The following is a 136,802-nucleotide window of genomic DNA, read 5'->3' as shown; positions in this document are numbered from 1 at the left end:
TATGTCTACCTTCTGGCCATTGATGTATGACAAACAGATCTCAACCTTTTTTATATTCAGTTTAGCCCAGGCTACAACCTGTATGGTGGGGAGGGGTGTTGTTTAGTAGTTTCTAAATAGGAGGCAGTAAGGCCCGGATTCTGTATAAGGCGCCCGGTCTCAGAAGGCGCCTGAGCGGCTTTTGAGAATCGCACACGGACGGCCTATACAGAATTGCCCTAAGCCGCCTAACCACCATGACTAACTGGAGCCCATGTTACAGGCGCCGGTAAGGGAATCTCACCGCGATCAGATTAGCAGTGACCCATTCCCCCCCCCCCCCACATGAAGACTACGGGCAAGTGGGATGCCCAATCCCTCCTGCTGTAACCCCCCCCTCGAAAGATCAGCGGCAGGAGGGGCCCTCCTGATGGAACCCCTCCACCCCAAAAAGTAGCCCACCCATGGGGGTTGGTCTAAGGGATCTGTACAATTGGAATTTTAGGCCACTCCCAGTGCATTCCAGAATGCACTGAGAGAGAGGCCTAAAATTTTGATTGGCCTAGGTGCCTAAGGCCCTTCCTGCTGGTGATCTTTATGGGGGGGGGGTGTTCCGGCAGGAGGAACTGGGCATCCCTCTTGTAGGTGGTCTTAATAGGGGGGGGAGGGTTACCGCAGCCGCTGAACTTATCGTGGCAGGGAGATCCCTTGCCGCGATAAGCTCAGCGGCCACGTCGGCTTGAAATGTAGGCCAGCATTTTGCAGGTCTACATTTCAGGCGCCTATCACGGGCTTAGGTAGGTGCCTAGGCCTGCCTAAGCTCACGTAAAGCCACTTCTGGATTAAACCATGCCTAACCTTAGGCTCACAAAGGCGCCTACAATGTATGATGTATGATTTTTTTTTTTTTAAACCCAGCACTAGGCTGCCTAAAATCGGGACGCCATTTATAGAATTTGCCCCTAACTGTTTCCACATTAACCAGGAGCAGGTACTGGGCATTATTGAGTATAAATAAATGGCATTTATGATGTGATATAGAATGTTTTGTTTTTTTGTTGGTTGTTTTTTTTTTTTCAATCAAATCACAACATCTCTTTAATGAATAAATGAGTATATTATAAAAACATCTACTTTGAAATCCACCCTTAAAGCACTGGAGCCCACATTTATACAAATCATTGAATTTATGGAATTTTAAATTTTGCTGTTATAAGTCAGTGGATCAATACTGAACAGCAGCAATGAGACTATTAAAAAAGTAAGCATATAGAAAAATGCATACGTTGAATGCTCTCATATATTATAGGGAGTCGGGTGACAAGAGCAGCCTCGGGAGACCCTTGAAAAAGCACGGCGAAACGTTGGGTCATTACTCCCGTATCAAGGCTGGCTGAGATAAGTGATTTATGCTAATGTTAAAGTATTTTTTATACTAATCTAAAAATATTTAAGATTGGGTAATATAACAATAAGAAAAAATGAAAAAATAAAAATATAATATATTGAGATCTATGAACAATTTAGAACAATTTACAGCGGTGGAGTGGTGGGACTGAGGTCTCTTTATAGAGATTTATGGTATTTATGAAAATAATTATATCTGGAACTTTGCGTTATTGCTAATAATGCAGGTAGGAGGCAGAGCTTAAAATGCAATCAAGACAGTCACTACTCCGTGTTACGTGGGCATGTTAAACATGTAAATATTTAGAATAATTGCATATATGCAAGTGTTCACATACAAATACATGTGCAAATACAGAAATTAGGCCTAAGAACTATTCTGCAAATAGTGTGCATTTGCAGGGGTTGTGCACAGGAGCAGAGCATGGGTGGGACATAAGTGGGGCTCTCGCATACACACTAACCCCCAAATTCTTGTAAAAATAGCGCCATACATTGCATGCTCAAATTGGTTTCTAGGTGGATTATAGGTCAACAGATTGGGACACAAGATAATATTTAAGGTTAACAAATACAGTACTGTACAAGGCGGGGTGAGATTTATAGGTATACAATCATGAGATAGGTAAGACAAGGTGCATTCAAACTTTTTTTTTTTTAATTCTTTATTTTCATTTTATAATATTGACATAATATTAGTCAAAACAAGAAAATAATACAACTCAGTACATACATTAAAATGAGACAATAGGTAATAATAAAATATACAATTAAAATACAAAAACAACAAGTTTTTTCTTTCTCATGCGGCAAAATCATTAAACCCAAATGTGAATTATTACTGGTTTGTATCTTTAGACCTCAATTGAGGGGGGAGAAAGCTTTACAATGGCTGAAATCTTTATCAAATACAGTGGTGCCTCGCATAACGGACGCCTCGTACAGCGAACGCTGCGCATAACGAACTTTTTGTCTTGCTCCCTATAACGAACTTCGTTTCACACAACGAAGTCGCCCGAGGGGCCCGGGGGGGGGGGGGCGGAACTACTCTCGCCGAAGCCGGGAACAGCAGCACCCTCCTGTCTGAATGCAGTGTTCCATCATCTCCCTCCACCTTACCTTAGATGCCGAGTTTTCCGGCTTTCTTTTTCGGCCAGCCACACACTTTCAAAGAGCAGCACATGCGCGCATGCTCTGTTGTTCAATCTTCTCCTCTGACGCAACCGGAAACCGGAAGTTGCAGGAGAAGAGAACATTGATCAACTTCAGCAGCTGCGCGTGCACAGCTTTTTGAAAGCGTGCGGCTGGGTGAAAAAGAAAGCTGGCAAACTCTGCATATAAGGTGAGGTGGAGGGAGGGAAATGTAGGGCTGCAGAACGAATTATTTTGTTTTACATGTATTCTTATGGGAAAACGCGTTTCACACAACGAACGTTTCACATAACAAACTTGCTCCTGGAACGGATTAAGTTCGTTGTGTGAGGCACCACCTGTAATACAAGAAATTAAAGATGGCAGCAGGAGAGAACAAAAACCAAAAAGCTTGTGCTTGAGCAGGTTGAGACTGAACTTCTCTCAGGAGTTTTAAGTTTGCTCTTTAGCAGAAATAAATTTTATCAACTGTTGAGGTTCAAAGAAAATAAATCTATTCCCTTGATAGGTCATTACACATTTACAGGGGAATCTGAGTACAAACGTCGCACCTAATTGCAGAACCCTTGGTCTCAAAATTAGAAATTGTTTTCTTCTCTTTTGGGTCATTCGTGACACGTCTGGATACATTCTCACTATTTTAGTCATAAATGGTACATCTTTAAACTTAAAAAACATTTTAAGCATCCATTCCCTGTCAGCATCTATAGCAAATTGTACAAGTAGCGTAGCAGTTGCCGGTATCTCTTCACCTGACCTCTCCAGGAAATTTGTCAAATCCAAACTATCAGCAGACAAATTCTGCTGGTTTGGTTTTTGAACAGATGCTCTAGTTGGTAAATAATATATTTTAATGAGAGGCGGATAGGAGGTTTCGGGAACTTTCAAAACTTCTTTCAAATACTTTTTAAATGTATCCTGCGCTGAGATAAGTGGTAATTTTGGAAAATTAATAATCCGAAGATTACTTCTTCTAGTCATATTTTCCAACATTTCTACCTTAAAATTAAGGTTTCCACTATCTCTTACCCAGACCGAAGCCTGGGAACAAACATTTATCAGAGTGACATCAACTCTTAAGGATTGATTCATTCATTCAAAATTTTCCTCCCAAAGGAGCTCAGAATGAGTTATTCAAGCATTTTCCCTATCTTTCCCGGTGGGCTCACAGTATAGAAACATAGAAAATGACGACAGAAAAGGGCCAAAGCCCATCAAGTCTGCCCACTCTAATGACCCACCCCCCCTGACTTTACCCCCCTAGAGATCCCACGGTGAAGAAATACTTCCTGGTGTCGCCATGAAATTTCCCTCCCTTGATTTTCAGCGGATGCCCTCTTGTGGCCGAGGGTCCTTTAAGAAAGAAGATATCATCTTCCACCTCGATACGGCCCGTGATATATTTAAACGCCTCAATCATGTCTCCCCTCTCTCTTCGTTCCTCAAGTGGGTTCAGCTGCAATTTATTTAGCCTTTCTTCATACAAGAGATCCTTGAGCCCCGAGACCATCCTGGTGGCCATTCGTTGAACCGACTCAATTCTCAGCACATCTTTCTGGTAATGTGGTCTCCGGAATTGTACCAGGGACAGTGGATGATTAAGTAATATAGAAAGTTATGGCAGACTTATTATTTATCAGACCAACATTGGTCCTCAAGGGCCACAGGCCAGTCCGGTTTTTAGGATTTCCCCCAGTGAATTTATATGAAATCTTTTTGCATGCACTGCTTCCATTGTATGCAAATCGGTCTCATGCATATTCATTTGGGAAATCCTGAAAAACAGACTTGACGTGGGCCAAGGTTGGACACCCCTGTTGCAGACGGCCTGTTTCCCGTGAAATTTGCCTCTGGAAAACTTTTTTTTTTTTTTGGGTTACTTTGGGAGCAGATTGATGGAGATGAATTTCTGTTTTAAGTTAGTTGATGAAAGGTGCCAGCTATTAGTTTGACTGTTTGGTTTCCAGATATCCAAGTGGATTAACAAGACAGTGTCAGGACTCTGATATCTACAGTCTGCATGTACAAAAGGAAAAGTGAAAGAGTGTTCTGTAATAGGGACACACATAACTTACAGTACAGTATGTCCCAGAGACAGAGCTCCTGTGTATAAAGGACATTTACAGAATACTGTAAATCAGTAGTTCTTAAACCTGGCTTGGCAGACCAGTGAGGTTTTCAAGAAATTTATTTATTCAATTTTCTATACTGTTCTTCCAGGAATGCTGAGAACAGTTCACTTGACTTTTAATCAAGTATTTTTCCCTGTCCTGATGAGCTCACAATCTAATGTACCTGGGGCAATTGGGGGGTGGGTGGGTGTTAAGACAGTAAGAATAAGGAACACGAGTATAGAATGTCAGGTGCAACTCTGGGTAAGAGCGAACAAGAAAAGGACCTGGGTGTACTGATAGATAGGACCCTGAAACCATCAGCACAATGTGCGGCGGCAGCAAAAAAAGCAAATAGAGTGTTGGGCGTGATAAAGAAGGGAATCGCGAGTAGATCAGAGAGGGTCATAATGCCGCTTTTAGAGCAATGGTCAGACCCCACTTGGAATACTGCGTCCAACATTGGTCTCCCAACCTAAAGAAGGATATAAAACTGCTAGAAAGGGTGCAGAGACGAGCAACAAAACTAGTTAAAGGTATGGAGAATCTGGAATACGAGGATCGACTTAAGAGACTGGGATTGTTCTCCCTTGAGAAAAGGAGACTGCGAGGGGATATGATCGAGACCTTCAAAATACTGAAAGGAATCGACAAAATAGAGCAGAAAAAACTATTTACATTGTCCAATTTGACACGGACAAGAGGACACGGAATGAAGCTAAGGGGGGACAAGTTCAGGACAAATATCAGGAAGTTCTGCTTCACTCAGAGAGTGGTGGACACCTGGAATGCTCTCCCAGAGGAAGTTATTGTGGAATCGACCGTCCTAGGATTTAAAAGCAAACTAGACGCACATCTCCTTACGAGAGGCATAGAGGGATATGGATGACTAAAATTACACCAGGTGTACACCTGGCTGGGCCTCCGCGTGTGCGGATCGCCGGACTTGATGGACCGAAGGTCTGATCCGGAGATGGCGCTTCTTATGTTCTTATGAATAGCAAGATTCCGGAATCCCAAAGAGTAGCAACATTCCAGAGCTGAGATTGTGACACGGACAAGAGGACATGGACTGAAGCTAAGGGGGGGACAAGTCCAGGACAAATATCAGGAAGTTCTGCTTCACGCAACGAGTGGTGGACACCTGGAATGCTCTCCCAGAGGAGGTTATTGCGCAATCCACCGTTCTAGGATTTAAAAGCAAACTAGACGCACATCTCCTTACGAGAGGCATAGAGGGATATGGATGACTAAAATGACGCCAGGTGTACACCTGGCTGGGCCTCCGCGTGTGCGGATCGCCGGACTTGATGGACCGAAGGTCTGATCCGGAGATGGCGCTTCTTATGTTCTTACTTGCCCAGGGTCACAAGGAGCAGCATGGGGTTTGAACCCTCAACCTCAGGGTGCGGAGGCTGTAGCTTTAACCACTGCACCACTCTAGAAATCAAAATGTAGCAACAGTTAGTCAAGTATAGGACAATCAAGCCATTGTAACATAGTAGATGACGGCAGATAAAGCCCCGAATGGTCCAACCTGATTCAATTTAAATTTTTTTAATTTTTTCTTCTTAGTTATTTCTGGGCAAGAATCCAAAGCTCTACCCGGTACTGTGCTTGGGTTCCCACTGCCGAAATCTCGGTCAAAACTGACTCCAGCCCATCTACACCCTCCCAGCCACTGAAGCCCTCCCCAGCCCATCCCCCACCAAACGGCCATACACAGACACAGACCGTAGCAAGTTTGCCCAGTACAGGCCTTAGTTCAATATTTAATATTATTTTCTGATTCTAGATCCTCTGTATTCATCCCATGCTTCTTGTGACATCATGATGAAGCATGACATCATGTTTCTTGTGACATCACTGATGAGGTTGGCTCTTATTGGTGGAATGAGGTTTTATGATGTCACAATACCAGCTCTGGTTATCAGAGGCTGAAACTTTTCACACTATTTATTTACTCAATTTTCTGTACCGTTCTCCCAGGAGACCTCAGAACGGTTTACATGAATTTATTCAAGTACTCAAGCATTTTTCCCTGTCTGTCCAGGTGGGCTCACAATCTGTCTAATGTACCTGGGATAATGGGGGGGGATTAAGTGACTTGCCCAGGGTCACAAAGAGCAGGGTGCTGAGGCTGTAGCTTGAACCACTGCACCACTCAAGAAATCAAAACGGCCTATACTTGGTTCACTTTTACTACAATCAATCCATTGTGACATCACTTTTGAGACTGGCTCTTATTGGTGGACTGAGGCATTATGACATCACAGTCTCAGCTCTGGAATGTTGCTGCTCTTTGGGTTTCTGCCGGGTACTAGGGACCTGGGTTGGCCACTGTTGGAAACAGGATACTGGGCTTGATGGACCTTCAGACTATCCCAGTCTAGCTGTTCTTATGTTCTGCAATTCACAGATGGCGATCCACCATCTCTGGCTTTATGGCATTAAAAAAAAAACCTCATGCAATTATGGAGACTGACTGTGGATTTAGGCCACTGGGGAGTGGGAGTGGATTGTGGCATACATTTTTTTTGATATAAGTATACTGTATAAGAAATGGCGAGGCTTGTAAAGTCCTCTGTTTTTTGGTCCTAAATTATAGAATTCTTTTCCATATAAGAGCAATTCAGAACAGGAAAGAGACTTAGGAGTTCTGATCGACAAGTTGATGAAGCCGTCCACGCAATATGCGGTGGCGGCGGCAAAAAGGGCAAACAGAATGCTGGGAATAATAAAGAAGGGGATCACGAACAGATCGGAGAAGGTTATCATGCCGCTGTTCCAGGCCATGGTGCGCCCTCACCTGGAGTACTGCGTCCAGCACTGGTCGCCGTACATGAAGAAGGACACGGTACTACTCGAAAGGGTCCAGAGAAGAGCGACTAAGATGGTTAAGGGACTGGAGGAGCTGCCGTACAGCAAAAGATTAGAGAGACTGGGCCTCTTCTCCCTCAAACAGAGGAGATTGAGAGGGGACATGATCAAAACATTCAATGTACTGAAGGGGATAGACTTAGTAGATAAGGACAGGTTGTTCACCCTCTCCAAGGTAGAGAGAACGAGAGGGCACTCTCTAAAGCTAAAAGGGGATAGATTCCATACAAACGTAAGGAAGTTCTTCTTCACCCAGAGAGTGGTGGAAAACTGGAACGCTCTTCTGGAGGCTGTTATAGGGGAAAACACCCTCCAGGGATTCAAGACAAAGTTGGACAAGTTCCTGCTAAACTGGAACGTACGCAGGTGAGGTTGGACTCATTTAGAGCACTGGCCTTTGACCTAAGGGCCGCTGCTTGAGTGGTCTGCTGGGCACAATGGCCGACTGGTCTGACCCAGAAGCGGTAATTCTTATGCTCTTATTGTACAGTTAAAAAAACCCACAACAGCTGAAAACCTTATTATTTCAACAATCATATGGCACATGTATGTTAACCTGTAACCCGTTCTGAGCTTTTTGGGGAAAACAGGCTATAAAATGAATTCAATAAATATTAAACTGAATCAAAACTATTGAAAGTGATTTGTAATGAGACCTGAGCTGGTTTCCACTAGGATGGCAACTCTTATGTTCTCATGTAGGATGCTGAAGGGTTAATTGCTATACCTGCCATCTTGTACTGTTATGATGGAGTTACGATGGTCCACTTAATTATATAATATTTTGTTTGTTACATTTTAAATTATGTATGTTTTATTGTTCTCTGCCAAGAATCTTGGGATTGTATGGATTATAGAGGGAAGGCATTTGGCAGTTTAGATTTCTCTGGGGGAGGAAGGAAAGTGTGCTATAACTCTGGCAATAGGCTTAGTTGAGGAAGTGGGCTAGGGAGGAAGGAGTATGTGTGTGTGTGTGTGTGGGGGGGGGGGGATGTATGAGTATGCCAAGGGAAGAGAAACGATTAAAAATACCCAATGTGTGAGAACCTTTTTCCCTGTCAGCTCTGATGTTGTCTTTCAGTAAGAACATAAACCCAGTAACCCGTTCTCACGGTGGCCAATCCAGGTCCCTAGTACCTGGCCAAAACCCAAAAAGTAGCAACATTCCGTACAGAATCCTAAAGAATAGCATGATTCTGGAATTCCAAAGAGAAACAAGATTCTAGAATCCCAAAGAGTCGCAACATTCTGTACAGAATCCCAAAGAATAGCAAGATTCCGGAATTCCAAAGAGTAGCAACATTCTGTACAGAATCCCAAAGAACAGCAAGATTCTGGAATTCCAAAGAGTAGCCACATTCCAGAATCCCAAGGAGACAACATTCTGTACAGAATCCCAAAGAACAGCAAGATACCGGAATTCCAAAGAGTAGCAACATTCTGTACAGAATCCCAAAGAATAGCAAGATTCCAGAATCCCAAAGAGTAGCCACATTCCAGAATCCCAAGGAGACAACATTCTGTACAGAATCCCAAAGAATAGCAAGATTCCAGAATTCCAAAGAGTAACAAGATTCTAGAATCCCAAAGAGTAGCAACATTCCAGAATCCCAAAGAGTCGCAACATTCTGTACAGAATCCCAAAGAATAGCAAGATTCCGGAATTCCAAAGAGTAGCAACATTCTGTACAGAATCCCAAAGAATAGCAAGATTCCAGAATCCCAAAGAGTCGCAACATTCTGTACAGAATCCCAAAGAATAGCAAGATTCCAGAATCCCAAAGAGTAACAAGATTCTAGAATCCCAAAGAGTAGCAACATTCCAGAATCCCAAAGAGTCGCAACATTCTGTACAGAATCCCAAAGAATAGCAAGATTCCGGAATTCCAAAGAGTAGCAACATTCTGTACAGAATCCCAAAGAATAGCAAGATTCCAGAATCCCAAAGAGTAACAAGATTCTAGAATCCCAAAGAGTAGCAACATTCCAGAATCCCAAAGAGTCGCAACATTCTGTACAGAATCCCAAAGAATAGCAAGATTCCGGAATCCCAAAGAGTTGCAATTCTGTACAGAATCCCAAAGAATAGCAAGATTCCGGAATTCCAAAGAGTAACAAGATTCTAGAATCCCAAAGAGTTTCAACATTGTGGAATCCCAAAGAGAAGCAAGATTCCAAAACCCGGAAGAGTAGCAACATTCCGTACAGAATCCCAAAGAATAGCAAGATTCTGGAAGTCCAGAGAGTAACAAGATTCTAGAATCCCAAAGAATTGCAATTCTGTACAGAATCCCAAAGAATAGCAAGATTCCAGAATTCCAAAGAGTAACAAGATTCTAGAATCCCAAAGAATAGCAACATTCCAGAATCCCAAAGAGTCGCAACATTCTGTACAGAATCCCAAAGAATAGCAAGATTCCGGAATTCCAAAGAGTAGCAACATTCTGTACAGAATCCCAAAGAATAGCAAGATTCCAGAATCCCAAAGAGTAACAAGATTCTAGAATCCCAAAGAGTAGCAACATTCCAGAATCCCAAAGAGTCGCAACATTCTGTACAGAATCCCAAAGAATAGCAAGATTCCGGAATCCCAAAGAGTTGCAATTCTGTACAGAATCCCAAAGAATAGCAAGATTCCGGAATTCCAAAGAGTAACAAGATTCTAGAATCCCAAAGAGTTTCAACATTGTGGAATCCCAAAGAGAAGCAAGATTCCAAAACCCGGAAGAGTAGCAACATTCCGTACAGAATCCCAAAGAATAGCAAGATTCTGGAAGTCCAGAGAGTAACAAGATTCTAGAATCCCAAAGAGTTGCAATTCTGTACAGAATCCCAAAGAATAGCAAGATTCCAGAATTCCAAAGAGTAACAAGATTCTAGAATCCCAAAGAATAGCAACATTCCAGAATCCCAAAGAGTCGCAACATTCTGTACAGAATCCCAAAGAATAGCAAGATTCCGGAATTCCAAAGAGTAGCAACATTCTGTACAGAATCCCAAAGAATAGCAAGATTCCAGAATCCCAAAGAGTAACAAGATTCTAGAATCCCAAAGAGTAGCAACATTCCAGAATCCCAAAGAGTCGCAACATTCTGTACAGAATCCCAAAGAATAGCAAGATTCCGGAATCCCAAAGAGTTGCAATTCTGTACAGAATCCCAAAGAATAGCAAGATTCCGGAATTCCAAAGAGTAACAAGATTCTAGAATCCCAAAGAGTTTCAACATTGTGGAATCCCAAAGAGAAGCAAGATTCCAAAACCCGGAAGAGTAGCAACATTCCGTACAGAATCCCAAAGAATAGCAAGATTCTGGAAGTCCAGAGAGTAACAAGATTCTAGAATCCCAAAGAGTTGCAATTCTGTACAGAATCCCAAAGAATAGCAAGATTCCAGAATTCCAAAGAGTAACAAGATTCTAGAATCCCAAAGAATAGCAACATTCCAGAATCCCAAAGAGTCGCAACATTCTGTACAGAATCCCAAAGAATAGCAAGATTCCGGAATTCCAAAGAGTAGCAACATTCTGTACAGAATCCCAAAGAATAGCAAGATTCCAGAATCCCAAAGAGTAACAAGATTCTAGAATCCCAAAGAGTTGCAATTCTGTACAGAATCCCAAAGAATAGCAAGATTCCAGAATTCCAAAGAGTAACAAGATTCTAGAATCCCAAAGAGTAGCAACATTCCAGAATCCCAAAGAGTCGCAACATTCTGTACAGAATCCCAAAGATTAGCAAGATTCCGGAATTCCAAAGAGTAGCAACATTCTGTACAGAATCCCAAAGAATAGCAAGATTCCAGAATCCCAAAGAGTAACAAGATTCTAGAATCCCAAAGAGTAGCAACATTCCAGAATCCCAAAGAGTCGCAACATTCTGTACAGAATCCCAAAGAATAGCAAGATTCCGGAATCCCAAAGAGTTGCAATTCTGTACAGAATCCCAAAGAATAGCAAGATTCCGGAATTCCAAAGAGTAACAAGATTCTAGAATCCCAAAGAGTTTCAACATTGTGGAATCCCAAAGAGAAGCAAGATTCCAAAACCCGGAAGAGTAGCAACATTCCGTACAGAATCCCAAAGAATAGCAAGATTCTGGAAGTCCAGAGAGTAATAAGATTCTAGAATCCCAGAGTCGCAACATTCTGTACAGAATCCCAAAGAATAGCAAGATTCCAAAATCCAAGAGAGTAACAAGATTCTAGAATCCCAAAGAGTTGCAATATTGTGGAATCCCAAAGAGAAGCAAGATTCCAAAACCCAGAAGAGTAGCAACATTCCATACAGAATCCCAAAGAATAGCAAGATTACGGAATTCCAAAGAGTAACAAGATTCTAGAATCCCAAAGAGTTGCAATTCTGTACAGAATCCCAAAGAATAGCAAGATTCCAGAATTCCAAAGAGTAACAAGATTCTAGAATTCCAAAGAGAAGCAAGTTGTGAGCTCTCAGCACTGTGTTTAATAAAAAGCATTTTGGAAGAACTCATTTTCTGGCTTTCTACCTTTTGCCATTCTATTAATTTTCATGTTGTCTGCAGTGTGTGTGTGGGGGGGGGGGGAGGGGGGAGTGGTAAGTATCGCCTGTGGCATTGGGTTAGTTTTTGAAGTGTAGTTAGTGTCCCCAGAAGTGCTAGATCTGGGAGGCTTTGCTGACTTCCACTCTCCTCCTCTCTCTGCAACCTATAGGACAAACCTGTGAATTTTAGCAGCCCAGGAAGCCCTGGGCTAGCAGAGGCGGCTTCCTAGGAGCTGCGAGGATGTGCCTGGCAGCACGTTATCCAGCGCCTGGCACACACCCACTTCTTCCTGTCACTGACTCTTGCACACGGCTCAGGAATGTCAATGACACCTTCATGTCCATTTTAACAGCACACTAAAATCTGTGTTCTCGTACTATAATGTGTATTGTTAAACGTGCTCTTTTTCCAAAGCTAAAAAGATGAGAAAAGTGAGGCCAAACTGGAAACAACCACAGCAACTGCAATCCTCACTAATCGGGTTCAATCATAGGATGGCAAAAAGGTCTCAAAGTCATCTGCGTCAATACACGAAACAGGTATGAATGTCTGGCTTTGGCTCATCTCATTGCCTCCTTGTCTGTTTACTTCCGTATTCCTTATTATTTTTATCCAGAAATAAAGACTAATTGACAGCACAATTTATCCTTGCTGCCAAATTTTTGGAGCCTAAATCACGCAATATTCTGATCCATTCACTAGTCATAGCTAAATTAGATTATTGTAACTCCCTATTACTTAACATCTCTCAAAAAGAAAAGCGACGTCTTCAAATCATCCAAAACACCGCCATTAAATTGATTTATAATGCAAAGAAATTTGATCAAGTTACGCCTCTATTTATCGATGCTCATTGGCTTCCTATCAGCCACCGTATTTTATATAAGGTAATGTTGCTCATTTTTAAAACCCTAGTTCATAACGAGCCTCTGTTTATATCAAGGATGTTAATTCCTTATAATCCCGTTCGTTCACTTAGATCAGTGGTTCCCAACCCTGTCCTGGAGGAACACCAGGCCAATTGGGTTTTCAGGCTAGCCCTAATGAATATGCATGAAGCAAATTTGCATGCCTATCACTTCCATCATATGCAAATCTCTCTCATGCATATTCATTAGGGCTAGCCTGAAAACCCGATTGGCCTGGTGTTCCTCCAGGACAGGGTTGGGAATCACTGACTTAGATCATCCTCTCAAAACTTATTAGTTATACCTTCCCTTAAAACAATAGGAACAAGAAGAGCAGACATGTTTTCTGTTATGGGCCCACAAAGGTGGAACTCTCTACCACAACATATCACAAACGAAAGAGATCTTCTTTCCTTTAAAAAAAAATTTGAAAACTCACCTTTTAAAGATGTTTTTAATACTCAATATTAAAATTTTTTTTAGTTTTTTAATCTTTTACTTACCCCCGTTCCCTTATGTTTTTTCCCGTATTTGTTTTTCTATATATAACAGATGTAATCTTTGCCCCTCTTTTCCTCCCATTTCAAGTTTGTCCTGTCTTAAATTTGTCGTTACTGAGTTTTAATTTGCATCTTTATATTGTATTCTTTTGTATTTATGTACATCGCTTTGTAAACAGATTCAGCGATAAATCAAATATTAATAAACCTTGAACCTTTTAATGCAGTGTCTCTAGCATGCCCCGACGGGACCCATTTCGCCCAAAAGGGCTTTCTCAAGGGTTCATAAAGGAGCCCCAAATGAGGAAGGACGCTGTAAGACAGCTCCTCTATGAACCCTTGAGAAAGCCCTTTTGGGTGAAACGGGTCCCGTCGGCTCAGACGGAACTGTTCACATCTGAAAGATTTTAAGATACAAGCTAAATATCTTAGAAAAAAGCGAAGTGAAAGAGGGTATCCGGACCAAGTTATTGACCACGCAGATAGGAGAGCAAAATACAACAATAGAGATTCTAATAAAGGCTCGTCCATTGATGACCATCAGACCATTACATGCGTGCTACAACATTCTACGCTGAAGGGCAAATTCTATAAGAAGCGCCCAAAAGTTTGGCGCCTAATTAGGCCCTGTTCAGCGCCATTCAAGTAGAATTGGGCGCTGTTTAATGAATCACGCTGAGCGGGACCTGTTTTGGAGGCGCCCAAGAAATAGGCCAGCTCTAGGCACGACTAAAAGGTAGGCGCCTAGCGGAGCGCTTAAGCGCGCTTAAGAGCGGCGATTCTGCAACAAGGCGCCGGACACGTAGCCACGCCCACGCCTAACATGCATAGCGTCTATTATTTTGAAGGCCGCCTAAATTTTTAGAGGCGCCTTGTTACAGAATCGCGCTTTCTTGATAGGCGCCTAGGTTTCAATCGGCGCTGATTAAAAAGCTAAATTGAGCTTGTTATTCAATCTAGATAGGCGCCTTTGCAATAGGAGCCTAACATTAGTTGCCGGTTCCAGAATTTGGGCCTAAGTGCTGAGATTACTAAAGCCATCAGGCATAGATGGGATGTCATTCAATCTAGTCCCCCTTTTCAACAAACCAGTTTAAGACTTGCTTTCTCTAGGGCAGGGGTCTCAAAGTCCTTCCTTGAGGGCCGCAATCCAGTCGGGTTTTCAGGATTTCCCCCATGAATATGCGTTGAAAGCAGTGCAGGCACATAGATCTCATGCCGATTCATTGGGGAAATCCTGAAAACCCGACAGGATTGCGGCCCTCAAGGAGGGACTTTGAGACCCCTGGATTAGAGTGTCTATGTCAGGGATGGGCAACTCCGGTCCTCGACGGCTGATATCCAGTCGGGTTTTCAGGATTTCCCCAATGAATATGCGTTGAAAGCAGTGCATGCACATAGATCTCATGCATATTCATTGGGGAAATCCTGAAAACCCAACAGGATTGCGGCCCTCAAGGAGGGACTTTGAGATCCCTGCTCTAGGGAAAAGAACTTGAAAGAATTTTTTAGGCAACAACCAGCTGACAAAACGATAACTATAATATACTTCCGACAGGTCACTTTAATTGTGTATACTTATGTTCCTTTTGTGATTTATCTCTCCAGTTGAAAGAATTTACCAACCCTATTACTAAAAAGAGGTACAAACTAAAGAATTTTAGCACCTGCAAAACGGACTATGTTGTTTACATAATTATTTGCCCACGTCCGAAAATTTACGTGGGCCTGACTACGTTTAACACGGAAAAAAGACTTCTCAGAATGGAGGTGACAAGTAAAGATTTAAATGGAGTTTAAATACTGTGAGTAAATACAGTTTAGCATACACTCAGATATGTGGAAGCCGGCCAAGAGCCTCAGCCCCTATAGTCGGACCCACCGACCCACCACTGTGTATGACAAATAAGTGGTAGAGTAAAGCAATGTTCTTAAATGTCTACAAAGCTTTTCAGTGGCAAAATAATTCCTACTTAACTTGGAAATATGTTAGTAGGTCCCGACATGGGCCATGTTTCGGAATCTTTTTCAAGGAACCCAAAGAGAAGGGGTGATAAGTTCAAATGCCAAAGAAACGCTGGGTGATGTAGACGAAATGATTCTAAAACAGGGGTGTCCAATGTCGGTCCTCGAGGGCCGCAATCCAGTCGGGTTTTCAGGATTTCCCCAATGAATATGCATGAGATCTATTTGCATGCACTGCTTTCAATGCATATTCATTGGGGAAATCCTGAAAACCCGACTGGATTGCGGCCCTCGAGGACCGACATTGGACACCCCTGTTCTAAAAGATAACAGAAAAATAACAGACCGGATGCACTTCACATTTGTTAATGACATTGTTATAATGTGCTCCTTGTTGGAGCACGCATATTGTTGGCTTTGTATGTCATCTTTTATAAAATCAATAAAACTTTTTGAACTAAAAAAAAAAAAAGAGTAGTTACAGTACATTAGTGCAGTGATTCCCAACCCTGTCCCGGAGGAACACCAGGCCAATCGGGTTTTCAGGCTAGCCCTAATGAATATGCATGAGAGAGATTTGCATATGATGGAAGTGATAGGCATGCAAATTTGCTTCATGCATATTCATTAGGGCTAGCCTGAAAACCCAATTGGCCTGGTGCTCCTCCAGGACAGGGTTGGGAATCACTGCCCTAATGAATATGCATGAGAGAGATTTGCATATGATGGAAGTGATAGGCATGCAAATTTGCTTCATGCATATTCATTAGGGCTAGCCTGAAAACCCAATTGGCCTGGTGCTCCTCCAGGACAGGGTTGGGAATCACTGCCCTAATGAATATGCATGAGAGAGATTTGCATATGATGGAAGTGATAGGCATGCAAATTTGCTTCATGCATATTCATTAGGGCTAGCCTGAAAACCCAATTGGCCTGGTGTTCCTCCAGGACAGGGTTGGGAACCACTGGATTAGTGTAATGTCGTATCTAAGAGAACTACAAGAGGCTACACAGGTTAGGTACTTGCCATAAGTTGAGAAGACAACTTCGTGGCGAAATGCCGGTACTTCTAAAGCTTCAAAAGAATGGCGGCGGAAAACGCCGGGTTTAAATGTCAAGGGCAAATGGTGACGTGGTGCCTTGAAGCACGGCGTCACGCTCGGATCAGCTGAAAAACACTGACACGTCATGAAGTAAAAGGACATGCCGGCTTTAATACAGTGGAATGAGGGAACTTGACCCATGACTACGTTTAAGCCACGTCTTGCAGAACATAAATCCAAAATAAAAAGAGCCTTTGTTAAAGAACCACTTGTTCAGCACTTCCCACACATTCAATAATCTCAAAGGCTTTGCGATTGATGCAATCCAAAAGAATGAAAGGGGAGGTGATCGTGGTTTAATGGTAAGACGCAGAGAATGTCATTGGATTTTTACTTTACAAACATTGGCTCCGTGTGGGCTTAATGACAGGACTGATTGGTCTGCCTTCTATTGAAATAACATCTTCTAGATCAGGGGTCTCGAAGTCCCTCCTCGAGGGCCGCAATCCAGTCGGGTTTTCAGGATTTCCCCAATGAATATGCATTGAAAGCAGTGCATGCACATAGACCTCATGCATATTCATTGGGGAAATCTTGAAAACCCGACTGGATTGCGGCCCTCAAGGAGGGACTTTGAGACCCCTGTTCTAGATAATGAGAACGTAATTCCTGCATAGAATAAATGCTTAAATTTACCCCTATTGGTTTTCACAATTATGATGTAATTCAGAGATGGGCTAGTTCAGGGGTAGGCAATTCCGGTCCTCGAGAGCCGGAGCCAGGTCAGGTTTTCAGGATTTCCACAATTAATATGTATGAGATGGATTTGCATGCACTGCCTCCTTAAGATGCAAATCTATCTCATGCATATTTATGGTGTATATCCTGAAAATCTGACCTGGCTCCGGCCCTCGAGGACCGGAATTGCCTACCCCTGGGCTATTTAAATGTTTGGCGTTGTCATCTGATGGCGCCATTTTGCAGAAAAAATCTTGGAAGCAATGTAGCAAGTTATGCTCCGTAAGTTGCTGGTTCCTTTATTTAGCATTAACTATTATAAATCAGAACTACTGTTTTTCTAACATCTAGGTACTACTGAAAAACTATCCCCTGACGAAGGCTATAGGGGTGAAACGGAGGCCCCGTTGGGTTTCAACAAGCAGTGCCATACAATCACAGCGGCGTTTGCAAAGATAAGTGCTTTTAAAAAAAAATATAGCCACTATCCTTGTTTGATGTTATTTAAGAAACGTTTATAATCAAGTTTAAACATTTAAATCTTTTAAAAAATTATTAAAAATTTCAAAATGATTTATATCTTCTATAAAAAATTTGACTCGGGTCTGGGCCGATGATTGAGATTTTGACCTGCAATAAGAACTAGTAGCCAGTTGCCTGATTCTCAGGTCTCTGAGGCCCATTCCCATTGCAAAAGTTGATACTTTTTGTGCAACAAGTATGTAGGGTGTTTGTTGGTTTTAAAATACTTTTAAAACCAATAGGAGGAAATTTCTTTTCACTCAGAGAATAGTTAAGCTCTGGAACGCGATGCCAGAGGATGTGGTAAGAGCGAATAGCGTAACTGGTTTTAAGAAAGGTTTGGGGAAGTTCCTGGAGGACAAGTCCATAGTCTGTTATTGAGAAAGACATGGGTAAATTAGCTCAACTATCTGACGTTTGTTTTATTACAAGGGAAATCAGAACAGCCACAGCTCTGAGGATAACCTGGGCACCCAGCTGACCCTGTTCCATAAATCATGATGTACGGCACTTAACAAAAAAAAAAAAAAAAAAAATTTATTCAAGTCTTTTATGGCCCTGTTTATCCTCTTCCAGGAAGCCATCTGATATTTATTTGTACTTATTTAAGGACATCAAACAGTATGCATGAGGCTGCCAGAAATTCCAGATTGGTCTGAAGGACCCACCCTGGAGCTGGAGAACTTGATAGTTCTCACGCTGTTTCTTCACTAGATTGAACCTCTTTTTCCACCCTCATCTGTCCCTGCTTCCCCCAGATGTGAGCAGCCAGTGCATCGTCTCCCCTTCCCTACTGATCTGTCTGAGTCTTGGAAGCCCTGTCAACTCAGAGAACCCGGGGCTGGCTTGCCGTTAAGGCAAGACTAAGGCAGTTGGCTAGCGGCTTCTCAAGGGCGGCAAAGAATGAAAACTAAACAATAGATTCCGGAAGGCACAAAAAACCACTCAGAATCAACAGAAAGGTTGCAGAAGAGGTGGTGCCGGACCAATTAAAATTTTATTGTTTTACTTTAATTCTCAAAATCTCGAAGGGTGTTGAGGATGGTTCAACTGAAGACTCCCAACCCCGAGGTCCCCCCAAGCCCTTTGCTTAGGCCTGACTGGAGCTGGAGGGAGGAGAAGCTCCTGCACGTTGCAGCCAACAGGAAGTGAGACGAGAGCGAAGCACACTGAAAAGCAGCATCGTCCGCCTAGATGGCCTCCATTTCACTGGCACCGAATCAGCGCTGCAGCTGGTTGAAAACCGTGCGGTCGGCCTGGGCTGTGAGAAAACTGGCGGCTGCAGGTCAGAACCAGGGGGAGGGAGAGTCACGTTCGCTTTCTGCATCTGGGGTTGCGCGCGCCGGGGGAACAGTCAGCGCTTTCTCTCGCTAGCGTGCGTTATGGATGGGACCTTTCACGATGACTATTTTTGTTAACTTTTTAGCGCTCCCTTTGCCGTAGTCCTTGCTTCTGATGTAACTTCCGGTTTCGCAAAACCGGATGTTACATTAGATGGAAACACTCTGGTGGCAGAGGGAAAGCCCCTCTAGCAAAGGGGCCAACTTGAATCGGTGAGTTTGGTTTTTTTGTAAAAATGAATCGATTCGAATCGATTCACCCAAAGTGAATCGGTGAATTAATTCGAATCGCGAATCGAGCAGGACTAGTCCCAAGTACCTAACTAGATCCCAAGTAATAAAAGAGATTTTATGTTGCTTATCCTAGGAATAATATATAAAAAGAGACCAGGTAACACAGCTTCCAAAGAAATCGTGTGATGAGGCTTCAACTGGTGAGATGCGTTCGTCATTGGAAACCTGAGCACTGCTGCCCTCTGTTGGCAGAGCCTTCACCACACTTGGCTAATGGACACACAGTTCATTCTGAATCTAATAACTGCTTCAAGGATTTTTCTTTTTTTTTTTTTTTTTTTTTAATGAAGCACATCTTTCCCAGGTGACCAGCCAGATCATGTGTTGTTTAACCAGCTCTGTATTTTCTCTCTAATTGTGGCTCCGAAGCAAAGAACAGCAAACACCAACTCCCTCTAATAAGTAAGCAGTTTCATTCTTACATAATAGATCATGCCATCTGCCTTGATCTTGAACTCATCGGTCACACTTGTTATCGTCCTGCAGGTGAATAGTCATATGATGGCAGTACGTGGCTCACCTTTGTTTAATTTCCCAGTGGATGTACAGGATTGAAATGAGCTGAGTGGAAATGCTGGCTTGCTAGACAGTGCGTTTTCAGGAGGAATTTTTGTTTTCACTCAGACAATAGTTAAGCCCTGGAATGCATTGCCAGAGGATGCGGTAAGAGCGGATAGCGTAGCTTGTTTTAAGACAGGTTTGGACAAGTTCCTGGAGGAAAAGTCCATAGTCTGTTATTGAGAAAGACACGGGGGAAGCCACTGCTTGCCCTGGATCGGTAGCATGGAATGTTGCTACTCTTCGGGTTTTGGCCAGGTACTAGTGACCTGGATTGGCCACCGTGAGAACAGGCTACTGGGCATGATGGACCTTTGGTCTGACCCAGTAAGGCTATTCTTATGTTCTTAGGTAAACTGATGAAGTCATGGAACGACAGGGAAAAAAATCTAGATGGCTCAGATTATGTGCTGGTGGTGGAGGTAGGGGGAAGAGTTCCATTTTGGGTTCACACATCACCCCATTTCCTAGCAAGGCTCAGGTTAGATCCAAACCCATGTAGCAGTTTAGCATTAATGATTTATATAGTGCTACCAGTTGCACGCAGCGCTGTACAGAGTCACAAAGAAGTCAGTCCCTGCTTAAAAGAGCTTACCATCTAAACTGGCAAGACAAACAGGAAATCATGGATACAGTTAAGGGGAATGGTTAATCTGCTGGATGAGTTGAAAGGCAGTGGGGAGTAGTGTTATCGATTGAAGGTTATATCAAAAAGGTGGGTTTTTAGTCTGCTTTTAAACAAGTGAAGAGAAGGGGCTTGGAGGTTAACTTGAGCAATTTATTCCAGGCATAGGGGGCAGCCGGATGAAAGGAACGAAGTCTGGAATTGGCAGAGGAGGAGAAGGGTAACGCTAAGAGCGACTTATCTGAGGAACAGAGTTCTCTGGGGGGTGGATAAGGAGAGAGAATCGAGGAGAGATATTGAGGGGCAGCAGAAGGAACCCACTTGTAGGTCAGCAATAGGAGCTTGAACCGTATGCGAAGGCGGATAGGGAGCCAGTGAAGTGACTTAAGGAGAGGGGTGACATGAGCGTAGCGAGGTTGGTAGAAGATGATTTGTGCAGCAGAGTTTTGCAGATTGGGAGGGGGGAATGGGTGGAGAGTGGATGTGAATGCAGTAACCAATTAGCATGTTCACACTAGCATTTTCTAACTGGTTACCACAGGGTTAATGCAGGAGTGCTCCTGTCGTAATTCTTTTCAATGGCCATGCACTAATGGTGACATTAGTGCATGGCCATGAATTAAATAGATTCAAAATAGGTTATAATGGCTTTAATGCACTGGAAAGATCCTCGTCAGGGAGCACTAAGGCCATTTGTTTCTGCAGCTTAATAAAATTTCCCTTAGACTGCAAACCACTCAATTATTTTTTAAAATCTGGTATAGAATTTATTATTAAATTCTAATATGTTACATTTTACGAGCAGTAGCCAGACGTATGGGGAAGGGGTAACACAAGGACCTGACGGACCTCGCGGATCTAAACCCGCACGTCCTTAAAAATCTGAGATCCGTGCCGCTTGTAGTTAGTTTCTGGCTCTGACAGACCTCGGTGACAATTTAGCGCTGACGGATCCGTCTCAGCATAGGGAGGGAAAAGTATTAGGATCCGTCAGCGCTAAAATGTCACCGAGGTCTGTCGGAGCCAGAGACTAGTGCTGGAGCGGCTCTAAAACGAATCCTTTAAACTGGTTTCCTGCAGCCCCAGTAAATCGGCTCTGACAGACCTCGATGACATTTTAGCGGTGACGGATCCTAATACTTTTCCCTCCCTATGCTGAGACGGATCCGTCAGCACTAAATTGTCACCGTGGTCTGTCAGAGCCAGAAACTAACTACAAGTGGCATGGACCTCAGATTTTTAAGGACGTGCGGGTTTAGATCCACGAGGTCCGTCAGGTCCGTGTTTTACCCCTTCCCAGACGTATGTTATCAGACAGGGGAAATACCTGATTACTATTTAATGTGCTGTAAATCGCTTTGATATCCATGGAAATGATTCCTATAGCAGTATCAGCACACAGACAGAGGTGGTGCAGAAACCCCAAGGCAGCCCGCACGGTCTCCATTCCCTGTTTCTTCATTTGCACGTTGGAAGATTGTCCGTGTTTCGAGTTTATCCACCTCCAGCTGTCTGCACAAGACCAAGCTATGTTCTCACACAAGCTCTTATTAGGTAATCAGACCTGCCGACTAAGGGAAAATTCTTTTGCCTGGTCTGTTTTTTATTAGATGAATTCCATCCTTGTTAGCACAATTTTTGCAGGACTCTGGATCACAGAAAAATAACCACAGGATCCCTCTTCTGAACTTTTAGGGAAAAAAAAAAGAATACCCAGATGTTTGTTCAGAGGATGAAAAGTGAATATCCTGCACAAAACAATAAGTGTAACCATTTTTTATTCTTTTCTTCATTTGAAACTTTTCCTTGCAATACTTTTTGCTTGATGCAATTCGATTTGTTGAGTAGACAGCCTGCTCAACCAGTCAAACTGCATTAGAGAATGACACGGGGACACATTTTTCCCCGTCCCCACAAGTTCTTTTCCTGTCCCATTTCTGCAAGCTCCATCCTCATCTGCACAAGCCTCAAACACTTTCAAATCCTAAGTAGCAACATTCTAGAGCTCAGATTGTGATGTCATAATGCCTCATTCCACCAATGCCTAAGCTCCGTCCTCATCTGCACAAGCCTCAAACACTTTAAAATCCTAAGTAGCAACATTCTAGAGCTCCGATTGTGATGTCATAATGCCTCATTCCACCAATGCCTAAGCTCCGTCCTCATCTGCACAAGCCTAAAACACTTTAAAATCCTAAGTAGCAACATTCTAGAGCTCAGGTTGTGATGTCATAATGCCTCATTCCACCAATGCCTAAGCTCCGTCCTCATCTGCGCAAGCCTCAAACGCTTTAAAATCCTAAGTGTTCGAGGCTTGTGCGGTTAAGGCAGAGCTTACAGGAATGAGGCAGGGACAAAGACAGTGACAAAATACGCGGGGATGGGATGGGGAAATTGAGTTCCTGCGGGGACAGGGACAAATTTGTCCCCGTGCCATTCTCTAAACTGCATCAAAGAAAAAGCAAACCCCTCAAAAAGCAGGGCTCTTGGGCTGTGGGTACTCTGAAGGCCCTGAATTTGATTGGCTGAGCATTTTTTTATTCTTCAAAATGGAAGTATTGGAGAGAATAATTTTGTGGTATCAGGATCTGAATGTTTCTGTTTCTGGAATGAATGTTGGTCTCGGTCCTATTTTACATAGAAACATAGAAACATAGAAACATAGAACATAGAACATAGAAACATAGAAACATAGAACATAGAAACATAGAAACATAGAAATAGACGGCAGATAAGGGCCCACGGCCCATCTAGTCTGCCCACCTTAATGTCCCTCCCCTACCTTTGCCCTGTGAATAGATCCCATGTGCCGATCCCATTTGGCATATTTTACTAATGTTGTTCCAGTCTTGTTTTTATAAATAGTTCTTTTATTGTAAACTGCCCTGATTTGCGCCGCAACAGAGGTGGTATATGAAGTTTAATAAACGATACTCGATAAATGATCTTCCTGTTGCCCTACTCGACCAATAAAATTCAGAACTGTGCCCTCAGGGCCTTTAGGGGGTGGGGCGAAGGCTCTAATTGCATGCCACTGGGAAGTATTTTTTTCACGGAAAGGGTGGTGGATGCCCAGGGCAGGATTAATTCGTCGAGGGCCCCTAGACACCCAAGTACACTGGGCCCCCTGCCCCGCCCCACCCCACCATGCGCCCAGGCGGAAACAGGAAGCTGCGTCAGAGGGAAGCTTTGGGCAAGCAGCACCGCTTGCACAATTACAGCTCCCGTTGCCTTTCTTACCCGCGTTGCTTGCTTGTCTTACTTTCTGTCTAATGGGGGGAGGGCGCGTTGCCAATTGGGGTGGGGCCCACGTTGTCGATCGATGCTGGAGGGGTCCATCACTGTTTGGAAGAAACAATGTTGATGCCCTCCTTCATCGGGCCCCCCCCTGACCATTTTGGGCCCTAACCCTAACCCCCCCTCCCAAGAACAGAACGCCACTAGTAAAACAGGACAGTAACACACAGTCACAAAACAAAAACATTCATAAGAACATAAGAATTGCCACTGCTGGGTCAGACCCGTGGTCCATCGTGCCCAGCAGTCCACTCACACGGCGGCCCTCTGGTCAAGACCAGCACCCTAACTGAGACTAGCCCTACCAGCGCACGTTCTTGTTCAGCAGAAACTTGTCTAACTTTGTCTTGAATCCCTGGAGGGTGTTTTCCCCTATTTGAATCCCTGGAGGGTGTTTTCCCCTATAACAGCCTCTGAAAGAGCATTCCAGCTTTCTACCACTCTTTGGGTGAAGAAGAATTTCCTTACGTGTGTACAGAATCTATCCTCTTTCAACTTTAGAGAGTGCCCTCTCGTTCTCCCTACCTTGGAGAAGGTAAACAACCTGTCTTTATCTACTAAGTCTATCCCCTTCAGTACCTTGAATGTTTCAATCATGTCCCCTCTCAATCTCCTCTGCTCGAGGGAGAAGAGGCCCAGTTTCTCTAATCTTTTGCTGTACGGCAGCTCCTCCAGCCCCTTAACCATCTTAGTCGCTCTTCTCTGGACCCTTTCGAGTAGTACCGTGTCCTTCTTCATGTACGGTGACCAGTGCTGGACGCAGTACTCCCAAGTGAGGGCACACCATGGCCCGGTACAGTGGCATGATAACCTTCTCCGATCTGTTCGTGATCCTCTTCTTTATCCTTCCTAGCATTCTGTTCGCCCTTTTTGCCGCCATCACACATTGTGTGGACGGCTTCATTGACTTGTCAATCAGAACTCCCAAGTCCCTTTCCTGGGGGGTGATGTAGGACTGCTGTCCAGGCCTACTTTGGTAATGAGACCTCGAACGCTATATACTGGTTTCAATAAGTATATATTTATTTAGCCAATCAATAACAGCTTACAGGAACAAATCATATAGTATATAGCGTAACAGAAGGTGATGATCTCTAGGCCTAGAGGTCCTCTGATGTCTGTTCTCTCCCCCTCTCCCTTCTAAAGGCCTGGTTTTTATACATTTCTTAGTGGCCAACACCACGTTGGTTTACATCACATGATACATCTTTATTGGCTACTTTCCTATGCATTACTGCTTAGTTACATTCTTTTATTGGCTGGTTGACCTGCGTCACGTTTTATCCCAGGACAAGCAGGCAGCATATTCTTAACGCATGGGTGACGTCACCGACGGAGCCCTCGGTACGGACCTTTTTAACTAGAAGTTTCTATTTGGCCGCACCGCGCTTGCGCGAGTGCCTTCCCGCCCGACGGAGGAGTGCGTGGTCCCCAGTTTCTTCGTTTCCGCGGAGCGAAGAAGACGCGTGTGTTTTTTCAACGGCCGTTGAAACCACTTTTTGCCTTCCCGCTCGCGCTTTTTTTCCTATTTTTTCTTCTTTTGCCTTCGGGTTTCTTTTTCTTTGATTTGTAAAAAAAAAAAAAAAAAAAACTTTGCTTTTTTTCCCATTTTTTCGATTTTGCCCCGGCGGGGCCTGTTGCCATTATACAGGCCTCGGGGTTCGATTTTGCGGAGGCCGTTTTCCCCTTCATGCCCCCGCAGGTCGGTTTTAAAAAGTGCCAGCGGTGTGCACGCCCGATCTCCCTCACTGACCCACACAATTGGTGTTTGCAGTGTTTGGGTCCGGAGCATCGGGCGGACTCCTGCACCCGCTGTGCCACTCTTAAAAAGCGAACTCTTAAAAACCGACAAATTCAACAGACTCTTTTGTTCGGCACCGGGTCGGCGATGGACTCCTCGACATCGACAGCGGTATCACAGAAATCGGCACCGTCTACTTCGACACCGCCCGACCCCGCATCGGCGTCTCTGGCGCCAGGTAAGCCGGCTAAGAAGCCTTCCTCTTCCCTCGAGCGCCCTCCAACTACGGTAGCGACACCGACCTTGCCGGCCTCGCGCCGACCCCGCAAGCGCTCCGCCCCGATTTCGGTGAGTGCCTCATCATCGGCCTTCTCATCGCCGGGGCGTGGAGCGGCATCTAAGGAACCGAAGCAAAAGAAAGCGGTTCCGATGCCACCCCTAGATGACCGTATTTCGGCCATCTTAAAAACTCAACTCCAGGAACAGTTACAGCGACAGCTCGAGCACCTGTTGCCCACTATCCTGGCACCGCTCCTTTCGGTACCAGACCGGCCCGAGCCCCGTACCGAGCCCCCGGTATCCACCCCATCGGTACCTATCAACACCTCCATGCCGATTCTTTCGGCTGAGCAACTTCATGCCCATCCGGTGGTTCACTCCCATACCACGACGGATCCTCCTCGGGACCAGGCAGGACGTCATGCATCCCAGGACCGGGATCGACGCCGGTCCTCTTCTCCTGGTACCGTATTGGTGCGCTCTGGAAAATCTTTATCCAAGACTCATCATACCGCACCTTCCACCCCGGTGTCTCGACATGCACCAGAGGTCCGGGACCCTGACTTATGGGAGGAGTCTCCTCCCGGTACCGAGGAGGATCCCTCCTCATCTGATGAGGATCCGTCGGCACCCGATGCCACCTCCAAACCGGAGCAGTCCTCCTTTTCAAAGTTCCTCAGGGAGATGTCTGCAGCCCTATCCCTTCCTCTAGAATCTGACTCGAAAAAATCTCAAGCCTTCCTAGAGGCTTTAGATTTTGAGCAACCTCCTAAGGAGTTCCTCAAGCTTCCCGTACATGACATCCTACGGGAGACTTTTTACAAGAATTGGGAGAACCCCCTTACGGTACCGGGGGCCCCCCGTAAACTGGACAACCTCTATCGTGTCATCCCTATTCCAGGGTTCGACAAGTCTCAATTGCCCCATGAGTCCCTTCTTGTTGAATCCACCTTAAAAAAGACTCAGGGCTCCAGTGTCTATGCCTCTACCCCTCCTGGCAGAGAGGGTAAGACCATGGACAAGTTTGGCAAGAGGCTCTACCAGAATGCCATGCTGGCCAACAGGGCGAACAACTATTCATTCCATTTTTCTTTCTATATGAAACATTTGGTCCAGCAGCTGTCCACCCTCCAAAAGTACCTGCCAGAGCGCAAGGTCCCACTTTTCCAGCAGCACATCTCTGGCCTCCTTCAATTACGCAAGTTTATGGTCCGCTCGATATACGATTCCTTCGAGCTCACCTCCCGTGCCTCTGCCATGGCCGTAGCCATGCGCCGCCTGGCCTGGCTGAGAGTCTCCGACCTGGACATCAATCACCAGGATCGTCTGGCCAACGCCCCCTGTCTCGGGGACGAACTTTTTGGAGAGTCCCTGGATTCCACCACCCAGAAACTCTCCGCCCATGAAACCAGGTGGGACACCCTGATCAAGCCGAAGAAGAAGGCTCCACCTGCCCGACCTTATCGACCTCAGTCGTCTTATCAGCGCAGGTTCTCAGCCAGGCCACTCAATCCGCCTCCTCAACAACCTCGGCGGCCCCGTCAACAGCAGCACCATGCCCAGGCTCGTTCTCAGGCCAATCAACCCACCAAGCCTCTTCAGCCTGCAAAGCAGTCTCAGCCCTTTTGACTCTCCTCTCCAGGGCATAGCCAGTCTTCCACCTTCGCTACCTCTTCCACAACCAATCGGAGGTCGTCTCAGCATATTCTCCAGCCATTGGGAGGTCATCACATCGGACCAGTGGGTCCTCAACATCATCCGCCACGGCTACTCTCTCAACTTCCAGACTCTTCCATCCGACAACCCTCCCGTAGAGTCTGCTTCACACTCATCTCAAACCCCCCTCCTCCTGAGGGAGGTTCAATCCCTCCTCCTTCTCAATGCCATCGAAGAAGTACCTCCAGATCAAAGGGGTCAGGGATTCTACTCCCGCTACTTCCTGGTACCCAAAAAGACGGGAGACCTCCGTCCCATTCTCGATCTCAGGGACCTCAACAAGTGTCTGGTCAAGGAGAAGTTCAGAATACTCTCCCTTGCCACGCTCTACCCTCTTCTTTCTCAGCACGACTGGCTATGTTCCCTGGACCTCAAAGAGGCCTACACTCACATCTCCATCAATCCGACTTCTCGCCGCTATCTGCGGTTCCAGGTACTGCACCGCCACTATCAGTACAAGGTGCTACCGTTTGGCCTCGCTTCCTCACCCAGGGTCTTCACCAAATGCCTCATAGTAGTTGCGGCCTTCCTCAGGTCCCACAACCTCCAGGTGTTCCCCTACTTGGACGATTGGTTGGTGAAAGCACCTTCATCTCAACTTGTGCTACAGGCTACTCATCACACCATCTCTCTCCTCCACCTCCTGGGGTTCGAGATCAACTACCCCAAGTCGCATTTACTTCCCACCCAGCGACTTCAATTCATCGGAGCTGTTCTGGACACCACTCTAATGAGGGCTTTTCTTCCCTCCGATCGTCAGTGGACTCTGCTCCATCTCTGTCGTCAGGTGCTCAAACATCCCTCCATTCCTGCCCGACAGATGATGGTCCTCCTGGGACACATGGCCTCGACAGTACATGTCCTTCCTCTAGCACGTCTCCACCTCCGCACACCTCAATGGACTCTCGCCAACCAATGGTCACAGGCTACGGATCTTCTTTCTCATCCCATCTCTGTGACATCATCTCTTCAGCATTCTCTTCAATGGTGGTTGAACTCCTCAAATCTTTCCAGGGGTCTGCTCTTTCATCTGCCCCCTCACTCTATGATCATCACCACGGATGCGTCCCCCTATCCGTGGGGAGCTCACCTAGGAGATCTACGCACCCAGGGGCTTTGGACCCCACAGGAGCGTCGACATCACATCAATTTCCTGGAGCTCAGAGCCATGTTCTACGCCCTCAAGGCTTTCCAACATCTTCTCTGCCCTCAGGTTCTCCTCCTGTGCACAGACAATCAAGTCGCCATGTACTACATAAACAAGCAAGGCGGCACCGGATCTCGCCCCCTTTGTCTGGAGGCGTTACGCATCTGGACCTGGGCCACAGCCCGCAATCTCTTCCTCAAGGCGGTCTATATCCAGGGCGAACAGAACTCCCTGGCCGACAATCTCAGCCGCATCCTTCAACCTCACGAGTGGACGCTGGACCCTCAAACTCTACTCTCCATCTTTGCTCGCTGGGGCACTCCGCAGGTGGACCTCTTTGCAGCACCTCACAATCATCAGCTGCCCCAATTCTGTTCCAGACTCTTCTCTCCTCACCGTCTGGCCCCGGATGCATTCCTGCTCGATTGGAGGGATCGATTCCTGTATGCCTTCCCTCCACTTCCTCTGATGTTGCGGACCTTGTCCAAACTCCGCAAGGACAACGCCACCATGATTCTCATCGCCCCTCGGTGGCCTCGTCAACACTGGTTCTCCCTCCTGCTCCAACTCAGCTCCAGGGAGCCCATTCCTCTTCCTGTGTTTCCTACTCTACTTACACAGCAGCATCAGTCTCTACTGCATCCCAATCTGTCTTCGCTCCACCTGACAGCTTGGTTTCTCTCGGGCTGACCTCTCCAGAGAATCTATCTCAACCGGTCCGCCTCATATTGGACGCCTCCAGGAAACCGGCCACCCTCCAATGTTACCATCAGAAGTGGACCAGATTCTCCTCCTGGTGTCTCCGGCATCATCATGAACCCACCTCTTTATCGGTGGAACTTGTATTGGAATATTTACTCTCGCTGTCCAATGCTGGCCTCAAGTCTACCTCCATCAGAGTCCACCTCAGTGCCATCACTGCGTTCCATGAGCCTATCCTCGGAAAACCCCTCACGGCTCATCCTCTGGTTTCCAGATTCATGAGAGGTCTCTTCAATATCAAGCCGCCTCTAAAGCCTCCTCCTGTCATCTGGGACCTGAATGTGGTGTTATCAGCACTCATGAAACCTCCGTTTGAGCCTCTTGCCACAACTTCGCTCAGGCTCCTTACCTGGAAGGTGCTTTTCCTAATTGCCATCACCTCTGCCAGGAGGGTTAGCGAACTGCACGCACTGGTTGCCGACCCACCGTTCACTGTTTTTCACCATGACAAGGTCGTTCTGCGTACTCATCCTAAATTCCTTCCCAAGGTGGTCTCGGCTTTTCACCTCAACCAGTCCATTGTGTTGCCCGTCTTCTTCCCCAAACCTCACTCGCATCCTGGGGAACAGGCGTTGCACATGCTGGATTGTAAGCGTGCCCTTGCTTACTACCTTGATCGTACCAGAGCTCACCGAACATCCCCTCAGCTCTTTTTGTCCTTCGATCCTAACCGTCTAGGTCGTCCTGTCTCTAAACGGACGCTTTCAAATTGGCTTGCTGCCTGTATTGCGTTCTGCTATGCTCGGGCCGGTCTCTCACTGGAAGGAGCTGTCACGGCCCACAGAGTCCGAGCTATGGCTGCTTCTGTGGCTTTCCTCCATTCCACGCCCATCGAGGAAATTTGCAAGGCAGCCACTTGGTCCTCAGTTCACACGTTCACTACTCACTACTGCCTGGATGCTTTCTCCAGACGGGATGGTCACTTTGGTCAATCTGTGTTACAAAATTTATTTTCCTAATGGCCAACCATCCCTCCTCCCTCTTTGTTAGCTTGGAGGTCACCCATGCGTTAAGAATATGCTGCCTGCTTGTCCTGGGATAAAGCACAGTTACTTACCGTAACAGGTGTTATCCAGGGACAGCAGGCAGATATTCTTACGTCCCACCCACCTCCCCGAGTTGGCTTCTTAGCTGGCTTATCCTAACTGGGGACCACGCACTCCTCCGTCGGGCGGGAAGGCACTCGCGCACGCGCGGTGCGGCCAACTAGAAACTTCTAGTTAAAAAGGTCCGTACCGAGGGCTCCGTCGGTGACGTCACCCATGCGTTAAGAATATCTGCCTGCTGTCCCTGGATAACACCTGTTACGGTAAGTAACTGTGCTATATGTTCACTCTGTTTACCGTATGACCTAACCTATTCCCCGAAATGCCTGTTTCCCCACCATATTAGTATTTCCGAGCACGAGACCCCCTCCCAACCGTAAATATCTCTGACACTGTAGATGATATCTCTTGAGAATTCTATCTTCGGACCATGGTCTGTTTATCTCTTCATGGTATCTGGCTGGGTGGGCCTGATGCCAGACCGCAGCATCAGGACCTGTTATTTTCTCTCAAGTTTTGCTGACACAGTAGTTTACTTTGCTTAGAAACTAGGTATTTCTTTATTTGTGCATGTCTTCTGGTAAATTGTGTGAAATATCTTTTTACAGTTAATCTACTGTTTCCATCAGCTGCAGAGATAAGATGCTAGTTGCTAGAAGGGTTTTTTGTAGGGAGAACAGTTTCTGTGAGCTTATGGTTTTATCCCCCCATCCCACTTCACCTGGTTTAATAATGTCAGGACTTACAGGGATTCTTCCAGAGGGATTCTTCCAGAGCTTCCATGCTTTTTCTTCTTTCCATCTCCCTCCCTCTCTCAGGGGGGGGGGGGTCTCTCCAAGTACCGCCCCGGACATCCTGTATTCGTCCATGAGATTTTTGTTACCGACATGCATCACTATGCACTTATCCACGTTGAACCTCATCTGCCATGTCGATGCCCATTCCTCGAGCCTGATTATGCCACGTTGCAGATCTTCGCAATCCCCCTGCGTCTTCACTTCTCTGAATAGCTTCGTATCGTCCGCAAATTTAATCACCTCGCTCTTCATACCTATGTCCAGATCGTTTATAAAGATGTAAAAGAGCACGGGTCCAAGCACCGAGCCCTGCGGCACCCCACTGGTGACGCTCTTCCAGTCCGAGTATTGCTCATTTACCCCCACTCTCTGTTTCCTATGCTCCAGCCAGTTTTTAATCCACGTGAGTATTTCACCCTCGATTCCATGGCTCGCAATTTTCCGAAGTAGTCGTTCATGCGGAACCTTGTCGAACGCCTTCTGAAAATCCTGATGCTACAAGGCTGTGCTGATACGTCTCCTTGTATAGCTAATATGAGAATGCGTGCTTGAAAAAGTGGGTTTTAAACTCCACGCGGAACTTAGTGAAGGTTGGGTTCTAAACGCAGATGTAAGGGTAATGCGTTCCATGACTACTACTACTTATAACTTCTATAGCATTGAAAGGCATACGCAACACTGTATATTTTGACATTTAATAGATGATCCCTGCTCAGAAGAGCTTATAATATAACTTGGAGACAGACAAGACGTAAAGGGTTAGGGATGCAGAATCCAAGGTGAGAAGAGTTAGGAGTTGAAAGCAGATGGAAAAATATGCTGAATATCTAGTTTCGCATTTGCAGAATCTGGCCCAAATAGGGTGGTTAATTTTATTAAAGGCTATTTCTGTATGCAAAGTTCTGTTATAAGGACAAAACGTCACCCCAAAATGCCGGAGAAATGGGGTAGAGCCACAGAAATCCTGGGGGCGCCTCTAAATGGCATGAAGCAACGGAAAACCAGTTCTAAAAGGAAAAATATAATTTCTGCGGTGGATGGGAAGGGGAGAAAAAAAAGAATCCACAGACATCGCCTATTTATAACTGGGCTTCCTGGAGCAGTGAGACTGGGAGTTTACTCAGCATTTCTGCAGCCAGTAGCCTCCCGCCAGACAGCGGTTCCATTTTCCAGTAAAGCTTAGAAAACCTGAGGGGAGCAGTACGGGAGTCTGGTCACGTTCCCTCCGCTCGCTCTGCTTCTGTAAAGAGACCTGTGTTACAACGGCCCACTTTCATATTCCTTAAAGGAGCAGCTAGTGCAGTACCAACAACTGCAGTCACTTTAGAAACATAGGTTGGCCCTTTTCGCTCATACAGTCAAACCTTGGATTGCAAGTAACTGGGTTTGCAAGTGTTTTGCAAGACAAGCAAAATATTTTATTAAATTTTAACTTGATATACAAGCAATGTCTTGCAATACGAGTACGTACAGTATACACGCGTCACAACTGAGCCGATGGTTCTTCTCTCTCTGACGCTGCGAGAGTGTAGTGACTGTTCTAAACAAGCAAAGTCTTGCAATACGAGTACATACAGTATACACGCGTCACATCATCACAACTGTATACATACGGTATACACGCGTCACATCATCACAACTGAGCCGATGGTTCTTCTCTCTCTGACGCTGCGGGAGTGTAGTGACTGTTCTAAACGAGCGAGGTCTTGCAATACGAGTACATACAGTATACACGCGCCACGTCATCACAACTGAGCCGACGGTTCTTCTCTCTCTGACGCTGCGGGAGTGCAGTGACTGTTCTAAATGAGCGAGGTCTTGCAATGCAAATACGTATAGTATTTGGTATTAAAATTTTTGGGTTGTGGAACGAATCATCTGAGTTTCCATTATTTCCTATGGGGAAATTTGCTTTGATATACGAGTGCTTTGGATTACAAGCATTGCTTCTGGAACGAATTATGATCGCAAACCAAGGTTTAATGCATTTCATGAAATTTATTTTCAAAAATTGGGACCCTGCCATAACCTAAGCAGCTAACAAATAAAACATACCTAAAATGCAATATACAATTAGCAACATAAGCTAAACCGTGATAGTGGTGATTAGTTGAGGGAGCCACGCTGAATGCTCCGCGCTGCTCTTGCCACTCATAGAGTTCCTATCAGCGTCGGGAGCAGCGCGGACCATTCAGCGTGGCTCCCTGCACTAAAAACCACTATCGCGGTTTAGTAAAAGGGGTGGGTGGGGGGAAGGTGCACTAAACATAGCCGATTAAAACTCCCCCACTTTTACAAAACCGTAGTGCAGTTATTAGCGCCCGCCATGGCGGTATTAGTGTTGACGCTCATAAAATTCCTATGAGCGTTGGAGCTGTTACCGCCGCGGCCAATGCTACAAACCGCGCTGGTTTACTTTGGATCGGTTTATGTGGACTGTTCCTCAATCCACGAGCTTTCGTTGTAGGTCCAACAGGGACCCCTGAAGAAGACGGTGTTGTCGAAACGCGGGCCCAGAGTTCCCAGAGGGTTGGGTCCTGGGTCTTAGACCACACATGGGCAACTCTGGTCCTCGAGGGCCGGAATCCAGTCGGGTTTTCAGGATTTCCCCAATGAATATGCATGAGATCAATTTTCATGCACTGCTTTCAATGCATATTCATTGGGGAAATCCTGGAAACCCGGGTCAACTTTTCCGTTTCTGTGCTTCATTTACAAAGAACAGAGAGTGGTTTCCTTGATTTGTTATCTGTGGTTTCAAAGGTGACCCTTCTTTTTCAGATTGGAAATCTCTCATTCTCCCCTTTTCTTACTCTTCATTCCCAATCGCTCTACTTGTCGGCTATCTACAAGCAGTGGCGTACCAAGGGCAGGGTGGGGAGGGGGGGGGCGGACCGCCCCGGGTGCACACCCTAGGGGGGTGCACAGCCGGCCTGGGACCTGCACTTCAGTGCGGCTGCCGGTCCAACCCCGTGGCCAAGAAAAAGGCTAAGAAGCCGGCGGGAGCGGCGAAAGCATCCTTTAAGGAACACCCTCCTGATCTGACTCTATCCCGCCCCCTTCGTGACGCCACCGGACAGCGTTCTCAGCCATTGGTCGACCTTGCCTGGGCTTCTCTTAGCCTTTTTTGAACCGTAGCAGTGGCATACCAAGGGCGGGGGGGGGGAGGGGTTGGGGGAGGGTGTTAAAAAATGATAGGCCCCAGGTGTCACATACCCTAGGTACGCCACTGCCTAGAAGCTTTCCAAATCTCTTTCTCATCCCTTCTTCGCTCCTCCCATTTTCACAGAATGGACACTTTCGAAAGTTAATCAAACAGTGCACTCAATCCTCCCCCCCCTTTTTACAAAAGGTTCATAGACAACCCCGCAAAAGCCAAAGGCGCGCGCCGACAACTGAGCGCAAGACGGAGGCGCGCGCCGAAGAAAATTACAGTTTTTAGGGGCTCCGACGGGGGTTTTTGTTGGGGAGCCCCCCCAGTTTACTTACTAGAGATCGCGCCGGCGTTGTGGGGGGTTTGGGGGGTTGTAACCCTCCACATTTTACTGTAAACTTAACTTTTTCTCTAAAAACAGGGAAAAAGTGAAGTTTTCAGTAAAATGTGGGGGTTACAACCCCCCCACCCCCCACAACGCGGCGCAATCTCTATTAAGTAAAGTGGGGGGGGGGTTTCCCCCCCACGCTCCCTGGTCAGAGCCGTAAAAACTGTAATTTTCTGGGGCGCGCACCTCCGCACTGTGCTCAATTGTCCCGGCGCGCTTTTGACCTGACACCTTACAAAAGCGTAGCGCAGTTTATAGCACCGGCAGCAGAGGTAACAGCTCTGACGCTCATAGGAATTCTATGAGCGTCGCAGCTGTTACCGCCGCGGTCGGCGTTAAAAACCGCACTACGCTTTTGTAAAAGGGTGTGTGTGTGTGTGGGTGTGTAAATTAGTTCAATAAAAAAAGTGTTTTTGCCTTTATTTCTTCTAATTCTAACACAGCTCTCACACAATTTCACTTGTGTTTTATGTGAATACCAGGCGTAAATAACACGGGTAAAGTGAAAAGCCATCTTTGTATGCAGGGAGACACGTTTCACGAGTCCCGTTTGGAAGTTTCTGACCGGACTGGTTACACCCTGAGGCAGCAGAAAACGTAAAACGCCGGCCGCCGTCGGTGCGCCGATCTAGATTTGAGATGTCTGAGTTTATTTTGCTTTGACTACTTTTAAAAACTTTCACTGCATCGCACAGAGCTTTATATTTTCCCTAGGGAGGTTCTGCCTGAACACCTTAAGCCACTTTTGTGGCGGTGGGAGGGCCTTTGTCTGAGGTTTTTCCCTCCCTTTTAGGGTTTATTTCTTAGCCTGTGCGGCCATTTTGTTTTTTCTTATTGCTTTGTTTTGCCTATATGAAAGTATTAGTTGTTATGTGAATGCTACGACATTTTTCTGGTCTTTTGATATAGTCCCTTATTCAAAGGATTCCTTAGGACAGCGAATCACAAACGGTGTGCCGCAGCGAGCTTCGAAGTGTGCCACGAGATGCCGGCGAGGAGGAGAGTCACCGGTGCTGGCTGACTGCCAACAAGATGTGCCACTCATGGAAAGAGGCACGTCCCGTAAACAGTCGGCTGGCACCGGTGCCTCTCCTCCTCGGCGCCTCTTTTCCTCTTTGCGCCTCTCCTGTTGATCCCCACCCACTGCCGGCTCAAGACATCATCGCGTCGACGTCCACGCACTTCCGGGTGCCCTCGAGCCGCGGCCACCTGTCTAGTGTGCTGGGGCTGAAAATAGTTTGCGAGACACTGCCTTAGGGCATTCGTGGCAAAATCTCATCCCCTGAGGTTTCTTTTCGCTAGCCAAGAAGTGGATGTGGAGGACAATTCAGCTGTTCAGAGCTGAAGTCTGGAAATGATGCCAAAACAGAAACTCCATCCCATGTGATCTGGACTGAGAGTCTCACTCCTGCAGCTGGAAACAATGGGGGGTTTTCCTGAGGCTTTTCTGCGAAAAAACACTCTCTTTTGTAATGATGGGAAAAAAAATGAGGAACCCGTCATCTGACGTGAATGGGTCATCTGAGCTAATGACTCATAATCTAGCTTGTACATGGTTATGTTTCACAGATATGCATGGAAACCTCCTGTTGTTTTCAAGAAGCGCGATCGAGATCTATAGGGTCACCACCACAGCTTTTCTGGCTTTTAAACCCGGTCTAGAAGTCTGTCTTATCTGCAATGACGGTGCAGGAATCCTGTAAGACCCAGACCCTATAGCGCTATAATAAATTTCCGTTTTTGTTGTGGCAGGTTTCTGGGTCTCGCTGCGTCTTTGTCAGGTGGAAACCGACGTTTCGGCCACCATGCTGTGGCTTTCTTCAGGGTCTGCTCTGAAGTCTGCAGTATGAGTTTAGAAATAGTGGGTTCACTGACCTGATTGGGAACAGGCAGTCCACCAATTTGAATTTTGGAGGGAAAGTCAGTTGGTCAGAAATTTGAGTTTTGTAGTGAAAGTCCATAGGATGGAAAAAGTCTCTGGTAGGTTTAAGGTTGTTCTCTCTGTGGAACTGGGTTAGATGTTCTCTCAGGGTTTCCGCAGCTGGCATTGTGCTTGTTGCAGGTTTCCGGGTCTCGCTGCGTCTTTGTCAGGTAGAAACTGACATTTCAGCCATCATGCTGTGGCTTTCTTCAGGGTCTGCTCTGAAGTCTGCAGTGTGAGTTTAGAAATAGTGGGTTCACTGACCTGATTGGGAACAGGCAGTCCACCAATTTGAATTTTGGCGGGAAAGCCAGTTGGTCTTTTTGGTTTTTTTTTCCATAGAATGGAAAAGTCTGTGGTGGGTTCACAGATGTTCTCCCTGTGAAGCTGGGTTAGAGGTTCTCTCAGGGTTTCCACAGCTGGCAGAACAGCATAGAAATTGAATAAATAAATAGTGCCATTAGATGCTGAAAAAATACTTTGGTTTTGTTGTGTTAATGATGATGATGTTGTGCAATTCTCTGACTAACAGGCCACTCCCCTATTATGTGGATACGGTTCAATCAATGATCTGAAACAATGTCAAAATATAGAATTTTGTGTCTGCAAATTGGCATTTAAGGAAATAAGATAACACTCGTTTCAGCTACAGAGGCAAAATAACGCTTAGAATTGAGGAAGTTGGTTGCTTGGGCTGAGAACTTTTCAGCACCCCCTTATATACAGTATAATAAAAGTGAGCCAAGTATAGGACAATCAGGCCATTGTGACATCACTGGTGAGGTTGGCTCTTATTGGTGGAATGAGGCATTATGACATCACAATCTCAGCTCTGGAATGTTGCTCCAAGGAGGTGCTGAAAAGTCCTCAGCCCAGCCAAGAAGAGAATGAAGTGGATATGGTTCAATCAATGACCTGAAACAATGTCAAAACCCAGAATTTCATTTCTGCAAATTGGCACTTAACGAGATAAGGTAACGCTCTTTTCAGCTCTAGTGGCAAAATAACGCTCAGAATTGAGGAAGTTGGTTGGTTGGGCTGAGAACTTTTCAGCACCCCCTGGTATGTAATAAAAGTGAGCCAAGCGTGGAACAATCAAGCCATTGTGACATCACTGATGAGGTTGGCTCTTATTGGTGGATTGAGGCATTATGACATCACAATCTCAGCTCTGGTTACCAGAGACTGAAACTCTTCTCACTACCAGGAAGTGCTGAAAAGTTCTCAGCCCCAACCATGAAGAGAATGTCCTGGATATGGTTCAATTAATAATCTTAAGCCACGTCCAAACGTAGAATTTTGTTTCTGCAAATAAGATGACACTCTTTTCAGCTCCAGTGGCAAAATAACGCTCAGAATTTAGGAAGTTGGTTGGTTGGGCTGAGAACTTTTCAGCACCCCCTTGTACATATGTGACTTACATGTCATCTATTGTAGTGTATACTTATGAAGGGACTTTTTAAAAATAAAGTAAAATTCTGGAATCTCTTTGGGGCACAGCTTGAGACACACTGACAGTCCCTCAGGGAGTCAACTGCCCTCTAGTGTTCATGAAAGCACAAATCCCAGCACACATTCTCAGATAATAAATCCATTCTCAGATAATAAATCCATTAGATTTATATAACTGCCTGATTCATCCTGTCACCTGAGCTTACCAAAGGCATATTTGAAATATTGTTCTTTTCTCCTAATGTACGAGGGGGTGCTGAAAGGTTCTCAGCCAACCAACCGACTTCCTAAATTCTGAGCGTTATTTTGCCACTGGAGCTGAAAAGAGTGTCATCTTATTTCCTTAAATGCCAATTTGCAGAAGCGAAATTCTATGTTTTGACATCATTTCAGATCATTGATTGAACCATATCCACTTCATTCTCTTCTTGGCTGGGCTGAGGACTTTTCAGCAACTCCTTGGAGCAACATTCCAGAGCTGAGATTGTGATGTCATAATGCCTCATTCCACCAATAAGTGATGTCACAATGGCCTGATTGTCCTATACTTGGCTCACTTTTATTATACTGCATATAAGGGGGTGCTGAAAAGTTCTCAGGTCATCCAACCAGCTTCCTATATTCTGAGCGTTATTTTGGCACTGTGGCTGAAAAGAGTGTTCTCTTATTTTGTTAAGTGCCAATTTGCAGAAACGAAATTTTGTGTTTTGACATCATTTCAGATCATTGATTGAACCATATCCAGGTCATTCTCTTCATGGTTGGGGCTGAGAACGTTTTAGCACATCCTGGTAGTGTGAAGAGTTTCAGTCTCTGGTAACCAGAGCTGAGATTGTGATGTCATAATGCCTCAATCCACCAATAAGAGCCGACCTCATCAGTGATGTCACAATGGCTTGATTGTTCTATGCTTGGCTCACTTTTATTACATACCAGGGGGTACTGAACAGTTCTCAGCCCAACTTCCTAAATTCTGAGCGTTGTTTTGCCACTGGAGCTGAAAAGAGCATTACCTTATCTCGTTAAGTGCCAATTTGCAGAAATGAAATTCTGGGTTTTGACATTGTTTCAGATCATTGATTGAACCATATCCACTTCATTCTCTTCTTGGCTGGGCTGAGGACTTTTCAGCACCTCCTTGGAGCAACATTCCAGAGCTGAGATTGTGATGTCATAATGCCTCATTCCACCAATAAGAGCCAACCTCACCAGTGATGTCACAATGGCCTGATTGTCCTATACTTGGCTCACTTTTATTATACTGTATATAAGGGGGTGCTGAAAAGTTCTCAGCCCAAGCAACCAACTTCCTCAATGCTGAGCGTTATTTTGCTACTGGAGCTGAAAAGAGTGTCATCTTATTTCCTTAAATGCCAATTTGCAGAAGCAAAATTCTATGGTTTGACATTGTTTCAGATCATTGATTGAACCATATCCAGGTCATTCTCTTCATAGTTGGGGCTGAGAACTTTTCAGCACTTCCTGGTAGTGAGAAGAGTTTCAGTCTCTGGTAACCAGAGCTGAGGTTGTGATGTCATAATGCCTCAATCCACCAATAAGAGCCGACCTCATCAGTGATGTCACAATGGCTTGATTGTTCCACGCTTGGCTCACTTTTATTACATACCAGGGGGTGCTGAAAAGTTCTCAGCCAACCAACCAACTTCCTAAATTCTAAAGAGTGTTATTTTATTTTGTAAGTGCCAATTTGCAGAAATGAAATTCTCTCTTTTGACATTGTTTCAGGTCATTGATTGAATCATATCCATGTTATTCTTTCCTTGGCTGGGCTGCAAACATTTCAGCACCCCACTCGTAATAAATACAGCCCAGCTCATAATAATCACCATGGAGCTCATAATAATAATAAAAAAACATCCATAAAGGGGCCTAAATCGGTACTTGGACAATCACAAAGCCAGATCGTCCATCAAAGCTGGTTTTAGACGTATATAAAACCAGCTTAGGCCTTTCCCCTGCCTCTAAACGCCTAGAGCGAAAAGAGGCGTTTTTAGAGGAGATGAAAGGGCGGGAGGTGGGCCGACCTAGACGTAGTCATACAGCAAGTATAACCAAAAACTTGAGCAGGTTGCCCAGTTGGAACTTATACGTTTTGACTCAAACCAAGTCAAAACAGATATACGTTCCAAAAAAAGGCCGCTGAGCTGATTGCAGCTGCTGTGATCAACTCAGCAGCCCCGGCAACCTGCCCACCCCCACTGCAGTGATCGTGGCAGGCGAGATGACTCATCTCCCCTGCCATGATCCGGGTCGCCCCACCCCTGAACTGCTGCGATGCGCGGCAGGTGAGATGCCCAATCTCTCCTCCCGCGGTTCATGACAGTTTGGGGGGAGGGGTGATTGCGATCGTGGCAGGAGAGATGCCCAATCTCTCCTGCCGTAATCCACCCCCACCCCCAAACCAATACTGGCAGAAGGGAGCCCAACCCCTCCTGCTGAGGCACGAGCCCCGTGACCCCCCCCTTAAAATACGGGGAGCCCAACCCCTCCTGCCCATGATGCACCCCCCACGACTGCCCCCCTGGACCCCCTATTGGTCCCCCCCAACCATGGATTGCCCCTGAACCCCGCAACCCCCTCTCCCCCCTTCATGTACAATAGTTGGATGGATGGACGGATCCCAAGCCTGTCCGCCCAGCAGGCCCACCATCATCCAATTGGCGGATCTTAGGGCCTAATTGGGTCAGGTACATAAGGCCCCGCCCACAAGAGGGGCCTTAGGCACCTGGGCCAACTGGAATTGGCCTAAGGCAACTGGGCCAATTCTGGGGTTCGGGGGGGGTGGGTGGTCATGGGGGGTGCATCATGGGCAGGAGGGGTTGGACTCCCTCCTGCCCGTATTTTAAGTGGGTCCTGGGGGTTCCCTCCTGCCTGTATTAGTTTGGGGTGGGGGGTGAATCGCAGCAGGAGGGATTGGGTATTTTATGCTACCACGGGTCATGGCAGTTCGGGGTGGTGGGGTGATCGCGATCACGGCAGGGGAGATGAGCCATCTCTCCTGCTGCAATTGTTGCGGCGGGGGGGGGGAGGGATTCTGTAACTGGTGTTTTTGACAGACGCTGGTTACAGAATCCAGCTTTTAGGCGAAGGACTGGCCCCTCCTTCGCCTAAAAGGTGTTGTTTTGGGCGTTTGGGACTTAGGCTAGTTTTTGGTTGATAATGTGTTGTAAGTTTAGACGTAGTGGTGGTCTTGGCGTTTAAACTGCTGAACGTAGAGGTAGGCCATTCTCAAAACAAATCTCATTTTGGATGCTTTTTTTTGAGAATGGACATTTTCCCTGCTGCTACTTTCAGAGTTTAGGGCCTTAGGCCAAAAGGGGACTTAGACGTTTTTTTGATTATGCCCCTCCACGTTTCTGAAAATGCAATTTGCCTCAGGGCTTTTGTTACTAAGTAAAGCCAACGCAGTTTAAAAAAAAAAAAATGTTTGCCTCGAGATCTAATAAGGGGTGTGAATGGAATTCTTTCAGTGCTATTCTGGATGTTATGTCAATTTAATGAGATCAGAATTTGTTTTCTAATAAACACTTGAAGGTGCAAAGCAGGTGACTGTGTGTGTCATGTCCATGAGGAAGAGAAGTGAGACGTGTTTGGTTCCAGCTGTGATGCTTGTTGTATAATAGGGGATTAGCCTAGTAGTCAGAGCATTACAATGACAACCAGGGAAGCCTGGTTCAAATCAGGGCTGTAGTCCCCAGGAGTGGGTAGGGAGTCAACATAAGAACATGAGAATTGCCGCTGCTGGGTCAGATCAGTGGTCCATCATGCCCAGAATCCACTCACGCGGCAGCCCTCTGGTCAAGACCAGCACCCTAACTGAGACTAGCCCTACCAGCGCACGTTCTTGTTCAACATGAACTTGTCTAACTTTGTCTTGAATCCCTGGAGGGTGTTTTCCCCTATAACAGCCTCCGGAAGAGCGTTCCAGTTTTCCACCACTCTCTGGGAGAAGAAGAACCTGGAAAAGGAGGCAAAGTGCGAGGTTATAAAATTTGCAGACGATACCAAACTGTGCGGCAGAGTTAGGACCAGGGAGGAGTGTGAGGACCTACAAAGGGACCTGGACAAGCTAGAAGACTGGGCAAACAAATGGCAAATGCGCTTTAACGTGGACAAATGCAAGGTCATGCATATAGGGAAAAAGAACCCGTTGTTCAACTACAAATTGGGGGGGGTATTGTTGGGAGACAGCAGACTTGAGAGAGACTTGGGTGTGCTGGTGGATGCATCACTGAAGCCATCTGCACAGTGCGCAGCAGCCTCGAAAAAAGCCAACAGGATGCTTGGCATCATAAAGAAGGGCATAACAACCAGAACACGGGAAGTCATCATGCCATTGTATCGAGCGATGGTGCGTCCACATCTGGAATACTGCGTTCAGTATTGGTCGCCGCACCTCAAGAAGGACATGGCGGTACTTGAGAGAGTCCAAAGGAGAGCAACGAAAATGGTAAAAGGGCTGGAACACTGCCCATACGCCGAGAGGTTGGATAGGCTGGGGCTCTTCTCTCTGGAAAAGAGGAGGCTCAGGGGAGATATGATAGAGACCTTCAAGATCATGAGGGGCATAGAGAGGGTGGATAGGGACAGATTCTTCAGACTGAAGGGGACAACAGGTACGAGGGGGCATTCGGAGAAACTAAAGGGAGATAGGTTCAAAACAAACGCAAGGAAGTTTTTTTTCACCCAAAGGGTCGTGGACACTTGGAATGCGCTACCGGAGGAAGTGATCAGGCAGATTACGGTACAGGGATTCAAACAGGGATTGGACGGATTCCTGAAGGATAAAGGGATCATGGGATACTGAGGGAGGAGCTGGGAGGTAACACAAGTATAGAAAGCTAACCAGGTAATGAGTATAGAAACCAAACCAGGTCGTGCATGTGCAAGACCGGAGGGTTAGGACTTCGATAGGAAGACAGGACTTAAATGAGAAACCAAGGTGGCAAGGGAGCCCCTTCTGGTGATACAGACAGGTCGTGACCTGTTTGGGCCGACGCGGGAGCGGACTGCTGGGCAGGATGGACCTGTGGTCTGACCCGGCAGAGGCACTGCTTATGTTCTTATGTTCTTATTACATTCATACGGAATCTATCCCCTTTCAACTTTAGAGAGTGCCCTCTCGTTCTCCCTACCTTGGAGAGGGTGAACAACCTGTCTTTATCTACTAAGTCTATTCCCTTCATTACCTTAAATGTTTCGATCATGTCCCCTCTCAATCTCCTCTGTTCAAGGGAGAAGAGGCCCAGTTTCTCCAATCTTTCGCTGTACGGCAACTCCTCCAGCCCCTTAACCATCTTAGTCGCTCTTCTCTGGACCCTTTCGAGTAGTACCGTGTCCTTCTTCATGTACGGTGACCAGTGCTGGACGTAGTACTCCAAGTGAGGGCACACCATGGCCCAGTACAGCGGCATGATAACCTTCTCCGATCTGTTCGTGATCCTCTTCTTTATCCTTCCTAGCATTCTGTTCGCCCTTTTTGCCGCCATCACACATTGTGTGGACGGCTTCATTGACTTGTCAATCAGAACTCCCAAGTCCCTTTCCTGGGGGGGGGGGGTCTCTCCAAGTACCGCCCTGGACATCCTGTATTCGTGCATGAGATTTTTGTTACCAACATGCATCACTATGCACTTATCCATGTTGAACCTCATCTGCCATGTCGATGCCCATTCCTCGAGCCTGATTATGCCACGTTGCAGATCTTCGCAATCCCCCTGCGTCTTCACTTCTCTGAATATCTTCGTATCGTCCGCAATTTTAATCACCTTGCTCGTCATATCTATGTCCAGATCGTTTATAAAGATGTTAAAGAGCACGGGTCCAAGCACCGAGCCCTGCGGCACCCCACTGGTGACGCTCTTCCAGTCCGAGTATTGCCCATTTACCCCCACTCTCTCCTCCCCCCCCACTTTCCTTTGCAGAAGCAGCAGTGATATTTCCCTTCCCCTCCAGATCCCTGTGAAGTAGTAGCAGCATTTTCCCCCACCCACCCCCATTCCCTTCTCTTCCCCCCCCCACTTTCCTTTGCAGAAGCAGCAGCGGTATTTCCCTTCCCCTCCAGGTCCCTTCTGAAGCAGTAGCAGCATTTTCCCCCACCCCCCATTCCCTTCTCGTACCGTGAGCTGCCCTGCTCCGTTCGGCCCCTCCTCCTTCCTTTCCCGCGGGCTGGCCTGCTGCGACTGAAGTTTTTTTTTCAGCGGCTTTTCCCGTGGTGGCTGATCCTCCTGTAAAGAGCAGCCTGCGATGGTGTCCGGCTTTAGCGAACCTCGCAGGCCGCTCTCCAACTTGGTAGCACGTTCCCTTTGACGCGATCCCGTGCGACAGAGGGAATGTGCTACCGAGGTTGGAGAGCGGCCTGCGAGGTTCGCTAAAGCCGGCCACCATCGCAGGCTGCTCTTTACAGGAGGATCAGCAGCAGCGGCGGTGGCAGCGGCGAGTTAGGGCGGGAGGTGTGTTCCCTGCTGAGGACGCGGGCAGGGAGAGAGCTTGCCTGGCTTCCATGGTGAGTGAGGGCGGGAGGAGGGGAGTGGCTGGGGACCCGCGCATGCGCACTCCTGCATCTCACGGAACAGGGATTACAGATCACGCAGGTCTGAGTGCGCATGCGCGGCTAGCGCTTTATTATTTTAGATAAGAACATAAGAATAACCTTACTGGGTCAGACCAATGGTCCATCAAGCCCAGTAGCCCATTCTCACGGTGGCCAATCCAGGTCACTTGCACCTGGCCAAAACCCAAGGTGTGGCAATATTCCATGCTACCGATCCAGGGCAAGCAGTGGCTTCCCCCATGTCTTTCTCAATAACAGACTATGGACTTTTCTTCCAGGAACTTGTCCAAACCTTTCTTAAAACCAGCTACGCTATCCGCTCTTATCACATCCTCTGGCAACAAAGCAGAAAAATATGATTTTAAATTTTCATTTGTGCTTTTAATGTTATTATGTTTATTTAATGTTTTATGTATGTATGGTATTTAAACGTCTCTATCATATCTCCCCTCTCCCGCCTTTCCTCCAAAGTATACAGATTGAGATCTTTAAGTCTGTCCCCATACGCCTTATCAGGAAGACCACACACCATTTTAGTAGTCTTCCTCTGGATCGACTCCATCCTTCTTATATCTTTTTGAAGATGCGGCCTTCAGAATTGTATCTAAATGTGGTCTCACCAGTCTTATATTGCTATCAATGGGATGATTTATGAGGTTCTTCTGCCCTCTAGTGACACTCTTCTAGCAGCAACCTTTCATGTTTATACTGAAGCTGTGTGGCTGCCTCTTTCTTACCTATTCCTGCATTATCCAAAAATTAATAGGTATAGATATAAGACCTTCTTAGATAGGACCCCAGCATTTCAATCTGGTAGGCAATAATCTTGGTTAGGTAAATGTATTCAGCAAGCTATGTTATCCTATTGCAGTTTTCGGAAATTAATTAAGACCACTTTCTTCAATAAGTTTATTACTTAGTGAGTTTTATTATTGAAATTCTATTTTACAAATATTTGTATTTTTTACTGTATTATTGTATTTCGCTGATTGTCCAGCTCTTTTTAGTGTAAACCACCTAGAACTTTTGGTTATGGCAATATAAAAGAATAAAATTAATATTATTATTAATTGTCCATGTGCATCTTCTGTCTTCTAGTTCGAGATTGTCTGAGGGCATAAAAGGTGCTAAGCTATACCCCTGAAACATGATGGCAGATAAAGTCCAAATGGCCCATCCAATCTGCCCATCTGAAGTAACCATTATCTCTTTCTCTCTCCGAGAGATCCCACGTGCCTATCCCAGGCCCTCTTGAATTCAGACACAGTCTTTATCTCCACCACCTCTTCTGGGGGACTCTTCCATGCATCTACCACCCTTTCTGTAAAAAAGTATTTCCTCAGATTACTCCTGAGCCTATCACCTCTTAACTTCATCCTCTGCCCTCTCATTCCAGAGCTTCCTTTCAAATGAATGAGACTTGACTCATGCGCATTTACGCCACGTAGGTATTTGAAAGTCTCTTATCATATCTCCCCTCTCCCTATTGGCTGAGGCTCTTAACATTTGCATCTCCTCTTCCTATTGGCTAAGGCTCTGTGCACCTGCATTGTGAGGTCATAGAACTGCCCTCTGAGAGATCCCACGTGCCTATCCCAGGCCCTCTTGAATTCAGACACAGTCTCTGTCTCCACCACCTCTTCCGGGAGACTGTTCCACGCATCTACCACCCTTTCTGTAAAAAACATATTTCCTTAGATTACTCTGGAGCCTATCACCTCTTAACTTCATCCTATGCCCTCTCATTCCAGAGCTTCCTTTCACATGAAAGAGACTCGACTCATACGCATTTACATTACATAGGTATTTAAACGTCTCTATCTTATCTCCCCTCTCTCGCCTTTCTTCCAAAGTATACAGATTGAGATCTTTAAGTCTGTCCCCATACGCCTTATCATGTAGACCACAGTTCTTCAACCGCCGGTCCGCGGACCGGTGCCGGTCCGCAAAAAAATATTGCCGGTCCGCGAAGGATTCGGGTCCCTAGCCTCAGCAAAAAGTGCCGGCGTCAGCTGACGTGCAACTTCCTGTTGCCGTCGCTATGCCGACACTCCTGCCTTCCACCTCCTACTCCTGTCGCGTGTCTCCGCACCCCCAGACAAGCAGGGGCAGCTTTGTGTGCTTTTAACTTCGGCACACAGCTGCCCCTAAGCAGTATTTTAGCCGCGGTTTCATGAGGCAGCCTTGGGGGCCTTTGATAGGCCGACCCACATCGCATCATCAAAGCGGGTCGGCCTACCAAAGGCCCCGAGGCTGCCTCATGAAACCGCGGCTAAAATACTGCTTAGGGGCAGCTGTGTGCCAAAGTTAAAAGCACACAGAGCTGCCGCTAGCCTACATAGAGGAAACATTTGCTGGAGAGGGAAGGAGGGAAGGGAGAAGGGGTACTCCTGGAAAAGGGAGAGGAAGGGGCTACTGCTGGCAGGGGAGAAGGGAAAGGGAAGGGACGAGAATTACTGTTGGATAAGGGGAGGAGGAAAGGGAGAAGGGGTACTCCTGGACAAGGGAGGGGAAGGGGCTACTGCTGACAGAGGAGAAGGGAAAGGGAAGGGACGAGAGTTACTGTTGGATAAGAGGAGGAGGAAAGGGAGAAGGGGTACTCCTGGACAAGGGAGGGGAAGGGGGTACTGCTGACAGGGGAGAAGGGAAAGGGAAGGGATGAGAGTTACTGTTGGATAAGAGGAGGAGGAAAGGGAGAAGGGGTACTCCTGGACAAGGGAGGGGAAGGGGCTATTGCTGACAGGGGAGAAGGGGAAGGGATGAGAATTACTGTTGGATAAGGGGAGGAAGAAAGGGAGAAGGTACTGCTGGACAGGGGAGGAGGAACATTGGAAGGAAACAGCTGGCAGGGAGATTAGAGGAGGGGAAGGAGTCAGGATGGAATGGAGAGATCAGATGAGGGAAAGGGGAGAGATAGAGGAATGACAAAGTAGAAAGAGATTGATGCTGGGAAGGGGGATCAGATGAAAAATAAGGAAAGAGGGACAAAGATGCTAGATCTGGTGTAGGAGAGAGGGGCATAGAAAGAACGCAGATACCATATGGAAGGGGGAGGGGTAGAGGGCAGACAGTGGATGGAAGAGGCAGATGCTGGATTGAAGAGACAGAGGGCAGATGCTGGATGGAAGAGAGTGAATAGAAGATGAAAGCAGAAACCAGAGACGACAAAAGGTAGAAAAAAATAATTTTATTTCTATCTTGTGATTAGAATATATCAGATTTAAAATATGTATCCTGCTAGAGCTGATGTTAGACATAACTGGGGAGTGCAAAGCCCAGGCAGTGCATCTTTAGCTTCCAGCTGGCTTAGGGCTCTCTCTGACCAGGAGGCAGTTGCCCTAGTTCCACTCCCCTAACACCATTCCTGACATGTGTGACTATGGTATTCTGTTAGCATGATATTTGTGTAGCATTCTGTAATAATTTGGCTTATTCAGTTTTCTTGATAGTAGAGGGGATATATGTGAAGGGGAGGGGAGACGGGGGTTTTGTTGATCCTTGCCCTGTATTATTTATATTTATAAAATGACAATTGTACAGAATATTGTTTCTTTTTATACTTTAATAAAATATGTTCAATATAAAATCATAACTATTTGAGGCTTGTGCGGATGGGATCAGATGGTTAATGGGACCGAGCTCGCGGGGATGGGGTGGCGATGGGGTTTTAAAAAATTTCAGTCTTATTAGTTTGCCGGTCCACGAAATAAATTATTTTATTTCCGCCGGTCCATAGGTGTAAAAAGGTTGAAGAACACTGATGTAGACCACACACCATTTTAGTAGCCTTTCTCTGGACTGACTCCATCCTTTTTATATCTTTTTGAAGGTGCGGCCTCCAGAATTGTACACAATATTCTAAGTGAGGTCTCAGCAGAGTCTTATACAGAGACATCAATACCTCCTTTTTCCTACTGGCCATACCTCTCCCTAGGCAACCTAGCATCCTTCTAGCTTTCGCCATCACCTTTTCAACCTGTTTAGCCACCTTAAGATCATCACATACGATCCCACCCAAGTCCCGCTCTTCCGTCATGCACATAAGTTCTTCACTCCCTAATCTGTACCATTCCCTTGGGTTTTTGCAGCCCAAATTCACGACCTTGCATTTCTTAGCATTAAATTTTAGCTGCCAAATTTCAGACCATTCTTCAAGATTCCCCAGGTCTTTCTTCATGTTATTCACACTATCTGGCGTGTCTACTCTATTGCAGATTTTGGTATCATCCGCAAAGAGGCAACTCTTACCCAACAACCCTTCAGCAATATCGTTTATAAAAATGCTAAAAAGAACAGGCCCAAGAACAGAACCTTGAGGCACACCACTGGAAACCTCCCATTCCTCAGAGCGATCTCCATTGATCACTACCCTCCGTCGCCTTCCACTCAGCCAGTTCTTGACCCAGCCCACATAGTTTATTTATTAGACGTCTGTGTGGAACACTGTCAAAGGCTTTGCTAAAATCTAAATACACCACATCTAATGCACATCCTCTATCCAATTTTCTGGTCACCCAGTCAAGAAACTGATCAGACCTACCTCTAGTGAATCCATGTTGCCTCTGGTCCTGTAATCCACAGGATTCCAGAAAGTTCACCGTTCTCTGTTTTAAAAGTGTTTCCAAGAATTTGCTTATCACAGAAGTCAGATTGTAATTCCCTACTTTTGATTTTTAAATTTTTTTTATATAGATACCGTAATTAAAATCAGCCATTATTATTGCGTTACCCAGTTTATTGGCCTCCCTAATTTCTGATACCATTTCTGCACCTGTCCATTTATCCCGGCCAGCTGGGGGGGGGGGGGCAGCACGCATGCTCCTTTCCCGATCTTTTTCTCTTTACCTATGGAATTTCTATCCATAGGGATTCCAAGGTGTGTTTGGTGTCCTGCAGAACTTTTAGTCTATTTGATTCAAGGCCCTCTTTAACCTATAGGCCCGGATTCTGTATAAGGCGTCAAAAGGGCGGCTGCCTACAAAGTGGTTGCACCATATAGAGAATCACGCTTCTGGACAACACAGACACCAGAAATGCAGGCTACGGTTTTTCAGGCCAACATTTCTAGCGCCTTTCTTTGTCGAGAATTGCGCCTAATGCCACGTCTGTTGTTAACCACGCCCACAGTGGCGTTAAGCGCCCTAAAGCGCCTATGTAGGTGAGATTCTGGCACCTTTTATTTAGGAGCCGGTAGGTGCTTTAACTTTGATGTTTGTTGCCATTTCAACGGCGTTTCTTAATTAATTTAGGCGCCAGTATGGCAACTACCTGCACCTGAGTTTAGGCGCTGTTTATAGAATTTCCCTCATAATTAAGGTTACCGGATGTCTGGAAAAACCTGGACATGATCCCAGCCCTGTTTCTGACTGGAAATCCTAAAAGTGCAGGAAGATAACTATAAGCCAATAAGATATTAAAAAATGATGTGAAGTTTACTAAGGCAACACCAGAGGGCGCTAATGTATCAAACCTGGGCAAAGCCTGGAGGGCATCTGCTGAACAGGATATACTGCAACCATGGTAACTAACAGCTGGGTGCCTAAAAAAGTCAAACTTATTTCTTTGCCATTGGACTTCAGACCTTTTAAGCACAGTACCAGTGCTTCTGTGCGAGTCGCAGAAAGATTTTCTGCTTTCCTGGCATTTGGCTCTTTTGATTGAAAATACGAAGGCAGTTCATTTGTCAGGACTGATCAGACAGAACAGGCTGTGTTGTTCCTCCCCTCCCCCCTGCCCCCAGTCAGTGAGGAGGGACCAGGCTATGATAGACAAGTGTACCTCCCACCTTCCTGCACCTCCCACCTACTTGCCTCCTCCCTACCTGCACCTCCTACCTACCTGCACCCGACTTCCTAAGCCACGCCGATTGACTTGTTTATAACCTCTCTATCTCCTTCTTGCCTGCTCCCGACTTGCTAAGTTATATTGATTGATTGACTTATTTGTAAATTTCGCTGTAGATGTACAGTCTCTTGTCATGTAAACCGCTCTGAACTATTCTGGTACTGCGGTATACAAAAATAAAGTTATTATTATTATTATTATTTGGGGCAAATGATACTGGCACATGCTACCTATACAGTCACAAAGGATGCCTGTAGGATAGGACCATCGTTGGACCAATGCAACCATATTGGGCCTGGTGGCTGGAGATACCCCACACCACTCTGAAGAAAACCCCCAAAACAGGTTCCAGTGTGGGGCTACAGGCTTGGCTTAATCTGCGTGGAAATTGACCACACCATGCTTTGCAAAGAAACCGACTCTCTTAATAATCCAGATATGTGTGAACCACTGCCCATGCATGACCTAATGTGTGCCTGTGTGCACTTTTGGGAAAGCGTACATTCCACTTCAGAAAGCATAAGAACATGAGACTAGCTATACTGGGGCAGACAGACGATCCATTTTAGCCCCATATCCTACTTCCAGCTGTGACCACTTCAGGACACAAGTACCTGGCAGAATCCAAAAGAATAGCAAGATTCTGCAATCCCAATGAGTAGCAAGATTCCGGAATCCCAAAGAGCAGTAAGGTTCTGGAATCCCAATGAGTAGCAAGAATCCCAGGAAAGTAGCAAGATTCCGGAATACCAAAGCGCAGTAAGGTTCTAGAATCCCAGGAAAGTAGCAAGATTCCGGAATCCCAAAGCGCAGTAAGGTTCTAGAATCCCAGGAAAGTAGCAAGATTCCGGAATCCCAAAGAGCAGTAAGGTTCTAGAATCCCAATGAGTAGCAAGATTCCGGAATCCCAAAGAGCAGTAAGGTTCTAGAATCCCAATGAGTAGCAAGGTTCCGGAATCCCAAAGCGCAGTAAGGTTCTAGAATCCCCAAAAGTAGCAAGATTCCGGAATCCCAAAGCGCAGTAAGGTTCTAGAATCCCCAAAAGTAGCAAGATTCCGGAATCCCAAAGCGCAGTAAGGTTCTAGAATCCCCAAAAGTAGCAAGATTCCGGAATCCCAAAGCGCAGTAAGGTTCTAGAATCCCAAAAAGTAGCAAGATTCCGGAATCCCAAAGCGCAGTAAGGTTCTAGAATCCCCAAAAGTAGCAAGATTCCGGAATCCCAAAGCGCAGTAAGGTTCTAGAATCCCCAAAAGTAGCAAGATTCCGGAATCCCAAAGCGCAGTAAGGTTCTAGAATCCCCAAAAGTAGCAAGATTCCGGAATCCCAAAGCGCAGTAAGGTTCTAGAATCCCCAAAAGTAGCAAGATTCCGGAATCCCAAAGCGCAGTAAGGTTCTAGAATCCCCAAAAGTAGCAAAGGCCTCCAAAAACAGCAGCGGCGGCAGCGCTCTGAATGGGCTGAATATAAGAACATAAGAATTGCCGCTGCTGGGCCCATCATGCCCAGCAGTCCACTCACGCGGCAGCCCTCTGGTCAAAGACCAGCGCCCAAACTGAGACTAGCCCTACCTGCATACGTTCTGGCTCAGCAGGAACTTGTCTAACTTTGTCTTGAATCCCCTATGACAGACTCTGGCAGAGCGTTCCAGTTTTCTACCACTCTCTGGGTGAAGGTCTTCCCCACTGGGACCAGGCCTTCCCTCAGCAGCATCTTTTTTAACCCTCCCTCCCATTCCCCTGTGCAGTACAACTGCACTGACCGCTCCCACTGTGACACGGCAGAGGGAAAGCTCCAGCAGGGAAGACCACGATGCAGCCCGTTCAGAGCGCTGCCGGCACTGCTGCTGTAGGAGGTCTCGGAGCGGAGGTATGTCACGTCTCAACAGGGTAGGGATCGCTGAATCGACGAGTCTGATTTTTTTTTTGGTGAATTGGATATCAGGGATAGAGTCGGGGGGCTTCAGGGGTTGATCTTAACTAGGGCTTATTTTTGGGGTAGGGCTTATATTAGGAGCATCTTTAAAAATCATGCCATTTTCCGGGAAACAGGGTAGGTGCCTAAATTGGACTTAGGCGCTGGTATTTAGGCCACGAAAACCCAATTTGGGCGCTGCTAGGGATCATTATAAATGGTGCCTAACTGAAGATTAACAAGCGCCCTGCGTCACATTCCTTGGCGTCTCTTTCAGGCGCCGTTTTTTTAAAATCGGGGCCTTTGTGCCCTAGTTTTCAGCCTCGACTCGATGTGTGTGCTACGTTCCAAGGAAAGAATGCAAGCCAAATGTTTTGTGCACACAGTTGCGAGGCATTTGTGCCGTGGCCTAGTGAGGTTAGAAGGCACCTGAGGGGGGGGGTGGCGCCCCTGCCCCTGCCCCTTCCTCCATCCCTCACACCACACTCGTGCCGTCCCTCAATAAATCTTTGCCAGCACCTAAGCTTCGCCAGCCTGCTGCTCACACCAGCTCTGATGTCACTTCCTGGCCCGTGATTCAGAAGCGATTTCAGAGGCGAGCAGCAGACCTGACAAATTTCTTGGGTTGGCAAAGATTTAAAGAGGTACGTGGGTGGGAGAAAGGGATGTCACAAGGTGGCATGGGGGGGGGGGGAAGGGAGAGGTTTACCAGATTTCCGTCATTGAGGCCACTTGGGTTCTTCTCCTTCAGTGTCTCCAGGGGCAAAGGTCTGCCATTATTTTAACACAAAACTGCCTTTACCAGAAGATCTCCATCGGGGTGGGGGTTCCTGTACCTAGGCTTTAAAGCTGTAATAGCTTGAATGGTTACAAATCCGCACAACAGGCTCCAAAGAAATCCCCCAGCTGACCACAATACCGAGGCACCTGAAAAGACTGTCAGTGTAAGAGACAAGCTTAACTGCTTCACTTCCCCCCCCCCCCAGTCAGCATTGCGCCTGGCACCGACTCTTGCTAGTGACCCAGTAAAAATGAAACTGCACTAAAATCATTTTGAATGTGCTGATTGTAGGCATTTCCCACCCCAGGGGAGAAAACTTTGCACTGACATAGTGGCTCTGAGCCGTCAAGAATCTATGGGTCATGATTTGGTCTTGCAGAATACAGACATGGTAGGGGGACTTCGCCAAAAGAAGTACAATTAGAGAGTGGAGGACCTCAACATGTATACCCTGGAAGAGAGGAGGCACAGGGGTGATATGATACTATTTAAATATTTGAAAGGTATTAATATAGGACCAAATAAGATCATAAGATTAGTACCTGGATTGGCTAGCGTGAGAACGGGCTACTGGGCTTGATGGACCTATGTTCTCTTTTCCAGAGAAGGGAAATTGGTACAACTAGAGGACATAATTTGAGGTTGAGGACTACAGACTTAGGAGTAATGTTAGGAAATTATTTTTTTGCAGAGAGGGTGGTGGATGCCTGGATGCAAATCTGGTAACCCTAGGTCTCATCCTATATAATAAAACCCTAGAGCGCTCATGCGCTTTTGAAATTTTGTGATCCCTGCCTCTGTGATTTCTGATCCGTGGCAGCCAATCCAGCGGCAGGGAACATTCTGGCCACTCCCCTCCTCCTGCACTCACTCACCCTGGAAGCCAGGCAAGCTCTCTCCCTGCCCGCGTCCTCGGCAGGGAACACAACTCGGCCCTCACTCGCCGCCGCCGCCGCCGCTGCTGCTGATCCTCCTGTAAAGAGCAGCCTGCGATGGTGTCCGGCTTTAGCGAACCTCGCAGGCCGCTCTCCAACTCGGTATCACGTCCCCTCTGACGCGATCCCGTGCATCAGAGGGAACGTGCTACCGAGGCTGGAGAGCGGCCTGCGAGGTTCGCTAAAGCCGGACACCATCGCAGGCTGCTCTTTACAGGAGGATCAGCAGCGTGAGAGGAGCCGCCGCCGGCACTTTTAAAGCTTAAAACAAAAACCTTCGGCCGCAGCAGGCCAGCCTGCGGGAAGGGAAGGGGGAGAGGCCGAACGGAGCAGGACATCTCAGGTAAGAGAAGGGAATGGGGGTGGGGGAAAATGCTGCTACTACTTCACAGGGATCTGGAGGGGAAGGGAAATATCACTGCTGCTTCTGCAAAGGAAAGTGGTGGGGGAGGGAGAGAAGGGAACGGGTGTGGTGGTGGGGGAAAATGCTGCTACTACTTCACAGGGACCTGGAGGGGAAGGGAAATATCACTGCTGCTTCTGCAAAGGAAAGTGTGTGTGTGTGGGGGGGGAGAGACAGAAAGAAATACAGACAGACAGACAAAGGAGGCCAGGGAGAGAGACAGACAGAAATAAAGACAGACAGACAAAGGGTGCCAGGGAGAGAGACAGACAGAAATAAAGACAGACAGACAAAGGGTGCCAGGGAGAGAGACAGACAGAAATAAAGACAGACAGACAAAGGGTGCCAGGGAGAGAGACAGACAGAAATAAAGACAGACAGACAAAGGGTGCCAGGGAGAGAGACAGACAGAAATAAAGACAGACAGACAAAGGGGGCGGGGGAGAGAGACAGACAGAAATAAAGACAGACAGACAAAGGGTGCCAGGGAGAGAGACAGACAGAAATAAAGACAGACAGACAAAGGGTGCCAGGGAGAGAGACAGACAGAAATAAAGACAGACAGACAAAGGGTGCCAGGGAGAGAGACAGACAGAAATAAAGACAGACAGACAAAGGGTGCCAGGGAGAGAGACAGACAGAAATAAAGACAGACAGACAAAGGGTGCCAGGGAGAGAGACAGACAGAAATAAAGACAGACAGACAAAGGGGGGCAGGGAGAGAGACAGACAGAAATAAAGACAGACAGACAAAGGGGGCCAGGGAGAGAGACAGACAGAAATAAAGACAGACAGACAAAGGGTGCCAGGGAGAGAGACAGACAGAAATAAAGACAGACAGACAAAGGGTGCCAGGGAGAGAGACAGACAGAAATAAAGACAGACAGACAAAGGAGGCCAGGGAGAGAGACAGACAGAAATAAAGACAGACAGACAAAGGGTGCCAGGGAGAGAGACAGACAGAAATAAAGACAGACAGACAAAGGGTGCCAGGGAGAGAGACAGACAGAAATAAAGACAGACAGACAAAGGGTGCCAGGGAGAGAGACAGACAGAAATAAAGACAGACAGACAAAGGGTGCCAGGGAGAGAGACAGACAGAAATAAAGACAGACAGACAAAGGGTGCCAGGGAGAGAGACAGACAGAAATAAAGACAGACAGACAAAGGGTGCCAGGGAGAGAGACAGACAGAAATAAAGACAGACAGACAAAGGGTGCCAGGGAGAGAGACAGACAGAAATAAAGACAGACAGACAAAGGGTGCCAGGGAGAGAGACAGACAGAAATAAAGACAGACAGACAAAGGGTGCCAGGGAGAGAGACAGACAGAAATAAAGACAGACAGACAAAGGGTGCCAGGGAGAGAGACAGACAGAAATAAAGACAGAGAGACAAAGGGTGCCAGGGAGAGAGACAGACAGAAATAAAGACAGACAGACAAAGGGTGCCAGGGAGAGAGACAGACAGAAATAAAGACAGACAGACAAAGGGTGCCAGGGAGAGAGACAGACAGAAATAAAGACAGACAGACAAAGGGTGCCAGGGAGAGAGACAGACAGAAATAAAGACAGACAGACAAAGGGTGCCAGGGAGAGAGACAGACAGAAATAAAGACAGACAGACAAAGGGTGCCAGGGAGAGAGACAGACAGAAATAAAGACAGACAGACAAAGGGTGCCAGGGAGAGAGACAGACAGAAATAAAGACAGACAGACAAAGGAGGCCAGGGAGAGAGACAGACAGAAATAAAGACAGACAGACAAAGGGTGCCAGGGAGAGAGACAGACAGAAATAAAGACAGACAGACAAAGGGTGCCAGGGAGAGAGACAGACAGAAATAAAGACAGACAGACAAAGGGTGCCAGGGAGAGAGACAGACAGAAATAAAGACAGACAGACAAAGGGTGCCATGGAGAGAGACAGACAGAAATAAAGACAGACAGACAAAGGGTGCCAGGGAGAGAGACAGACAGAAATAAAGACAGAGAGACAAAGGGTGCCAGGGAGAGAGACAGACAGAAATAAAGACAGACAGACAAAGGGTGCCAGGGAGAGAGACAGACAGAAATAAAGACAGACAGACAAAGGGTGCCAGGGAGAGAGACAGACAGAAATAAAGACAGACAGACAAAGGGTGCCAGGGAGAGAGACAGACAGAAATAAAGACAGACAGACAAAGGGTGCCAGGGAGAGAGACAGACAGAAATAAAGACAGACAGACAAAGGGTGCCAGGGAGAGAGACAGACAGAAATAAAGACAGACAGACAAAGGGTGCCAGGGAGAGAGACAGACAGAAATAAAGACAGACAGACAAAGGGTGCCAGGGAGAGAGACAGACAGAAATAAAGACAGACAGACAAAGGGGGCCAGGGAGAGAGACAGACAGAAATAAAGACAGACAGACAAAGGGTGCCAGGGAGAGAGACAGACAGAAATAAAGACAGACAGACAAAGGGTGCCAGGGAGAGAGACAGACAGAAATAAAGACAGACAGACAAAGGGTGCCAGGGAGAGAGACAGACAGAAATAAAGACAGACAGACAAAGGGTGCCAGGGAGAGAGACAGACAGAAATAAAGACAGACAGACAAAGGGGGCCAGGGAGAGAGACAGACAGAAATAAAGACAGACAGACAAAGGGTGCCAGGGAGAGAGACAGACAGAAATAAAGACAGACAGACAAAGGGGGCCAGGGAGAGAGACAGACAGAAATAAAGACAGACAGACAAAGGGTGCCAGGGAGAGAGACAGACAGAAATAAAGACAGACAGACAAAGGGTGCCAGGGAGAGAGACAGACAGAAATAAAGACAGACAGACAAAGGGTGCCAGGGAGAGAGACAGACAGAAATAAAGACAGACAGACAAAGGGTGCCAGGGAGAGAGACAGACAGAAATAAAGACAGACAGACAAAGGGTGCCAGGGAGAGAGACAGACAGAAATAAAGACAGACAGACAAAGGGTGCCAGGGAGAGAGACAGACAGAAATAAAGACAGACAGACAAAGGGTGCCAGGGAGAGAGACAGACAGAAATAAAGACAGACAGACAAAGGGTGCCAGGGAGAGAGACAGACAGAAATAAAGACAGACAGACAAAGGAGGCCAGGGAGAGAGACAGACAGAAATAAAGACAGACAGACAAAGGGTGCCAGGGAGAGAGACAGACAGAAATAAAGACAGACAGACAAAGGGTGCCAGGGAGAGAGACAGACAGAAATAAAGACAGACAGACAAAGGGTGCCAGGGAGAGAGACAGACAGAAATAAAGACAGACAGACAAAGGGTGCCATGGAGAGAGACAGACAGAAATAAAGACAGAGAGACAAAGGGTGCCAGGGAGAGAGACAGACAGAAATAAAGACAGACAGACAAAGGGTGCCAGGGAGAGAGACAGACAGAAATAAAGACAGACAGACAAAGGGTGCCAGGGAGAGAGACAGACAGAAATAAAGACAGACAGACAAAGGGTGCCAGGGAGAGAGACAGACAGAAATAAAGACAGACAGACAAAGGGTGCCAGGGAGAGAGACAGACAGAAATAAAGACAGACAGACAAAGGGTGCCAGGGAGAGAGACAGACAGAAATAAAGACAGACAGACAAAGGGGGCCAGGGAGAGAGACAGACAGAAATAAAGACAGACAGACAAAGGGTGCCAGGGAGAGAGACAGACAGAAATAAAGACAGACAGACAAAGGAGGCCAGGGAGAGAGACAGACAGAAATAAAGACAGACAGACAAAGGGTGCCAGGGAGAGAGACAGACAGAAATAAAGACAGACAGACAAAGGGTGCCAGGGAGAGAGACAGACAGAAATAAAGACAGACAGACAAAGGGTGCCAGGGAGAGAGACAGACAGAAATAAAGACAGACAGACAAAGGGTGCCATGGAGAGAGACAGACAGAAATAAAGACAGAGAGACAAAGGGTGCCAGGGAGAGAGACAGACAGAAATAAAGACAGACAGACAAAGGGTGCCAGGGAGAGAGACAGACAGAAATAAAGACAGACAGACAAAGGGTGCCAGGGAGAGAGACAGACAGAAATAAAGACAGACAGACAAAGGGTGCCAGGGAGAGAGACAGACAGAAATAAAGACAGACAGACAAAGGGTGCCAGGGAGAGAGACAGACAGAAATAAAGACAGACAGACAAAGGGTGCCAGGGAGAGAGACAGACAGAAATAAAGACAGACAGACAAAGGGTGCCAGGGAGAGAGACAGACAGAAATAAAGACAGACAGACAAAGGAGGCCAGGGAGAGAGACAGACAGAAATAAAGACAGACAGACAAAGGGTGCCAGGGAGAGAGACAGACAGAAATAAAGACAGACAGACAAAGGGTGCCAGGGAGAGAGACAGACAGAAATAAAGACAGACAGACAAAGGGTGCCAGGGAGAGAGACAGACAGAAAGAAAGGAAGAAAGAGACAGGAGCAGGGAGAGAGACATAAAGAAAGAAAGACAGACAGGTATATATTCTAGCACCCGTTAATGTAACGGGCTTAAACACTAGTGCACTATAACTTTCCAGAAGGTGCTGGAAACCCAAAGCTGAGCTTCGAACTGCCTTCTGCATATTGTTCACACACAGTGCACATCGCAGGTTTCACATCTCATACATCTGTAATGATTAAGCAGCCCTAAGCTGGCTGCACTTTGCAGAGGTGATATTTACCCACCTTTAACACACAAACTGCCCTACAATAGGGACTGCTAGTGCTCTTCATCTAGGCTGGGGATCTTCATGCACTAAAACGCACATCTTCTGGTGCATGAATTAACCCCCAGGCTAGATTATGTCATGTTATGTTAATCAGGCTTTCTATTCCGTCTTTACCTATTCAGTTCAAGGTCAGATTACATTACAAGAGGTTGGATCAGTTACTCAGGAAGTCACAGTGGACAGTTTGAGTTGCTAGTACAGGTAGATCAGTGCAACTATTAACACAGTTGGGTTGTAGTTATCAGTTCAAGGTCACCGTTGGCTCTTCGTTTTGTCCCAGGAGTTTAGAAATGGGATTTTACAATTACCATTTCAGCTGCTTCCGGGTTGGCTCCCTGTCTTGGTACAGAAATGCTTTTAAAAATTTTCTGAATCTGACACAGTGGTCACAAGATCATAGTGTAAGTGGTAGTCAGTTCCAGCATTTTGCTAATTGATATTGGATGGACAGGGTCATTTGCCTGGTAGACTTTATATTGTTGAAAACAAAAACAAAAACTGTGGATACAGATGTTCTGGAGATAATTTATTAAACACTGACATATAAAACCACGAAAATTCAATGAAAAAAGTACAATGATAAAAAATACAGTGATAAAAACCCAACCGGACCCTACACGGTCCGTGTTTCGGCGAACACGCCTTCCTCAGGGGTCCAGTGGTTTGCAAACTCACATTTAACGAATTGGACTGAAAACAGTCTATTGTCTTTAAACATGTGAGCAAAGAACACCGCAGACAAGCTGAAGTAGCAAAAAAAATGCCCATCTGCAGGAACCATTATCTCTCTCCTTATTGGCTAAGTCTCTTAACATTTGCATCTCCTCTTCCTATTGGCTAAGGCTCTTTACACCTGCATTGTGAGGTCATAGGGCTTTATGATTATAGAAACATTGTAACATGATGGCAGATAAAGGCCAAATGGCTCATCTAGTCTGCCCAACAAAGAAAAATGAGGAGACCCGATGATCCACCGATGAAAACAAAAACTGTGGATACAGATGTTCTGGAGATAATTTATTAAACACTGACAAATAAAAACATGAAAATTCAATTAAAAAGGTACAATGATAAAAAATACTGTGATAAAAATCCAACCGGACCCTACACCATCCGTGTTTCAGTGAACACGCCTTCCTCAGGGGTCCAATGGTTTGCAAACTCACATATAAAGAATTGGACTGAAAACAGTCTATTGTCTTTAAACCTGTGAGCAAAGAACATCGCAGACAAATGCATTTTTTTGCTCCTTCAGCTTGTCTGCGGTGTTCTTTGCTCACATGTTTAAAGACAATAGACTGTTTTCAGTCCAATTCTGTATATGTAAGTTTGCAAACCATTGGACCCCTGAGGAAGGCGTGTTCGCCGAAACACGGACCGTAGAGGGTCCGGTTGGATTTTTATCACTGTATTTTTTATCATTGTACTTTTTTAATTGAATTTTCATGGTTTTATATGTCAGTGTTTAATAAATTATCTCCAGAACATCTGTATCCACAGTTTTGTTTTTGTTTTCATTGGGGGATTGTTTTCACTGTGGATCATTGGGTCTCCCCATTTTTCTTTGTTGTGCATGCTGGGAATTTTAAATGGAAAATATTTCTGGTGAAATATCTGTTGGAGACACCCTGGAAAAGGAAGGCCAACTCTATTAGGCAGTTGGGGGTATTCCATCTCAGGTTCTGAAAGGCAGTGATGCCAAATTTAAACTTGATCCTTGTGGTTATGGGCAGCCAATGTCGTTTCATATAGTAATAATAATAATAATAATTTTATTTCTTATATACTGCCAAAGCCATAGTAGTTCGAGGCGGTTTACAATGAAGAAGGGCTGGACAATCAGCGAAAATGGTACAATGTTACAATCAGAGAAAATAGGTAGGGCTGTAGGTGTTCCAATTTCTATAATCCGTATATGAGTCTTACTGCTGGCATTTTGACCTAGCTATAGACACGATAGCAACGTTTTAGAGCAAATAAAATATGCTGATATTCTCTTTAGCATATGTGAAAGGGAGTATTTATGTGGGTGGAGCATGGGCCAACAATGCTATGCTGGATATATGCATAATATAGAGAAAACCGTAAGTTACATATGAATGTGTTGCCACTAGTTGCAAACACTTGTGACAGCTATTAACATGGTGTAAGTGATCTTGGCTTCATGTCTGTGTGCATAAGTGCCCTTACAGAATGCTACTTTGTTCCATGATTTTAGGTGTTAATTTTGTGGCGCCCGATTGGGTGCCCTTTACTTCATTGTCTTCTTAGGCTTCATGCATTTTTGGTCTATTTATTTTATAACAGACATTCCAAAACAGGTTCCCAGAGGTTTACAGTAAAATAAACACACTTATAAAGTATAAAACAGAAAGAAAATCATACATACAAGCATACAAATAGTTTACCATATCATTCCATCAAATAGCTCACCCATCCACCTGTGTTAAAAATCCCACCCCAAACCCATGAGAACATATGAGTAGCCATACTGGGTCAGACTAATGGTCCATCTAGTCCAGTATCCTGCTTCCAACAGTGGCTGATTCAGATCACAGATACCTGGCAGAATCCCTAATGGTAGCAATATTCCCTTCTACTGATTTCAGGGCAAGCAATGGCTTCCTCCATGTCTATCTGAATAGCAGACTATGGACTTTCCCCTTCTACATATCAAACTTATAGTGGCAATAAGGTAACAGAAGGACAAATTGTTCATTTGCTGGTTACATCTCCTGACTTTGGGTCACTGAGTTCACACTATCGCTGCCTAAACCACTAGAGTCACTGTGGCCATATTGTTATCTTCAAAGTCACTGGAGGTCACACTATCCATTCAAAATCACATTATTCTTTCCTAAACCATTGGAAATTGTAGAAATGGCACCACCTTATCTCAAATTACTGGGGGGGGGGGGAGCGGGGGCTCTAAATCACTGGGCATCATTGAAGTCATGCTGTCTCTTCCCAAATCGCTAGAGGTTACTCTATCCTTTCCTGAACCATGGGAATCATCTCCTAAAGCACAGGTGGTCACTGAGGTCTTCTAAATCACTAGGGAGGTCACTAGAAGTCAAATTGTCATTCCTAAAATTATGGCGATTACTGAGGTCATGCATCCCTATCTTAGATCACTGAGGTCACGCAGCCCCCTTCTAAATCATCTGAACTTACCGTGGTCTTGCCATTTCCTTCTAAATCTCCAGGAGTCAATGTGACTGAGGTGACACTTCTCCAGACTCCTTCCCAAGTATGCCTTATTGAAGGCCTGTGGGTATGCAGAGGATGGAGAACATAAGAATGGCCATACTAGGGCAGACTGATGGTCCATCTAGGCCAGTATTCTGTTTCCAACGGCGACCAATCCGTGTCACAATAGCAGCATGCTACTAATTCCAGGGCAAGGAGTGGCTTCCTCCATGTCTATAGCAGACTATGGACTTTTCCTCAAGGAACCTGTCCAAACCTTTTTAAAACCCAGCTGTGCACTGTCACCACATCCTCTGGCAATGAGTCCCAGAGCTTAACTATTTGTTGACTGAAAACATACTTCCTCCCATTTGTTTTAAAGGTATTTCCATGCAACTTCATTGAGCATCCACTTGGGGATGAAAGAGTCTCACATCAATTCACTTTTACGTTCTACACCACTCAGGATTTTGTAGGCCTCAATCATTGCTCTCCTCGGCCATCTCTTTTCCAAGCGGAAGGGCCCTGACCTCTTTAGCCTTTCCTCATACGAGAGTTGTTCCATCTCCTTTATCATTTGGTCACTCTCTTTGGAACTTTTTTTTTTTTAAACTTTCTTCATTGATATTTTAAACTTTATAATGTATACATTTGAAAAACCAGAAAAACTATATGAAAATACATTATTAACATCAGAATTATTACATTAAAGAATTTTTAATCCCTTCTTAACCTATAAACAGTAATGATGTATATTATACTATCAATATTATAAAATATTATAAAATTTATTCCTTCAAATAAATATTGCACCCCCCACCCCCCATCCCACCCTGGATGTGCAAAGGAATCTAACATAAAGAAAAAAGAATCACTTTAATTATAATGTGACAAAATTAGTTAATGGACCCCAAATCCCCTTAAAGGATTTAACAAACCCTAGACGTTCTGCCATAATCTTTTCATATTTATATGTTGCACATACAGTTGCCCACCAAAAACTAAAATTAATCCTATCATGATGTTTCCAATTAGATGTGATCATTTGAACCCCTATTTCTGATAAAACCCTGCTATATCTTTTTTGGGATATGGAGACCAGAACTGAATGAAATATTCAAGGTGAGGTTGTACCAAGGAGTGATACAGATGCATTATAATATTCTCGGTCTTATTTACCATCCCCTTTCTTAATAATTCCTAGCATCCTGTTTGCTTTTTTGGCTGCTGCCACTACCCTGAGCAAAACATTTCAGCATATTGTCTACTATGACACCTAGAACTTTTTCTTGGGTGTGGACTTCCAAGGTGACCTGAGTGACCCCAGGGGATCATAGTAGTTCATGGTGGAGACCCACTGGAACTTGCCCATAACCTTTTTGGTGTTTTTATAGCAGAAACAGGAACCAATTCTTGAGACTTCAGCTGGTTTTTTTTTTTTTAAAAAACCTGTGCAGCCCAGGTTTCAAAAGAGTTTTCTGTGGCTGTCGACAAACAACAGAAAAAAATCAATTGTTGAAACCAAGCTCCGTGATATTTCCATGACTCATGTTCTTCTCCCCCCCCCCCTTTGAGCTTTATTTAAATTACTGAGGATTTATGAAGAAGAGCTCTGAAAAGAACAATGGTGAATGAGACCAGGAGATGCCAAAATCAATAAAAAAAAACTAAAACGCACAAAAATGAGATGAGAAATCAGACCAAACCCCCTCCTTCCCAATTTATACGTTACACATGGGAACCATTGGGGGGGGAAATTTTATCCGCACTTTTCATATAACATTGTGTGGCTGATCTACATGGATAAGTTTCTGTACTGACTAGATCACATGAATTTAATTGTGTACCGTGCGTAGGTGTTCCCAGGGACAGAGTTTGGGTGGAAAGGGATGGAGGTGGAATGCACATGGATATTATATAACACTAGTCTTTAAGCCCGTTACATTAACGGGTGCTAGAATACTGTTCACCCTCTATGTTGCCCCTTCCATTCACTGCCCTCTCTTCTCTTTCCATCTCTCTCTTTCTCTCCCATATGGCCTCTCTCCATCTCCTCCTTCCTTTTGCCTTGGTCTGGCATACCTTCCTCCTTCCCTCCAAGCCATTCTCTCCCCCTCTGCTCCCTTTCCTCATTTAACTACTTCATTGGTCAGCAGCAGCATTCACAATTCATTGCTGTTGCTGGCTTCAGGTCTTTCTCTCTGGCCGGTCCTGTCTTCATGAAAACAGGAAGTAGGCAGGACCAGCCAGAGAGGAAGGCCTGAAGCCGGCAACAGCAGCGAATTGTAAACGCTGCTGCTGCCTGAAGCACCCGAGGCAGACGCTTCTCTCCCCTCCCAGTCCAACCCCCGCGGACTCTGCGACCCTCCCAGCAAGATGACTTTAATATCAAACCTCCCTCCAGCGTTGGCAGCCGCAGCACGCTAAACAGGCTGCTTCGGCTTTCTTCTGCCGTTGAGTCTCTCTGTCGCGTCATTGATGACGTCATCAGTGACGCGGCAGAGGGACTCAACTGCAGGAGAAAGCCCGAAGCAGCCTGTTTAACGTGCAGCGACTGCCAACGCTGGAGGGATGTTTGTACCGGTGCAGAAGCGATATGTCTCTCCCCCCTCCAGTACCTGTGCAGCACTTTGCTGCGGTGCATCCTCCCATTGGGGGGGGGGGTTTTGCACAGTGTGAGCGGTGAGAGCGGCGATCTCCAGTTGGGGGGGAGGGGGGTGAGAGCGGCGATCTCCAGTTGGGGGGGGGGGTTGCACAGTGGGAGCGGGTGTGAGCGGCGATCTCCAGTTGGGGGGGGGGTTTGCACAGTGGGAGCGGGTGAGAGCGGCGATCTCCAGTTGGGGGGGGTTTGCACAGTGGGAGCCGGGTGAGAGCGGCGATCTCCAGTTGGGGTTTTTTTTATTTTTTTTGTTTTAAGTTGAAAGCCTGCGCTGCAGCTCCTCTCTCGATCCTGGTGCAGTTAGAGAGAGGAGCCGGTACCATTGACAGTGAGAGGCGGGGGTGAGGAAGGCCACTGCAGCTGTGTAATTTTTTATTTTTATTTGAAAGCCGCCGCGAGCAAGTGGTGACGTAAAACCCACGCATGCGCAATCGTGTTTTCGCGACGGATCAGGGAACACGTTTTTTTAGTGCGCATGCGCGGCCTACCATTTTATTATATTAGATAACTGAATCCAAGCTTAGATCACATGCACACAGTAAAAAAAAAACAACAAAAGGCAAACTTCTTGTTGTATAAGTCTTCTCAGTTCTTAATTGAGTACTTGACGGATGCCCCTTCCGTCCCTTCTGCCTTGCTGCGCTGTATGGTTGGAACAAGCTGCCCAAATCCCTACGGCGGGCTCCGTCTCTGGCAGTGTTCAAGGCCCAGTTAAAAGCCCACCTCTTCGAGAGTGCTTTCGGCTCCTAACTCCTCTCACCTTGGGTTCTGCACCCCCAGCCCTCTATGTCATATTTGTCTGTCCAAGTTAGTTTGTAAGCTCTTCAGAGCCGGGACCATCTATAAATGTCTGCCCACATTTTTGAGAGTGCTTTTGATTCCTAACTCCTCTCACCTTGGGTTCTGTATCCCCCTACCTCTATGTCATATCTGCCTGTCCAAGTTAGATTGTAAGCTCTTCAGAGCAGGGACCATCTAGAAATGTCTGCCCACCTCTTTGAGAGTGCTTTCAACTCCTAACTCCTCTTACCTTGGGTTCTGCATCCCCAGCCCTCTATGTCATATCTGTCTGTCCAAGATAGATTGTATGCTCTTCAGAGCAGGGATTGTCTATAAATGTCTGCCCACATCTTTGAGAGTGCTTTCAACTCCTAACTCTTCTCACCTTGGGTTCTGCATCCCCAGCCCTCTATGTCATGTGTCTGTCCAAGATAGATTGTAAGCTCTTCAGAGCAGGGACCATCTATAAATGTCTGCCCACATCTTTGAGAGTGCTTTTGATTCCTAACTCCTCTCACCTTGGGTTCTGTATCCCCCTACCTCTATGTCATATCTGCCTGTCCAAGTTAGATTGTAAGCTCTTCAGAGCAGGGACCATCTAGAAATATCTGCCCACATCTTTGAGAGTGCTTTGAACTCCTAACTCCTCTCACCTTGGGTTCTGCATCCCCACCCCTCTATGTCATGTCTGCCTGTCCAAGTTAGATTGTAAGCTCTTCAGAGCAGGAACTGTCTATAAATGTCAAAATGTACAGCGCTGCGTATGCCTTTCAATGCTATAGAAGTGTTAAGTAGTCATGTCTTCAGAGCAGGTGCAAATTGGAGTGTGAGGGACTTCTGCTATCCTGGAGTCTGGTCTGGGAGCCTATTTGATAAAGGCACATAGGTGCCTATTTTATGTTTATAATATACAGCTTAAATAGATGCCTTTCTAGAAGTTGACATTCTCCCCCCCCAGCTTAAGTGGCGAGACCTGAACAACCAGTATGGAGGTACACTTTAGGGGAGGGATGGCTACGTCAGGTCTTCCGTCATCACGCTGAGGTCGTGTTTCCACAATTACTCTAATCTGCCAGTTCACTGAATTACATAGTAGCATAGCAGATGACGTCAAATAAACATAGAAACATAGAAAGATGACGGCAGATAAGGGCTACAGCCCATCAAGTCTGCCCACACTATTGACCCACCCTTTTAAGTCTACTGACCCTCTTAAGTATAATTGCAATTATACTGCCACTCTACTGACCCTCTCTTTCAAGTCTATACCCTAGTGACCCTATCCCTTGGCATGACCTCGTAGGGATCCCACATGGGTATCCCATTTGTTCTTGAAGTCTGGGATGCTGCGTGCCTCGATCACCTGCACTGGAAGCTTGTTCCAATGTTCAATCACTCTTTCCGTGAAGAAGTACTTCCTGGCGTCTCCATGAAACTTCCCTCCCCTGAGTTTGAGCGGATGTCCTCTTGTAGTCGAGGGTCCCCTGAGTAGAAAGATATCAACTTCTACCTCGACCCGTCCCGTGATGTACTTAAATGTCTCAATCATGTCTCCCCTCTCCCTACGTTCCTCGAGACTGTAGAGCTGCAGTTTGCTATGACTGTAGAGCTGTGAATGCTATGACAAGTGTTAGCTGTAAATTTGAGAAACGGAGATCATACTCAGCAGATCTTGGCGTAGGAGTGAATTCAATTACTCAATGTGCATGACTAAGCCAATTGGCGATATTGGTCCCCAAGCAATTACAGTAGATATTCAAACACGGAATCATGGACTATTTCTACTCCTTGGGTTTTGGTCAGGTACTAGGTCACCTGGATTGGCCACCGTGAGAACGGGCTTGATGGACCATTGCTCTGACCCAGTAAGGCTAGTCTTATGTTCTTATGCTGCAGAAATTCGTCTGGCACTTGTATCCAATGGATATTCATGATGAATTTTCTGCAAAACAGACTTGTTTCGGGGATTGCAAACATGCACCTAAGACGCTATTGGCCAGGTGCAGAGACCATGCAGTGGGTTTTGCAAGAAGGGTCTCCCTTAAGCTGAGGGTTGGAACCTAAGACCCGTCTATGGGTGTATGAAATGTCATATAGTTAGGGTTGCATTCTGTATGGACTTTTTGAACACAATTGCTTCCAATATGTGTGATATAATTTGCAACTAAGCTCTCAGATGCCTGCGCTGATTGATCATTACATTTTTAAATCAGCCTCCGCAGGTGTAAGATATCTTTCATTGAGCTTTGTGCATGCTCCTTATTTTTTAATTTTTAAACAATTTGTGCTTTCAATAACTTAAAGTGACATAGTAACATAGTAGATGATGGCAGATAAAGACCTGAAGGGTCCATCCAATCTGCCCAACCTGATTCAATTTAAATTTTTTCTTCTTAGCTATTTCTGGGCAAGAATCCAAAACTCTACTCGGTACTGTGCTTGGGTTCCAACTGCCAAAATCTCCGTTAAAACCGACTCCAGCCCATCTACACCCTCCAAGCCACTGAAGCCCTCTCCAGCCCATCCTCTCCCAAACGGCCATATACAGACCATGCAAGTCTGCCCAGTACTGGTCTTAGTTCAATATTTAATATTATTTGCTTAGTGCAATAAATATTTAAATATGAAAAGAACCAGCACTTATCTTAGTTTATGCCAGTTCTTCTATAGCTAATACTCGTAGCTTCATTGTTGGCCCAATTGGACCCGTTTCGCCAAATTATTGGCTTCTTCAGGGGTCTGCGTTTATGTGAACACCTGTGCTTCCGTTCTGAAGCAAAAATGGCGCTTCCCTTCTTAATCAGTGGGGTGCCGCAGGGCTCGGTACTGGGCCCAATTCTATTCAATTTATTCATAAGAGATATGATTCAAGGACTTAAAGGAAGGGTAGCACTATTCGCTGACGACGCCAAACTTTGCAACATAGTAGGCAAAAGCTTATTACCTGATAATATGACACACGATCTACTGCTGCTGGAAGGATGGTCATCTACTTGGCAGCTAGGCTTCAATGCTAAAAAATGCAAGGTAATGCACCTGGGAAAGAAAAATCCGCGTAGAACTTATGTACTGAATGGTGAGACCTTAGTTGAGACCACGGCAGTACGCGATCTAGGGGTGATTATTAGTGAGGACATGAAGGCTGCCAATCAAGTGGAGAAGGCTTCCTCCAGGGCAAGACAGATGATGGGTTGTATCCGTAGAGGATTTGTCAGCAGGAGACCTGAAGTCATGATGCCGTTATACAGATCCATGGTGAGGCCTCACTTGGAGTACTGTGTTCAGTTCTGGAGACCACACTACCGTAAGGACATGCTGAGGATCGAGTCAGTACAGAGAATGGCGACCAGGATGGTCCTGGGGCTCAAGGATCTCACGTACGAAGAAAGACTAAAAAAATTGCGGCTGTACTCACTTGAGGAAAGAAGAGAACGGGGAGACATGATTGAAACGTACAAATACATCACGGGACATATCGAGTCGGAAGATGATATCTTCTGTCTCATGGGACCCTCGACAACTAGAGGGCATCCGCTGAAAATCAGAGGAGGGAAATTTCATAGCGACTCCAGAAAGTACTTTTTCACCGAGAGAGTGGTGGATCGTTGGAATGGACTCCCACTGCAGGTGATTGAGGCCAGCAGTGTGACGGATTTTAAAAGGAAATGGGATACTCATGTGGGATCTCTAAGGGAGTGAACTCTGGGGGGCGGATAATTGGAATGGGCAGACTTGGTGGGCTATAGCCCTTTTCTGCCGTCATTTTCTATGTTTCTATGTTAATCATAGAAACATAGAAAGGTGACGGCAGAAAAGGGCCACAGCCCATCAAGTCTGCCCACTCCACTGACCCACCCCATTAAGTCTGAGTGCTGATGACTTAGTTCCTTAGCTCGACCCTCGTAGGGATCCCACGTGGATATCCCATCTATTCTTAAAGTCGAGCACGCTGGCGGCCTTGACCACCTGCATCGGAAGTTTGTTCAAATGATCCACCACCCTTTCCGTGAAGAAGTACTTCCTGGCGTCACCACTAAATTTCCCTCCTCTGAGTTTAAGCGGGTGCCCCCTTGTAACCGAGGGTCCCATGGGAAAGAATATGTCGTTTTCCATCTCGACACGACCTGTAACGTATTTAAATGTCTCAATCATGTCACCCCTTTCCCTGCGCTCCTCTAGAGTATAGAGCTTCAACTTGCCCAGTCTTTCTTCGTATGAGAGACCCTTGAGTCCGGAGACCATTCTAGTGGCCATCCGCTGGACCGACTCGGCTCGAAGCATTCCTAGCATTCTGTTCGCCCTTTTCGCCGCCGAGGGAAACGCAAATATAGTAAATTTACGCAAGGATAGTTTTCTTTCAGCAGATTTAAAATGATCAACGAAATGGTTTGGCACATTTTATAACGGAAACAGACTATTTAAAAAAAGTATCCTTCCTCAACTGGAAGCCAATGCAGCATCTGATAGTTTTTGTCACATGTTCGGATTTTTTTAAATTAAAAATCAGTTGAACAGCTGTATTCTGAATAAGCTGTAATCTGCTACATTGCATTGGTTGCCATTTGGGGCTAGAGTGTTTTTTAAGTTTGGGTGTATTTGTTATAAGGCACTTTTTGGATTATTGCCATCCTATTTGGTTTCTTATTTGAAATTGTCTTGTTCAACAAAAGGTATCAGAAATTCGAGAATGTTCATCTTCCCTGACGCTACAAAACTTTTTTGGACAGGACATTGGAATATCAGGCTGGGAGGTTCACAGTCATTCGCCGCAGGACAAAGCCACGCCGACATTTGAGCCCAAACAATTGGGCGCAAGACTTCAGCGTGCCGCCGGAAAAGTTAATTTTAAAGAACTCCGACGGGGGTGTGTGAGGGGGGAACCCCCCCAGTTTAATTAATAGTGTTGTGCTGCCGTTGGGGGGGGTTTGGGGGGTTGGAACCCCCATTATAGAGGAAACTTAATTTTTTCCCAATTTTTTAGGAAAAAGTTAAGTTTTCTGTATAATGTGGGGGGTTGCACCCCCACACCCCCCCCCAAAGGCAGCGCGAATAGTATTAAGTAAAGTGTGGGGTTCCCCCCACACCTCCCATCGGAGCTCTTTAAAATGAAGTTTTCCAGCGGCGCACTGGAGTCTTGCGCCCAATTTCTTGCGCCCAATTGTCTGTGCCGAAATATCGGCGTGGCTTTGTCCAGCGCGCTTTTGTCCCGTCACCGGCTGGGAAGATGAACTCCTGGTTAAATCCATTGATCGCTCAAACCAACTCTTACTTTACATTTAGGAAGGCTGATTTTAATTTTATGATGGGTTTTTCTATTTTTATGCTTTTAAATTTTTTAGTAATATTGGGAACTGTATTTTATTAATGCTGTATCTGACTACTGTATGAAATTGTATTTATTCGCTGAAACGTTTCAGGTTTTTTTTTCTGTTGTGAACCGCCTAGAACTGTTGGGACAGTATATAAGAAAATAAATTATTATTATTATCTGTTAATATTCCCTTTATAGGAGGCTAGATAGATAATATTGCAGTAGTCTAAAAGACTTAAAATCAAAGATTGTACAAGAAGTCTAAATGCAGAGAAATTAAAGTAAGATTTGATTGTCCGAAGTTTCCAAAGTATAAAGTACTAAAACGTTAATCTGTGCATCAAAAGCGAAATTACGATCCAGAAGGATGTCCAGAATTTTGATTTCCAAATTAATGGGTTGACTAGTCCCATTTTATATTAGGTTGAGAGGAGAAATCAGTGAATAATATGTGCAGTTCGCTCATTTTGTCACCACGATTCACAACATATAACTCCTCAACTGATAACATAATGGTAAATAAATGGAGTGCCAGTCCTGGGACTATCGGGTAATAAATAGTATCGCAGAAATGTCACTCACACAAAATCATGGAAAACCCTAAACCACAAAATAACTTCAAAAACTATCAAAAACTCACCTTACCAATTCAAAATGTGGAATTCCAGCCCCATCCATCGAAGGACCAAGGGCTCCATTCCATCACGTGCTAACCTCCGTGGCAGCCTAAAATCCTAATACCTCGTCAATGGAGGCATAAGTACTAGCGCGGCAGGCGGTTTAACGTGTGGTATTCTGCGCGTTAAACCGATACCACGCCTTTCTAAAAGGACCCCTAAGTTTCGCTATCTTCATCAGGGATCTATATTTGTCCGTGTTCCACTAATTCCCCTCCATCACAAAGTTCTGCTCTACTTACAGGTTGCCATACTGTGCTTAACGTGTAAGCCTTACCCTGAACAAACATGGAGCCCCCATATCTTCAAAAGAGGCCGCCATGCTTCATGTGATGACATCTTCAACACAAAAAACTTTATTAAACAAATGCTATAGTACAAAGACTTGTATTGACCATCAGCTGGAAAAAGTCAGAGGAAACCCCCCCCAAAAGCGAACAAAACCTGAATGATAAAATAAAAAAATATCAAATAATAATGTTCCACTCAGTGGTTTCATTAAGATCCCACGATCCCACTGTTTATGAATTCAGAATTGCTCCCTTACTGTTAATCTGATCGCCCCCAACAGAAGGTTTAGGGTTTTCCACAATTAAGATATATTTTATTTAATACACAATTGCTATTCCAAAGAAATCTGGTTAACTGATAATTAGAAAAGCTATCTTATGTGTAATGAGGACAATACCTGAGAACTGAATCCATTATATTGGGCACTGGCCTTGTGAAAAAGTGAGGAGAGAGGTCAGGCTATATTCAGAGAGAACTCTCCACACCTTTTTGAATCTCCGAGTCCTGTATTTTTTCCTCATCGGAAATTTCCCCAAGTGAAATGTGTGTCTCCGAAGGCTGCAAGATAGAGGTAGATGTGAAATGTCTCCTGCCGTCGGAGAGCTGTCCGTATGTCTCACTGGTGAAGAAAGTGGAAATAGCTAAGGAGAAGCAATGAAAAGCCGATGAGACACGTCCATTGACGAAACAGAAACTTGACATGGTTGGGTTTCAATGAAATTGCTTGTGTCCTGCTGTGTTAATCAGGTATTCTATTCTGTTCAAGGTCGGACTACATTAGACGAGGTTGGGTCAGTTAACCAGGAAGTTACAATGGTCAGTTTAACACGGACATTCAGTAGGGTTGCTAGAACGGGTAGATCAGTACAACTCTTAATACTTAGGTCACACTTACAAATTCATAGTTACAAGTACAAGTAGGTCATTGTCGGCTTTTTGTTTTGTCCCAGGAGCCGATTGGGCAGTTTAGAGTTGGGCTTTAGCCATTTCAGCTACTTCAGGGTTGGCTCCCTGTCTTGGTGCAGAAACGCTTTTAGAAGTTTTCTGAGCCTGAGAGAGCGGTCACAAAATCGTAGTGTAAGTGTAAGTTGGTTCCGGCATTTGGCTAGTTGATATCGGACGGATAAAGTGACTTGACCAGTAGACTTTGTACTGTTGCATGCTGGGAATTTTAAGTGAAAAAGATTTCTGGTGAAATATCTGTTGGAGGCACCCTGGAGTAGGACGGTCAACTCAGTTAGGTAGCTGGGGACATTCCCTCTTAGGATTTTAAAGGCATTGATGTCCAATTTAAACTTGACCTTGCAGTTATGGGCAGTGAATGTAGTTTCGAATAGTAGGGTTGCAGGTGTTCCGATTTCCATATTCCGTATATGAATCTTACTGCAGCATTTTGAACTAATTGTAGACGTAATATCAACATTTTAGAGCATAGAGCTAGTGTAAAGGAATATAAGAAATTAGAGAATGACACAAGGACAAATTTTTTCCCATCCTGCGGGAACTCAATTTCCAGTTCCGTTAAGTTATTTTCCTATCCCTGCCCCATTCTTGCAAGCTCCATCCTCATCTGTACAAGCCTCAAAAACTTTAAAATCATAGGAATAGGGTAGGGACAGGGAGAAAACTCACGGAAACGGGACGGGGACGGGGACAAATTGGTCCCCGTGTCGTTCTCTATAAGAAATTGGATAGCACGGTATAGTTAATTGAATGATTTCAGAAAACTCTAAAGCGTTAACAGTTTGCTTCCTGGATGGAGCAAGCTCATGATTTTCATTGTTACTTGACCAAGTTAACGCATCTGGGTTTAGAAAAGGTTTGGAGAAGTTCCTGGAGGAAAAGTCAATAGTCTGCTATTGAAACAGACGTGGGGGGAACCACTGCTTGCCCTGGGATCGGTAGCATGGAATGCTGCTGCTACTTGGGATTCCGGAATCTTGCTACTCTTTGGGGTTCCGCCCAAACAGGGAAATCGGGCTAGATGGACCATTGATCTGACCGAGTTTGTTAGACCCCCTGAAGTTGTTGGGTCACAGTTTTATCAATAAATATTTTTCATAAGCTTTTCATTGCTCCCTTTTTGGTTGCTCATTCGATTTGCAGACTCTTGTTGCTTTTATTCTTTCTTCACTGATGAAAGCCTCAATTTCTTCCATTACAGGAGTCTTTGTTTTTTATGACTGAGTACAGTTTTGAGCATATAAATAAAATTCTTAGCGTGGTTGATCTCAAAAATGTCATAGTCAAGTTACGGCTTCTCCTTGTCGTCTCTTTCTCTCCTTGGTTACATCAGTGACGGTGTTCCAAAAATGGCTGTTTCTTTTATTTGCAGCGGTGCGGATGGGAGTGGGGAAGGGGGGGGGTGGGTGGAACAGAGGCGGGTAGGAGCGTATTTCAGGATACGATTCTTCCCATCTTGGGATTCACGAACGAAAAGTTCTGGAACATGTTTTGGTCCACGCTGTTAATAAGCGCCCTGTCCACGCACGAGAGCCGCGGTCTCTCATTCAAGAACTCCTTGTCAAAGTTGCTGCAGTCGCTCGGGGATTTCTTGAAGAAAAACGAGAAAGAGAAAATCCAGTCAGACGAAGTCTAAACCGCGATCAGGCCACGTGAAAAGACATTTTAAGTGAATGGATAGAACGACTCATAAATGCAAGGTATTAGCGGTATATAAGAATTAAATTAAATTAAACGTGGTTCGTTTTCAGTTCACTTGGGATATTTTCCTGATTTTCAGACTTTTATTGGTTTATTTCACACACTCATTTTAACACAGATTTTTTTTTTTAAGTTCAATCATCTTTATTAGTATTTTAAAATGTACATCCATAGGCATGAATGCCAGTAACTCTGACAGTGAGAACAGAAAGCATATGTAATAGCATTCATGTCACAATGCAATACATATAAAAAAAGTATAAAGGTGAAGTAACAGGAACAACCAACAAAACCAGAACCAAAACGTGTTAGAACTTTGTAATTTGAACTAATAGATTTAGGGATCCTTTTATTAAGGTGCGCTAACGATTTAGAGCACGCTAAATGCCAAGGCGCCCATAGACTATAATAGATGCCTTTCTTTGAACCTCAACAATTAAGTGCTTTTTTGGCAATGTCCCAACTAGATGAAGGGAAATCAATGCTCAATAGTTAATGAAGCCGCTCCTATCTCCGTATTATCTGAAGCTTATCTTGCTATTTTCTTGTATTTTCCCCTTTATTTTTTCGCCTATGTGTAATCTTGGAATCACAGGTTAAGGTCTTGAGTGGATTAGTAAATGGTTTTCTTATTTCTTTTTTGCAATTGTACTAAGGTGTAATGTGTTTTACACTTCTCCCTCGTTATTCGCGGGGTATAGGGGACAGAGCCGGACCGCGAATGGAGAAAAACCATGAATAACTTCTGGTCTGGCTCTGACCCACCCCCCGCCTCCCTCCCGCCTTCCCCCCGGCATCCAGGCCTTACCTGGTGGTCTAGCGGGCTTTCCTACGCTCCTGCCCCGTGTAGATCGCCAATAGGAAATGACTGCCGTGAGTTCCCGTAGTCTCTCGGGTTTTCAGGATTTCCCCAATGAGATCTATCAGCGTACAATGAAAGCAGTGAATGCAAATAGATCTCATGTATATTCATTGGGGAAATCCTGAAAATGCGACTGGATTGCGGCCCTCGAGGAGGGACTTTGACACCCCTGCACTAAACCGTTGACAAAAAAACCCCCAACAGGGCTAATTCTTACCACTCGGGGTTTGAAGGGCGGCTGCATTTCCCGACGTTCCAAGGCCTCCCAGTTGATCTCATGGAAGAAAGCGTGCTGTCGGATGTCGCCCTTCACACCTAGCCTCCCCTCTGGCTCTCTGACGAAAAGCTGTAAACATTAAAAAAAAAAAAAAAAACCCTCCATGACTTCTAATCCAACCTTCCTACTGCCACCGTCCTTCGGCACAGAAGAACTCTTAGGGCTGTCCTCCCTTTGCAGGCAACCTAGAATGTGATGTTCAGATAAAATCCTGCCCAGCTCTTCACACCTTGCCTGAGTGATCCATCCCATGTTTGCGGAAGTTTGAGGAGGGGAGGGGAGGGGAGAGAGGTAGGGGAAGCATGCGCTATTGCTTACTGCATTTTCTTAAAAGGAACCCAGAGTAATTCATATCACCCGGAGCCAGTGTGAGAGACGCCTTTGCCCAGGAGCTCCATGGTTTAATAGTTGAATTACCTTTTTCTGAAGCTCCGCTAAATATGGTTCATAGACAACGGCGCGAAAGACAAAGGCGCGCCCGGACAATTGAGCGCAGCGTGGAGGTGCGCGCTGCTCAAAATTATTGTTTTTAGGGGCTCCGACGAGGGGTTTTGTTGGGGAACCCCCCCACTTTACTTAATAGACATCGCGCCGGCGTTATGGGGGGTTTGGGAGGTTGTAACCCTCCACATTTTACTGTAAACTTAACTTTTTCCCTAAAAACAGGGAAAAAGTGAAGTTTTCAGTAAAATGTGGGGGGTTACAACCCCCCAAACCCCCCACAACACCCCCACAACGTGGCGCGATGTCTATTAAGTAAAGTGGGGGGGTTCCCCCCACGCCCCCCCGTCGGAGCCCTAAAAACAGTAATTTTGAGCGGTGCGCACCTCTGCTCTGCGCTCAATTGTCTGGGCGCGCCTTTGTCCCGGCGCGCTTTTGACCTGACACCACTAAATATATTTAGTCAGGCCGGCAAGGTCAGTGCTCTGATGCTCATAGGAATTCTATGAGAGTCAGAAAATTTACAGAACCAGCCCACGCTAAAAACCTCTAGTGCAGCTTGATAAAAGGGGCTGTGTGTCTTTAATTCATTTTTAAAAGCAATAGGTAAAAGGGGGCATAGGCTTACCATCAAGAGCGGGCATTTCTGATTCTGGCCATTGGGTTAGGGTTACCCTATGGCTCCAGAAAAAAAGAGGACGGATTTACTGTGTTCTCTCACATCCTCTCCACAACAGGCACAAAGGTCTGGCCAGAAGAAGCCACCGGGTCAAGACATCTGTAATTCCATTAACACTGTGAAAGTCTCTCTCTTTTTGACCCCAACAAATACAAGATGTCTTGGATACGGCCCTTCCAAAAGCCAAAGAGCAAAAGGTTACAGAGCTCTGTGAGGAGTTACAGGCCTCAGGGTCAGTCTCTACCAATGGTAGAAAAGGTTCTGAACCCAACCCACTAGGAACCCAATGTAGGGTTACCATACGGCTCCAGAAAAAGGAGGATGGATTGAGATATCCGGGTTATACTTCCATTGCTTTCAATAGAAGTAAAACCCAGATGTCTCTATCTGTCCTCCTTACTTCCATTGCTTTCAGTAAAACCTGAATGTCTCATTCTCTTACATGAGATCAGGAACATGTGTCACAAAGATCCAGAAATTGTCCCAGTTGTATTGGGTGCCACTGGCCAGATTAAGAAAGTACTTCCATGCAAACCTTATCCTTACCTCTAATTGTCTTTACATATCACATCATATGAATTCTAGACGGAAAGCGTCTTTGGTATTATTGACAGAAATTAGGCTGTGCACTAGTTATACATTTGAGAGGCTGAGAAAATACCCAGCATACTGTGGCTAACTAGTAAAGGCTCGTTCTTTTTTTTTTTAAACATATGTTTATTAACAGTGAAGCAACACAAACAGTCAGGCGGCAACAACACCAGAGCATACAATCAGATACCACAAGATATATAGAAACAACTGGTATAGTCAAAACCAACCAAAAACAGCAGGAGGTCTGAAGTAATCCATGAACAGGAAATAGGTGAAAAATCCCCACCCGAAGTCTGTGCAAACTCCGCCTATTTTTACTTGCACCCTAAAACAACAGAATAGACATCCCCCAAGCCCTACTCAAAAAGCCATGCACACCAAGCACACCCAGAGCAGCAACAGACACACTCTACCCCCCATGCAAGCATCCCCCCTCCCCCCCTCCTAGATAGAAGAGCGATCAAAAAAAGAAGAGAGAAAAAGAAAAAGGCATACAGAAGGAAAGTAGAAGGTCACCAGTGTGAGCAGAAGACTCCCGAGAACCCCAAAAGGGTTCCTCACCTCGGGACTAGAAACCTAAAACGGTCCGTCACGGGGGTACTGGCTCCTGAGCAGAGACGGAGTGCAACGAGCTATCCCACAAAGCCACATAATATCTCTAATCACAGCTGGAAGAGCCCGCATACCATTGTCGTTCAAAAGTGGCCATGTCCCTCAATTTGGCATGCCACAGCGCAATGGGGGGGAGGGGCCTCAGAGATCCAGCTAGAAATAATTATTTTCTTGCCTACTAGAAAGACATTATAGAGGAAGCGTCTCTGGGGAGCAGAACAAACCCTGTAAGGCTCGTTCTAGTCATGGTTAGGTTACCAGATATCTGGATTTGCCCGGACACGTTCTCCTTTTGAGGACCTGTTTGGGGGTCCGGATGGCTTTTCAAAGCCTCCTCAAATCGTGTCGGGCAGGAGAAAATCCTCGCAAGGGGTGGGGCTAGAGCGGGGTTGGGGGCGGGATTAGGGCGTTACAGGGCGGTGATGTGTGTGTGGAACTGGATAGGCCTGGGGGGGCGGGTCTAGGGGGGTCTGGATTTTCCGATTGGAAAATCTTGCGACCCTAGTCATGATTTGCACAAAGCAAAGTAGGGGCGCTTTGTTATTTTGAATTTCTGACACAGTTGAAAGGCAAGTGATCCCTAGTGGCTGTTTTACACAACCAAAAGAATATTGCTTGACCCCTGAGGCAAACGGTAACCCTGCCGAAACATGGCCCACGTTGGGTCTTTGTAGAGTTGGTGCTTTGTTATTAAAATCAGTTGTTTTTTTTGATCCATTAGCTTATTGGGATTTCTGTGGCCCACCCGGTTCATAGACAGTGGAACGCAAGACGTCAGCGCGCTGACAATCCAGCACCGACAATTCGGCGCAAGACAGAAGTGCGCGGGGGAAAAAGTAATTTTTAAAGAGCTCCGACGGGGGGGGGGGGGTTTGGTGTGGCAACCCTCCCACTTTATTGGTTAGTGTTCGCGCTGCTGTTGGAGGGGGGTTCGGGGGGTTGGAAACCTCCATTATAGCGAAAACGAAACTTTTTCTGATTTTTTTCGGGAAAAGTTCCGTTTTCTCTATAATGTGAGGGGTTTCACTCCCCACCCCCCCCCGCAACGGCAGCGCGAACACTAACCAATAAAGTGGGGGGGTTGCCACCCCAAACCCCCCGTCGGAGCTCTTTAAAAATTATTTTTTCCCCCGCGCGCTTCTGTCTTCCGCCGAATTGTCTGCGCTGGATTGTCGGCGTGCTGGCATGTGGCACGCGATTATCCCGTCACCGGCCCACCCTACTCTATTTTCTGGATCCTCTTCACATAGGGTTCTGTTTTCCTTCCTTGGCATCATGCACAAAACAAACCCATCCGGAGGCCACTATACTATGATTACAGAAAGGATTCTGCTACGGTATATAATACATTTACAACATCTCTTTAGCAATGTGTGCTTGACTTTATTTGGGCAAAGGGGACAGAAGCATTATCACTATTTATCATTTCTATAACACTGTACATTTTGACATTTAATAGACTGTCCCTGCTCAGAAGAGATTACAATCTCACTTAGACAGACAGACATGACATAGAGGGCTGAGGATGCAGAACCCAAGGTGAGAGGAGTTAGGAGCCGAAAGCACTCTCAAAGAGGTGGGCTTTTAACTGGGCCTTGAACACTGCCAGAGACGGAGCCCGCCGTAGGGATTCGGACACCTGGAGCTGACGATTGAAGAGAAGGGCACAGATAGGAGGGACTTACCAGCTTAGCGGAGCTTGCGGGGTGGGGAGGGATGGGGACATAGGGGTAGATAAGTGAAGAGGGATAGTGAGGGGCGGCTGGGTGAATAAGAGGAGTTTGGATTGAATTATTAAGGAGAGCAGCTTTCACCCTTATCCCCTGGTTTTCTTACCTGGATTAAAATGTCCTTTGTATCTTGGTTGAGCCAGCGGGGATAGAAAGGATCATCCATGCGGATTGATTGGAACAGCTCTTCTTCATCTTGGCCGTGGAAAGGTGATTGGCCAATTAGCATTTCATAGAGTAGAACGCCAAATGACCACCAGTCAACGGAAACATTGTACCTTTGTCCCAGTAAGATCTGAAGGATATAAGAGCACCAGAAAAGAACAGGGTATGCATTGGAGATAACGCATTCACTTAGGAATAAAAAAACAAACATAATTTAGGTTGTTTTTTTTCCTGTCAATGACACTGCCCTGAGTTGAGTAGAACGGTTACAAGTGGATTGATTTTTCACTCAGTCAAAAATTACAAAGACTAGGGGACACTCAAAGTTACAGGGAAATACTTTTAAAACCAATAGCAGGAAATTTTTTTCCACTTAGAGAATAGTTAAGCTCTGAAATGCATTACCAGTGGATGTGCTAAGAGCGGTTAATGTAGTTGGTTTTAAAAAAGGTTTGGACAAATTCCTGGAGGAAAAGTTCATAATCTGTTACTGGGGGAAGCCACTACTTGCCCTGGATCAGTAGCATGGAATGTTGCCACTCTTTGAGATTCCAGAATCTTGTTACTCTCTGGGATTCCGGAATCTTGCTATTCTTTGGGATTCTAAATGGAACGTTGCTACTCCTTGGCTTTTGGCCAGGTACTAGGGCTATTCTTATGCTACGTTAATCAGGTTTTCTACTCTGCCCAGCTAGCTATGTGGGTGCCAGCACTGAACATTGTGCCAACTCCTTACCAGATCTTCCATCTATAATGTCCCTGAGCTGCTTGATTGGAACATGGCTGTTGAGGGCCGATTTTCAGTGGCACTTGCTGAACCAACTTGCATCGGACCAACGGTCGGCTCGGGGGCCTGTTCCAGCAGGGCACCCGACACTGTCTTCGCTCCTCCCCCATTCCAGCAGGGGAGAGCCGACGGAGGAGGGCTGCAGTCCGGCCATTGGACCAACGGTTGGCTCGGGGGCCCGTTCAAGCTGGACTTCAGTCTTGACTGTTTAAATTTTATTTTCTTTTTAGTTTATGATATATTTTTTAATCTCACTTATTGTTTTACCACTTATTTTGTTTTATTTTATCATTCAAATTTCATTTAAATTTCCCCAGAATTCTATTGCTTCAAAAGTTCTCCCTCTGCATCTATTCTTATCTCCCCTCTTTTTAACCTTTCAAATTCCTTTAGATCATTGTAATCTTATTAGTATGTTTATTTCCTTATTTTTCTCCTCTATCTCTATTTTCTTTCTTTATTACTCTTCTAATTGTCATTTTTCCTGGTACTTTAGTTAGATTGTGAGCCTTCGGGACAGTAAGGGAATTTCTAAGTACCTATCTTACTTATAATTTTAATGCACCAATATATTCATTGTAACCCATTCTGGGCTCTTTTGGGAGGACGGGCTAAAAAAATCGAATAAATAAATAAATTAAGTGGTACTGACCACTGGTGGCTGGGTGGGAACAGGCATTTTAAGCGGCTAGGAGCCCAAAATGTTTTGTTAAGGAACCGAAGAAAAGTCGTGGCATGGATATCTCCAGGATAAATCTAGGACGCCATTTTGTTTCTCTGGGAACAGCATGTGAATGTTAGCTGGGTGCCCGATACCCACCTCTGGAGCTATGTAATCTGGCGTTCCACAGAAAGTGCAGGTCTTGATATTGCCAAACATGTTCTCTTTGCACATGCCAAAGTCTGCGATCTTGATGTGTCCTTCTTGGTCCAGTAGAACGTTATCTAACTTCAGATCTCTGCCAGAAACAAGAACAACCAAAAATTTAAGCTTCTAACCCTGGTATTCAAGTCGGTGTCAGGTCAAAAGCGCGCTGGGACAAAGGCACGCCCAGACAATTGAGCACAGTGCGCAGCGCCGCACCGCTCTAAATTACTGTTTTTAGTGCTCCGACGGGGGTGTGTGGGGGGGAACCCCTCCACTTTACTTAATAGACATCGCGCCGCGTTGTGGGGGGTTGTAACCCCCCACATTTTACTGAAAACTTCACTTTTTCCCTGTTTTTAGGGAAAGAGTTCAGTTTACAGTAAAATGTGGAGGGTTACAACCCCCCAAACCCCCCCATAACACCGGCACGATGTCTATTAAGTAAACTGGGGGGGTTCCCCAACAAACCCCCCCGTCGGAGCCCCTAAAAACTGTAATTTAGAGTGGCGCTGCGGCGTGCGCTGCGCTCAATTGTCGGCGCGCGCTTTTGTCTTTCGCGCCGTTGTCTATGAACCATTCAAGTCTGTCCGGGATCTATTGCCCAAGATGATTGCTTCTCTGCTACAGACTTATGTGCCTTCTCGTTCTTTGAGATCACAGGACAGAGCTTTTTTGGCTGTTCCCATTCTTCGTTCTGTCACCAAAGTTGCAAATCGATCACGTATATTCCAAGTAGACCAGGGATGTCAAAGTCCCTCCTCGAGAGGCCGCAAACCAGTCGGGTTTTCAGGATTTCCCCAATGAATATGCATGAGATCTAGTAGCATGCAATGAAAGCACTGCATGCTAATAGATCTCATGCATATTCATTGGGAAAATCCTGAAAACCCGACTGGATTGCGGCCCTCAAGGAGGGACTTTGACACCCCTGAAGTAGATGGACCTTTACTATGGAACTCGGTTCCAGATTCTATCTGTCTGACCTCTGATTTTTGGGCATTTCAGAAAAGTTTGAAAGCCTATTTTTGCTGACTTGCCTTTTTCAAATTTGGTTGCTTATAATCTTGCAATTGCTTGGCTTTTTTATTTTAAGGCAAACGTGTAAGTCATTTATTGTATGCAGTTATTTTAATAATCTGCTATGCTCTGTTTTATTATATATGTGATGTTTTGTTTTAATTCTGTATGTATCGTTGTTATCCGCATAGATGGTTGATATGCCGGCTACAAGCGTTTTAAATAAATTAATAAAAGATCTGCCTATCACACAGAAGTTGAGACTTTCTGTAGGTACCTGTGACTGAAAACTGGATGCGGCACTTTGGGGACCTATTAAAAAGCTGTTCTAGGTTTGACTCAGGTCACCTCTGCTAAATACAAACAGTGGCTCGAGGTAAACCTATCAAAGAGAAGAGCATGTAGCCCTGGGGCTTTTATTTCCCAGTGACTAATTGTGCCTTACAGGAAGTAGCAATGGCGTAGTATTGGGGGGGGGAGACACAGACAACCCCAGGTGCCTCTCCTCCTGTCTGCCCCCTCCTCGTACCTCTTTAAATGTTTGCTGGTGCGAGTTGCATATTCCACTTGCTTAGGGTTCCCAGATTTCCATACCCCCAGGCCCGCCCATGTCACGCCCCATCCCACCCTCACCCCACACCCCCTTAACCCGTGTGTGTGTCGGGACGGCATCCACGCATGTGACGAGATGATGTTGCGCACATGCGTGGATGTAATGCGATGATGTCACGTGCATGCGCGGATGTGACGCATTTGCGCATCTGAGCATTTGCGGATGCCATCCCAATGTCAGAAGCTTTTCAAAATCCGGACAAAGTGCTGGGTTTTGAAAATCCGTCCGGGGGAAATCCAGACGTCTGGTAACCCTACCCTTGCTGCTCGCGCCGACGTCAGCTCCCTTCTGACATCACTTCCTGGAAGTCAAGGCAGGCACGGTCAGCTGATGGAAGGTGCTGATCGTGCCGGTGAACTTTTCAAGAGGAATGCGAGGGGCATTCAAGCAACGGGGAAGAGCAGGGGGGCTCCCAAGCAGCCGTGAGGTGCTCAGGGCGGCGATAAAGGCCGCCACCGTTCCGGGCGCCAACCTTTCTCGCTACGTCAGTAGGCTTCAGTACACCTCCAGGAATGAGACGTTTAGGTTTTGCGAGAGCTAAACCAGTGTGAACCAGCCCTGAAAGGTTCATAGACTAAACCGCGCGAGCCAATCACGAGCAGACAAAGCCGGGCCGACAATCGCGCGCAGGACATCAGCGCACCAGATGTAAACTGAATTTAAAAGCACTCCAAGGGGGAGTGTTGGGGTGGGGGAACCCCATTATAGAGGAAACAGGCTTTTTTTCCTATTTTTAGGGAAAAAGTTCAGTTTCTTCTGTAATGTGTGGGGGATCCCCCCCCCCCCCAACGGCAGCGCCAACACTACTAAGTTAAGTGCGGTGGTTTTCCCCCCACGCACCCACACCCCCTTGGAGCGCTTTTAAATTCCGTTTACATCCGGAGCGCTGATGTCCTGCACGCGATTGTCTCGTGCGATTTTGACGCGTCACTGCCCTGAAATTAATAATCATGATCATTTGGATTTATCTCGCCTTTCATTCACCAAAACTTTTAATAAGGAAATACTTCAGGAACATATATACTACTTTTTTCTCAATAAAAATCCAGTTGCGTGAACCATCCGGTGTCTGTTACCTGTATACAACCCCCTTGGAATGGAGGAACTGAAGACCACAGACAATTTCAGCAGCATAAAACCTGAAAAAGAATTAAAACCAAATTTATGTTTTTTCATTGATAGCTCAAGGCAAGGATCTAGTTTATTTTTTTCAAATGACTTATGAATTTGTTAATAAAAACATGTACCACCTTAAAAAAATACCAAGAGATGAGAAATGAAAACCTTTATTGCACTAAAAGCATAGGAAAATTTAAAGTCAGAAACTGGCGAAAACCATAAAGTACTTGCGTCTCACTCCTGGAAAGAACCAGCTTTATCTTAATCACGGGAGCTGACTAGCACTAGAGCGGTTTGGGCTTCTGCAGGTCAGGCTGGTGGTGTCCAAAATGCCTCCCATGTATGAACCCATCCACCATCCCGATTGGGTTACCACAGGGGTCTCAAAGTCCCTCCTTAAGGGCCGCAATCCAGTCGGGTTTTCAGGATTTCCCCAATGAATCTGCATGAGATCTATGTGCATGCACTGCTTTCAATGCATATTCATTGGGGAAATCCTGAAAACCCGACTGGATTGCGGACCTCAGGGAGGGACTTTGAGATCCCTGGGTTACCATATGGCTCCAGAAAAAGGACATTGAATGCAATAGAAATAAAACCCGGATGTCTCAATCCATCCTCCTTTTATCTGGAGCCATATGTTAACCCTAAGAAACAAGAACTTATGCTACAGTCCAGGGATCTCAAAGTCCCTCTTTGAGGGCCGTAATCCAGTCGGGTTTTCAGGATTTCCCCAATGAATATGCATTGAAAGCAGTGCATGCACATAGATCTCATGCATATTCATTGGGGAAATCCTGAAAACCCAACTGGATTGCGGCCCTCGAGGAAGGACTTTGAGATGCCTGCTCTAGAGCAGGGGTAGGGAACTCCGGTCCTCGAGAGCTGTATTCCAGTCGGGTTTTCAGGATTTCCCCAATGAATATGCATTGAAAGCAGTGCATGCACATAGATCTCATGCATAGTCATTGGGGAAATCCTGAAAACCCAACTGGATTGCGGCCCTCGAGGAAGGACTTTGAGATGCCTGCTCTAGAGCAAGGGTATGGAACTCCGGTCCTCGAGAGCTGTATTCCAGTCGGGTTTTCAGGATTTCCCCAATGAATATGCATTGAAAGCAGTGCATGCACATAGATGTCATGCATAGTCATTGGGGAAATCCTGAAAACCCAACTGGATTGCGGCCCTCGAGGAAGGACTTTGAGATGCCTGCTCTAGAGCAAGGGTATGGAACTCCGGTCCTCGAGAGCTGTATTCCAGTCGGGTTTTCAGGATTTCCCCAATGAATATGCATTGAAAGCAGTGCATGCACATAGATCTCATGCATATTCATTGGGGAAATCCTGAAAACCCGACTGGATTACGGCCCTCGAGGAGCGACTTTGACACCCCTGTGCTATGCAATTCCCACCATGAGTCCTCCAACCACGATGCTGCCGGTGGGGGGGATTCAATTTCTAGGAACAGGCAGGTTCCCTGGAGTCCCACAGAACTTGCCCGGCCTTCACTAACGAAAGGAAAACAGTGCTCCCTACTGGCATAGGGTTACTGGATTTTCCCAAAGGTCATGACCCCCAGGCCTGTCCAGTTTCACCTGTGTCACGCCTCATTCCGCCCCTAGCCCCGCCCCCAGATGGCACCTGCGCATGCGTGGACGTGACGCAATAATGACATATGCACACATACACGTGACGTCACCGTGTTGCGTCCGCGCAGGTGTGCATGTCCCTTCCCGAAGCGATTTTGACGGGAAGCTTTTCAAAACCCGGACAAAGTGCCGGGTTTTGAAAAGCTGTCTGGACCTCTGGACATGTCCTCAAAAGGAAAACATGTCCGGGGAAATCCAGACGTCTGGTAACCCTAAACTGGCAGGTCCGTAGGTCGAGGGCTCCTGCTCATCTTAGCGGCAACAGTGGTCATACGTCACAGTGACAGTAAAAACATGTCCTAGATCACAGTTCTTCTTACCACAGAAGCCATGGGATAATACGTGCAGACAACTGCCAGGAGCAAAATGAGAGAGGGGCTACATGTTGCCCAATTTTCTAACATCTTTGTGACTAAAAACGAATGCTAGGAAGTTCTTCTTTACCCAACGTGTGGTGGACACCTGGAATGCGCTTCCAGAGGACGTAATAGGGCAGAGTACGGTACTGGGGTTTAAGAAAGGATTGGACAATTTCCTGCTGGAAAAGGGGATAGAGGGGTATAGATAGAGGATTACTGCACAGGTCCTGGACCTGTTGGGCCGCCGGGCACGATGGACCTCAGGTCTGACCCAGCGGAGGCATTGCTTATGTTCTTATGGGAGAGGAGGAGATAGTGGATGCTGCGGATGGACCATTTGGCCTTTATCTGCCATCATGTTTCTAGGTTTCTATAACCATAAAGCTCTATGACCTCACAATGCAGGTGTAAAGAGCCTTAGCCAATAGGAAGAGGAGATGCAAATGTTAAGAGCCTTAGCCAATAGGGAGAGGAGGAGATAGTGGATGCTGCGGATGGACCATTTGGCCTTTATCTGCCATCATGTTTCTAGGTTTCTATAACCATAAAGCTCTATGACCTCACAATGCAGGTGCAAAGAGCCTTAGCCAATGGGAAGAGGAGATGCAAATGTTAAGAGCCTTAGCCAATGCGCTTCCAGAGAGCGTAATAGGGCACAGTACGGTACTGGGGTTCAAGAAAGGTTTGGACAATTTCCTGCTGGAAAAGGGGATAGAGGGGTATAGATAGAGGATTACTGCACAGGTCCTGGACCTGTTGGGCCGCCGCGTGAGCAGGCTGCTGTGCGCAATGGACCTCAGGTCTGACCCAGCAGAGGCATTGCTTATGTTCTTATGGGAGAGGAGGAGATAGTGGATGCTGCGGATGGACCATTTGGCCTTTATCTGCCATCATGTTTCTAGGTTTCTATAACCATAAAGCTCTATGACCTCACAATGCAGGTGCAAAGAGCCTTAGCCAATAGGAAGAGGAGATGCAAATGTTAAGAGCCTTAGCCAATAGGGAGAGGAGGAGATAGTGGATGCTGCGGATGGACCATTTGGCCTTTATCTGCCATCATGTTTCTAGGTTTATATAACCATAAATGCAGGTGCAAAGAGCCTTAGCCAATGGGAAGAGGAGATGCAAATGTTAAGAGCCTTAGCCAATGGGCTTCCAGAACTGGGGTTCAAGAAAGGTTTGGACAATTTCCTGCTGGAAAAGGGGATAGAGGGGTATAGATAGAGGATTACTGCACAGGTCCTGGACCTGTTGGGCCGCCGCGTGAGCGGACTGCTGGGCACGATGGACCTCAGGTCTGACCCATCGGAGGCATTGCTTATGTTCTTATGTTGTTATGTACTGAATGGGGCAAATGCCTCACTGTGAGAGGCCTACTGTGAGCTGAATGTCTCCTTGTCCTAATAGCATTTTTTTAGAAGTATGCGTAGGACTATCAGCTGTCCGGAAAACCCCAGACATGTCCTCTTTTTAGAGGACTGGCCGGGCTCCCAAATGGACTTTCCAAAACCTGGCATTTGTCCGGGTTTTGGACGAGCTCCGGCCGCATCTAGAGGGCCTCTGAGCATGAGCGGATGACGTCGCACACATCCGCGAATGCTCCAGGCCCTCCAGACGCAGCTGGAGCTCATCCAGAAGAAGAGATGGGGCTTTGTGGGGGTGGGGCTGGAGGCGGAATGGGGAGGGGGGTCATGTGTAAATATGGTAACCTTAAGTATGTAGCCCAAACATTTTTTATCATTTCCTACTATTCCTCTCGTATGAGGAAAGACAAAAAATGTTAGGGCTCTTCAGCTTGGAAAAGAGACGACTGAGGGGAGACATGATTGAAGTCTACAAAATCCGGAGTGGAGTAGAACAGGTGCAAGTGGATCGATTTTTCACTCCATCAAAAATGACAATAACTAGGGAACACTCGAAGTTACAGGGAAATACTTTTAAAACCAATAGGAGGAAACATTTTTTCATTCAGAGAATAGTTAAGCTCTGGAACGTGTTGCCAGAGGATGTGGTAAGAGCGGATAGCGTAGCTGGTTTTAAGAAAGGTTTGGACAAGTTCCTGGAGGAAAAGTGCATAGTCTGTTATTGAGAAAAACATGGGGGAAGCCTCTGCTTGCCCTGGATTGGTAGCATGGAATGTTGCTACTCTTTTGGATTCTAGAATCTTGTTACTCTTTTGGATTCCGGAATCTTGCTATTCTTTGGGATTCTGTATGGAATATTGCTACTCTTTGGGATTCTAGAATCTTGTTACTCTTTGGGATTCCGGAATCTTGCTATTCTTTGGGATTCTGTATGGAATGTTGCTACTCTTTGGGATTCTAGAATCTTGTTACTCTCTGGGATTCCGGAATCTTGCTATTCTTTGGGATTCTGTATGGAATATTGCTACTCTTTGGGATTCTAGAATCTTGTTACTCTTTGGGATTCCGGAATCTTGCTATTCTTTGGGATTCTGTATGGAATGTTGCTACTCCTTGGGTTTTGGCCAAGTACTAGTGACTGGATTGGCCATCGTGAGAACGGGCTACTGGGCTAATCATTTATATAGTGCTACTAAATGTACACAGCACTGTACACATTATACACAGTCACTTTTTCTGTCCCTGGTGGGCTCACAGTCTACGTTTTATGCACCTGGGGCAATGGAGGATTAAGTGACTTGCTCAGGGTCACGAGGAGTTGCTGCTGTGTCATTTGTGTTCACTTTTTCTTGGGATTTTTTTTTTAAATTTAGTTATACAGGAGCAATGTTGTTTCTGAGAGAGTGCGTGCACTATTCTCACACGTGTGATGGTTCACGCATGTGTGTGCCGGAAGAAAGGAGTGCCCACTCTTCGTGAACAGTGGACACTCTTGTGAAATATGCACATTGTATAAGCTCATTAGACCGCTCTCTTGGAATAGTTTAATTATACACTGAGTTAAGAAATATTTTCTCCAGTTCGTTTCACATCTGCTATTTAGTAGTAAACAGATTTTATGCTGTGTATCCAAGGAATAAGCAGTGGATTTCCTCGAGTCCATCTTAATAATGGCTTATGGACTTCTCTTTTAGGAAATTATCCAAATCTTTTTTTAAACCCTGCTAAGCTAACTGATTTTATCACATTCTCTGGCAATGAATTCCAGAGTTTAATAACACGTTGTGTAAAGACATATTTTCTCAGGTTTGTTTTAAATCTACTACTTAGTAGCTTCATTGTATGCCCCTTAGTCCTAGTATTTTTAGAAACAGTGAACAAGTGATTCACAGCTACCCTTTCTACTCCACTCAGTATTTTATAGACCTCTATCATATCTCCTTTGAGCCATCTCTTCTCCAAGCTGAAAAGCCCAGGCAGCTTTAACCTTTCCTTTTATCATTTTCATCACCTTTCTAATTCCATTTTATCTATTTTGAGATGTAGTGACCAGAAATGTACACAGCATTCGAGGTGCAGTCATACCATGGAGCGATATAAAGGCACTATAATATTCTCATTTTTATTTTCCATTCCTTTCCTAATAATTCCTGTATAGCCCAGCCATTGCTGACTGAAAGAAGCCCCCTGAGCTTTCCTGTAGAATACGCACAAATGTTCCCTGGAGTCATGCGCTCAGCATCCCTGTCACTCAGTGACTGGATTTTCCTCCTCCACTGGCTATAATTGCACCTGTCAGAGAATTTCAAGCCCCTGTTGTCCTGAGGAACAGAAGCTGACTGTGGGGATTGAACCAAAGTCCTGCCTGCAATGGTTCATAAGAATGCCACAGAGCTGTGGGTCAACAGTGTCATCACTTATTGAACATCTAGAGTAGAAAAAATTCAAACAGAACAAAGCAGTGCCGTTAGAGCTTTAGATCTTCAGGACAGAAAATGTTCTGCGTAAAAGACTTGGGCACATATGCTCAAAACTCACCGTGCCTTTATTCAATTTTCAAATACATTTCCAAGCATAATCATCTTGAACAGAAAGATTGATAGAAATTTAGAAACAATAACATAAAAAATATAGTTCCAAGAAATCGAGGAATTTTTTTTTTCTATCATTCTCAAGTCTTCAATTATAAGACTAAACCAGTTTTAGCCTGTTTAGTGTCAAAGTATTTCAGCTATTTGATGCCAAGGATGCACTGGGAAGGGGGCCTAATGCTCTGATTGGCCCAGGTGCCAAAGGCCTCTCCTATGGGAAGCGCCTTAGGCACCTGAACCAATCAGAGTCTTAGGCCCCTCCCAGTGCATCCCAGGATGCACCGGGAAGGGGAAGGACCATTTTGAAGAGGCGGGCCTGCCGACAAAAAGGAATAGGCATCCCTCCTGCTGATCTTTAAACATTGGGGGGTGTGCTAAGTGGTCTTTGCTTTTCCTGTCAGAGTCACTTGAGAATAATAGAGTAAATATTAACTGGGCATAATTAATACCAGCAATCAAGTGATACATGAACTCCTGACACAAGAAAAAAAGGATGGATAATTCCTATCATGTGGGATTATTACATTGTCTACTCAGTGGATCCTATGTTGGCAGAGTTTCTGTCTCTGTTGCGGGGTCTTTTTTTCCTACATTTTCCTCTCTTCCTCTCCCTAAAATATGGGTATCTCCCCCGGAAATGAAATAGAACTGGAATGGTGAATGAGACGTGCCCTGCCCAGTACTCACGTTGCTTGGTCAATGTCAAATTTATGACAGTTTTGGATGTGAAACATCAGATCTCCTCCATTAAGGTACTCCATGACAAAAAAGAGATTTTCCTGATGAGAAAAGGAAAGAATTTATTTAGAGTGGAAAAAGGCAGTGGCCTAGAGAAATATCCACATATATTCCCCTTTTTGATGCGTTCTCTGTATTTTTAAACTTTGTAAAACCGCCTTGAATACTGATAAGACAGGATATCAAATTTTAATAAACGTGAAACTATAATCCAATTCTAACACCTGAGTTATCTGTGATACTAAGGGCTCCTTTTACTAAGGTGTGCTAGCGGTTTTAGCGGGTGCTGCATTGCCGCGCATGCTAGACGGTAACACCACCATTGAGTTGGCGTTAGTTCTTGGCGCGTAGCGTGGGGTTAGCGCGTGCTAAAACCACTAGCGCACCTTAGTAAAAGAACAATTTCAACATAGACGTCCTAAGCAAGCACTCCACCCCTTACCTAGATCTATTAGCCTGCCAAATATCAGACAAATCACTCATTGGAAACATGAACTGTCTTCTCTGCTACATTACACCAGGAAAATGGAACTCAGCAAAACAAGAAATCGAAGAATTCATCTTCCAGAATTCTCTCTCCTCCACACATAACTTGATTCTAGGAGACTTAAACCTCCATTTAGAAGATCAATCATCCAAACAAGCAACAGATATACTGTCATACCTCAACTCACTATCTTACCAAATTCTCAACCCAGAACCCACTCACGAAAAAGGTCATCAACTAGATATAGCAGCATATTCATCTCCAAACCAAAACACACAAAATATTCACATCTCAAACGAGTTCTGGCACCCCACCCTCTGGTCAGACCACTTCAAATACTCATTCACTATCAATTGGGCTCAAAACAACAACAAACCCATCCCAAAGAAATCACACATCATGATCAGACCGAAAATCGAACCTAACACATTCTGGAACACTGTCGACCCCAAAATCGAACCCAACAACCCCAAAGAATTCATAAACAGCTGGCGGACCCTAAGTGAATCTACACTAAACGAACTAGCTCCAATAAAAAATAAAAACAAAATAGACAGACCATCTAACAAATGGTTTGACGACGAACTCTTACACCTAAAAAGGAAATGCAGACAATTAGAAAGAACATGGAAAAAACAGAAACACAATCATACCAAAGAAGAATGGAAAATCCAAATAAAACAATACAATACCAAATTGAAGGAAAAACGGAAAAACTTCTACTCTAAACTAATCGGCACCGAAAAACCAGACACAAGAAAACTTTTTGACATCATAAAAAACCTCACAGATACTAAACCATATCTCGCCACCCAAGGAAACCAAACTCCCACAGCCACTCAATTAGCGGACTATTTCAAACTCAAAATCCTCACAACCAGATCCACATTCAACAATTCAAGAACCAACATAGAAGAAATACAAATCAATCACACAAAAGACGAAGCAATCCCAGCAGACAGGACCTGGACAAATTTCCCAAAGATACAATGGTCAGACTTGAACAGACTTTACAAAAAATACAGCAAATCCTCATGTGACTTGAATAATTGCCCCTCATACTTATTAGCTACAGCTTCCACCAAATTCAAAGCTAGCCTCACATTATGGCTCCAAACTACACTAAGTGAAGGCCATTTCCCACCGGAATTAGGAGAAATCATAATTACACCTATCCTGAAAGATCCCAAAGGTCCTACAGACAATCCTGCAAACTACAGACCAATCGCTTCAATCCCATTATACATCAAACTAACAGAAGGCCTTGTCGCACAACACCTCTCCAACTACCTTGAAGACCATCACATACTACACCCCTCACAATCCGGATTCAGATCTAACCATAGCACAGAAACTCTACTGGTATCACTATTAGACACTGTCCGACAACACCTCAGCATAGGTAACAAACTGCTTCTCATTCAACTTGATCTCTCAGCGGCATTTGACCTAGTTGACCACCACATACTACTCCAGATATTAGACGCAATAGGGATCTCAGGTAACGTTCACAACTGGTTCCAAAGCTTCCTAAAAACTCGAACATACAGAGTCAAGTCAAAGGAGCACATATCCGACCCATGGTCAAACCCATGCGGAGTACCACAAGGATCACCATTATCACCAATATTATTCAACCTCTTCATAGCATCCCTCGGCATAACCCTAGACGCCCTAAACACAGTATCATTCAGCTACGCGGATGACATAACTATCATACTCCCATTTAACAGTCAAGACCCCTTACCCACAAACCACTTGAAAATAATAATGGAAACGGTAGAAAAATGGATGTCAAGTCATAAACTAAAACTGAACACGGAAAAAACCAAATTCCTCCTTCTAGAGAAGGAAAAAAAAACCATCTTTCACTGAACTAGAATTAAATACAATCAAGTACCCAATGCAAAACACACTCAAAATCCTGGGAATACAACTTGACAGAAATTGCACAATGCAGACTCATATCCACAAAATCATCCAAAGAGCATTCTTCACTATGCGTAATCTGAGAAAAATAAGAAAATACTTCAACAAAGATCAATACAAGTTATTGGTACAATCCCTGGTACTAAGTATGTTAGATTATTGCAACAGCCTCTACTTGTCTTGCCCAAACTATATGTTAAGACAACTGCAGTCGGTTCAGAACACGGCCCTCAGACTCATCTACTCCCTTGGCAAATATGACCACATCACCAACGCATACCTAGACTCACACTGGCTACCAATAAAAGCAAGATCCCAGTTCAAATTCTACTGTCTACTATACAAAGTAACACACGGAACAGCACCCATATACCTAAATAACAGACTACACCGTAACCTATCTCATAGATTAAGGAGAACTCGGAGCCTATTCATTCACCCCCCTCTCAACGGAACAAGACGAAAGAAAATATACGACAGCCTTTTAGCGACACAAGCAGCAAAGATTGATCCCACCATCAACAACCTACTGATAAATTCAACAGACATCAAAATATTCCGAAAAGAAATCAAAACTCATCTCTTCAAAAAACACTTTCCATCATCATAACCCCTCAACAACAATAGAAAATACTCCCATGACCACCACCATCACCACCATAGCAATACATCAGAACCCTGACTCTTATTATTTCCATTCATCACAACAACCTACCAGAATCCTGACATTACTATATCTACTCATCACAACTACTTATCATAATCTACTATTAGCTTTCAAGTTCTTCCGAAAAACCCAGATTAACAATTGTATCTTGACACATTCTTGAATTTATGTACTGCACCGCTACTGGAAATGTCCAGTCTTATAAATTGTAATCCGCTTAGAACCGCAAGGCACAAGCGGAATATAAATCACTAATGTAATGTAATGTAATGTAAGACATCCACATTGTATATTACAAATTAAAGCTAAACCAGTCATTGCTTGACGACAAAATTTGAGATAGTTTAGTACACGTCTCCCTCCGCATTCGCTGTGAGAGGGGATTAACAGAACCGCAAATAACTTTGTCATATGTGATTCGCTGTTTTCTATTAAAAACCATCGTGAATATGGTGAAACCATAACATAGTAACATAACATAGTAGATGACGGCAGATAAAGACCCTAAAGGTCCATCCAGTCTGCCCAACCTGATTCAATTTAAATTTTTTCTTCTTAGCTATTTCTGGGCAAGAATCCAAAGCTTTACCCGGTACTGTGCTTGGGTTCCAACTGCCGAAATCTCTGTTAAAACTTACTCCAGCCCATCAACACCCTCCCAGCCATTGAAGCCCTCCCCAGCCCATCCCCCACCAAACGGCCAGACACAGACCGTGCAAGTCTGCCCAGTACTGGCCTTAGTTCAATTTTTAATATTATTTTCTGATTCTAGATCCTCTGTGTTCATTCCACGCTTCTTTGAACTCAGTCACCGTTTTTCTCTCCCTCTCTTTCTTTGTCTCACTCTCTCTTTCTTTCTTTCTCTCACTTTTTCTTTGTCTTTCTCTCGTTCTTTCTTTGTCTTTCTCTCTTTTTCTTTCTCTTTCTCTCTCTTTGTCTTTCTCTCTTTCTTTGTCTTTTTCTCTCTTTTTCTTTCTTTGTCTTTCTCTCTTTTTCTTTCTCTCTCTCATAGTAACATATAGTAGATGACGGCAGATAACGACTCGAAAGGTCCATCCAATCTGCCCAACCTGATTCAATTTAAATTTTTTAATTTTTTTTCTTAGCTATTTCTGGGCAAGAATCCAAAGCTTTACCCTGCACTGTGCTTGGGTTCCAACTGCCAAAATCTCTGTTAAGACTTACTCCAGCCCATCTACACCCTCCCAGCCATTGAAGCCCTCCCCAGCCCATCCTCCACCAAACGGCCATATACAGACACAGACCATGCAAGTCTGCCCAGTACTGGCCTTAGTTCAATATTTAATATTACCGCGAATAAAATGGCGGGAGACTTGGCCTGTTCCTGAAGGAGAGGCAAAACACCGTGAAGAAAGTGCTGGGAATCGGCGATTTTCTCTGTAAACGCTTGGAATCAACGATTTCTCTATGCAAGCTGGTGTAATTTGGGGGGAGGAGCCAGCAAGCTACAAACCGTGAATAATCGAAACCGCGAATGCTGAAACCGCGAATACGGAGGGAGAAGTGTACACCATAGAGGTCTGCCAGTGTATTGTTGTCTTCCCAGTGAGTATAATGCACTGGTTTTGTCTAGTTTTCATGCACTTGGGATCCAAGCAGGCTTGGCAATGGCCCAAGACGTACTCAATTAATTTAATCCTTCTCAAGTGACAGCTGCTTGCTACCAATCTGAGTCATTTAAATAGCCAGATTGTTTTAATTACGGGGCTTATGTTTAATTAAAAGCCTGGCACGGAGCCCTCCACCTATTCAAAGTGAGAGGCAGGAGACAAAACCAACACAGTACAACCTGAAGGAAACCAGACAGTCGCTTCCTGTCATGGCAGGACAGAGTCAAACTTCAAAACTGCCGTGAGCGAAGACAAAGCTAACGGAACGGAACGTTTTCTGGGTTAGATGTCTTTGAAACTTTTGTCATGAATTTAATGCGTGTGAAAAGTATCAATTTACTAGAAATTAAAGCCTTCCATTTATCCGCAGTCAGTAGCAGTACAAGCTTCCTTCCCTAGTACATTACATTACATTACATTAGAGATTTCTATTCCGCCTGTGCCTTGCGGTTCTAAGCGGATTACAAAATTGGGTGAAAACTGGACATTTCCAGGGAGTTTACATATCAGGTATATAACATATACATATCAAGTTTACATATCAATAGCAATATATACAAATTAGGAAGATTATTACATAACGTTGAGGGAAGGAATATTCTGGTTACAGATGGAGGTTGCTTACATAGCGTTAAGGGAAGCAATATTCTGATCCCGGATGGAGGTTGTATTTTTAGGTTTCTGAATATGATTTTGGGGAAGTTTGAAGAGTTTGGCTAGGGGATACTATAGGGGTGGTGTTTACGAAGGGGTATGCGTGTGCGTGTAGGTTAGAATGATGGAAGGTGTTTTTTGAATAGAAGAGTTTTGATTTCTTTTCGGAAAACTTTGATGTCTGTTGTTTTGGTCAGCAGTTTGGAGACAATTTTCGCAGCCTGTGTCACTAGAAGGTTGTCGTAAAGTTTCTTGCGTCAAGTACCATTGAGAGGTGGGTGTATGAATAGGCTTTGAGTTTTCCTTGTTCTGTGTGTGAGGTTGCGGTATAGACGGTTGTTAAGGTAACTTGGTGTATCTCCATGGGTTACTTTGAAGAGTAGACAGTAGAATTTGAATAGTGATCTTGCTTTTATCGGAAGCCAGTGAGATATCTGGGATTACAAATACATGTGGACAAGTTTCTGCAGAATATCGTAGGTCGCTATTAGCTAGGTAGACCTGGGGAACTCTATGTCTAACTGCTAGGGGCTGGAATTCAACAGAAGGGAATAGATTTCTTGGTTACTTTTTCCCAGGGACGTGGATTGGCCACTTTCAGAGACAGAATGATGGACTGTAGGGACCCCAAAAAGGAAGCCCAAGGAGGCCTCAATGACGAGACCATCAAGGCACGATAAAGGAGTCATGAGGATGAGATGTCAATAATTCAGCCACGGGCGTAAAGATCACAGTTCACTTTATCAATAGTAGCGCTGTGAGTCTCTATCCTCCTCGTGAGGGACCTTATTAAGGGGTGAGAGGGTAGCTCAGCCTCTGGACATCCTCAGTCTTCGGCCTGTGCTCTGACTCTTCCCACAGTGGTGGCAAGAACTGTCAAATGAAGCCTGGATGCTTGTCTACAGAGAACGGGTCAGAGAGCACCAGGTCATCCAAAACAACTTTCTGGAGTTTTTACAATACTGAACAATCTGCCAAAGTGGGCTACACAGAATCAGGCCCTTATTGTGCAGCATCCTAGCACCTAACTTTAGGTGACCTGTAGAGAATTACCCCCTATGAGTACTATACAGAGAAAAAGATATAAGAACATAAGAATAGCCTCATTGGGTCAGACCAAAAGTCCATCAAGCCCAGTAGCCAATCCAGGTCACTGTACCTGGCCAAAACCCAAAGAGTAGCAACATTCCATGCTACCGATCCAGGGCAAACAGAGGCTGCCCCCATGTCTTAATAACAGTCTATGGACTTTTCCTCCAGGAATTTGTCCAAACCTTTCTTAAAACCAGCTACGCTATCCAAAGACTGACATTGTATTTTTGAATTTCTCAAGAGAGCCAGATACAGTGGGATAGCCTTTCTTTTGAGGGCCTGTCTATCTATCTATTGGGCCCAATCCTGTGCATTATTAGAAGACATATTATGTTCTTTTTATCGCTTTATGAAAATGAACTCCTAGTGATAGAATGTGTTATCACCAACCTGTCATTTACCTATTCAAATAAAAGCATATTGACATCAAGGTGAAATGTTGCAGGTTTCCGGGACTCGCTGCGTCTTGTCAGGTAGAAACCGATTTTTCAGCCACCATGCTGTGGCTTTCTTCAGGGTATACTCTGAAGTCTGCAGTGTGACTTTGTAAATAGTGGGTTCACTGACCTGATTGGGAACTGGGCAGTCCACCAATTTGAATTTTGGCGGGAAAGTCAGTTGGCTAGAAATTTGAATTTTGTTGTGAAAGCCCACAGAATGGAAAAAGTCTCTGGTAGGTTTAAAGATGTTCTCCCCTTGGAGCTGTGTTAGATGTTCTCTCAGGGTTTTCACAGCTGGCACTGTGCTTGTTGCAGGTTTCTGGGTCACATGGCATCTTTCCCCACTCCCTTTTCAGCAAGGGAGGGAATGAGAGAAGGACAGTGAGAGAGGGAGACATGTTGCCAATGGAGGTAGAGGAGAGCGTAAGAACATAACATAAGAATTGCCGCTGCTGGGTCAGACCAGTGGTCCATCATGCCCAGCAGTCTGCTCACGCGGCGGCCCCTAGGTCATGGACCAGCGCCCTAACTGAGACTAGCCCTACCAGCGCACGTTCTTGTTCAGCAGGAACTTGTCTAACTTTGTCTTGAATCCTTGGAGGGTGTTTTCCCCTATGACAGACTCTGGGAGAGCGTAACACTCTACTAGTGGGCCTGCCTACCAAAACTCTCTCCCGCCTCCAAAGGGTGAAAAATGCTGCAATCTGCCTTCTGAAAAACCTAGGCATCCGCGACCATGTCACCCCTGCATTAGCTTCCATGCAATGGCTGCCCATTCAAAAACGCTGCACCTTCAAGGCCCTGGTCCTCACTTTCAAAACCTTCCATGAAACGATTCCAAAGCGACCACTGAGGTCCCAAGGAGAAAAATGACTGACCATACCTCCTGGCTGCTCCCTCAAAACTGAAACAGCCCGCAAATGATCCTACTCACACTTCATACCCAAACTTTGGCACACCATCCCCCCATCTGTCAGATCACTAGATGGACTCTGGAACTTCAGGAAGGCTGTGAAAACCTTCCTCTTTACTAACCCAGCGTCTTAAAGTCATTCACCCGGAAATGCCACTCAATCAACACACCTATGCCACCTAATCTCACCAGATGCTACTTAGTGTATATGTTTTATTGTCATGTCTATATTGTAATTTATGTAAATTATATCATCTCTGTTCTGTCTGGATTATTATGGATGTACTTTGTAACCCGTTCTGGGTTCCTTTGGGAGGATAGGCTAAATAATTGAATAAATAAATAAATAAATTAAAAGTTGGACTCATGGAGGGACAGAGAGAGATGTTGTTTGGGGAAGGGAGTGAGGTTCGGAGGAGAGGAAGTGTGTAAGAGGCAGAAAAAAAGAAATATTAGATGCACAGTCAGAAGGAAGTGCAACCAGGACTAATGAAATCACCAGACAACAAAGGTAGGAAAACTGATTTTATTTTCAATTTAGCGATTGAAATGTGTCAATTTTGAGAATTTATATCTGCTGTCTATACTGTATTTTGCACTATATATGTCTATTTTTCTATAGTTGTTACTGAGGTGACATTGCATATGTTAAAATCATCTGCCTTGACCTCTTTGAAAAAACCCCAAATATAAATAATTAACATTTTCTCTGCATATGGTTTTTTTAAAATTTTGTGGTTACCATTATGTATTGAATGGAAAAATGAATGGAAGAAATTGCATTACAATTAGTACTATTATTATGGGGGTGAGTCTGGGGCGGTGCTTTGGCAGGTCTGGGATGGAGCATGGGCGGGGGTACCCAGTTGATATTTGTTAGATTTAGGGGGTTGAAGAAGTTGAGAAACTCCGGTGTAGAGAACAGAGCACTGACTGGCATGGTGATGGTTTATTTCATGCTTCCTGGTACTTTTTCAATGATATCAAGAAAAGCAAAAATTCAGTGGAAAAATAAGGCATATGCAAATAAAATTAACCAATATCTGAAGTGTTACTACCTCAGTGGGTAATTTTATTAATAATTCTGTAATCGTTACCTTTGTCTGGAAGGTACAGTAGAGATGTGTTAGGAAAGGATGCTCCCAGGCCAGCGACAGGACCCTCTTCTCTACCATGGTACATTCAACATCATCGTCCATCAGAACCACATCTTTCTTCAGGACCTTCACTGCAAAGAACTGATTTGTCCTCTTCAGCTCTGCAAGAAACACCTAGAAGAGAGGGATTAGCCCTTTTATGGGGAGTTCTAATTACTGCAAGGAACTGAAAGTTATTGGACTATATACCATATGGTGTAAAAGGTGCAGTGACAAATTTCAGCAGGCTTTCACTCCCAGATTCTGTACAGGGCAGTGGTTCTTAAATCTGTCCTGGGGGACCCCCAGCCAGTCAGGTTTTCAAGATATCCCTAATGAATATGCACGACCGGTTCAGTGTTATTATTTAAATTTGGGACTTTATGTTATAAAGCCTTAAACGGTCAAGCTCCCAGTTATTTGCTGGATCAATTTGCGCTCTTTAAAGTGGAACGTCTGCTGCGGATTGCTTCGATGTTTGTATTTCCTTCAGGGTGTGGCTGCCTATACAAGAAACTTTTACATTGAATGATTGCATTCCAAGCAGCCAATTGGGATTCCAAGTTACATATCATTTTTGCTACCTCAGGCTCCTATCTGCACTTCTAAAAACTATTGAAAAATATCTTTGGTTGTAAGATTTTTGGGAAATTAGTGATCAAGTCACAAATTTTGTAATTCGCTGATTTGTACAGTCTCTTGCTTATGTAAACTGCATTGATCTGGAAGGTTTTGTGGTCTATAAATGTACTGTAATGTAAAGTGCCACTGAAAATGACCCGCTAACTCTGAGCAGGCAATTTGATGGCTAGGAGCTGTTTCTAGCTAGTTAAATCGCTTTGAATATTGACCCAGCAGAGAAAATGAGCATTTTCACATGTAAGAGCCTAACCGCCGGATTCTGTAACCGGAGCGATATCAGCGGCCATCTTAAAAGTGGCCACTAATTATGTGTTAGTCACGCCACTGTATAGAATTGCCCTTTTGCTACTTTTATCACATTATCCAGTTGTACTGTGCATTGAGAAACATGTTGCAGATTCTTATCCAGGAACCTGAGGTGGCTTCCTACACAGCTCGCTCACTCTCTCACGTACCTTGCCAAAGCTTCCTTTCCCCAACATTTTGTGCAGGGTGAAGTCGTCAATGGCCAGTTTAATATGGTCACACTGCTGGTCTTTCCTAAACTCTGGTTCTCTTAGAGACTGTGGCCTTGACATTCCTTCTTTGGGAGACTCCCAAGAAATCCCTTGCGGCTCTAGAATTTAATGAATGAAATAATGACATTTATGAATGAATTAATGAATTTAATGAATGAAATAATTTGTATCCTAGCTCGGCAGGGTTCTTTCATAGACATTTGGGTGAATAATCCAAAGGTTAACGGCGGCCATTATCTGGATATTTTATCCAGTCAGCACTCTGTGGATAGAGCCACTGAAAAGTTTTCCAGATCACCTCAACACTATGGGAGGAATTCTATATAGGAGCACTTAGACACAGGTGCTTCGATACAGTGCAATGAATTGCATTTTGGTTCCCAGATTCTGATATAGAATACTACTACTATTTATTATTTCTATAGTGCTACCAGACACACGCAGTGCTGTACGTTAAACATACAAGAGATAGTTCCTCCTTGAAAGAGCTTACAATCTAATTATGAAAGACACACTGGACAAAAGCGGTAAATCAATATATGCGGTTCATGTGGGGGGAAATACAAAGGGAGAAGAGGTAGAGGTGGGGTGGGGGGTTACCGAGGGAATAACAAACAGACGTGCTGCTTTACAAATTGGTAGGGTTAAGACTTAAACGCAGTTTCAAAAAAGTGGGCCTTCAGCCTGGACTTGAGTACCACCAGAGATGGAGCCTGCAGTACCTAGTCAGGCAGGTTGTTCTAGGCATACGGTGTAGCAAGGCAGAAGGGACGGAGTCTGGAGTTGACAGCCGAAGAGAAAAGCACAGAAAGGAGGGAGCTAACAGGGGGGTTCATAGGGGGAGATAAGTGAAGAGAGATAGTGAGGGGCAGCTGAGAGTGCATTTGTAGGTCAGTGAGAGGAGTTTGAATTGTACACCTGAATTAACACTGTCTTGTTTATATCTCACCGGAATTAAGCAGACTTCTACGGTATTCCTTCCTTTATGAATCTAATGGATCAACCTGCAACTCTAAGAGATTAATTTTTTTTGTTGTCGGTGTACAAACGCATTCTCTTCAACCCTGCTCCATATCACCATGAAAGAAGGGAAGACAAGCGAACAAGACAGAACCAGGAAAGATTAGGGGAACGATGTACCTTTTTTTACAGATGACGGTAAGGGGGTAGGTAGGAGTCTGTTGTCCATCATGGCAATGGGGAAACCAATTTGCAAGGGACCTTCTCTGTAGATTTGTTCAGCATCCTGAAGATTGCGAACCTAAGACACAAGCAGAGGACGGCAGTCAACCTAACACTGGAGCGATATGGGGACCAAAACTATGCCAGGGTACACCTGGCGGGGCCTCCGCGTGTGCGGATCGCCGGACTTGATGGACCTAGGGTCTGTTCCGGAGATGGCGCTTCTTATGTTCTTATCCCTCATCTTTTATTAGAAAAGTAAATAGGAAAAAGGGTCCAAGATACAAATTTATTTTTTTAGATTTATCGCACATCTTGCTAGTGGCAGCTCAAAATTAGTTAAAGAAGGTATTTCCCTGTCTTCGGAGGGCTTAAAAGGGCAACGAAAATGATAAAAGGGATGGGATGACTTCCCTATGAGGTATTTGTGACCTGGATTGGCCACCGTGAGAACGGGCTACAAGGCTTGATGGACCATTGGTCTGACCCAGTAGGGCTATTCTTATGTTCTTATGTCCCTAGTGGGTTCATGCTCTAAGCTTTGTACCTGGGGCAGTGGGTGGTTAAGTGACTCGCCCAGGGTCACAAGGAGCCACAGAGGGAATTGAACTCAGTCTTCAGTCCATTGCGCTAACCATTAGGCTACGCCTCCACTCCATGTCAGCACTGTGGAACAGAAGATTGGACGTACCAGTTTGTAGTTTAATAAGCGTCCAAATAGCTTAAAAACAATCCACAAATTGTGCACACCGTCTCAAGTGACCCACAAGATAAAAACCAAATAATAGCATAAAATACCAATGACCCAACACAGACTGTGTTTCGGCAAAATAAAAATGTCATCCTCGGGGATCTGATCGGTTTGTATGCTGTGCTGTGCTGTTGGTGGCCTCCTAACTAGCTGGATTTTTCTTTTGTGACTTTTACGTTTTTCTATTTAAGACAGCCAGGGACCCCCATAAGACCCCCTGAGGAAGCCATTTTCATTTTGCCGAAACACGGCCCGTGTGGGGTCATTTGTATTTCATACATGGTGTGATTTTTACCTTGTGGCTCACTTGTGACTTTAGTATCAAAAACTCAGAAATAGTGACTCATGTTCTCGTTTTTTTTATACCTTCCACACGACCTTTGTGAATGTGTTTGTTGTAAAAATCACTTGTGACTTTATACACCCTTTCTGGATTGTTTTTAAGTTACTTGGTTTGAGATGGATTCTGTTCAGGGATGTAATTTACAGCTTATTTGGGAGCCTTTTTGGGTCGTAGCCATGTCTTGAATATTTGATTGCATATATTTGTGTTATCTTTTCATTTGCTGTCATGTTGCTCCATGCCTCTTTTTTTTTTTTCTTTGCTGGGGGGGGGGGGGTTTGTTGTATTATTATAAAACTTGGTCAGTGTTTTTTGTTCTCTTTGTACTGCATTTGGACTGTGTGTTTGACCAATAAACAGTTTTGAATATAAGTTACTTGGCCGCTTATTAAACCACAAACTGGTACATCCCGTCTTCTGTTCCACAATCTTTTTGTTGTTTTGCTGCTTAATTTCCTTTGTGGAACCTTTTGATGCTTTTTGGATTTTGTTGTGTTGCATGTCAGCACTTACAGGTGTGAACTGGTATTTATGTATATCATAGACATTTAATTGCCAAAATTAGAATTGTGTGGTATTTTGATAACCACAATGCCCAACTACAAAATCTTCGGGAAAGAATTGAAAACTATGCTATTCAAGAAATTCATCTAACTACACCTTCCCGACTCCCCAGATCCTAATGCATTTTCCAACGATCAACCTCGTAATCTCCCTGGGAATGCTCAGGCCAATTCTTTTGTAAACCGCCTAGAACTGAAAGGTATTGGCGGGATAGAAGACACCAATGTAATGCAATGTAATATTTTGAGCACCTACACTTTTAAAACGAGTGGCTTACCTACCGGTTGGGCGCTTGCTATCAGTGCCAGAGCTTCTGCCATAAGCTTCTGATTAACCCCACACAAGTTGCCCACTTTCTTCTGACACTTATGGTGGACGTTCATGCCGCATTCTGTACGAAAGAAATCAGAACTGGTTCAGAACTTTCCTGAGTCTAGTAGCCCCTGAAATTCCCTTCACTTCTTCCAAGTCTAATCTTAAAGATACATGCAACGTGGGTGGAGGGACAAATGACGTAGACCGGTGATGCCTCTGGACCTTTTGTCAAGCTTTGTAAAATAGATTGCATTTCCAAGATTTATTTTAAAACAGTGATTCAGCTACGTTGCCCGCGGCTCCCCTTCCTGCTTTCCATGTCTGCCTCTGCTGCAATCCACCCGGTCGGAAACAGGAAGTTGCGTCATTGGCAGATGCGAAAAGCAGGAAGGGGAGCTGCGGGCGACGTAGCTGAATCACTGCCGAGGCCGGCAGTTTTTTCAGCTTCACGGAAGGTAAAGGGAGAGAAGGCTGGGAACATGCTGGGCCACGGGGACTATCCAGAGCCTTGGCACCGGGCCGTGAGAAGGGAAGTTCCCAGACCATGACTCCCAGGCAGAGAACACCCCCCTCATGGCTGGCACCCAGGGCGAACCGCCCCTCCCCGTGGTATGCTCCTGGTATGAGGACAGACTTAAAGATCTCCATCTGTATACTTTGGAGGAAAGGCAGGAGAGGGGAAATATGATAGAGATGTTTAAATACCTATGTGATATAAATGCACATGAGTCGAGTCTCTTTCATTTAAAAGGAAACTCTGCAATGAGAGGGCATAGGATGAAGTTAAGAGGTGATAGGCTCCGGAGTAATCTAAGGAAATACGTTTTTACTGAAAGGGTAGTAGATGCATGGAATAGTCTCCCGGAAGAGGTTGTGGAAATAGAGGCTGTGTCTGATTTCAAAAGGGCCTGGGATAGGCACATGGGATCTCTCAGAGAGAGGAAGAGATAATGGTTACTGCGGATGGGCAGTTCTATGACCTCACAATGCAGGTGCACAGAGCCTTAGCCTATAGGAAGAGGAGATGCAAATGTTAAGAGCCTTAGCCAATAGGGAGAAGAGGAGATAGTAAATGCTCTGGATGGGCCATTTGGCCTTTATCTGCCATCATGTTTCTAAACAATAAACCTTGTTCTAACATGGTCCACCTTTACAAATAAAGGAATAAGGACCCGACTGATATGCAGCGCTCCAACGTATTCACTTTCCAATATGAGTTTTGGTTCACCGGCACACTTTTGTGGCCCATACAGGAACTACAGTATTTGGACCCCTGAGGAAGATGTGTTGATCGAAACACAGACCGTGTTTTCATACCTAATTGCCCTTATTAGGGCTAAAACTTTTAAATTTTTAATTATTATTATTATTTTAAAAATTTTTCCTTCCTATCGTACCTACCTTTTACGTTAACTTTACTTGATTATTGTAGCTCCTCCCTCTTTCCTCTTGTGTCATGAGATATTTGTCTTGTAACTTATCTCAAGTTCTACCTATATAAGCCTGTGTCTTTGATCCCCCATTAGCACTTACTTGTACTCCGCTTAGAAGTTTGATTGAACAGTATAAAACATTTTTTTTAATAAACTTCAATAAACTTGAACTTTTTCCTTTATTTGCAAAGGTGGGCTACATTAGAACAAGGTGCAAACTAAAAAAACATCACCAGCATCTTCTTTCATATCAGGCAGCAGCATGGGGCAAATATTTAGATCAACTGCTTCTTCTTACCGAAATTTATGGGGAATTTAGAAAACATCTAAAAACATATTTGTTTCTGAAGCATTTAGATGGTTAATTTGTAAAATCTTTTTATTAGGCAATACACTTCTCCCTCAATATTCGTGGGGGTTAGGAGCAGAGCCGGTCTGTGAATATTAAAAATCCGCGAATAATATTTGGGCCGGTTCTGACCCACCACCCGCTTTCCCCCAGAATTAAAGCTGTATTAAGAACATAAGAACATAAGCAGTGCCTCCGCCGGGTCAGACCATAGGTCCATCCTGCCCAGCAGTCCGCTCTCGCGGCGGCCCAAACAGGTCACGACCTGTCTGAATCACCAGAAGGGGCCCCCTTGCCACCTTGGTTTCCCATTGAGTCCTATCTTCCCATCGAAGTCCTAACCCTCCGGTCTTGCACATGCACGACCTGGTTGGGTTTCTATACTTATTACCTGGTTAGCTTTCTATACTTGTGTTACATCCCAGCTCCTCCCTCAGTATCCCACGATCCCTTTATCCTTCAGGAATCCTTCCAATCCCTGTTTGAATCCTTGTACCGTACTCTGCCTGATCACTTCCTCCGGTAGCGCATTCCAGGTGTCCACGACCCTTTGTGTGAAAAAAAACTTTCTTGCATTTGTTTTGAACCTATCTCCCTTCAGTTTCTCCGAATGCCCCCTCGTACCTGTTGTCCCCTTCAGCCTGAAGAATCTGTCCCTATCCACCCTCTCTATGCCCCTCATGATCCTGAAGGTCTCTATCATATCTCCCCTGAGCCTCCTTTTTTCCAGAGAGAAGAGCCCCAGCCTATCCAACCTCTCGGCGTATGGGCAGTGTTCCAGCCCTCTTACCAGTTTCATTGCTCTCCTTTGGACTCTCTCAAGTACCGCCATGTCCTTCTTGAGGTACGGCGACCAATATTGAACGCAGTATTCCAGATGCGGATGCACCATCGCTCGATACAATGGCATGATGACTTCCCGTGTCCTGGTTGTTATGCCCCTCTTTATGATGCCCAGCATCCTGTTGGCTTTTTTCGAGGCTGCTGCGCACTGTGCAGATGGCTTCAGTGATGCATCCACCAGCACACCCAAGTCTCTCTCTAGACTGCTGACTCCCAACAATGCCCCCCCCCATTTGTAGTCGAACAACGGGTTCTTTTTCCCTATATGCATGACCTTGCATTTTTCCACGTTAAAGCGCATTTGCCATTTGTTTGCCCAGTCTTCCAGCTTGTCCAGGTCCCTTTGCAGGTCCTCACACTCCTCCCTGGATCTAACTCTACCGCACAGTTTGGTATCGTCTGCAAATTTTATAACCTCGCACTTTGCCTCCTTTTCCAGGTCATTGATAAATATGTTGAAGAGTAACGGCCCCAGCACCGATCCCTGTGGCACACCGCTCGTGACTCCCCGCCAATCAGAATATTGTCCCTTTACTCCGACCCTCTGCAGTCTACCCGACAACCAGTGCTCGATCCATCTGTGCACATCCCCTCCTACCCCGTGGTTCCACAGCTTCCTAAGCAGCCTTTCATGTGGCACCTTGTCGAAAGCCTTTTGAAAATCGAGGTAAATGATGTCTATGGGTTCCCCATTGTCCACCCGACTGCTTATTCCCTCAAAGAAGTACAGAAGGTTCGTTAAGCATGACCTTCCCTTACAGAATCCGTGCTGGCTTGTTCTCAGTAGGCCATTTCTCTCGATGTGCTCGCAAATACCATCCTTGATCATAGCTTCCACCATCTTCCCTATAATTGAAGTCAGGCTCACCGGCCTGTAGTTCCCGGGGTCACCCCTCGATCCCTTCTTGAAGATAGGTGTGACATTCGCCAGTTTCCAGTCCTCTGGTACCTCTCCAGTTTTCAAGGATAGGTTGCAAACATGCTGGATTGTGCCCGCTATTTCTTGTCTTAGTTCCTTCAGAACCCTTGGGTGGATCCCGTCTGGGCCCGGCGATTTGCCGCATTTTAACCTGTCTATCTGTTTGAGGACATCCTCCTTACTTACCTCTATGTGTTCCAATTTTTCAGCCTGTTCCCCACTTATGAGCTCCTCTGAGTCCGGTATGTTAGATGTGTCTTCTCTCGTGAAAACCGACGAGAAGAACGTGTTCAACCTCTCAGCTACCTCTTTATCCTTCTTAATCACTCCCTTCCTATCCCCATCGTCCAACGGCCCCACCTCCTCTCTCGCTGGTCGCTTCCCCTTTACGTAACTGAAGAATGCCTTGAAGTTTTTCGCTTCCCTGGCTAGCCCCTCTTCGTAGTTCCCTTTTGCTTTTCTAACCTCTCGGTGGCATTCCTTTTGGCATTTCCTGTGCGCCTGGTGATTTTCCTCCGTTGGGTCCTTTTTCCATCTCCGGAAGGATACTTTTTTGTCATTTATTGCCCTCTTTGCTTCTGTTGAGATCCAAACCGGGTCCTTTGACCGCTTGTTCTTGCCGCCTTTCCTGAAACTGGGGACGTACATTCTTTGTGCTTCCTGCAGGGTGTCCCTGAATAGGGTCCAGGCGCTTCCTACAGTCTCCATCCTAAGGATGTTTCTGAGCTTCCTCCCCACCATTTCCCTCATAGCAGCATAGTTCCCTTTCCTGAAGTTAAGCGCAGTTGTTGCGGTCCTCCTTACTGTGGGTGTCCCCCTTTCTAATGTGAATCTGATCGCATTGTGGTCACTTGGGGTCCTCCCACTTCTACCCCTCTTGCAGGCCCCCTAATCCGTAAAGGATGAGGTCAAGAGTAGCACTCCCTCGCGTCGGTTCCCTGACTAGTTGCTCCATGAAGCAGTCCCTCACAGCTTCTACAAATCCTGTTTCCCTAGTGCAGTTGGAGTGACCCGTACTCCAGTCAATCCCCGGGTAGTTGAAGTCCCCCATCACTGTTACACTTCCAGTCCTGCATTCTTGTCTCAGTTCAGCTTCTAAGTCGTGTCCGACTCCTTCCGGCATACCAGGTGGGCGATAGTACAGCCCCAGTTTTATGCCTGCACCCTTGTTTCCCGGCAATTTGACCCATAGTGATTCCAGCCCCTCTGCCTTCGTTGCCATATCCATCCCGACTGAGTAGATAGAGTCCTTTATATATAGTGCTATGCCTCCCTCCTTCTTGTGGGTCCTGTCCCTCCTGTAGAGCTTGTACCCCGGCAGCGCCACATCCTATTGATTCTCCTCTGTCCACCATGTTTCTGTAATTCCAATTATATCCAGGTCCTCCCCCTTGGCCACGACCTCTAGTTCACCCATCTTGGCCATGAGGCTTCTTGCATTTGCGTATAAGCACCGCAGGTCCCGTCGTTTTTCCTCCACCTCTGTATTTACCTGGGCCGCCTCCCCTTGAATTTCGGGCAGTTCTCCTGTTCCCTGTGCTTCTGCTTTGCCCTCAGCCTTTACCCTTGTAGCTTTCGGTTTCCCCACATTCCCGCCACCCCACTTCCCCGCTTTTCCTCTGGGTTTTCTAGCCCTACCGGCCCCCTCCTGGGCTATCATCCCTTGAGCCTCCGTTCGATTCCCCTCGCCTTGTGGCACCCCTGTATTCCGGACCTTCTCTGCCTCCCTCCCGCTTTCCCCCAGAATTCCTTAAGCCTTACCTGGTAGTCTAGCGGGTTTTCGAGGCAGAAACGATCTTCCTACTCCATGCAGATCACTCATAGGAAATGGCTGCCATGAGCTCCCATAGTCTCTTGAAACTACAATGGAAGCTCATGGCAGTCATTTCCTATGAGTGATCTGCACGGGGCAGGAACATAGGAAGATCGCTCCTGCCCCGAAAACCCGCTAGACCACCAGGTAAGGCTTAAGGGATTCCGGGGGAAAGCGGGAGGGAGGCGGGGAAGATCTGGAATACAGCTTTAATTTAAAATTAAAAAAAAAAAAAAAATCGCAAATAACAAAATTTGTGGATGCTGAAACCGCGGATTCGGAGGGAGAAGTGTAATCAGATCTTTTAGGGTTTTTAGCCATTGTTTTTAATTCTCTAATGCTCTTCAACTTTTATTGTATACTAAATGAAATATTTAAAATGATGTAAACCACATAGAACTTCACGGTTTTGCGGTATATTATTATGAGATGGGTCTGGCCTCAATTGTCTAATTTTTGTCCTGGATGTTTTCTAGAGTGTTCCATTATTGCAGAACAAGATCCAAACCATAAGTCCACCCTAAGTCCCGCCCAAACTACGCTTCCAACATGCCCCCTTGAGAATTAGATGCATTGCATACGAACTGCAGAGAAAACCGTCTAAAAACGGGTTTTGAAAATGAGCCAATATATTGACGAAAGAAAGGAAAAACTCACCTTCACATTTTAATCCTTGCCTTGCAAGACCCCAGAGTAAAGTGCCGCAGTGTTCGCAGAACGTAGGACTCTTGTAGCTGTGGACTTTGAATCGGTGGGGAATGTCTATTTTAAACCTCTCTTTGTGAAACTGCAAGCAAAGAATCATGAGAAACACTTTGATATCTATGCAACGTATTCGTAATCGTTACCTTAACATAACTTGAAGTGTCATTTCCATTTTTTATTGCTGGTCTGGTTTTTAGGAAATGTTTATGGTTATTAAAATTTTTATATCCCGCAATATACAATTGGTCAATGCGGCTTACAATTAATTAAAATATACTAAAACAATTCGTTAGGAAAAGTATGCCATAAATCATGAAGAATAAAGACCTAAATATACATGCACATCACACATAGAAAAGAGGTAATTGTCTTAAAATGACTAATTATATAATCATCACTGTGGTCTCTGGAATACAGGTAGATTTTTATCCTTAAAACTAAACAAAAGGACCATATTACCAACCCTTGAATTGAAACAAGGGTAACAGAAGGGCTTTCAAGTTTCTTGATATCCCACAAATCTCAGAGGCCAGGATTCTCAAAAAACCGCGGTCAGAAGTGACGGTCTGTTAATGCAGAAGCTCTGCTAGTGAATTTAAAAAAGCGAGTCATTCTCCAAAAAACACTCATGTACATGAGGTTGGCGGAGAGTAGCCACAAACATCCCTCACTGCAGCGGAAGAGATGCCCACTCTCTCCCCCTGCCTCCAATACCCCCCCTTACCTCCATGTAGATGTCTGACCGGAGGGACGCGGATTCCCTCCACCCAGCTGGCCCACCACTTCAAAATGGACCTTCCCTTCCCCGGTGTATCCTGGGATGCACCAAGGAGGGGCCTGAGACACTGATTGCTGATTGACCCAAGTTGTTTAAGGCCCCTCCCATTGGAGGGGCCTTAGATGTCCAGGCCAATCAGAACCTTAGGCCCCTTCCCGGTGCATTTGGGGAGGGACCTGAGGCTCTGACTGGCCCAAGTTGTTTAAGGCGCCTCCTAGAGAAGGATGCTTACGACCTCGGACATCTCTATTCCTACCGATTCCATCAAAGGAAGAGCATAGCTACCCCTTCCTAATCTTCTATCCTATTCTCAATTGTAGTTCAGCCCTGCCTTTCATTTGTTCCTGTACGTCGTGCTATGTCTTGTGTCTTCATTTTATTCCCCCAAATTTTATTTTTAAAACTTTTTCTATTGTAACCTTGTACACCACTTAGACAGCTATTATAAGCGGTATATCAAATTTGAATAAACTTGGAGATAGTTTGATACCCTGCGATGACATTAACGACTGCCTGAGAAATTATTATTGAAACGAACCTGAGAAGTGCGTCTTTGAAGGAACCCCTGAAACCATTCTAACACTTTGCCTCGAATACCAACGGCATCAAGACATTCTATTAACTTGTTGTGATCAACCAAGTCAAAAGCAGAACTCACATCGAATTGCATCACTAAGACATTAAGTCCTTTGCTGAACAAGTTGTGCAAATTATCCAAAATTGGGTTTCCGTACTGTATAAAGGCCTCCTCACCTGGATTTTCTCTTGTTGCATCTTAAACCTTCCGGGGTTTAAGCCATTAACATTACACAGCTGAGCAAGAGACTCTCCCAGCCAACACTCACCATTGTCTCCCTGCTGTTGACGGCGGAGCCCGTGCACTTGGCGATGACTTTGTCAATACACTTCTTGTGAATGGCAGCATTACATTCTGAATAACGAAACCCCAGATCAAGGAACAACATAAGCAAAGACGAAATATTATAAAACCTAGTGGTCAATCAATGTAAAAAGTAAAAAATAAAAGGCTCTTACGTCTGCACTGATAACCTTGCTTATTAAGACCCCTGAAAAAAGACCACAAAGAGGCGTTTTAAACAGAGCATGCTAGAAGACACAAGGAAATAATATTTATATTTTTTGTTTACTTTTGCGAAAGTCACTGCGTTCATTCTGCATGGAAATAACTGAACATACAGCAGTTGACTGGAAAACATGAAGATTCTTGTTACATATATGTTGCAGGCCATCATATATATTAGTGTTTATGGTAAGATGTATGAGTAAAGTATGCTCTGTGGACTTAAATCCCCAGAAGGTTTGCTTCTCCCGGAGAGCTAGGCTGCATTTCACAGAGCTTATGCCCCCCCCCCCTCTTCTTGTTCTGTCTGAGAGAGAACAGTTGCCATTTTTGTCAGGCTGTTAGAACCCGAGTCTAGCATTGTTCTCCCACTGAGTTTTTACCCTTTATTTCTAACAATCTAACACAGTTTGGATTCTCTATCTAAGTCCGGAGAACACTGTTATTTCTACAAGGTGTGGACACACTCCCAGCTTGAATAGGATGGGCTGGTAGAGTGAGAAGATTCTGTGAAAGTTGATCTGTCTTGAAGACATCAGTTGTGAGGGTTTATTCTTTACTTCATGTTATTAAAGAAAGTTGCTCAACAAATACAGAGTCTGCCTGGTAACACTAAGATTACAGAAGTAAGGGTTAACTAAATAGGAGCCTCTTACAATTGCCAATAATTCAGAGTGAGCTCAATAGTGCTTGGCCATTCACAGGAGTCCTAGGGGTCCTTTTATCAAGCCACGCTAGCGGGGTTAGTGTGTTGGACATTCCATCACACGCTAACCCCCGCGGCAAGCAAAAAAACTAACGCCTGGTCAATGGAGGCATTAGCGACTAGCACGGCAGGCGGTTTAACGCGTGGTATTCCACGCGTTAAATCCCTACCGTGCCTTGATAAAAGGACCCCCTAGTTTTTCAGTACAAAACTGAGGGAATCTGAACTGTTCTATACAAGCTGTAAGCAGCACAAGCGTGCTTGATGCATCATGACATGTACAAGATGAGGAGCTGCTGCTCCAAGAAGTTTAGGCATTCAGGATAGGTTTTCAGATCTTTAAAGTACTTTATTTCTACATATAATAATGAAAGGCAATTATAAACAGGAATAGAGAGCCCAACCTGTCTTATCCAGCTTTGTGTGCATGGCCATGGTTGCCATTTTATGCTGGGTCTTTTGTTATTTCTTCATGTTGGGTTTTGGCATGGTTAGGCAGACGAGATATGCCGTGTGGTAGCTTGGCAGGGTTTAAAAAAGGTTTGGATAACTTCCTAAACTGGCTTGGAGAAATCCACTGCTTATTCCTAGGATAAGCAGCATAAAATCTGTTTTTCTCCTTAGGATCTTGCCAGGTACTTGAGACCTGGGTTGGCCACTGTTGGAAAAGAACACTGGGCTTGATGGACCTTCGGTCTGTCCCAGTATGGCAGTTCTTATGTTCTTTATCTGCCTTCATTTTTCCAGGTTTCTATCTTTAAATAGTGTGCAGTTTGTCAATTGGTGGGAGTTATTTTAGAAGCGAAACTGCTGTGGCTGCCGTGTTGAACCAGGAACTGGCACTGGTGGCAGCAGCTTGGAACTGACGCTGCCCTCCCTATTCTAGACCAGCAGGGTGTCCTTCAGATAGGGCCAGGGGGGAGTCTTACAGGGAGGTGAGGGGTCTACTGTAAGCAGTGAGACCTGCAGGAGGGGGATGAATGTGCTTATGGAGGGTTCTTCAGGGGGACTTTTGGAAGGGGGTTGGATATATCTGAGGGGTCTTCGGGTAAGAAGGATGCTCTAGGGAGGTTGGAAGCAAGTTGTACAGGGTGCAGGTACAGCTTGCTGAGGTTCTGATCATAGAGTTTTAAAAAGGGATAAAGAAAGTCATTCTTCCTATTCCTCCATTGTTTATTTCCACTAGAGCAGTGATTCCCAACCCTGTCCTGGAGGACCACCAGGCTAATCGGGTTTTCAGGCTATCCTTAATGAATATGCATGAGATAAATTTGCATATAGTGGAAGTGACAGGCATGCAAATATGCTCCATGCATATTCATTAGGGCTAGCCTGAAAACCCGATTGGCCTGGTGGTCCTCCAGGACAGGGTTGGGAATCACTGCACTAGAGAATGACACGTTGACAAAATTCATCACTGTTCCCGTCCCCACGGATAATCGCGGGAAACCATCTTCATGTCATTCTTTAAGGAGAGAGGGAAGAATCAGAGTATGAATGGCCACAACCACTGACCCGCAAGCTTTGCTTTGAAGAATGCTGGTGTAGAAGGACTGAGGTTGAAATAGACACTAGAAAATGACATGGGATTATTTCCCGCGGTTATCCACGGGAACGGTGATGAATTTTGTCACTATGTCATTCTCTAATTTCCACCTCCAAAATGAAACCAAATTAAAAATTCAGCCTCACTACTTAAGTGGTGGCACTTAGCCATGTAGATTTGTAAAATGGGGCACCTAAGTATGGAATTGGTGCCACTTACAAAAGGAAATTTTGATCTTGTCACTCCTGCATGGGAGCTGGTAGGCTCGTGCTGCACTTTTATCCATGTGGATAATTCCAAAATGGCTGCTTCTGCTGTGTGTGCTGGCAAATACACATGCGTGGTTTTATCGGTATTTTACAAAAGGCTGTGCAGGCGAAGCAGTTCTAGACCTAGCCCTTAGTAGAGTGCTTGATTTGGTGCAGGAGCAGGAGGTAATGGTGCTGCCGGTTTTCGGAAGGTGGATTTTGACTTGTAAAGATCTTGCAGTTTCTAGAACAAGGGCGTTGCATCCTGCCTGACTGACAGTAGTGGGAGGAGAACCCCTTCGGAGGGAAACTCTGAGCTTTTATGAATACCAGCCCTGAGGAGAAATGCTTGTCCTTGGCTTTTTGCTCCCCTGGCCACTGCATCATTAAGAAGAGGGAACTGGTGACTGACTAATACAGATGTTGCACAGGGCGAGATAGGGTGAAAAAACAGCAAGAGAACCTGTACAATTACTGTGCTGATTCCAGGTGGGTCTGAAACAGGAACCAGACCATCAACACTGCCTTCAGAGGACAAAGGAGAGGAGCGGTGGAAACATCTGTCTAGGATAGAGAACTCTGGTAGCGTGCTTCCATCAGAGAAGGGTTTCCAGACGTCTGGGAAAACCTGGACATGTACTCTTTCTAGAGGACTGTTGGGTTCCCGGATGGACTTTCCAAAACCTGGCTGCGCAGCCACGAAGCACCCAGCCTTAAATGAGAAGTGACGCATGTTCAAAGACATGCAGTGCCACCAGTGAACCCTTGGAAAAGCCATTACAGTTGGCGAAACGAGTCCCGTCGGGCTTTGGATATCTGCCTCATTTCAAGATAAGTGTTGAAGTCTCTCTGCTGGGTTAAAAAATTTTAAGTGAAGATTTAAAGAAGATTAATAAAGAAATCTGGAATACAGCAAGAGAGCTTTAGATTATGGAGGGGGAGGTTTAGAGGATCAATGATTGAAACTTGGAACTAGCCAGTCTTGGTTTAAGGTTTATTTACCTATGTATTTCCATGCAGGTTTCTGAGATCCTCAATCTGTCTTTCCTAACACTCTTTATAGTTTATTATGGGACCTCTTGTATATTTGGACTGTTTCCTTTTGATCCCACATACCATCTATTGGCTAGGATCAGTTGTACACGGAACTTTAAAGCACCCCCTCGTACTGCTGAAAATAGAAATACCATTAGTTAGAATAAATACAGTATACCCCTGCGAGTTCACGGGTCCGACTTTGTGGACTCATTCGCGTTTTTTCCGTGCATATACTAGAGCAGGGGTGTCAAAGTCCCTCCTCGAGGGCCGCAATCCAGTCGGGTTTTCAGGACTTCCCCAATGAATATGCATGAGATCGATTAGCATACAATGAAAGCAGTGCATGCAAATAAATCTCATGCATATTCACTGGGGAAATCCTGAAAACCCAACTGGATTGCGGCCCTGTACTAGAGTCTTAAATGCAAACAAAACAGGGTCAAGAAAACCAGTGGAGCCTAGTTAGATTACTCTTTAACCAATGATCGATCACTTTTTTCATGAGTTCACATCAAAATTCTTCCCTGCTTCCTTAGCAGGATGAGGAAGTGAGAAACGCCAACCCTCCCTGCACTGTTCTGCGGTCCTCTCCCGCCTCCGATCCTCGTATCTAATACAGTACAGTATTTGCGATTTTTAAAAGTTCACGGCTGCTCTGGGAACATAACCCCTGCGAATTTCAGGGGAATACTGTACTTGCCACCTCATCCACAACACCGCAACCAGACATAGGAAAACTCACACCCCATTCTCATACCCCCAATTAAGGAGGTCAAACGGAAAAAACTATATGATGGCCTCCTGGCCACTCAAGCAGCCAAACTAGACAACCAAATTGCCAATCTACTGACAGCATCCCTCGACTACAAGACTTTTAGAAAAGAAATAAAGACCATACTCTTCAAGAAAACTCTGAAAAGAGAAATAATACTGCAAGTCTTAAACTCCATCTCTCACTAAAGCCAACTACCCCAAACAAATAACCTTACCTATTTCTTACTCTTTTTGAAAATGACCAATTTTTTTTTTTTTGTAAGTTCTTGTTGTAATACATCTTGGATAATTCTTTTGTAATCCGCCTTGAACTGCAAGGTAATGGCGGAATAGAAATCCCTAATGTAATGTAATGTAATTATGTCCTTTTCAGACATCTGAGTAGCAATGTTAGCCAAAATATTGTCATGCATAGGGAGGAATATTCCTATATCGGATTCAATGAATGAACTGGGTTGGTTGGAACTTGGTTGTCTTCTTTGATTTTTGCTATTTGGAAAATAACGGTTTGCATTTTACCCATCCCTCCCTCATCCTGTTTCTATCCCCCCCCCCCAAACATGAATAGAAATTTAGGTTATCATACCAGACAAATTCATGGCAGACAGAACAGAACGTAGGCTGGGGGAAAAAGGTGGCGATGAACTCGTGGCATTTGACGTCGTGAACTTTGGCTTGCTTCATGGCGCCTCTGCGCTGGTGCAGGGTAAAGAAGCCTTCTGTCTCGGGCTCGCTCTGCTCTTTGGAGTCTAAAGGATAGAAAATTTAGTTTAGTTTATTATCATTTCTAGCCCGTCTTTATTCAAAGCGGGTTACAAAATGTACATACGTAATAAAACAAATGAACGTACATACACAATTAACAAAACAACTTGCCCATAGCAATCAAACTTCTCACCAAATGACATACTTTCCTATCCGCTATTTCAATTATTACATCACGTTAAGTACCATATTTCATAGCACATAATAGATGGCTTTTTTAAACATTTTGTTTAAATTCCTGCAAATCTTTGAACTGTCGTAAATACACCGGTAATTTGTTCCACTCCATAGGTCCTACACAAGAGAACCCACTTCTCTTTGTATTTTCATAATGAAGGCTTTTTGAAGATGGAACAATCAATCTTGCCTGCGTGGAAGATCTTAATTGTCTCGTTGTGCCAGACAATCACATAAATACCTGGCTGCCATTTGATTAAAATCAGCAATAGTCTGTATTTTACTCGAAACTCCCTAGTCAGCCAGTACATTACAATATAATGTCCAACCAAGAAAATGCCCAAATGTTCCACAGTCAAAAATGGAAGTTCAAAACAAAAAAGGCAGAAGACTGGGAGTCAGGCAAACAGTCCCTAAACCAAGAAAAGAGAAGTCACGGACCCCTGAGGAAGGCTTTAATCAGCCGAAACACGGACTGTGTTGGATCCGCCTCCCACCACATGTCAGTCAACTCAATGAAGTGGAGATTCTTTTGATTTCACTGATTTTTATTATATTTTAATAAACGTTCTGTCATGATCCACAGTCTTCTGCCTTTTTTTGTTTTGAATATAACGTCTTGTAACGTGCTCAAATTTTCCAATCCCACACAACATCCGTATTATTGAGTTTTGAGCCACCTGCAAGGCACGCATACAGGTTACAGCATGTTAGAAAAACACACGTGGCATACGCTGGTGTTATCGAATCAAGACTTTAAGGCCCTAGGACTGATCTGCATATCAGAGAGCCAATGAGCAATATATTTATTTAAAATTATTTCTAACCCACCAATTCTCATTACTAGATAGGAATCAAAATTAAAAACATAGGGATTGTTTAGATGATCAGCACTGGCATTATGCCCAGAAATTTAATGCCATGACATATTAGGCCTCTGACATTGAGTTTCTGGGTTTATGGAGCTGGCTAAACCAAAGCCCCCCACCCCCCCACCTTTTGCTAAGTTGCAACCGGTGAAAGAGTTGAAAATCCATCAGCTTCTTTACTCACAGGATCGGAGATGGATTCATCTGGCCTTCCCTCCTCTCAGTTCTTCGCAGCAATAGTGCCTTCCGCTCCCGCGTCAAACTCAGGTCGATCCCGTGCCTGTGCTGGACATAGCAGTGTGAAAGCTGCCTGCGGGGACAGAGTGATATTGTGTCCCAAAGGAGAGGGCGGTTCTCCCTCACCGCCCTCAACAGCAGGTCCTCTCTAGCTCAGCGTCTATGGGATGGGTCCGATGGAGAATCGGTTGAGGGTGAGTTGGAGGGGGGATAAAGTGCGGGCCGGAGAATGCACATCCCGCACTATCCCTTCTCTTTTCGTATGTGGCATTCGTGGAATGAAACAAACTTGCAGGTAAATCTCCAACTCTGTTTCGCAGTGTCCAATGCCGTCATATTGATCCCTCCTCGCCCTGGGTGCCATCTTAACAGGGGTGCCAGCACCTCTTCCCTCTCCACCCACCCACCTACCTCTTCAAATGATGGCCAGCAGTAAGCAACATCTCTCAACTGCTGCACATGCCGGCTTCAGCTCTCCCTCTGACATCACTTCCTGGTTGTGGGACCAGGAAGTGATGTCGGAAGGAGCGTTGAGGACGGCACGAGCAGCAACTTGCTGCCGATAATCATTTGAAGAGGTACTCTGGAGGGTGTGTGCGGCAGGGAAGGAATGCGGGGGAGGAGCGACTGCGGTGGGGAAGAGTGCAGGGAGCGCATGGCATGGTGATGCTGGGCACCACTGCCCCAGGTGCCTCCTTCCCTCGCTATGCTGCTGCCTACCGGCGCATAAGAATGCTGAGGCGCCACTAAGCGTGATTCTATAAACGATGACTGACAACTGTTCTCAACGGCAACTAGGAGCTAAACACTGTATAGAATCAGGGCCTTATTGCCGCTGGAAATTAGTGGTTAACACCTAAGTGAAAGTTGGCAGTGTTGGCGTTGGCACTTGGCTGGTTGATATTCAACACTTAACCGGCCAGTCCTATCTCTATGTGGTACCCCATAGCCACATATCGCCTTACGTGGCCACGTGGTAGTTGGTGACACATAAACCGGATTCTCGATGCCATGGCCTGGCACCAAATATCCAGGAATAACATCAGCAGTCAGCAAATTGCCACTCTCTGAATGTTTACCCCAATGTTAAAATGAAATAATCATGACTTACCACTCTGTTCCAGGAAGTATCGTGCATTCATTAACATTCTGCCTTGTGGTCTCAGCTCTATCTGTTTTGGAAAAGGAAAATGAACCCAGTCAGGCTAGAGCAGCTCGATAAAAGGGACCAGGAAAATGAAGGTAATATACACAGTTAATCCACATCTAATTGAAAAGAAAATCTCAACATATAGTCCATATTATAGGATTCACCAATTCAAATGCATATACAGTAAAACCTTGGATTGCAAGTAAGTTGGTTTGCAAGTGTTTTTCAAGACAAGCAAAATATTTTATTAAATTTTAACTTGATATACAAGCAAGGTCTTGCAATACAAGTACATACAGTACACACACAACACAACTGAGCCGATGGTTCTTCTCTCTCTGACGCTCCGAGAGTTTAGTGACTGTTCTAAACGAGCGAGGTCTTGCAATACGAGTACATACAGTATACACGCGTCACATCATCGCAACTGAGCTGATGGTTCTTCTCTCTCTGACGCTGCGGGAGTCTAGTGACTGTTCTAAACGAGCGAGGTCTTGCAATACGAGTACATACAGTATACACGCGTCACATCATCACAACTGAGCCGATGGTTCTTCTCTCTCTCTGACGCTGTGGGTCTAGTGACTGTTCTAAACGAGCGAGGTCTTGCAATACGAGTACGTATAATATTTTGTATTAAAGTTTTTGGGTTGTGGAACGAGACGTCTGAGTTTCCATTATTTCCTGTGATATACGAGTGCTTTGGATTACGAGCATTGCTTCTGGAACGAAATATGCTCGCAAACCAAGGTTTGACTGTACTACTAAAAGGAATCTTTATTAACAAATAAAAACACTCGACACTATCAGCCTTTCGGTACTTAAAATGTATCTTCCTCAGCATCTCGTCTTTATATTTGCCTGGGGACCCTGATGCTCTAGTTGCTTTTTACTTTACATTACTTTGGTGTCTTTTATTCCGCCAATACCTTGCGGTTCTAGGCGGATTACATAAGAGGAGATTCTGGTCCTATCCAGAAGATTACAAGATAGCTATTTGGTTGGAACGTTTAGGGTCTGGAGATAGATTGAGGCAACCGGTTATATCATGAGCTTGTCTTGATACATTTCCTAAATAACATGGTTTTGATTTCTCTTCTGAAGGTTTTTCTCTTTCTTGTTTATGGAATCTTCTATAATATAATAAAATGCTAGGCCGCGCATGCGCACTTCCTATGCGTGCGCCGGTTTTCCGTGAGCTGTAGCGACCCATAGGAAGTGCGCATGCGCGGCTTACGGTCTGGCCTGCTCCCTGTTGAAAGACGCAGCAGTGGCTACTCTCACGATCCCTGCCTGCGTTCCCTCCCTTCCTGTAAGTTGGCCGTTCCCTTACTCTCTCCGCTCTCTCTCTTCCTCCCCCCCCCCCCCGAGGCGGATGTCGACCGCGGCGGCCCGAGTCAGATGTCGGCCGCGGCGACTGTCGGCGGTTGCAGGCCGCGGCAGCCAAATCCGGAAAGCATTTTAACATGGAGTTCAGGAAGAAGGTATGGGGGGAGGAAAATACTGCAAAGGGGTTGGGAGGGAAATGCTGCAACACACGGAAATAGAGGGGCAGAAAAGGGGTTGATGGACAGGGGAAGAGGTGCTGATGAACAGGGAGGGGGGTCAGAAAAATGAAGACAGGCCTACTGCTGGACAGGGGGAGCAGGAAGGAGGTGATGATGGACAGGGGGAGGTAAAACAAAGGGAGAAGGGCTGCTGCTGGATAAGGTGAGCAGTGATGGGGTGGTGGAGGACACAGGGGAGGTAAAAGGAAGGGAGAATGGACAGGGGGAGCAGGCAAGGGGTGGTAGTGGACAGCCAAGGAAAAAAAAAAAAAAAAGACAGACAGAAATACAGAAAGCGGCTAAGGAGAGAGAAAAAAAAATAAAAACAGACACACACACATATATTCTAGCACCCGTTAATGTAACAGGCTGTAAGACTAGTTTACCTATAACAGCTTAATTAAAAAAAATGTGTTGAGGTAGATTGTGCCCATGTATAACAGAGACAACCACACTTGGTTCCTTTCCTAAAGGCTTTGTATAGGACTCTACACCTTATGACACACGACATCTAATTTCTCTTCTCGGAACAGGATGGAAAAGAGGGCGAATGGCCCAAGTCCTTACCCATATTTCTGTTTTCCCGTTGTTCTTCCTGCACCTCTCTGCCAGTGAGTTCAGTTGGATGCTGGTCTCGGAGATCAGGTCGCTGCTTTTTCCTTTCACGACAATGTACATGACTCTGCCCTTGTTGATATGGGCGTCAAAGGAGCTGTTCCAAGGTGGGTACATGGTTGGCCTCTTTTGGACATACAACTGCCCGTTCTCTGTTCCCAGAAAAACACTCAGTCACTACAACCTTGAATGTCAGCTGTACATCACAAGGGCCACAATCCCCCATATATGTTGATCATAATATACCATGTTAGTGTGAGATGTTCTTAAATAAATTATTTGCAACCTTGTAAAATATGAGATTAGAGTCCTATTTGTTAAAGAGTTAGCAAGGAAACAATCAGCCTTTAGCATGATATTACATCATCTTTTCCCTGAGAGGTACACAGTGTCAGAATTTTCCAGCATTCAGAAGATTATTGTCGCATTTCTGTATGATAATGGCAAAGAAGGCGCCTGTTTCAAACCTATTTTTATATAGACACGTAGGCGCCTATGGTGCTCATTTTCAAAACAGATGGATGTCTCAAAAATAGCCCCAAAAAGCCATCTGTCAAAAACATATAGGTGTCCTTCTGGCCCATCCTGAACCCCACCTCATGTCTCCATGATTAACTTTCATCACATCCCTACAGAGCGAGCTAGGGGATGAGGTTTCCTGAATATAGGTACAAATTAAGGCCAACTGATGCCCTATGCACATTGTTGGGTCCCTTGTTGGGTCAAGGGGCAGCCAACAATGGTGCCCCTCGACTCTTCCTTTGCTTAACCGACAATGCATTAAGACTCAACAAGGGCTGAGAAACATCCTATGTATTTAGAATGATTAGAAACAGTGGCGTAGTAAGGGTGAGAGGCGCCCAGGGTGGTGGCACTCTTCCCCTGCTCCCTGCCGCGTGCGCGCCCCCTTCCCTTTCCATGCACCTCTTTAACATCTCTGTTGTGAGCAGCATACTCATGTCAGTGTTGGCTCACCCTTTGATATCACTTCTTAGGTGCGAGATACTGCCGATGCAGGCAGCAACCTCACGCCAGGGAAGTAATGAAGATACGGGAGAAGGCAAGGGGTGTGCGTGGCAAGGAGTGGGGGTGTGTGTGTGGCAGAGGTGGAGAGGAGGAGGGGTGCCGTGCCCTTAGCGAGATGGTGCCCGGGGCGGACCACCCCTCCTCGCTCCCCCCCTTAATACGCCACTCATTAGAAAAACTCTGAAATCCATGTCGGTTAACGGCAGACAGCAATGAAAGAGTTAAGAGCATGATCGCTAGGGGAAAATGCTCTGTGGCACCCCCTTTGACATGGTGGCTTAAACATGTGCTTGAATCCTCAGGTAAGTTATAGTTTGGATTATGAGGATGGCGTGGTGTGTTTTTCAGAACTCTAAAGCAGCGTCCCAGTGCCCCGGCCATAATGAAGTGTGCAGGCGTTGACGTGATGACATCACGTGCACGAGTGATGTCATCATGTTGACATCCGAGCATGTGCGGAGGCCCTCCGTCTGTGACCCCGAGCCTGTCACTTTGCCGGTGGGGGATCCTGGAGGAGGGGAGATGCGGGGGAGTGGAGGGGAGACGCAGGTGATGAAGAGAGTCGTCGGCGCCTGCTGACTGCCTACAGGACGTGCCTCTCGCCGCAAGAGGCACGTCCGGTAAGCAGTCAGCCGGGGCATCTCCTCCTTGCCGATGTCTCGGAGCACACCTGGAATCTGCCATGGCACACTCTAAAGAGTTTGATGAAAAAGGCCAGGGGCATATATTCATGGTAGATTTAGCTGGATCGTCCATGTGGCGGGTCTGAGGGTGATCCTAGGAGCAGTTACTCAAGTTATTTTTAGGTTGACTGTGGCTACAAGCGTGCAGTCTCCTCAAAATCTAATCCCAAGCTCACAGACTAGTAGTGTAGAGTCCCTTAATGTCTGGTTAATTAGTTGAAATGAAGCCTCTGGATAGGCAGAACAAAATCACTCTAAGAAAATGACCGAGGGAAGCTCATAATTCTGTACAAACGTAAGGAAGTTCTTCACTCAGAGAGTGGTAGAAAGCTGGAACGCTCTTCCAGAGGCTGTTATAGGGGAAAACACCCTCCAGGGATTCAAATAGGGGAAAACACCCTTCAGGGATTCAAATAGGGGAAAACATCCTCTAGGGATTCAAATAGTGGAAAACACCCTCTAGGGATTCAAGTCAAAGTTAGATCAGTTCCTGCTGAACCAGAATGTACGCAGGTAAGGCTAGACTCAGTTAGGGCACTGGTCTTTGACCTAAGGGCTGCCGCGTGAGTGGACTGCTGGACACGATGGACCACTGGTCTGACCCAGCAGCGGCAATTCTTATGTTCTTATTTATTTGAGCCACTCAAATGCACAAATATTATACAACAGCAAATGAGACAGCAGAGGAGTAAGCTAGTGGTTAGGCCACCAGGCTGATAACCAGGGAAACCCAGTTCACATCCCACTGCTAACCCTGGTGACCTTGAGCAATTCCATAACCCTCCCTTGCATAAGATACAAAGTTCAATTGTAAGCTCACTGGGGACAGGGAAATACCTAATGGTCCTGAATGCAACTCACTTTGAGCTACAACTGGAAGAGATTAATGTAAATCATATTTATTAAATTTCAAATACAAACAAAATAGTAAAAAAAAAAAAAATAATAATTTCAAATACAAGAAAAAAACCAATATTTACAGAGTTAATATATAATAAACATTATCACTAAAAGCAAATATAAAGGGATTTAAAATAAAAACACTCCATGTACCTACAAGAGATTTGAGATCTTCTACACGGATAAGCCTGGCCGTCCCTTCTGAGAAAAGTCTGCACTCTGAGTCCATAAGTAGGGCTACCAGACAACCAGGAAAATCCAGACATGTCCTCTTTTTAGCCTGGACAGACTTTCCAAAACCCTTTCTGGCTAAGCTAACGGAAAAAATCGTCTACAACCAAATCTCTGACTTTGTAGAAAAGACTAATGTTCTCCATCCCAATCAAACGGGTTTTAGAGAACACCACAGTACTGAATTAGCATTAATAGGTTTGACCACATCCATCCATTATTTCCTTGACCACCATCAAACTACTTTACTAATCTCACTTGATCTTTCGGCGGCTTTTGACACAATTGATCATCAACTACTCATAAACAGACTTCAATCTATTGGGATCACTGATCAAATACTTTCTTGGTTTATTTCCTATTTTACAGACCGCTCTTCCTCTGTTTTCTTCAAAGATTCTAACTCTAAATTCACATCAAATACTTTCGGTGTTCCTCAAGGGTCAATTCTCTCGCCATTATTATTCAACATCTTTCTATCACCATTAATTACATTGTGTCAATCTATAGGTTTCCATGTCTTCTCTTATGCAGATGATATTCAGCTTCTACACCCTATAGATACCAACAATATATCTGCCATCCAAGAGATCAGTAAGAAACTTGACCAGGTCTACCAATGGCTGAACACAAATAAACTGGCCCTTAATATAAAAAAGACAAATCTAATGATCTTTCCATGGAAAGAAAACCCGACGTTAATTGCTCCCATTACTATAGACAACGTTCCACTCCAGATAGTTAATAACGTAAAAATCCTAGGAGTACTATTTGATCCTAATTTGAACTTCCATGATCATATTAGCTATATTGTAAAAACGTCTTTCTACAGATTACGAAGGATCAGATCTATTTCAAAATTTCTTTGCCCAAAATCATTAAATATTCTCATTCATTCCTTAATAATAGCCAAACTTGATTATTGTAATGCTCTCTTTAAAGGCATAACATTAACAGAAATTAAACGTTTACAAATTATCCAGAATGTCGCCATAAAACTCATAACTAAATCTAAAAAATTCGATCACGTTTCCCCTCTGCTAAAAAACGCTCATTGGCTTCCTGTCATCCACCGAATATCATATAAACTTTGTCTACTTACGTTCAAGACATTACTATATAAGACACCTGCTTTTATTTATAAATTGCTAATACCGTACCAACCAACCAGAACATTGAGATCTATTGATCAAAATTTACTTACAGTTCCATCATTAAAATATATCAATACTAGAAGACAATTTATATTTTCTGTAACAGCTCCACAAACCTGGAATGCACTCCCAATTTTTTTACGTAATGAACAAGACTTGGTAAAATTTAAAATACAATTAAAAACATTTTTATTCAATGATGCTTTTAATACTTAATTTAATCATATTCAAATCAATAATTCTAATATTTTTATACCAATCGTTTTAATGTTTCCCCTTTTGTGTTTTTCCTTTGTATTTCTTTTATTATACAAATGTATTTCTTAAACCCCTCTTTCCCAATGTAATGTAGTTAATATTACCTATTGTAAGTATTTAAAGTATGTACTGTATGTATTATATGCTTTCTTTTAATTTTTATTATGTACATCGCTTTGAATTTGATAAAGCGATTAATCAAGAAAATAATAAACTTTGAAACTTTGAAACTTTGAAACTTTGAAAGCACCGATGAGCTCTGGCCGCATCTGGAGGGCCTCTGAGCAAGCGCGGATAAACGTCACAAGCATCCACGCATGCTCCAGGCCCTCCAGCTGGAGCTCGTCGGGATAGGAGGCTTTGTGGGGGCGAGGCTAGAGGCGGAATTGGGCAGGGCTAAAGGCAGAACTACAATAGGGTGAGACTAGAGGCAGAACAGGGTAGGGCCATGTGTCTGGGGTTTTGCAGCCCCAAATCTGGTAACCCTATCCATAAGGACCATTAGAGGGGAACTCGCTGCCTGTGTATTGATGGCGTCTGATAAACTTGCAAGAATTTAAGCAAATGTTTTAAAAAATCCATCTTTTTTGTAATGTTGGGTATCAAGTGACAGCAGGTTTTGTTAGTGAAGCCTATATGTATAATGATTCTTTGATCCGCTATGTTGAAAAGCAGACTAGAAATAATATATTAAACTAAACGAACCCCCCCCACACACTTTTACTAAACCACGATAGCGGTTATTAGCGCAGGGCGCCGTGCTGAATGCTCCGCGTTGCTCCCGACGCTCATAGAAACATGAGCGTCGGGAGCAGCGCGGAGCATTCAGCGTGGCTCCCTGCGCTCATAACCACTATCGTGGTTTAGTAAAAGGGGGAGAAATTAAAGACAAAATGTATGTAAAGTATTTCCAGTCCTTAGCCTCCTCTGGGTCGGGTGGTCCTTTTGTATTCCTCTGTTCTGGCGGATGGGCTTTGCACTCTCTACTTTTTTGTGACTTTCTCGGTTTATGAATTTTTAATAGCACTGCTCTCCTTCCTCTAGGAGAGGATCTCTCAAACTATTTTAACTCCTGCTCTGTTCAATTTCCCTTCTGTAAAAGGTTGCAAAAGCGAGAATTTCCTAAATCACTCTGTAGCATCTCAGGCAGCTTCTCAAGAAAAAGAATTCCGATCATTGTTGCTCACAGCTGTTTCTTACAGACATTTTAGAAAACAGCTAAAAACCTATCTTTTCTCCAAATACCTGACTAGCTAACTCTTTCAAATAGACGATTGTTTAATGTTTATAATCTTTTGTAAACCGCGTAGAACTTTTTGGTAACGCGGTCTATAAGTATAATGTTATGTTATGTTAACTCTGGAACACTAAACGGAGCAAATGTTTTTCACGCCAAACTATGTAATATAGTAAGTGAAAGCAATCTGCAGGATAGTATGACGCAGGATCTGCTTACGTTGGAAAACTGGTCCTCGACATGGCAGCTGGGCTTCAACGCTAAGAAATGTAAGGTTATGCATCTCGGTAGCAGAAATCCATGCAAACCTTACACCTTAAATGGAGAAACACTAGCTAGGACTTCAGAAGAAAGAGACTTGGGAATAATCATCAGTGCGGACATGAAGGCCGCCAAACAAGTAGAGAAGGCCTCATCCAAAGCAAGGCAACTTATGGGATGTATCAATAGAAGCTTCGTTAGCCGCAAATCTGAAGTCATAATGCCACTGTACAGAACCATGGTGAGACCTCATCTGGAGTACTGTGTGCAATTCTGGAGGCCACATTACCGAAAAGACGTGCTTAGAGTTGAGTCGGTTCAGCGGATGGCCACCAGGATGATCTCGGGGCTCAAGGGTCTCTCGTACGAAGAAAGACTAAACAAATTGCAGCTCTACACTCTAGAGGAGCGCAGGGAGAGGGGGGACATGATTGAGACATTTAAATACATCACGGGACGTGTCGAGGTGGAAGAAGACATCTTCTTTCTCAGGGGACCCTCGGTCACAAGGGGGCATCCATTCAAACTCAGAGGAGGGAAATTCGATAGTGACATAAGGAAGTATTTCTTCACAGAAAGGGTTGTAGATCACTGGAACAAGCTTCCAGAGCAGGTGATCAAGGCCACCAGCGTTATTGACTTTAAGAATAAATGGGATGCCCTAGTAGGATCCTTACGAGGGTCGAGTTAAGGAACTAGGTCATTAGTACTCAGACTTAATGGGGTGGGTCAGTAGAGTGGGCAGACTTGATGGGCTATAGCCCTTTTCTGCCGTCATCTTTCTATGTTTCTATGTTTCTATTATAACTGAAATTAAAAAATTGCAAAACCAACGTAAAATTACATTTGAGAGTTATTTATTTAAAGTTCTGGTGAAACTAAGATCGAATAGAATTGCTTATCAATGCGATGGATGTCCCCCCCCTTTTTTTTTTTTAAGTGCAAATTAACTGAAAATGCACCTCGATAGTCGACAAGCAAACACGCATTTCACCATCCACCATCTGCCGTCATTCTCGGTTTAATTTCTTTCCGAGCTGAAAATCCAACTTCGCAAAGATAAGACGATCCAAACGGTAAGAAAGCCTTGATTGCTTTGCTGCTCAAGTTAGGATAACGACTCCATTAAAATTGAAACTAAAATGACTTGCCCTTAGGGCCTCGTCTATTAAACTGAGCCAGACGTTTTTAGCGCAGAGAGCCGCGCTGCTCCCGACGCTCGTAGGAACTCTATGAGCGTCGGGAGCAGCGCAGGCCATTTAGCGCGGCTTTCTGCGCTAAAAACGGCTGGCGCGGTTTAATAGAAGAGGGGGGGTTAGTTTTCAAGGAGCAATCACGTTAAAGAACAACTCTCCAGTAGAGTTAAAACGGTTCATAGACAATGGTGCGAAAGACAAAAGTGCGCGCCGACAATTGAGCGCAGCGCGCGCCGCCGCGCCGCTCTAAATTACAGTTTTTAGGGGCTCCGACGGGGGGTTTTGTTGGGGAACCCCCCCAGTTTACTTAATAGACATCGCGCCGGCGTTAGGGGGGGCTTGGGGGGGTTGTAACCCTCCACATTTTACTGTAAACTGAACTTTTTCCCTAAAAACAGGGAAAAAGTGAAGTTTTCAGTAAAATGTGGGGGGTTACAACCCCCCACAACGCGGCGCGATGTCTATTAAGTAAAGTGGAGGGGTTCCCCCCCACACACCCCCGTCGGAGCACTAAAAACAGTAATTTAGAGCGGCGTGGCGGCGCGCGCTGCGCTCAATTGTCTGGACGCGCCTTTGTCCCGGCGCGCTTTTGACCTGACACCGTTAAAACTGTGGAGGAATGCAAAGAACTATAAAGGGACCTGAACAAACTGAGTGAGTGGGCGGTCAAGTGGCAGATGAGCAGTAAACGAGAGGCAGCAGTTAAAATGGTGGAGAAATGTAAAGTCTTGCACATAGGGAAAGGAAACCCGATGTATAAGTACACGATGGGGGGGGGGATGGTACTGGGAGAAGGCAAACTGGAAAAGGACTTGGGGGTTCTAGTGGATAGGACAATGAAGCCGGCGGCACAATGCGCAGCGGCTTCAAAGAAGGCGAACAGAATGTTGGGCATTATCAAAAAAGGTATCACTACCAGAACCAAGGAAGTTATCCTCCCGCTGTATAGGGCGATGGTGCGACCACATCTGGAGTACTGCATTCAATACTGGGCGCCGTACCTTAAGAAGGATATGGCGATACTCGAGAGGGTCCAGAGAAGAGCAACAAAAATGATAAAGGGCATGGAAAACCTCTCATATACTGAAAGGCTAGAGAAGCTGGGGCTCTTTTCCCTGGAAAAGCGGAGACTTAGAGGGGACAAGATAGAAACTTATAACATCATGAAGGGTATAGAGAAGGTAGAGAGGGACAGATTCTTCAGACTAGCGGGGGCAACAAAAACAAGAGGGCACTCAAAAAAATTGAAGGGAGACAGATTCAGAACAAATGCCAGGAAGTTCTTCTTCACTCAGAGGGTGGTGAATACCTGGAATGCGCTTCCGGAGGAGGTGGTAGAGCAGAGTACGATTTTGGGTTTCAAAAAGGGATTAGATGATTTCCCGAAGGAAAAGGGGATTGAAGGGTATAGTTAAGCAGGGATCTCGAGGGCCGCAATCCAGTCGGGTTTTCAGGACTTCCCCAATGAATATGCATGAGATCTATGTGCATGCACTGCTTTGCATATTCATTGGGGAAATCCTGAAAACCCGACTGGATTGCAGACCTCGAGGAGGGACTTTGAGACCCCTGAGTTAGAGGGTTACCATACAGGATATTAAAGGATTAAGGAATACAACGTTTTAGGTATAAGATCCCTTACAGGTCATGGACCTGGGGGGGCTGCCGCGGGAGCAGACTGCTGGGCGTGATGGACCCATGGTCTGACTCGGCAGAGGCCATGCTTATGTTCTTATGTTCTTAACGCTTGTCTGGGCGGTTGTATCTTTACGCACACAGACGCTCGTAACATTGACAGACTTTTGCGGACACGACACACATGTCATCTGTTCTAGTGTTTACTTATGAAGGGAATTTTTAAAAATAAAGCAAAATTCTGGAATCTCTCGTGGCACACTTGGGATCTCTTCCGGGCACACAGTTTGAGAGAGACCGCTCTAGAAGCACAGTGCTGCGTGCTCCTGGGAGCGCTACAGAACGAATAAAAAACAACAGTCGTAGATATTGCTGGTGGTGGTGGTGGTGGGGGTCAGATGCTGATTAAAGCCCCAACTGAATAGACTTTAGATGCCGTCATAGCCCTCCCTTGGTTTTGGGATGCCTCTGCAAACACATTGCACTCTTCCCAGTTGCGAAAACAAATAGGAGCAGGCCACCATTTTAACTGCTGCCTCTCGTTTACTGCTGCAGCCTATCCCAATCTAGACTGACCCCGTGAAGGGAATGCCGCGCTGGTACTTCACAAGTACGTGAATTACTCCAGTAACAAGGCTCCACCTACTTCCTGTTTGTAGACCTTTATTTCTGCATATCCAAGTGCACTAACAACGTAGCATTTGAATAGAAAGAGGACAGGAGAGTCTCCATCGGCCCCTTAGGTCTGCGTCGGGATGTTTTGTCAATTGATATTTATAGACCGCACTTCCCCTCCTTTTACAAAACCGCGATAGCGGTTTTTAGCGCAGGCTGGAGCACTGAATGCTCTGCGCTGCTCCCGACGCTCACAGGAACGGGAGCAGCGAAGAGCATGCAGCATGCTGGCTTACGCTAAAAACCGCTATCATGGTTTTGTAAAGGGGGAGAGGATAGCGACGTTTGGTCTACAAATATTCATCAACAAACATCTCAACACAGACAATGCGGTTTACAAAAATATATGAAAAGAGAAGAACGCCATTATAATAAGTAAAAACGTTAAGAATTAAAAAAAACCAACCATTTAAAAATAGTCAAATAGTTGCCTCAGAGCCGGCTCTCCTATTAAGGGCTAGCAGTCTCTAGCGCGGGGAGCCACGCCGAAGGGCCTGCGCGGCTCCCGACGCTCATAGAGTTCCTATGAGCGTCAGGAGCAGCGCGGCTCTCTGCGCTATAAACTGCTAGCGCAGTTTAGTTTATAACATTTTATCGAAGGAATCAAATAAGTATACAATAATATAATACAATTATATTCACAATATTAATTTTCATGCATATTTCTATCATTCCTCCAAAATATATTTCTATATTACCCACCTCATACCTCTATACATTCCCCTATTCCCATCCCCCCTTCCTCCATCCCTCCTCCCCCTTCCTCCTTCCCTACCCCCCCCTTATTTATGTTCAAACATTTTATTATAGGAATAGAGTAAAAATACATATAAATTATACAAAAAGCAGTTTAATAGAAGAGGGGGTAAGTAATTGATGGGAAAGCTAAAGCAAAAAAATAGGCCTTTATAAGAGACCTAAATTTTGGATGAAGGGCATGAAAGTGTTATCTTTTCCCAAGGGGAGAGGACTGGTTACGGGAAAAGAGTTCTTTCAGCCTCTGCTCTTTTCATAAACAACCCTAAAGGCTCGGAGGTTGATGCGACAGGCTTGGCGATGTGGCGTGGCTTTGTTTCGTTTTTCCATTCTAGTGAGTTCTGGAATGTGGAACAAAACAAAATTTTGAAAAAAAAAAAAAAAAGACAAAATGAAACTTGATCTCTCTGGGCTCAAGTTTGGTTGCTCAAGGTGTATAGGGAAAATGACATTATACGGGTAAATAGGCTTGTACAGTACTCTGTACACTGATGGCTCACTAGTACCAGTAGCATCATGCAGAATCAGAGAGCCATGCTTGGGTTCTCATGTCCTTGCAATGGACATTGCCATGAGATTTGATTTGATTTTATTCAATTTATATATTTTGCTTTATAGTCAGTAATAATGCACCCCAATACTGTAGATTAAAATTGCAACACATATACAGTATTTCCACCTGATATTTAGTCTGTGGCAGTCAGCAGTTTGAAAGTCACTAACGACCGTGGGCTGAATTAGACCCGGTTATCCAATGCTGGGCCTAATCTGCCATTGCATATCCGGGTCATGAGCAAGCCACTGGTAGATATTCAGGTGTCGGCCAAGGTCGGTGTTAGAGGTTTTTAGCGTCAGCCGGCGGGGTAAATGCTCCGACGCTCAATAATTAAATGAACGGTTGGAGCTCTAAACCCCGGAGCTACAGGCTGCAGTAACCGAGCCCACGCTGAACTATCATCAATTCAAGTGCTTAGTTTTTGAGAGATTATAAGTGGCCACAGACTGGCCCACTTTCTGCTTGTGCCCAAAGTAAAAGAAACCAACACCTGGGCAATTTCCTGGAGGAAAAGTCCGTAGTCTGTTGTTGAGAAAAACATGGGGATAGCCACTGCTTGCCATGGACCGGTAGCACGGAACGTTGCTACTCTTTGAGTTTCTAGAATCTTCTTACTCTCCGGGATTCCGGAATCTTGCTATTCTTTGGGATTCTAAATGGAATCTTAGTACTCTTTGGGGGTTCTAGAATCTTTTGTTACTCTTTCAGATGCTGGGAATGTTGCAACTCTTTGGGTTTTGGCCCGGTACTAGTGATCTGGATTGGCCACCGAGAAGGCTACTGGGCCTGATGGGCCTTTGGTCTCACCCAGTAAGGCTATTCTTATGCTCTTATGGACACAACACCAGGTCTTAAAGTGAATCTTCCTATCCTCAGCTTAAACCGTCTTGAACTGAAAATAAAGCTATTATTATTATTATTAAAGTTCCAAAGAAGAAGAAAAAAGGCTCGAGGGCAGGGCCACAGTCCGATGCAATGGAAGGATGATTTCAATTAAAACACCACACCGAGGATTAGCATTATCTCTTGTCTGTCCTGCTCCACAAGCAATGTGGTTTCCTGGCTTCTCCACTACAGTAAGGAAGGTCACAGTGATGGAGAGCAGACTTAAAATAGAAAAACCAGCTTGCTTTGGACAAAATGTGACCGTTTTAAAAGGTCTATGTGCCCAGTCTGGTTTGGTTTTTTTTTTATAAACTACTAGCTGATGCCCCGGCGTTGCACGGGTATTTAATTATAGCAATAACACTGTAAATGGATTCAAATAAAGATACTTTATAGTGGTGAATGAAATTATTTTTTTACAGCTTAATAAAAAGTACAATATTCAAATTATAATGTGAAATATTTGACAAAATGAATACAATACAACTAACGCAAAACGTGATTATAAACAACATTTTTAGTTTCACCTCCAGGAGCAAGAACATATAAATTGTTGGGTGAACCCACCCTTGAGCAAGCAACATAGAGTTGTGGGCCAAGAGACCCCCAGAACATATCACCCCAGGTAGTGAGGGATCTGCATACCAAGTTTCGTTCAAATCGGTCAAGCCGTTTTTGAATTACAGTGAGAATGGCAGCATTTTACATTTTTTCCATTGACATGAATGGGTGAAATCAGTTTTTTTGTTTGTAGCTCCGCCCACGTGTGCAGGTGGACCGCGAGACCCCCAGAACATATCACCCCAGGTAGTGAGGGATCTGCATACCAAGTTTCGTTCAAATCGGTCAAGCCGTTTTTGAATTACTGTGAGAATGGCAGCTTTTTACATTTTTTCCATTGACATGAATGGGTGAAATCAGTTTTTTTGTTTGTAGCTCCGCCCACGTGTGCAGGTGGACCGCGAGACCCCCAGAACATATCACCCCAGGTAGTGAGGGATCTGCATGCCAAGTTTCGTTCAAATCGGTCAAGCCGTTTTTGAATTACTGTGAGAATGGCAGCTTTTTACATTTTTTCCATTGACATGAATGGGTGAAATCAGTTTTTTTGTTTGTAGCTCCGCCCACGTGTGCAGGTGGACCGCGAGACCCCCAGAACATATCACCCCAGGTAGTGAGGGATCTGCATGCCAAGTTTCGTTCAAATCGGTCAAGCCGTTTTTGAATTACTGTGAGAATGGCAGCTTTTTACATTTTTTCCATTGACATGAATGGGTGAAATCAGTTTTTCTGTTTGTAGCTCCGCCCACGTGTGCAGGTGGGCCGCGAGACCCCCAGAACATATCATCCCAGGTAGTGAGGGATCTGCATACCAAGTTTCGTTCAAATCGGTCAAGCCGTTTTTGCGTGATCGCGGCACATACACACACACATACACACATACATACCTCCGATTTTATATATATAGATATATATATATATATATCAAACAACGGCACATGCAAAGTATTTCATGCTTAAAAATCCGAAAGTTTTGTTTGCAGGACGCTGCATTCAGTTCTTTATAAATTTGATGTAGTGTGAGTATAGAAGCGTAGAACAGATATGTTTGTGTCTGAGGGCGCACAGAAGTGTTTAAATGCTTACCTGTGTCCACAGTCTCCTTCACGATCACAGCACAGTAGGGGTTAAGCATCACCTCTCCCTGGGACTGCAGGCAGGGCCCCATGTCGAAGTTTGAGAAGCTGATCCGCAGAAAGGGGGACATGGCGCTCTCGACGAAGTCCCGGTGGAACCGAACGTGGAATTTTGGGAAAAAAAAATCACCCCGGGACACTCCAACAATCTCCCCCCCCCCAATGACTTTCACGGTCGTCTCATCGTCGACAGCCAGTGGGTGCCCCTCCGAAGAGCCAAGCGCTCGCTTCCGAAGAGAGACACCCCGCAGCGGGCTGCGGGTTTCGTGAGATTCCCCGGGTGTGGGTCACCGAGAAGCCGGCGACGGTGGCTTCATCGACTGCTTTGCCCAGTACGGCCGGTCGCCGAGCAGGGGGATGGGCTCTGCAGGAAGGAGCAGACGCAGCAAGATCACTGACACAGCACCTGTTCAGATAAAATCAAACGTCAACCTGCAGAAGTTGCAGACAGCAGGCAAAGTAACCCAGATAACATCTCTCGTCTGTACGCTGTGCTTCAGAGCTCCGACAGGCAGCTGGTTCGGTCATGGTTGGGTGGGGGAGGGCGGACGACCCCAGGCTCTCTTCCAGTCCCCTGCGTTCCTATGGTCTCCAGTATCATCCCACAGTTCCTGGAACTTTCCTACTGCCGAGATCTCATGTGTCTTTAGGGTGAAGAGCTGCCTCATTTAAAGCCCTGCCCCCCCTCCTTCCCCCTCCACAAAATGACCTGATAACCATTCGCTACATCCCTGCACTGAGCATAACTGTACAAGAAAGATCACACAGCAAACCCCAGCACCTCCTCAGCTGCAGGCAGAAACCAAATTTTTGGCTGCATTTTAGAAAGAACAAAGCCTGATGTACGAAGCAAACATTTTTTTTTTTTCCCATAGACACAAAATGGGAAAAACCCTGTGGTTCTTTCGTTAGCAAATAAACCATCTTGTGTAGCAGTAATGAATTGATCTGGGCTTTACATACCAACATAGCAAAGGACACAAGAAGATTTGAAGCGGTCCAGAGGAAGGCGACGAAAATGGTAGGAGGTTTGCGCCAGATGACGTATGAGGAGAGACTGGAAGCCCAGTAGGAAAAAGGAGGTATTGATGCCCCTGTATAAGACTCTGGTGAGACCCAAGAATATTGTGTACAATTCTGGAGGCCGCAAACAAGATATAAAAAGGATGGAGTTGGTCCAGAGGAAGGCTGCTAAAATGGTGTGTGGTCTTCATCATAAGGTGTATGGGGACAGACTTAAAGATCTCAATCTGTTTATTTTGGAGGAAAGGTGGGAAAAGGAAGATATGATAGAGACGTTTAAATAACTATGTAATATAAATGCCATGAGTCAAGTCTTTAATTTG

General features: G+C 45.1%; 1 protein-coding gene across 1 annotated transcript; it reads right to left on the bottom strand.

Annotated features, from left to right (window-relative positions):
* Positions 1-72,573: 72,573 nt before the first annotated feature.
* On the bottom strand, positions 72,574-136,053 carry PRKCQ (protein kinase C theta). Its single transcript, XM_033959410.1, has 17 exons — positions 135,407-136,053; positions 122,259-122,458; positions 120,106-120,166; positions 117,533-117,695; positions 112,589-112,620; positions 112,399-112,484; positions 110,728-110,857; positions 104,680-104,789; positions 102,699-102,819; positions 101,496-101,656; positions 100,360-100,533; positions 91,399-91,490; positions 84,707-84,769; positions 81,953-82,091; positions 80,287-80,475; positions 76,065-76,193; positions 72,574-74,874 (listed from the first exon to the last, which is right to left on the bottom strand). Exons 1-17 carry the CDS (start codon positions 135,525-135,527, stop codon positions 74,719-74,721), a joined length of 2,127 nt encoding a protein of 708 aa, XP_033815301.1. The 5' UTR covers positions 135,528-136,053; the 3' UTR covers positions 72,574-74,718.
* Between the last annotated feature and the right edge of the window lie 749 nt (positions 136,054-136,802).

This window comes from Geotrypetes seraphini, chromosome 9, assembly GCF_902459505.1.
Source record: "Geotrypetes seraphini chromosome 9, aGeoSer1.1, whole genome shotgun sequence".
NCBI lineage: Eukaryota > Metazoa > Chordata > Amphibia > Gymnophiona > Dermophiidae > Geotrypetes > Geotrypetes seraphini.
This window is presented reverse-complemented; position numbering and strand designations above follow the sequence as displayed.

Coding starts and splice junctions, on each gene's coding strand:
- PRKCQ (XM_033959410.1), bottom strand. CDS start 135,527: ATGTCCCCCTTTCTGCGGATCAGCTTCTCAAACTTCGACATGGGGCCC. Junction 122,459..135,406: donor GAAGGAGACTGTGGACACAG/GTAAGCATTTAA, acceptor TTCTGGGAACAG/AGAACGGGCAGTTGTATGTC. Junction 112,485..112,588: donor GCAAGGTTATCAGTGCAGAC/GTAAGAGCCTTT, acceptor TTCGTTATTCAG/AATGTAATGCTGCCATTCAC.